The sequence below is a fragment of the Bufo bufo genome, chromosome 3, assembly GCF_905171765.1.
Source record: "Bufo bufo chromosome 3, aBufBuf1.1, whole genome shotgun sequence".
NCBI classification, from domain to species: domain Eukaryota; kingdom Metazoa; phylum Chordata; class Amphibia; order Anura; family Bufonidae; genus Bufo; species Bufo bufo.
In genome coordinates this window covers 391,055,029-391,199,207 of record NC_053391.1, presented here as the reverse complement: position 1 = coordinate 391,199,207, position 144,179 = coordinate 391,055,029, and the positions used below count along the sequence as shown (strand labels likewise).

The 144,179-nt window shown below is 43.5% G+C and overlaps 1 protein-coding gene across 2 annotated transcripts; it reads right to left on the bottom strand.

Annotated features, from left to right (window-relative positions):
• Nucleotides 1-26,763: 26,763 nt before the first annotated feature.
• TPST1 (tyrosylprotein sulfotransferase 1) lies at nucleotides 26,764-107,586 on the bottom strand. Of its 2 annotated transcripts, XM_040424790.1 has the most exons (7): nucleotides 107,467-107,586; nucleotides 80,474-81,404; nucleotides 67,549-67,747; nucleotides 38,252-38,302; nucleotides 35,616-35,646; nucleotides 33,740-33,777; nucleotides 26,764-28,600 (listed from the first exon to the last, which is right to left on the bottom strand). In XM_040424790.1, exons 2-5 carry the CDS (start codon nucleotides 81,310-81,312, stop codon nucleotides 35,617-35,619), a joined length of 1,119 nt encoding a protein of 372 aa, XP_040280724.1. In that variant the 5' UTR covers nucleotides 81,313-81,404; nucleotides 107,467-107,586; the 3' UTR covers nucleotides 26,764-28,600; nucleotides 33,740-33,777; nucleotide 35,616. The 2 variants fall into 2 exon arrangements, with proteins under 2 accessions (XP_040280724.1, XP_040280725.1); XM_040424791.1 differs by lacking the exon at nucleotides 35,616-35,646.
• Between the last annotated feature and the right edge of the window lie 36,593 nt (nucleotides 107,587-144,179).

The following is a 144,179-nucleotide window of genomic DNA, read 5'->3' as shown; positions in this document are numbered from 1 at the left end:
TCTAACTGATAAGTTTGGGATCATAAGCCATACACAGTAAGAAAAGAGGAGAAGGTAAGAGAAAGTGAGAAAGAAAGGAGGAAGGAGAGGAGAAGTTGAGGTCTATCAAGATGAAAGCCATGGTGAGATGTGCTATGATGGACCACCCAGCTTTCCTAGGAGCAGAAGTGAGATTCCTACTAGGACTTGGTAAGAGACACAGAAAATGATATTTCATTTTATTAAGACTAATTTGATAGTGTGGGTGAAATTATACCATCTAGATTGGCGAATAAATAAATAATTAAATTAATTGATCATCTCCATATTGAGATGTAGTTTTAGGATATTGTGAGGCTTCATTCTACCTGCAGAAGAATCTGGACTCATAATCTAGCAAAGCATTAAATAATTGCTTATATATATATATTAATAGAACATTCTTCGCCAAGCTAAGTGATGGATTCCCACAGGAAGGACTTATATCAAATCCTTCCCATTTAAGATATGGACTAGCAAAATCCTAGATCCCTGTTATTTGTCTTAATAGTCTTACCAAAGTCATGTATTTGAAAATAGTCCAGGATGGGGCGGAAGGATATAGTTATCTCTTATAAGTTATATCCTTGGATGGATTTGCCCATCTTGAAGTCATGTGATGTGTAGTTGGTTAGGGGGGCAGAATGTATTTAGCATTCTATATTGATGTCTAGGATTACACATTCCCATCCTGATATCATGAGGTTTTCTCTGAACAGAAGTAATGTATATAACTTATGTTCATATTTTGATACCCTAACCTAATAATAGCTTGGTTATAATGTGACAAGTTATTTCCACTCACATGTATTGTTAAGCTTGTAATGCTTTATATTAACGCTATATATATTCATTTGCATGTATCTTTATGTTTATTTACTTATATATGTTTATAACCTTGTAACCAATAAATCTGCATATTTGTATAATACCTGTGTATTATTGTATAATGCAGAACTACATTTTATCATTAACATCATCTCACGTCAAAAAGAACTTATTTATCTGAGGAAATAGTCGGACTCAGATGTGAATTGTATCAATTAGGTTGTCTACAATTCACCAGGTCATGATTTTAAGAATTTATGACAAATTTTATAAATTTTATTTTTTTATGATTAATAATTTTTATGACCATAATTAATAATTCTTAATTGAATTATTACCCACCGACATAAATGGAGGCCCCAGCGAGATTTATGATTGATGAGATGACATATTAATGATAAATTGTCATGTATATTGTTGCTGGTATTAGAATGCTACAGCCAGATCACGTTTACAACCCTTAGAAGGGCGTGGTATATACATATTCAAAATTATTGTCCTGGTACTGAAGGGGTTAAGCCCATACCAGAACCGCAGATGAGTTGTTGCAGTAAAGTGTTATTACACGAATGCAACCAGTGCATGATATGTAAATCAACTCAGGAGTTGTTTGTCTATGCTAAACACAATTGATGTTTTTGTATCGCCAGAAATTAATAGTAAATTGTCCCAAGATAGGGAACAGATGTAGGTCTCATTAGCCTAGGCGGTACAGGGTCCGGTTCTAGTCCTTTGTTTGACTCCGGAACCTTCCTATTAATTCCTGGCCAGTTAACTCCCATAGTTGGAGATTTACCCCATATACAGGGAGGTTGAGTTTAGTAGCTCAGGGCGTTACAGGAAATAGAGGAACTTTATACATAAAGTCTGACCCAATATTATTGATAAATAGAATCTATAAGAGAACAGTTTTAAATAGGTTAATTGCTATGTATGCTAATGTAACCATGCTTTCTTATAGGATCCTAATGTACAATTTGCAATTGCTGCAGATATGATAATCCCCTAAGGGGGGAATTGTTTTTTATCTCACTCTGATTAATCGTTTCAGATTTTTTTTTTTTATCTGTTTGTGAATTATTATTTTTTTAAGCAGAATACCTAGAACCTGTGACTTTGTTTTAGTAGTAAAAAGCACAAAACTGTATTTAAATTGCTCTGTTAACTAACCCTAATTGCCTTAAAAAGTCTCCTAAGGGAGGGGTGAGGAGCACATTCCTAAATCTAGGTAGATGTCAGTGAATAGGTCAGAGGTCGCAGAGCTGCGCTGCGAGCTGATTTCTTAAGTCAGCCTAATGAAAAGGAAGAGTAAGATTCTCCCAACTTCATTGAATGTAAATTCTTTATCTCATGAAGTGAATAAAGAGTAAAGGAAAAGTTGTTTAATACTTTGCTGACATATAAATGTCCAATAAACGAAGCAAACGGCTTCATTGAAATTAATTATAGCAAGTCAATAAATGATTAATGATATTGATTACTAATAAATTTTTTCCACAGGATCATTAACATAATGTTTGTGTAGAGTTTTTTTATTTCAGTGCTAAAAACGCCAAGAGATGAACTAAGATTGAAAAATCTAAAATTTGAAGATGGAGGCACATCATAAATTTCATATGATTGGTGGTGGTATCGTATGACTGAAAAGAGACTGAACAGTTATACTAACCATATTGTTTGTCTATCAATTGTGACTAACTTGTCGTCACTGTATTCCATGCAGATATATGGACGCATATATATTACTCTGTTTCGAGGTGGTCTCAAAGTATTGATTGGGTTATTATCCTAAATAAGCATAACACCTACGTCTACAATAGCCTAGCAGAGAAAGAATAGTTATATCTATTCATGGTACCCTGTAGTTTGTTTTTCTTTGGGAAAAAACATAAAAGTCCTCAACTTGCTGCTGGCTAAAGTATGGCATAAGTCAAAGGCCTAAAATAGGCAGGTATATGTTTGATAAAGTTTTTTGCTGCGTTGTTACTCATACTGTCTGTTGTTTTCTTAAGTTTAGATGGTGGCCCAAGATGGGATCACGTGTAGATGGAAGGACAGATGGCGGAATCCTAAAAGTCTTTGTATCCGGAACCAAGAGAACCTGAGGTCAAGGCTATCCGTGACGCAAGAGACGTCCAGTCGGAGCCAACCCAGATGTATCCAAGATGTATCCAGGAGGGACAAGTGGGCAGAGCCCCAGGAGATTCGACAGCCGATGCAAAAGTACATCACACCAGTGCAACATGACAAAGTATTCGAGATCACAGACATGAAGATATGATGCCAAGCACCGCTCGCTAAATCGAGTTGCCAAGTTGCTAACAAGCCAGGAAGCGATTACTTCCAGTTTTTCATTTTAGCAGCGACATTATTACTTCGGGGACCAAAGAAAGATCTTAACTAGAGACACGTTTCCAGAAAGTCCAGAAAATGACCGAAACGTCTTTCTCTCTACAATGGTCATAAAAGAAAAGAACCGAAACAATTGTATAATATGCGTTCTATAAACCGGCATGTTTATCACTAATACAAGGAACGTAACCTACTTGTTGTTAAACTAATCGTAAAGTTTGTGCGTTAGACTTGTGTCGTAAAAGTACACACAAAGTTGTGATAAATTTATTCCAAGGTAAAACTTGCGTTCCCCAATCCATAATGATTTGGAGCATTTAGCCCTTTATTGCATTTCAGCCTATTCAACCTTCTAATAACGAAATTGAATATGCTGAAAAGGGGGGATATGTTGGGCCTTTTCATAGGTAAATGCATTGATATCCAATTCATTATTGTCAAAATGGATGTTCATTGCCTTTAAGAGCCATGCTCGACTATAGTTGCAATTTTGTATGTCTTGAGTAGGCCAAATTAAGGTCACACAAAGGTTTATACTCTTCAGTGTTATCCTTCTCATGAATGTACCAGTCTGAGAAGAATCCGCCTTGTTTACTTACTTAAATTTATGACAGGAGATAAGATAAGAAGCAGCTGGTGATAATTACCTATACAATTAGGCATTTATAAATGAAGCAAAATATATAATATGTATGTATTCATTTATTGAGCCTTAGTTAGTCCTTAGCATAAAACAATCAGTAGGACATATATATATTTGTTTATATTATATTGTTATATGTTACGAAGACAACATGTATCCAGTATATTGTATATATTTCTCATTAGAAGAGTGTCTGTGAAGATGTGTATTTGTAACAATTAATCACATCTTTGGTATGACAGAGGAGGTACTGATATCTCTGTGAGAAAACAAGCCATTTACGATCCATAAATTAAGTGTGAAAAACATTCAAAAGAGACGCCTAGAGGTCTGTCTCTAATTGCTACAAGTGTCAGAATTAATCCCTATGGCTTTGAATTAAAGCTTCTAAGGTCAAAATGTATATTCAGACTTACATAAGTTAACCCTTTATACTATGATGCAGATAGCTTATACAGCAGTGCCACCTAGGTATCAGTAGGTGACATTACAACAGTAGCAAAAGTGCATTCTGGGTAGGGTTATGATGTCACATTTTTATCAATGATCACGCCCATCCGACAATGATTGGAAAGATCCAAACTAGGAAGGTGTGTCTAACTGATAAGTTTGGGATCATAAGCCATACACAGTAAGAAAAGAGGAGAAGGTAAGAGAAAGTGAGAAAGAAAGGAGGAAGGAGAGGAGAAGTTGAGGTCTATCAAGATGAAAGCCATGGTGAGATGTGCTATGATGGACCACCCAGCTTTCCTAGGAGCAGAAGTGAGATTCCTACTAGGACTTGGTAAGAGACACAGAAAATGATATTTCATTTTATTAAGACTAATTTGATAGTGTGGGTGAAATTATACCATCTAGATTGGCGAATAAATAAATAATTAAATTAATTGATCATCTCCATATTGAGATGTAGTTTTAGGATATTGTGAGGCTTCATTCTACCTGCAGAAGAATCTGGACTCATAATCTAGCAAAGCATTAAATAATTGCTTATATATATATATTAATAGAACATTCTTCGCCAAGCTAAGTGATGGATTCCCACAGGAAGGACTTATATCAAATCCTTCCCATTTAAGATATGGACTAGCAAAATCCTAGATCCCTGTTATTTGTCTTAATAGTCTTACCAAAGTCATGTATTTGAAAATAGTCCAGGATGGGGCGGAAGGATATAGTTATCTCTTATAAGTTATATCCTTGGATGGATTTGCCCATCTTGAAGTCATGTGATGTGTAGTTGGTTAGGGGGGCAGAATGTATTTAGCATTCTATATTGATGTCTAGGATTACACATTCCCATCCTGATATCATGAGGTTTTCTCTGAACAGAAGTAATGTATATAACTTATGTTCATATTTTGATACCCTAACCTAATAATAGCTTGGTTATAATGTGACAAGTTATTTCCACTCACATGTATTGTTAAGCTTGTAATGCTTTATATTAACGCTATATATATTCATTTGCATGTATATTTATGTTTATTTACTTATATATGTTTATAACCTTGTAACCAATAAATCTGCATATTTTTATAATACCTGTGTATTATTGTATAATGCAGAACTACATTTTATCATTAACATCATCTCACGTCAAAAAGAACTTATTTATCTGAGGAAATAGTCGGACTCAGATGTGAATTGTATCAATTAGGTTGTCTACAATTCACCAGGTCATGATTTTAAGAATTTATGACAAATTTTATAAATTTTATTTTTTTATGATTAATAATTTTTATGACCATAATTAATAATTCTTAATTGAATTATTACCCACCGACAAATCGCAAGCTCCAGGATCTGAACGACCTACTAAAGGAATTAGAATTGGCTAAAATGAACCCACGTCTGCCAGGACTGAGTTACCTTGATACTGCCCATGGTGTCAATCCAGTTGTGTTGAATCTACCACACGGCATGCAAGAAAAATGGGCACACCAGGGCTCCAGATACAAGAGAGAACACAATGTGTCTTTTCCCTCTTTCTCTTATTTTTCCAGATTCATCAGTGACCAAACTTGGAAGAATGATCCCAGCTTTTTTATTTTTATTTAATATCTTTATTGGTATATAAAACAGATACACAAAAACATTAGAGTACAAACTCAATATAATTAATACAATTACCCCCCCCTAACTCACACCCGATTTCCCCCTCCCCCCACCCCAACTCCCCCCCAACTCTGCGATGTGTCCACCCCTTCCTCTCCCCCCCCCCCCCAACATCCCTCAGAAGGAGATAAGGAGAAGGGAGAAAAGAAAAGAAGAAAAAAAAAAAAGGGATTTTAAATTCCAGATACAATAAAATCAGATCTTCCAACCGTCCCAAATCTTAATCCATTTCTCAAATACATCTCTCTGCCTATAAAGAATCTGTTCATAGTTTTTAACCTTATTAACCAGATTTATCCAGTTGTTTACCTCTGGAGTATGGCGTGCAAACCAGCTCCGGCTGATCAAAAGTCTGGCCAACAATAGTATTCTACCCAATAAAATTTTTTGATGTTTATGGCTACTTATTGTGGAAAGATCATTCAATAGAAACAATTGTGGGTCAAGAGGAATCCCTATTATTAGTTTATGAATAAGGAAATTATTAATACCGTTCCAGTATTCTCTAAGTTCTGGACATGCCCAGATCATGTGCAGATAATCCGCACCTACAGTATCACATCGAGGGCACTTGGAGGTATCTCTTAATCCACATTTGTTTAACCAGATGGGGGTAACTTATAGCCTGTGATAAATATTAAACTGTATTAGAACATGATTGAAGTTGTGAGATAGTACACCTAGATTTGTAAAAATACTCCCCCACCCTACCAATTGTATATTTGGACAATCCGTCTCCCAGACCCTTTGTCCGGGCGATTGTGTCTCAGAAAATCGTAACTTAAGTAATAGTTTATATATATTTGAAATCTTCATTCTTAGTGGTATCTTCCCTATCCACTCATTTAACGGAGAAGAATTATCTATTTCTAGCAGTGATTTATCATCCAAACTAAAAAGTGCCGACCAAAGCTGAAAGTATCTAAACCAAGAAAGGTTCTTTACATTACGTGATAGGTCCAAAAACTACTTAATCTCTCTATTCTTAACAACCTGTGTGATATAAAGAATCCCGTTCTTTTGCCAAAATTGATCCATTACTATACCATCTAAGGTCTGTAGGTGAATATTGTGCCAAAGAGGCGTGAATATAAGTGATCCCTTTACCCCCAACCATGTTCTAGTAGTAGCCCACATTTTCGAAAGTGATTTTGTGGTCTCTTTATAATCCCGGTCTCTGTTAATGAATAGGACGGATTCTAGGAGCGTAAATATATTATTATATGGGGAACTACTTACTAGGCTGCTTAAAAGTGTACTGTTTTGCCATTCATAACACATCCATAGCTGAGCAGCAATGAAATAGCCTTTGAAGTAGGGGAGATTTAAACCCCCATGCTCCAATGGTTTGTATAGGTATTCGAGTTTGAGTCTCACTCGTTTTCTTCCCCAAACTAGGTCATTAATTATTCTTTCCATAAGTTTAAAATATTTATCCTCTATCCAAGTAGGTGCATTCCTAAGAACATAGAGGAATTGAGGTAGAATCACCATCTTGACCAATAAGACTCGGTCAGCTCTAGATAGAGGGAGTCTCAACCAAATCCCTATTTTTGCCCTAATTTTCGTTATAAATGGAATCAGATTCAACCTTGGGTGATATCGTCATACCCAAGTATTGGAAGGTGTCGACAACATCCAACTGAGTTATCAAAGACTCCTTTTGAGATAAAAGTTCTATTGGCATCAAGATGGTCTTCGACCAGTTTATATCTAGGCCAGATCCCTCACCAAATAGTTTAACCCTTCGGATAATTCTAGGGAGAATTTTTTTTGTATTCTGAATGAAAAAAAGAACATCGTCCGCGTACAGGGAGATGTGATCTCCCACTCCTAGTGTTCCAAATCCTTTAATTTGATCGTCCTGTCTAATAGCCAGAGCTAAAGGCTCAATATAAATATCAAATAAGAGTGGGGATAATGGGCAGCCCTGGCAAGTACCTCTATTTAAATCAAAACTAGTAGTAAGGCTCCCATTAAGACTCAACTTAGCCGTAGGGGATCTACACAATAGTTTAATCATATTTATGAATCTCTCCCCAAAGCTCATACTGGCCAGAACCCTCCACAGGAATCGCCACTCCACCCTGTCAAAGGCCTTAGAGGCATCTAATGACAGGATGGAGCGGGCAGACCCCCCAGGAGCCTGCATGTTAGCAAAGAGTCAATGAAGATTATGGTGAGTACCCTTATTTGGAATGAAGCCATTCTGGGCCGGGTGGACAATGGAGGAAATGACCCCAGAGAGTCTTGTGGCCAAAATCCTTGCCAGGAGCTTTACATCCGCATTCAACAGTGAAATCGGTCTACAGGATCCCAAATCTATGGGGTCCTTGCCTTTTTTTGGAATTAATATTATTACCGCTTCCATCATTGAATCCGGTAGGTTCCCCTCCTCCACCGATTCAGCAAAGACCCCGAACAGTCTAGGGAAAATGACTTCCTTGTATTTACTATAAAATTCATATGGGAGTCCGTCTGATCCGGGGGTGGAGTTGCCAGAGCATAATTTAATTGCCCCTTCAAGCTCCTGAGTAGAGAAGCCGACCTCAAGTGCCCTTTTCTGAGCCATGGTAATAGTAGGAAAAACAATACCGTCGAGATAGGAATCCATCATTTCATCCGTAATCCTAGAGTCAGCACTATAAAGATCTGAAAAGTAATCAAGGAAAACCTTCTCTATGGAATTTTGTCCACTTACCATCCTACCATTAGCCAATCGGATGTTGTCTATGTTTTTTTGGGATTCCTGGCTCGAGATCACTCTGGATAGAAGTTTCCCCGGCCGCCCTGACTCTGTGAAATATTTTTGACCCTTAAAGAATAGGCTCTGTTGGGCCTTCTCCAAGAGAAAATTGGAGTATGCTTGTGTAGTCTTCTGCATATTTTCTATACTTATTTATATAAAAGGATTGTGTAGCTAAAGACGCTAATTCTTTTAAATCTTTTTCATTTTTCCCGTACTCCTTTCTCAGGTTCGCGATGTTGCTGACCATTATTCCCCTCATATAGTCATTAAAGGTATCCCATACTACTTGGATTTTAGTTGAGCTATCATTAATATCCCAAAATCGGTTAATTTCATGATTCTTTATTACTGATAACCAATAGGGGTTTGGTCTAAATGGGGGCCTCCCTATATGTTTGTCGTGGGTCAAACAAAATTCGAGAGATAAGGGTAGGTGGTCCGAGAATGACCTGGTCTCGTACTTCATTTGTTTTACATGTCCCAGATATTTTTTATTAATCAGGGCATGGTCTATTCTGGACATAGAACTACCTGATTTACTGATGCATGAGAAAACCCTTCTCCCCTGTCCCAGAGTTCTCCAAACATCCTCGAACCCGGCTTTAGAACAAAAACGTGCCAAGGGGGACCCCTGAGCTGAGGCGTCTCCCTCGACACCCATAGAGACCCTATCTACTGCAGGATTGATAACACAGTTAAAGTCTCCAATAATCAATGTAGGGCATTCTGGCCAGTTATCCATAAATGTTAACAGAGAATTGAGTACTGAGAAAGAGAATGGAGGTGGAATATAAACAAAGGCTAGAATACACATCTTCCCCACCAGCTTACAGTATTGGAAGACAAATCTCCCCTGGTGGTCAACAGAGGATGCCTCGCACATGAAGTCGATCGTTCTATGAATAAAAACAGTCACTCCCCTAGAATAGCTAGAGAAGGTAGAGTGGTACGTGTGCGCAGCCCATCCCCTGGTGACCATTCTGGAGGTTTCCCCCGGTAAGATGTGTTTCTAGCAAACATACGATTGCTGGGAGATGTGTACGCATCAAATCAAAAACCGCTTGTCTCTTTCTTCTATCCCCCAGACCCCTAACATTCCAGGTAAGAATTCTGATTGACATTATAATCAGCAATAAAAAATAAAAAAAAACACATTTCCCTCCCCTCCCCACACTAGACACATCGCAGCCCATTCCCAACCCCCCAATCCAAATAATCCACCACATATTGCAGCAGATCTCTCACCTATGACCATCCCTCCCCCACACCCCCCCCCACTCGGCCCCTCCTCGCTAAATTAAACAAGGAAAGAGAAAAGTATAGATCGCCATCTACCAACTGATATTCCCATCAAGGCCTTAAACAGTTAGATCATATATAATTTCGTTCAAGCCAGTCCGCGGCCTTATCCGGCATATCAAAGAAAAAAGTTGTATCCTTAAAAATAATCCGGAGTTTAGCTGGGAAAACAAGTGAATACTTGATATCTCTTTCTCTTAACCTCTTTTTAACAGTAATAAACGAGCGTCTCTTTTCTTGGACATCTTTTGAGAAGTCTGGGAAAAAGGCCAGTCTATTTCCATCATATAAAACGGGGGGACATTCCCTCGCCCTTCTTAGTACCGTATCTCTGTCCCTTGAAACCAACATTTTAGCGAGGAGCGTCAATGGTTGTCTCCCAGGAATCGATTTTCCACCTGGGACCCGATGGGCTCTTTCTACTAGAAACAAGGGCGAAAAATATTCCGTCCCAAAGTTTTCCAGGATCAACGTCTGTATAAATTGGGTAAGGTTCTTATCTTCCGCACCCTCTGGGATCCCCAAGATTCTTACATTGTATCTTCGCGATCTATCTTCCAGATCCACCACCTTTCTTTTAAGGAGATTAAGGTCTGTCTTCAAGGTGGACATCTCTAGAGTTCTCCACTTTATTAACTCTTTCTCGAATTTTAGACAGATCATCCCTAATCAATCCCACATCAGCTTGAATTACCCCAAGCTGGGTTGTGATGACCTGTATTAGATCCCCATTCTGTTTTACTGCCAATAGTATTTCCTTTAACGGGGAGGGGTTAGCATTGGTCCCATCTTCTCCCTCTATTCCCTCCTCCCCTTGGGGATACCCAGAAGCTTTTTGTAGTTCGGGTTCCATCGCTTCAGAATTATCAGTTCTTTTGGTACTAGTATCCTTTTGCCCGCCTCTCGTGTTAACCCTTGGGGACCTCAAAAATTGGTCTATCTTTGTTTCTTCAAAGGGTTTAACGACCGGCTTCTGACCAGAGAGGTCCGCAGAACGCCTACTAGCCTTTGGGGCCATTCCCTTTCCATTTCCATTTCCACTCTCTCCCCCCTTGACCAGTTTTATCGCAGGGTATATCAGTTCCTGTGCGTACGTTATCCCAACTACAATATAGGTTAGGAGTATATTAGTAACCCTTAGTTAGTTGGTTAGTTAGTAAAAAGGTAAGCAGTAAAGGAACAGTCTCACCGATCTTCACATTCCGGCTGTCAGCAGGCCCAGCTTGGAGGAACGAGGAACGCAATCAGGAGGGTCACCACACTGCGAGCAAACCAGAGGGTCAATCGAAAGGCTGGAGAAAGACCACCGAGGAACACAGTCCCCCTTTCCCCGATGTCACACTGGAGCATACAGGATGCAACAGCAGGATCCGTCCAGAGGGGGGGGCGGGGGGGGAAGTAACACCCCATGGCACGGGCAGGCACCGATAGACACAGAGGAACCCAGGAGACGCTGGGAGGGAGGCACGGAGAGAAAGCAAGGGGTGACAGGGGTGACAGCCAACCAGAGAGCGGTCCCGATCCGGCGGCAGGAGGAGGAAGTGAAAACACCAAACAAACAATCGGGTTCAAGCAGTCAAGCAGTCAATCCTGCAATCCAAACGGAGAAGCAGAAGGCAGGAGGAGGGAGTGGAGAAGGAGGCAGCTAGCCAGCAAGCGGTCCCGGTCCAAGCGAGGAAGGCAGGAGGAAGAAGCGGAGGGAGCGGAGATGCCGGCAATCAAGTTCAGTTCACGATCCGAACGCGATCCATTCGGGAAGGCAGAACAAGGGAACGAAGACGCCACAAACAGTGGTCAACGATCAGCGAGGCAGCCGAGCGGCGGGAGGAAGGGAGAGTGTGACGTCCTACGTCATCCTCGTCAACAAAGCAGGGTGATGATCCCAGCTTTGACTTCACAGAATCAACTCTACTGCTTCATCCTCATGCTCAAGGTATGACAACACAACAAGTAAACGTAGAGACTTAAGGGGAACAGTATCCATTAAGAAAACAAATGTCCCACTTATTGCAACCTCTACTACTAGGAAGGACACCCCCATCCTTAAAGAAAGGGACCCTAATTGCATGTGCCCTATCCACAAAAGACCTCATCCTTTAAAAGAATGTTGTGGGCTCAGGGCAAAGACTTTGCAAGAACGCAGAGAGACACTCAAAGAGCTTGGAGTGTGTTACAAGTGTTGTGCTTCGTCAAATCATATGGCAAAAGACTGTAAAGCTATCAGGTGTGCAGAATGCAGCAGTGACAAGCATGTTACATCAATGCATCCTACTTTGCTTCCAGACAACGCACCATCTCAAGCTGCAACCAACGCCGTCAAACTTCATGGCGGGGAGCCACCGGCTCAAGATCTAGCTACAATGACTGTCTCCTCTTTCTCTATGGAAGTATGTGGCAAGGAGACTGGTTACAAGTGCTGTGAAAAAGTGTTTGGTCAACGTCTACCCAGAAGGGCAATCTGAAAAGGCCACCAGAATGTATGCCATTATCGATGAACAAAGCAATAGATCTATGGCGAAAGCTAGATTCTTTGAGATTTTCGGCATAACTGGAGAAGCAACGCCATATACCCTTGTTCTGGTCGTGTAGAGACTTATGACAGAAGAGCCACTGGATACCTTATCTCCTCCATTAAAGGGAACATTCATATACCCTTGCCAACGTTAATTGAATGCGACCAGATACCTGATGAAAGAGATGAAATTCCTACACCAGAAGCTGCATACCATCATTCCCACTTGAAACATCTAGCTAGTGAGATTCCTTCTATGGAGATGAATGCTGACACCCTACTCTTGCTCGGGAGAGACATTCTGAGAGTCCACAAGGTGAGGTAACAATGCAACGGTCCTGACAATGCCCCATATGCACAGAGACTCGACTTAGGCTGGGTGAATTGTGGGCGATGTATGTATAAATAAGAGCCACAAACCATCTCAAGTGAACTCCTTCAAAACTTTTGTGCTTAAAAATGGTCGCACAACTCACTTTGAGCCGGGTGTTCATCATTACGAGGTAAAGGAAAAGCTTTCTAACCTCCTTAAGGCACCAGACATCATTTATACCCTTTATGACAACTTAGGAAGATCAGTGTTTTGTACAACACCAGAGGACAACAGATTAGCCTTGTCCATAGATGACAAAGAGTTTATTAAAATAATGGATAATGGTTTCTTCAAAGATGCATCTATCCACTGGGTTGCACCTTTACCTTTCCATGCTGTAAGAGCCAGACTTCCTGATAACCGGGAACAGGACTATCCAGATTCATCTCCTTGCAACGTACGTTAAAAAACCAAACCGAAATGAACAATCATTTTGTGGCCTTCATGGAAAAGATATTTCACAATGACCATGCAGAGCCGGCTCCACCTTTGCAAGAGCATGAAGAATGCAGGTACCTTTCCTCCTTTGGAGTATATCACCCACGGAAACCAAACCAGATAAGAGTGGTATTCGACTCAAGTACCAAACATAATGGCGTATCTTTGAACAACGTTCTTCTCACCGGTCCAAACCTGACCAATAATCTGGTAGTAGTATTTATGAGGTTCAAAAAGGAGCCAGTTGCCATTACTGCAGACATCGAACAAATGTTCCACTGCTTTATCGTACAGCAAGACCACAGAAATTATCTCAGGTCTCTTTGGCACAGAGACAATGACACCAGCAAGGAAATGGTTGAATACTGCATGAAGGTGCACATGTTCGGTAACAGTCCTTCACCTGCTGTTACTACATATGGCCTACGCAGGGCTGCCTCTGATGGTGAGTCAGAGTTTGGGAAAGATGCCCGAAACTTTGTTGAAAGAGACTTCTACGTGGACGGCGCACTCAAATCCTTGCCCACAGCGGAGAAGGCCATAGATCTGCTCAAAAGGACACAAGGTATGCTTTCAAAATCTTGTCTGAGGTTACATAAAATCGCCTCTAACTGTGCTGCTGTAATGAAAACCTTCCAACCCAGTGATCATGCCACAGAATTCAGAGACTTGAATCTAGGGATAAACAATCCACCAGTACAGAGAAGTCTAGGTTTGAGGTGGGACTTATTAAATGACTCCCTTGGGTTTCAAGTTAGCTGTGCAGATAAACCATTTACTAAACAGGGAGTTCTCTCAGTGGTGAACAGCCTATATGATCCCCTGGGATTTGTAGCACCTTTGACTGTACAAGGCAAATTCCTGTTAAGACAGCTTTTAGAGTCTATTTCGGACTGGAATGCTCCACTGCCTTCTGACAAACAGCAAAAGTGGGAGTTTTGGAAGGAATGCCAAAAGAAAAAGGAAAAAGTCTGGTAGCGTGTTAGCGAATAGAAAACTAGTTTAGTGCTCTCATTAAGAGAAACAAAATAAGAGTATTGCAGGTTTGATACCTTTTAATGGCTAACAAAAATAGAAATAATGATGTTACATAGCGAGCTTTCATCAGGCGTACTACAAGAATATATGAAGAAACAGCAATATATATATACAATAAGAACAGAGACATGGGGGAATGAATGGAAATGTGAAAAATAACAGAACAACATATCCAAGATCTTGAGAATGAGTCCCCAAATATCTTACAGATAAGGGGTGTAAAAGTTTTATGGTCTCTAAATTGATGTTATCTCAGAAACCTGGTGCCCCAACTATGTCTATGGAAGACTCTTTAGATCTTGTAGTGTGTCATAAATCCCGGGGACAAATTCAGTCCAGTATTCAAAGTGTCAAGCAGTGTTATAAATTAGTATTCCCAAATTCTTCTAGCTCTTTGTGATTTGAAGTTACGTTTTAATATGAGAACTTTCATGTGTTCTTCATTGTATCCTGGGCTACAGAAATGCTTAGCCACAGGAAAGTGTAGCTTCTTCTCTTCAATTGTGTGGCGAGGGACCTCATCCTTGCATTGAGTTTCTGTCCTGTTTCTCCAACGTAGAGGCCTCCAACAGGACATTTAGTGCAGAGAATCAGATAAACATTAGATGTAGAACATGTGAATGTCCCAGGGATCTTATAGTCCTGCTGTGTGTTGGGGATCCGGATCTTATCTGGAGTCATTATATGGGAACAGGTTTTGCATCTTCTTATATTACAGGGATAGGTTTCTTTTTCTGTGGTACATGAAAGAAATCCACATCTTTTCAGATGCGTCTACTGAAGCTATTGCTGCTGTTGCTTATTTGAAGGTAATAGACTATTGTAATGTAGCACATGTCGGATTTCTGTTTGGAAAGGCTAAATTAGCTCCGAAACCTGAGCACACCATTCCTAGGCTTGGACTTTGTGGGACGGTACTAGCTGTAGAGATTGCAGACTTTATACAGCGTGAGCTAGATATTCACGTGGATGACATAAAATTTTACACAGACAGTAAAGTTGTTCTGGGTTATATATATACAACCAGTTGAAACGCTTCTACGTCAGTAACTGCATTGAAAGGATTAGAAGGTCCTCTAAACCTGAACAGTGGCACTATGTTCCATCTCATCTCAATCCCGCGGATTGCGCCACCAGACCAGCATCTGGTAGAGTCTCTGCAAATTCTTCTTGGTTAACAGGTCCAGAGTTTTTGCTGAACCAGTGTAAAGAAACTCCTACTCAAGACGTCTTCAGTCTACAAGACCTTCATGAAGATCCAGAGATTCGCCCTGAAGTTAGTACCCTTGTCACCAAGTCTGAAAAAGAGGGCTGACTTTGGCTGTCATCGCTTTGAACGCTTCTCCAGGTGGTCAAGGCTCGTTCACACCATTGCAAGGTTAGTCCACATTGTACAGTGCTTTTGCGCTGAGAAACATAACATTGAATGTTACAGTTGGCACGTGTGCCATAAACCTCTCACTGCAGAAGATATTGTCCTAAGTCAGTTGCTTGTTATACGTAACATACAGCAGAGTGCCTTTCACATGGAACTAGAATGTATACATGAAAAGCAAAATATTCCAAAAGGCAGCCCCATTGTCAACTTGAAACCAGTAATTGACGATCGTGGCATGCTGAGGGTTGGTGGTCGCCTAAACAAGGCTGTTTAGAGATTTCAGAAAGGAATCCCCTCAGTATTCCTGCCAATCACCATGTTACTACACTGCTGATACGGCATTATCATGAAAGACCAGGAGGTAGAAAGAAATTCCTAGCCCATGGGTCGCATCTCAAAAATCTTCACCAGTTAAGATGGCAAGGTCCGTAAGGTGGGAGTGACCATCGCAAAACAATGCGATTCCAAGTCCTTCATCAGGCCTCTATCTGAGATTGAGAAATTATTTCTTCTTCCTTGAGGAACTTTGTAAGAACTTTTCTTCCATTTAGTCGTCCATCTCCAGACTATTCCTAAAATTCCAGACATTGGACTTTTCCTGTCCACCCATTCTAGTTACTGTGTTTTCTTTATTGCCTTTTGTCTTTCAGGTTACAATATTTTCATTGAACATCATATGGACATTCATGTTTTGCATATAGTGGGAAATCCTAGGATTTCAGACTCCCCGTCGCAGCATTTATTTCTTTCATTTAAGATAAATTTCTGTATTGGTGTTATCATATCATTACCATGTTATGTAATGCTGCCACCCTCTGGTCATTCTTGTTATAGGTTTCCTGAATGTATTATCCCATTGCCTTTGCTCTCTGTCTACGCCTCGATTTCGGTGACATCATATCCTGTTTGTTCTGGTCCTGTGTCTTTCTTTTCTGCAGCAGACTCAGAGCTGGTGAGAGCATTTTATTTTGACCTCTAATATCCTCTACATGTCTTTGCTCAAGGTAAACTCAATAAATTACCAAAGCATTTCCATTGTATCCTCCTCACTGGAGCTTCACATGCAACTGGTACCACGACCTAGGGATATTAGTGAGTTCAGCTGTCTACCATTGCTTGTACAGAGATTACCACTCACAACCAGTCAGAGACTTCTCTAACGTACAGTACAGACCAAAAATTTGGACACACCTTCTCATTCAAAGAGTTTTCTTTATTTTCATGACTATGAAAATTGTAGATTCACACTGAAGGCATCAAAACTATGAATTAACACATGTGGAATTATATACACATAACAAACAAGTGTGAAACAACTGAAAATATGTCATATTCTAGGTTCTTCAAAGTAGCCACCTTTTGCTTTGATTACTGCTTTGCACACTCTTGGCATTCTCTTGGTGAGCTTCAAGAGGTAGTCCACTGAAATGGTTTTCACTTCACAGGTGTGCCCTGTCAGGTTTAATAAGTGGGATTTCTTGCCTTATAAATGGGGTTGGGACCATCAGTTGCGTTGAGGAGAAGTCAGGTGGATACACAGCAGATAGTCCTACTGAATAGACTGTTAGAATTTGTATTATGGCAAGAAAAAAGCAGCTAAGTAAAGAAAAACGAGTGGCCATCATTACTTTAAGAAATGAAGGTCAGTCAGTCAGCCGAAAAATTGGGAAAACTTTGAAAGTAAGGGTTATTTGACCATGAAGGAGAGTGATGGGGTGCTGCGCCAGATGACCTGGCCTCCACAGTCACTGGACCTGAACCCAATCGAGATGGTTTGGGGTGAGCTGGACCGCAGAGTGAAGGCAAAAGGGCCAACAAGTGCTAAGCATCTCTGGGAACTCCTTCAAGACTGTTGGAAGACCATTTCAGGGTACTACCTCTTGAAGCTCATCAAGAGAATGCCAAGAGTGTGCAAAGCAGTAATCAAAGCAAAAGGTGGCTACTTTGAAGAACCTAGAATATTACATATTTTCAGTTGTTTCACACTTGTTTGTTATGTATATAATTCCACATGTGTTAATTCATAGTTTTGATGCCTTCATAGTCATGAAAATAAAGAAAACTCTTTGAATGAGAAGGTGTGTCCAAACTTTTGGTTTGTACTGTACATCTGTGGCAGAATACCGGATATCATGTTTAATGTTCACGAGATCTTTTTTTGAGTGGCTTTAGAGCCACATCAATGATTTTTTGCATAGCTTTATGGGATACAGAGATATTTTGATCATTCTCTATCTGGTCCTCCTTGCTGGAGCTCTCAGCTTTAGAGGTTTCTAGTGGATCAATGTCAGTATTTAGTAAAAACTCTTGAACATAGCATTAAGTCTGGCACTTCCTCTTTTGAAAAACTTCTCAATTTCTAGTTGGATTTTCTTCTGTTTGAGTGTGCTTCTTCTGGTTTGACAGCTTTAACCATGTTACAAAGAAAAAATAGCCACAGTGTTCAGTTGTTGGATAAGGAGCATATAAAGGCGATGTATGTGTGTATATATATATATACGTACACTGCCCCCTCAGAAAGGATATGAAAAGAAAAAAGGAGTGGTGTTTGTTAGGGGTAAAAGGTTTTTTGGGGGATAAGGACGGGGGGTGTGAGGCGCCAAAGGGTGAAATACCTGAGGGTGATCTGCGCAGAGGCAGATGTGAAAGAGAGGGCGGCAGCTCCCCAAACCGAAAAGAAGTATCAGTCCACAATCGTAAACTGTATGGCAAATTATGGGGTGCAGGTTGGTGGGATTTTTTTCTGGAATCTCCCGAAAGAGCCCCAGGGTGAGCTCTAAGCCACAGAGTGATTAGAAAACAGAGGATGAACAGGTGAAAGTGCAATACCCTTGATAGGCAATATTAAAAGAATGACGTACAACAAAAGTGTGTCAGTGACACGTTCTCCATGTATTTATGGTTTAGCACTTACTTCACCGGGGAGGAGGGTATAGGATAAAGCTCAAGACACCTATACCTCTACCTCCCCCGCCGAGGTCACTTGTAAAGATGTACCAAAAGAGTCTCCTGGTCCCCAAAGCAGATGACACTGGGGCTCCGAGTTGTAGAGGAAGTCTTTATATATTTCAGCTCGACGCGTTTCGGCAGTAATCCCTTTTTCAAGAGCATGTACATAGACCAAGTATAACAAACTTATATAGGGATACAGAGGCACATGGTTTGAGGTCAGAGGGGGTGTCCCTTCTGATGTGACTTCCTGGTGACAATTATGTTCAGCAAAATATATAAAACATACTAAGATCCTAGTTGGTTCAAATTGATCTACAGCCCTCATACACATAGGCATGGAAATAAATGTTTTATTGAGTGGTATGAGTATTTTAAAATCTCCAGTTCCTCTATGAACCGGAAGAGGAAGTGATGCTGTTAGAATGGAAAATTAACATTGCGTTCCATGGTGGAGTGCATATTTAGTTCTCCAACTGTGGAAATGAATGGTGGGGCATCTGTCAGGGGATACGTCCCTGGATGCGGCGGTTGCTGTGGTTCTCTAGCATCATCCTAAAGTCTGATGCGTTCCACTGTGGAACGCATCGGAAGTGGGAGTAGGCGGGTATGCAGGGCGTACAGTGCGAAGCGCTCCACTGCAGAACTAGAGATTTTAAAATACTGGAGCCATGGAGAATTTCTTGCTCCTATGCTCCCCCTTGCCCTGCACTGCATGTTTACTGCCGGTACAGTACACAGCTTTTTTTTTTTGCTGATGACGTTACAAGGCTCACTGCTAGGTGGAAGCCTCTGCCTAGCATGCCCATGAGGAGCCCGGTATGTCACCAGTAGTGAAGCAAAAGCCTTTGTCCGGCGCTATGTAGCACAGGGCAAGGGAGAGCATTGGAGCTAGAAATGCTCCACTGATACAGGCTGAGTGTGTGAAGGGGAGCTCTGAACCTGGACAACCCCTTTAAGTTGCCCTTAAAAGCTCGCTATGTAACATTATTGCTTCTATTTTTGTTAACCATTAAATGGTATCATACCTGCAAGACTTTGATTTTATTTTTCTTAATGAGAGCAATTTTCTACTGGCTAACACTGTACTACACTTTTTTTTCCCCTTTTGCCCTCATTTATAATGATTTCCTATGGCTACATGGTAGAAATATTTTGTGAAGCGTTTTTTAAACATTCCCATAGAAATCATTGCAGCTTGTTCATTTTAACTAGTATGCCTTTTTAGACTATTTCGCCATCCCTTTTGTGACAGGGGCTGAGGGAGCCAAGGGTGTATAGTTCTTTTCTTCGTTAACATTGTACCGCAATATCGTGAAATCTCTTTCAGTACAGGATGTGCACAAAACCAAGGCTGTTGGTATAGCAACAGCTACTCCTTGCTTTTATTACCCTGATGATTGCATTGCAGGAACATAATGTACATATAAATCCTAATCAGAATCATTCAGAGCAGAAGCCTGCTGCTTCCATTACCCCTGGAGTGCTGTTAATAATGCAGGGAGCTCGGTGAACAACTACACAGCATGCAGGTGCTAGAGATCAGACCTAACTTTATCAGACCAGCATGTTACGTATGGATGTCCAGGCTTTGTTTGCATTCTGCCGCCATGTCTCAATGATATGCTAATTTCATACAGATGTTGTGTTCATTTGTGCCCTTGGTGATGTGATCAAACCAACGGGGAAATAAAGGGAAGGCATTCACTGCTTGTGACTCGCATAAGGATTTCTGCACAATATATACTTAATTTGCTAGTAAAACACATTCTATACATGCCGTTGCAAGAAAAAGTAAGTGAACCCTTTGGAATTACCTGACCCGCGATCAGATAGGAACTCACTACATTATAAATCGCTATAATGCAGCAAGTTCAAGGTACTCAGAGATATAGCTGACACATGGGCCATGCTTTCCGGACCCCACAAGGTTGTGTACATGCAGCCTTATTAATAAAAAAGTGGTCGACTATTGTCTAAGTCAGAATTACAGACACTGTCTGTTGTATCGGTCATGTCTTATATTGAACGTGCTGTATAAACAACTAAAGTGTAGGGAAAGTAGTATATAAACCTTTAAATGAAATAACTTGTACGAGATTCCCCTCCACAACATGTTTCCTGTAGCTACAAATAAGATATACGCAACGGGAATATTTTACCATTCCTCACTGCAAATGTGTTTTCACAGCACCTCGAGATTCCAAAACACAATTCTTTAGATGACTTACTTGGGTGCTTTGGGCCATTTTCTTGTTCCCTCCAAACATAGAATTGTACATTTGTGCTAAAAAGTTCCACATTTGTCTCATCTGTTCAAAGGCTATTTTCTCAACAGAATTTGTAACATCCAGGTGGTCTCAGGCAACAATGTTTTTTTATTTTGCACAACAAAAGCTTTTTCGTTCATGATGTCCCTCCACGAACACCATTCTTGGTAAAGGGCATCTGTCAGCAGATTTTTACCTATGTAACTGGCTGATCTGTTACATGTGGGCAGCTGAAGACATCTGTGTTGGTCCCATGTTCATGTGTCCGCATTGCTGAGAAAAATTATGTTTTACTATATGCAAATGAGCCTCTAGGAACAAAGGGGGCGTTGTCATTACATCTACAGGCTTAGCTCTCTCTGCACTTGGTCTGCCCTCAGACATCTTCATAGCCAACACTCACGTCTCACATCAATGAGATGTGGTGCTCCGCAGTTTCCACATCCCTTATTCTCAATGGTGCCATTTGTCCACTCACAAAACACTTTCACCACGAACAGTTCACAAAATTCGCAGTTTCAGAAATATTGCCACCCTTGCCCGAAAGCCAATCATCCCTTTTTGCAACTCTGATAAACCACTTTTACCCATTACAACGAGGGATGTGTGTGCAGACACCTTATTGCACACCTTAGGCCTCATGCACACGAACGTATTTTTTTGCGGTCCGCAAAAACGGGTCCCGTTTTTCCGTGATCCGTGACCGTTTTTTCGTCCGTGGGTCTTCCTTGATTTTTGGAGGATCCACGGACATGAAAAAAAAGTCGTTTTGGTGTCCGCCTGGCCGTGCGGAGCCAAACGGATCCGTCCTGAATTACAATGCAAGTCAATGGGGACGGATCCGTTTGACGTTGACACAATATGGTGCCATTTCAAACGGATCCGTCCCCATTGACTTTCAATGTAAAGTCTGGAGTCCCTTTTATACCATCAGATCGGAGTTTTCTCCAATCCGATGGTATATTTTAACTTGAAGCGTCCCCATCACCATGGGAACGCCTCTATGTTAGAATATACTGTCGGATATGAGTTAGATCGTGAAACCTCATTTCCGACAGTATATTCTAACACAGAGGCGTTCCCATGGTGATGGGGACGCTTCTAGTTAGAATATACTACAAACTGTGTACATGACTGCCCCCTGCTGCCTAGTAGCATCCGATCTCTTACAGGGGGCCGTGATCAGCACAATTAACCCCTCAGGTGCCGCACCTGAAGGGGTTAATTGTACTATCATATCCCCCTGTAAGAGATCAGGGCTGCCAGGCAGCAGGGGGCAGACCCCCCCCCCCTCCCCAGTTTGAATATCATTGGTGGCCAGTGCGACCCCCCCCTCCCTTCCTCCCTCTATTGTAATAATTCGTTGGTGGCACAGTGTGCGCCCCCCCCCCTTCCTCCCTCTATTGTAATAAATCGTTGGTGGCACAGTGTGCGCCCCCCATTGGCCCCCCCTCCCTCTATAGCATTAACAACATTGGTGGCCAGTGTGCGGCCTCCCATCTCCCCCCCCCCCCCCCCATCATTGGTGGCAGCGGAGTTCCGATCGGAGTCCCAGTTTAATCGCTGGGGCTCCGATCGGTAACCATGGCAACCGGGACTCTACTACAGTCCTGGTTGCCATGGTTACTTAGCAATAGTACAATAGTAGAAGATTCATACTTACCTGCTGCTGGCTGCTGCTGCGATGTTCGTGTCCGGCCGGGAGCTCCTCCTACTAGTAAGTGACAGTTCATTTAGCAATGCGCCGCACAGACCCTGTCACTTACCAGTAGGTGGAGCTCCCGGCCGGACACGAACATCGCAGCAGCAGCCAGCAGCAGGTAAGTATGAATCTTCTACTATTGTACTATTGCTAAGTAACCATGGCAACCAGGACTGTAGTAGCGTCCCGGTTGCCATGGTTACCGATCGGAGCCCCAGCGATTAAACTGGGACTCCGATCGGAACTCCGCTGCCACCAATGATGGGGGGGGAGATGGGAGGCCGCACACTGGCCACCAATGTTGTTAATGCTATAGAGGGAGGAGGGGCCGATGGGGGGCGCACACTGTGCCACCAACGAGTTATTACAATAGAGGGAGGGGGGGGGGGGGGGCCGCACTGGCCACCAATGATATTCAAACTGGGGAGGGGGGGAGGGTCTGCCCCCTGCTGCCTGGCAGCCCTGATCTCTTACAGGGGGCCAGATCAGCACAATTAACCCCTTCAGGTGCCGCACCTGAAGGGGTTAATTGTGCTGATCACGGCCCCCTGTAAGAGATCGGGTGCTGCCAGGCAGCAGGGGGCAGTCTTGTACACAGTTTGTAGTGTATTCTAACTAGAAGCGTCCCCATCACCATGGGAACGCTTCTGTGTTAGAATATACTGTCGGTTCTGAGTTTTCACGAAGTGAAAACTCAGCTTTGAAAAAGCTTTTATGCAGACGGATCTTCGGATCCGTCTGTATAAAAACTAACCTACGGCCACGGATCACGGACACGGATGCCAATCTTGTGTGCATCCGTGTTCTTTCACGGACCCATTGACTTGAATGGGTCCGTGAACCGTTGGCCGTGAAAAAAATAGGACAGGTCATATTTTTTTCACGGCCAGGAAACACGGCTCACGGATGCGGCTGCCAAACGGTGCATTCTCCGTTTTTTCCACGGACCCATTGAAAGTCAATGGGTCCGCGAAAAAAAACGGAAAACGGCACAACGGCCACGGATGCACACAACGGTCGTGTGCATGAGGCCTTATATACCCACCAATTCAGCTCACGACACGTGACATGAGCTACACACTGCCAACAAGGAAAGTAGGAAGTGGTCGTAATAATGTGACTTGGCTGTGTAGCACTGCATCCAATATACTGGAACACCTCAGTTGACCACAAAGAACCCCACTATTAGGGTCCATTCAGACATCCGTAGAATGGGTCCGGATCCATTCTGCAATTATGCGGAACGGGTGCGGACCCATTCATTTTCAATGGGGCCAGAAAAGATGCAGACAGCATACAGTGTGCTGTCCGCATCGGCATTTCCGGTCCGCTGCTCCGCCAGAAAATAGAGCATGTCCTATTCTTGTCCTCAGCTGTGATGCATCAGTGTCTTGCAGTCCGCAATTTGCGGACCGCAAAACACTACGGACGTCTGAATGTCTAAGTCTGTGAGACCAGTCAGAAAGTGCTGGTGCCTATCATGTAACAGATGATGTTCTAAATGGGAGCTACAATGCAGATGTGAACTGAACCTAAGACTGTGTTTAAACTGCCATAACAGTTTTTGTTACTAATGAAAGTTATGACATTATGAAGAAAAAAAATAATAATCGTATGATGGATTCAAACAGCAACTGATGGACCACACTGACCGCTGGAGCTGCACTACAGCTATTAAAAGTGCTGGACACTCACATGTAACCCCCCAATGGAATACCCTAGAGCAGTGATGGCTAACCTCCGACACTCCAGCTGTGGTGAAACTACGACTCCCAGGATGCTCCATACATTTCTATGGAGTTCTGATAACAGCCAAGCAAGGGGGCATCTTGGGAGTTGTAGTTTTACCACAGCTGGAGTGCCGGAGGTTAGCCATCACTGATCTAGAGCATATATGAACAAAGCCTTACTACACAAAGTGTGACCCTAGTCTTACTGTATGGATTAACTTTCTAAACTGATCTCAATGCAAACATAAAAAAAAAAAAAAGAAAAAAAATGTACTCAACATGGAGAAAGCTGCATTGTTGAGCGTGTATAGCAAAACACACATTAGCCATTTACAGCCCTTGCAATGTTCAGAAAAATGGACACTAGAAATTCCCATTTAAAACGTCTCATGTCTACTTATATATACACTGCTCAAAAAAATAAAGGGAACACAAAAATAACACATCCTAGATCTGAATTAATTAAATATTCTTCTGAAATACTTTGTTCTTTACATAGTTGAATGTGCTGACAACAAATTCACACAAAAAAAAAAAAAATGGAAATCAAATTTTTTTAACCCTTGGAGGTCTGGATTTGGAGTCACCCTCAAAATTAAAGTGGAAAAACACACTACAGGCTGATCCAACTTTGATGTAATGTCCTTAAAACAAGTCAAAATGAGGCTCAGTAGTGTGTGTGGCCTCCACGTGCCTGTATGACCTCCCTACAACGCCCGTGCATGCTCCTGATGAGGTGGCGGACGGTCTCCTGAGGGATCTCCTCCCAGACCTGGACTAAAGCATCTGCCAACTCCTGGACAGTCTGTGGTGCAACGTGACGTTGGTGGATAGAGCGAGACGTGATGTCCCAGATGTGCTCAATTGGATTCAGGTCTGGGGAACGGGCAGGCCAGTCCATAGCATCAATGCCTTCGTCTTGCAGGAACTGCTGACACACTCCAGCCACATGAGGTCTAGCATTGTCTTGCATTAGGAGGAACCCAGGGCCAACCGCACCAGCATATGGTCTCACAAGGGGTCTGAGGATCTCATCTCGGTACCTAATGGCAGTCAGGCTACCTCTGGCGAGCACATGGAGGGCTGTGCGGCCCTCCAACGAAATGCCACCCCACACCATTACTGACCCAATGCCAAACCGGTCATGCTGGAGGATGTTGCAGGCAGCAGAACGTTCTCCACGGCGTCTCCAGACTCTGTCACGTCTGTCACATGTGCTCAGTGTGAACCTGCTTTCATCTGTGAAGAGCACAGGACGCCAGTGGCGAATTTGCCAATCTTGGTGTTTTCTGGCAAATGCCAAAAGTCCTGCAAGGTGTTGGGCTGTAACCACCTGTGGACGTCGGGCCCTCATATCACCCTCATGGAGTCTGTTTCTGACTGTTTGAGCAGACACATGCACATTTGTGGCCTGCTGGAGGTCATTTTGCAGGGCTCTGGCAGTGCTCCTCCTGTTCCTCCTTGCACAAAGGCGGAGGTAGCGGTCCTGCTGCTGGGTTGTTGCCCTCCTACGCCCTCCTCCACGTCTCCTGATGTACTGGCCTGTCTCCTGGTAGCGCCTCCATGCTCTGGACACTACGCTGACAGACACAGCAAACCTTCTTGCCACAGATCGCATTGATGTGCCATCCTGGATAAGCTGCACTACCTGAGCGACTTGTGTGGGTTGTAGACTCCGTCTCATGCTACCACTAGAGTGAAAGCACCGCCAGCATTCAAAAGTGACCAAAACATCAGCCAGGAAGCATAGGAACTGAGAAGTGGTCAGGTCACCACCTGCAGAACCACTCCTTTATTGGGGGTGTCTTGCTAATTGCCTATAATTTCCACCTGTTGTCTATCCTATTTGCACAACAGCATGTGAAATTGATTGTCACTCAGTGTTGCTTCCTAAGTGGACAGTTTGATTTCACAGAAGTGTGATTGACTTGGAGTTACATTGTGTTGTTTAAGTGTTCCCTTTATTTTTTTGAGCAGTGTACTAACATCTCACATTTTACTAGATGATAATATAAGCAGCAGTGCAGGACTACCACATAAGAGAAAAAACTCAAATACACAGCAAATATTCACATTTAAAGCTTTTATTTTTTAAAAATAAAATACAAAAAGGTCAATAAAATTGTAAATGTACATTTTCTTCTCAAACCCCATTCCCACCCAACTTCTTTGGAAGTTTTTTTTAAATAACTGAAAAGAAATCTGCATTCCTTATGTATACACAGTAGGCTCTCATGGCTGCGTCTGCTACGTTTTCGAGGTTGGAGCAACCACTCTAGATATCTACCCACCGGATACATTATGGACTTCAGTTCTGGATTCAAACTGTGAAAGCAGTGACATGAATACACGTTTAGGATGCTCTGGCTGCTGCTAGAGAACACTGCACAGCAGTGTCAGGAATGTTTTCAATGCATCTTTATCACAACAATGATTTTATTTATTTTTTTATATATTTTTTTTGACAATAGAATATAGTATTGTATGCAATTCCACATTCAGCAAAGAAGTAGAAGAACTACAAAAAAGAATGTAGGCCATGCTGTATAGTACTATGGCCTTTTACATACCGCCATTATCATTCAGATTCAAGCAGTTACAAGTGTTTATCGCGGCCAGACTTTCCTACTGCCATACAATGAGTGCTTAGATTTTAGATGCACGATTACCGTATATTAGATTAGGGTTTTGCCCACAGAAAATCATTTGTATGGTATCGCCCCTCATGTACTTTTATGGCCTTATAATAGAGTAATTGCTATGTAACATTTATCTCTAACGAACAAGAAGAATTTTGGAGAATGAACAATAAGCGTTCTACACGATGAACTTATCCTCCATGTTTTAAACCAGATTATTTCTAGAACCGTATGTACCCATGCCAAACTGTTCAGATCTGTAATGATAATCTTTATGGCCATATTAAAAGGGTTTTCTGGATTATTTTATAAAACTTCATTGTGTAATGAAAAGTTTGGTAACTGTCTATGTGTGTTTCACACCTGACTTTTGTGGGGAAGAGGTTATTGCAGAAAATCATAACCACCATTTTTGCCACAATTTTGTAATAACTGGCAAAAAGAACATGTAAATGCAACCTAATATACTTTGCGTTTCATTTCTTTCCCTTGGTCTTAATTCATCGGCTTGCAGTCAATGAATGGAAACATTCATCCATTATAACTGCCCCCTGCAGCTGTGTGTGCAGCACATAAGCAGGACAAGCTTACAGCCTCTGAAGGTACGAGTGAAGATCTGAAAAATGGTAAGCGACTGAAACGACATACAGCGAAGACTGAGACAACCACCCAAAATTGCACTGAAAAGTGGTCTCCTAGGGGGTGGTTTTCTGAAAGCATGTAAAAAATATGGTGGTGGAACTGAAAATTTGGATAAGGGGGTGGTCTGTAGATTAGAAAGAACAATACGCTTTCACCACAAAATGACTTCTATGAGCACACCCCCTTATAAAAACTGTGTGCATTTACAACAATTCTAAAAAAATTATTCCTCAACGATAAAATGTGTAAAAATATGAACAGCTTCCCGTGCACCGTCTTGCTGACTACTCCCAGACTGCGCTGTGTACATGGGGATTTATGCTGTTTCTGTGAATCCTGTATTGTATGGTTCCTTTGTGTCATTTTGATGCCATTGTACAGTAATGGCATTCACCAGATTTCCAGGTGGACAGAAGAATACTGCTTTGTTTGCCATGCATTTCGCTGCACCAAGCGTACAATATATATTGTTTTCATCGAGCTGGAGCTTTGACTCTCAGAATTAACCATGTATACAATACACATAAATACACTGCTGGTGAGAAACAACTGCGCGTGTCCGAGCACTGGAATATACACATCTAAAAATTTATCACACCCTATGTTACATTAAAAAAATAATAATAATGTCACAGCATTGCAACGTTGAGAGGCCAGACAGGGATGGGATTCATCAGGATGTCATTTAGAAGGTTCTTGTGAATCTGTCAATTAAAAACATAATACAGCTGGTAAATACAGTACTACACCGCTGCCGGAGGAGTGCCGCTCCGGCCATAAGAAAGTGCCACTAATCATAAGAGATGAATCTGTGTGCCAAACACACATGGAGACTGGTCAGGGCACAACCAAGACATACACATCACAGTCTGCTTGCAGCGAGGAAATGGTCTTCATGGGTCCGTTCTTCAGCCATTAACACCTGCGTAGAGGTTACATGACATATTATAAAATGACTTTTGAAGCAAAACATATAATCCTAGCCACCCATTTCTATACCGTTATATTTTCACTATACTCTACGTACTGGTACATTAGTCCTGGCAGTGCCCTCTGAGGCCTTATATACACAAATGTAATTTACTACCACAACAGACTACACACTGTCCCCTCCACACCTTTGGTCCGTGCAGAGAAACTCAGGGCATGCACTATTCCGTTCTCACATGACCCGGAGACAAAGGTATCCGGTGATCGCCATGTACGGGTCCTATGCGGACATATGCGTATAAAAATGCTCTGTGTACTACAGCCGATCTTAATACATTTGTGTGAATAAGGAAGTGGACTGTATAATATATATCTGCATTATGCTTTCTCCAAACACTGTAGGCATACATGGGAAGTGAAATTAAAGAGGGAAAGAAAACAGCCATTTGTCACTCTGCAAGGCCTTAAAGGGTTTCTACCACTTCGTTTCACATATTTAGCTGTCAGACACTAGCGATCCACTAGTGTCTGCTCTACCAAACCATTCTAATATAATAGCTTTTGGGGCAGCCGTTTCGCTAAAAAAAGAACTTATATCGATATGCTAATGAGCCTCTAGGTGCTATGGGGGCGTCATTAGCACTTAGAGGCTCGGTCTACCTTCACAAACTGCCGCCGCCCAGCGCGTCCCTCCAGCCCGCCCATCTCCTCCGGAATGCGGTCCTCCCTGTGAGCGTACGTATTCGGCGCATGCGCAGTGAATGTCTGACCGCTTCCCTGCACAGACATCTCCACTGCGCCTGTTCCTCGGAGCACTATGACATCATCGGCACAGACGCAGTGGAGATGTCTAAGCAGGGAAGCGGTCAGACATTCACTGCCGCGCATGCGCCGAATACATACGCTCACAGGGAGAATCGCATTCCGGAGGAGATGGGCGGGCTGGAGGGACGCGCTGGGCGGCGGCAGTTTGTGAAGGTAGACCGAGCCTCTAGGTGCTAATGACGCCCCCATAGCACCTAGAGGCTCATTAGCATATCGATATAAGTTCTTTTTTTAGCGAAACGGCTGCCCCAAAACCTATTATATTAGGATGGTTTGTTAGAGCAGACACTAGCAGATCGCTAGTGTCTGAAAGCTAATTATGTGAAACGAAGTGGTAGAAACCCTTTAAAATAATCTTAACCCCTTAGTGATGGACTTATTTTGGGCCTAATGACCAATACATTATTATTATTATTTATTTATTTATTTTCATTGTCACATTCCAAGAGCCATAACTTTCTTTTTTTCTGTTGTCAGAGCTGTATGAGGACTTGCTTTTTGTGTGACAATTTTGTTTTCAAATGGTATCATTTTACGGTACGTATGACCAGGAAAAATAACACGATGGTTGTATGGTTCAAACGTTACGGATGTGGCGATACCCATTATGCGTAGGCTTTGTAACATTTTTATATTTTTATTACAAGAAATAAAAGCTTTTAATAAGGAAACACCTGGAATTGTTTAGTTCGGAATTATATATTTTTTAATAACTCATTGATTATTTTATTTTTTTTACAACATTCTTTAGTCCCACAAAGATACCTGTGATCATGATTGCTAACATAATACACTACACTACTTATGAAGAGCAGTGTATTATGCCTGCCATATTAGGCTACTTCACTGTTTGTGAGATCCGTTCAGGGCTCTCAAATATGATCCAAAATGGATCAGTTTTGCCCTAATGCATTCTGAATGGAAAAGGATCCACTCAGAATGCATCAGTTTACCTCCGTTCAGTCTCCATTCCGCTCTGGAGGCGGACACCAAACGTTGCCTACAGCAATCTGGCACAATAGAAAACGGATCCGTCATGGCTATAGAAGACATAATACAACCGGATCCGTTCATGACGGATGCATGCGGTTGTATTATTGTAATGGAAGCGTTTTTGCAGATCCATGACAGATCCGCAAAAAACGCTAGTGTGAAAGTAGCCTTAGGCCTCATGCACACGACCGTTGTGTGCACCCGTGGCCGTTGTGCCGTTTTCCGTTTTTTTTTCGCGGACCCATTGACTTTCAATAGGTCCGTGGAAAAATCGGAAAATGCACCGTTTTGCAGCCGCATCCGTGATCCGTGTTTCCTGGCCGTGAAAAAAATATGACCTGTCCTATTTTTTTCACGGCCAACGGTTCACGGACCCATTCAAGTCAATGGGTCCGTGAAAGAACACGGATGCACACAAGATTGGCATCCGTGTCCGTGATCCGTGGCCGTAGTTTAGTTTTTATACAGACGGATCCGAAGATCCGTCTGCATAAAAGCTTTTTCAAAGCTGAGTTTTCACTTCGTGAAAACTCAGAACCGACAGTATATTCTAACACAGAAGCGTTCCCATGGTGATGGGGACGCTTCTAGTTAGAATACACTACAAACTGTGTACAAGACTGCCCCCTGCTGCCTGGCAGCACCCGATCTCTTACAGGGGGCCTTCATCAGCACAATTAACCCCTTCAGGTGCGGCACCTGAAAGGGTTAATTGTACTATCATATCCCCCTGTAAGAGATCAGGGCTGCCAGGCAGCAGGGGGCAGACCCTCCCCCCCCCTCCCCAGTTTGAATATCATTGGTGGCCAGTGCGGCCCCCCCCCCTCCCTCTATTGTAATAATTCGTTGGTGGCACAGTGTGCGCCCCCCCCCCCTTCCTCCCTCTATTGTAATAAATCGTTGGTGGCACAGTGTGCGCCCCCCATTGCCCCCCCCCTCTATAGCATTAACAACGTTGGTGGCCAGTGTGCAGCCTCCCATCTCCCCCCCCCTCCCCCCCATCATCATTGGTGGCAGCGGAGTTCCGATCGGAGTCCCAGTTTATTCGCTGGGGCTCCGATCGGTAACCATGGCAACCAGGACGCTACTACAGTCCTCGTTGCCATGGTTACTTAGCAATAGTACAATAGTAGAAGATTAATACTTACCTGCTGCTGCGATGTTCGTGTCCGGCCGGGAGCTCCACCTACTGGTAAGTGACAGTGACAGGTCTGTGCGGCGCATTGCTAAATGAACCGTCACTTACCAGTAGGAGGAGCTCCCGGCCGGACACGAACATCACAGCTCCCAGGTAAGTATGAATCTTGTACTATTGCTAGTAACCCGCTGCCACCAATGATCGGGGGGGGGCGCAAGATGGGTGGCCGCACACTGGCCACCAATGTTGAAAATGCTATAGAGGGAGGGGGGCCAATGATTGCCACCAACGATTTATTACAATAGAGGGAGGAAGGGGGGGGGGGGGGCGCACACTGTGCCACCAACGAATTATTACAATAGAGGGAGGAAGGGGGGGGAAGGCGGGGGGGGGGTTTTGGCACACTGTGCCACCAACGAATTATTACAATAGAGGGAGGAAGGGGGGGGCGCACACTGTGCCACCAACGATTTATTACAATGGAGGAAGGGGGGGGGGGGGGGCCGCACTGGCCACCAATGATATTCAAACTGGGGAGGGGGGGGGGGTCTGCCCCCTGCTGCCTGGCAGCCCTGATCTCTTACAGGGGGATATGATAGTACAATTAACCCCTTCAGGTGCGGCACCTGAGGGGTTAATTGTGCTGATCACGGCCCCCTGTAAGAGATCGGATGCTGCTAGGCAGCAGGGGGCAGTCATGTACACAGTTTGTAGTATATTCTAACTAGAAGCGTCCCCATCACCATGGGAACGCCTCTGTGTTAGAATATACTGTCGGAAATGAGGTTTCACGATCTAACTCATATCCGACAGTATATTCTAACATAGAGGCGTTCCCATGGTGATGGGGACGCTTCAAGTTAAAATATACCATCGGATTGGAGAAAACTCCGATCTGATGGTATAAAAGGGACTCCGGACTTTACATTGAAAGTCAATGGGGACGGATCCGTTTGAAATGGCACCATATTGTGTCAACGTCAAACGGATCCGTCCCCATTGACTTGCATTGTAATTCAGGACGGATCCGTTTGGCTCCGCACGGCCAGGCGGACACCAAAATGACTTTTTTTTCATGTCCGTGGATCCGTCAAAAATCAAGGAAGACCCACGGACGAAAAAACGGTCACGGATCACGGACCTACGGACCCTGTTTTTGCGGACCGTGAAAAAAAAACGTTCGTGTGCATGAGGCCTTACACAGACAGTCAGCCTATTAAACCATGCCTCTGGCAGGGCCTTATAAAGTTCCATAGATGGCAGACTTAGTCTATTGTTAGGTCTCCAGCTGCCATGGCAACCACCAGTCCGGGGGGGGGGGCCCTCCCAGTCCGGGGGGGGGGGGCCCTCCCCCTCCCCTCTCCTACCAGTTATATACCATGGTCGCTATTAACTGGTGGCTATGTGGTTAAACATCAGCAAAACTTAAAATTCATACATTTAAAGAGCCTCTTCCTGCACAATAAACCCTATTTAACCAGGCATATTGCCTGGTAGGGTTGATCATGCTGATTCAAACCATACCTTTCTTTCTTGGCTTGCACTGATGCAGAAATATGTGGAGTTTTTTTATTTATGTAAATTAGGCAGTTTGACCACTGAAGGGGCCTCAGTACACACCCACCTCCCCTTTGACTGCCAGGGCTAGACTGCACCGTGGTATACTTAGTCATCGGTGGTTAAATTTGTTATTTATGGTGCATTGGTGTCATGCACAGACAGCTGTCAACATGGATACTGAGCAGAGACTTTAATGAATAAATTACAAAATTACAAGTTTTGCTGAACCTTTCACACAAAACTATATATCAGCTCCTCCTGCTCTGTCATCAGACTGCACTGCATTTCATGATGACACATTGCATCGCAGGGTAGCTACCTATAGGTGGCACTAGAGAGACAGTTTTCTTCCTTATTAGAGGTGAACTAATTTTCATTTGTTTTCCAAGGGAGCATTGCCTTTAAAACACCATATACCCACTGGATCTCCACTATAAGAACTACTGTAGTACCTTCCAAAATTAAGGCTAAGTCTAATTTATGTTTAGTAATATGCTCCGAAATTCATTAACAAATACGTCTCCTCACATGCTGTTCAACATATACTGCAGTTACTGATATCAGTCTTCATGGGACCTACTCAACACTGCAGGGGGTTTCTGGCAGAGCTCTTACCTGGACCGAGTGCGGCTCAGCTACTTTACTGCTTCCGTCTGTAAAACATAAGGGAGCAAAAGTTACGCAGATAAGGGAATCGTACAGAACACTGATTTATTGTACTTACTCTCATTTCAGATTGGTGAATGGTAGGAAAGCAAGCACAGTGAAGCATTAGCAACCATAAGCCAATAGTAAACGTATTATTTGAGGGCCTGGAGGTTCCTGATTTTTTTACGAAATCAGTTACAATAAGCACATCACTCTGCAATAAGATACAGTGCTATCCTGGGGAAAAAGAAAGTGAGGGGCGTGGGGTGGTAATGTGCACATCAAAGATGGTCTAAGATTCACATGGGAAGGTGATTATAGTTAAAGGGGTTATCCAGAAATCTGACATTGAAGGCCTAACCTCAGAATAGGTCATCAATATCAGATCGGTAGGGGTCCGGTGCCCAGCACCCCAGCCAATCAGCTGCTCCATGGGAACTTAGGCCTCTTTCTAGGCTACGGTACATCAGTCACCTAGCCTAAGTGCATCTCCGTCCCATTCAAATGAATTTGGCTGATCTGCAATACAAAGCAGTCGCTAGGGAACATTTCCAGCCAGGCCAAGAACTTTATAACTGTTCAGAATTTAGGACTTCTTCTCGGAAGGTTTTTATTGAGTCGTTTGCATAGAACGGCCATGATTAACTACATAATGGTGTAATCGATAGTTCACCGAGATGTTCTTTCTTGTCTCATTAAGGTCTGTGGCTAGCCAGGACCATCATGGTGATAAACCAACCTAGTTATATCACATCAGACTTACATCTGAACATAGGATTATTTTATCTACTGTCTCCAGGGGGGTAGTCATTCTTGCATACTAGTCATTATGGACAGGTGACCAGATATATTGGTCTACAGTCCAGACAGGAAACATTCACACACTGCTAGTGCACTAAGCTGCTAGATCTCAGGGATAACTAATGTGTCCTATTATACGCCATCAGCAGAGACCAAAAGCAAAACCAAATTTAGTATCTGACCCCTTTCATGGCCTTTAAGGCTACTTTCACACTAGCGTTGTTTTAATCCGGCGTTCAATTCCGACACCGGAACTGCCCGCCGGATCCGGAAAAACGTGTGAAAACGGATTACATTTGAATCCTGATCAGGATTTTGATCACAATGAAAAAATGCATTGGAAAAAACGGATCCGCCATTTATGGACTTTAACTTTTTTTTCACATTTTTCGGGTTTAACATGCAAAAGCCGGATCCGTTTTGACTGAACACACAGTGCCAGATCCGGCGTTAATGCAAGTCAATGGGAAAAAGGCCTGATCCGGCGTTCAGTCAAAGTGTTCAGGCTTTTTGGCCGGAGGTAAAAATACTGCATGCTACGTTTTTCTGAAAAGCCTGATCAGTCAAAAAGACTGAACTGAAGACATCCTGATGCATCCTGAAGGACTGACTCTCCATTCAGAATGCATGGGGATAAAACTGATCAGTTCTTTTCCGGATTTGAGCCCCTAGGACGGAACTCAACGCCGGAAAAGAAAAACGCTAGTGTGAAAGTACCCTAATTCAGTAATTTGCATTGAAGCAGCAATACAGTGGCGCAGAAGAGAGAAAACATGAGTAATCCCATAAAGCATAGATCCTTCTGCATGTGGAGGTCAGGAGGGATAAGCATTAATAGCAAGGTAGGATGGAGACATGCAGCAATGGCAGCCTTTAGGGTAACTGCACACGGGTTTCCAAACCAAAACCGCTTGTGTTACTTGCTGTTTTGATGTGGTTTTGCCACAGATTTTACCCCTTGCATTGCAAAGGGTGAAATCCAATCCAGAGAAGAGCTGCCCAGAAATAAGAGCTGCAATAGTCCAAGAGAACACAATCTTGCCTCATAAGTTTCCTTCCCGTGTCTTCTTTGGCTAGAACATAAAAACACCACATTGGATCCCCAGAACAAGATTTCTTACAATTAGGACAGAAAGTTATCGGCGCAGACACCACAACACCGCTAATCTGTATAGCTGCTGCACTACATTCTGCTCCATAGGAGCAACATCCCTTCAGCATCATGCACACGAATGTTGCTTGGATGCGGACCCATTCACTTCAATGGGGCCGCAAAAGATGCGGATAGCACTCCGTGTGCTGTCCGCATCCGTTGCTCCGTTCCGTGGTCCGAAAAAAAAAAAAAGTCCTATTCTTGTCCGTTTTGTGGACAAGAATAGGCAGTTCTATAAATGGCTGTCCGTGCCGTTCTGCAAAATGCGGAATGCACACGGACGTCATCCGTGTTTTGCGGATCCGCAATTTGTGGACCGCAAAACACACAACGGTTGTGTGCATGAGGCCTTACAGGCATTTACATCCACCCTGCACTCAAACTAAAAGAGTTCCTCTCATAAAGACAATAAGGGAGATTCATCAAAGGAAAAAGGAAAACAGGCTTAAGCCGGGTTCACATCACCGTTATATAAATAACTGAATCCATAAGACGGAAATCAAAATGGAATGGAGATTCGTGGATAAAGGCGGTGCTGGGCTCCAGAACTGTTAGTACAGCCCCTTGGGCTCCTTACCAGGCTGATTTACATATAATAAATTAATAAATAAATTATATATATATATATATATATATATATATATATATATATATATATATAAAATCCTTTTTTACACTCAATAAAACCACTCAGAGATATGGGACAGGTATATTGCGGACATGCTAGCGGCGATCTAGCCGTGCATGTCCGCATCTCTATAGGGTAAAAAGAGGTGACAGAATCCCTTTAAGAGGAATTCCGTTTTGATCCGTCCTAATAGAAGTCTACGGGCAAGCATAATGGATCCGTCTGGTTTCTGTTATGCAGGACGGAAACAAAGTCCTGTTGACAAAACTGAACAAATCAGATCTGGCATCAATGTAAGCCAATGGTGCCAGATTTTTATTTATTTTTTTAGAGAAAAAATAACTTACTTCCTACTATATGGACTGAGTGTGCACATTGAAAGGGTAACTAAACCTGTGAAACGCAACGGGGCATCACCTCGGCTTTTCAAATGTGTGGAGTACGGATCTATCTGTACTCCACGTGCTCAAAAGGCTGAGCAGGGCCAATAGGGGAAGCGCTCAGAGGAGTGCCTCTGTCTCTGTGTTTTTAGGCTTAACTAGCCTTTAACAACCTATATTATTTGATCCAGTCTCAGCGACCACATGGTCCTGTGATGACACAACATCGGTGGAACAGGAAGCTGAGAGCAATGGAGGACTTGGCAGCTGCGGAAAAGGAGCTGCGGCCAGCGGGGGATCTGTGTGGTAAGGGGTGTGTGTTTTCACAGCATTCTGAGCATTTTTGGGGCTGTAAAACCATTTAACTGCATTCAGGCGTGAACTTAAAGTATAGGCTTTAAATTTCTATACAAAATAGCAATGATGCCATTTTGAATAAATTAGCACTTGGTGAGTTCAGGACAAGGGGGTAGCCTATCCTGAATTATCATAGTATAATATAAGCCTGACACATATTACATATCAACATTTAGACTCAAGGCTCAAATCAGTTTCCAGATTTTTCAACTACAGGATATGACAGCACTAAGTCTACATATTAAAGGGGTCTTCTAGGAGCAGAATATTGATGACGTATCCTCAGGATAGGACAACAGAATGTGACTTCTGGGGTTCCGCCACTGCCATCAATCAACTGTTTGAAGAGACCACACCACTCCAGTGAGCTCTGCGGCCTCCTCACAGCGTACCAAACACAGCGCCACATATCGTACATGGCCTGTGCTTGGTATTGCAGCCCAGGACAATTCACTGGGACTGAGCTGCGCCTAGGCCATGTAACATCATTGGCCTAGGAAGAGGCTTCGGTGAGCACTGCGCCTCTTCGAACAGCTGATCGGTGGGGGTGCCAGGAGTAAGACCCCCACAGATCTGATATTGATAGCCTATTTGGGCAGGATGATTTCTCCTGGCATGTATTAATGTATCAAACATGCCAGGAGAAATTCTCCCGCCCAAATAGGCCATCAATATCAGATCTGTGGGGGTCTATTGATGGCCTATTTGGGCCCGAGGATTTCTCCTGGCATGTTTGATACATTGATACATGACAGGAGAAATCATCCTGCCTAAATGTGATGGGTCAACTGCAAAGTATTTTAAAAGATGAATAATATCCTTGAGATAAATGGTCAAAGTAGTAGTGACATGTTATAAAAGTAAAGACTAAATATAATGTAAAATATTTCAAAATATGACTGCGGCTGCTTTAGGCAGTACAATCTGAAAATGTGGACTTGGACCAAAAGCACTGTTTATCTTAGTGCTATAAAAACTAAGCCAAAAAAGGAAGAATGTATGAAACATGTGGCTGATTTCATTCCAGTCTCCTGGATCAGTTCTGCGGATTGTGTACATTTCTATGGAGGTGATACGGCTATAGCGAACAGTGATGTTCATGATCCTTCTAACACAATAATACCAATTTGGGTACACAATAGCATATCAATAAGTCGTACCTGGGGCATCTCTTTCAGAAAGTCTGGAAGTTGAAATTCACCCTTGTAGACCTGAAAGATCAAACAAGAAAATGTTTACACCTGACTTTCAAATAAGTCTACTTTCACACTGGCGTTTTGGCTTTCCGTTTCTGAGATCTGTTCAGGGCTCTCACAAGCGGTCCAAAATGGATCAGTTTTGCCCTAATGCATTCTGAATGGAAAAGGATCCGCTCAGAATGCATCAGTTTGCCTCCGATCAGTCTCCATTCCACTCTGCAAGCAGCGTTTTGGTGTCCGCCTGACGATGCGGAGCCAAACGTATCTGTCCTGACACACAATTGAAGTCAGTATGAACGGATCCGTCTGTAATGGCTCAGTCTGAGGCGGATACGTTTCAATTGGTTTTGATCAACTGAACATGTTCTATAAATGTCCCCTCCCCCAGCAGCCATATCGGATGAACTTCACGACATACAGGTATGTATTGAAAGTTCTATCTATCTTTCTGTATCTCTTTCTATCATCTATCTATCTTTACTGGCTGGCATGGGGGCAGATGGCAGATAAGTGTGGCTGATGGCAGGAGGGGAAAGAGGCACAGTTGGGGGGTCATGGAATAGGGGGAAGATTATTGCACTGAGGGAGAGATGGCACTGAATGGGGGCAGATGGCAGAAAGTTGTGGCTGATGGCAGGGGGGGGGGGTGGAAGAGGCACTGTTGGGGGCTCAAGGCATGTGGGCAGATTATGGCATGGGGGGTTGAGTTAATGGTACTGGTGGGGGCAGATGGCACTGAGGGGGGCCGTTGGCATGTGTGCAGATTATGGTAGGGGGGTAGTTGATGGCACTGGGAGGGGGGGCAGATTGTACTGGTTGGGGCAGATGGCAATGCGGGGGGCATCAAAAACAAGATCATGGGCAAAAAAAATATTTTTTTTTTTTTTTAGCATCTTCACTAAGAAAACACCAAATTATAAAAGAATTTCTGTGGTGGCCAAGCCCAAAGCTTTTCAAATCAAAAGTAAGTTCATAATATTAATGGGCAGCATGGTGGCTCAGTGGTTAGCATTGGTGCCTAGCACCTCAGAATCTGACTAAGGGCAACATCTGCATGTATGTTCTCCCCGTGTTTGAGTTGGTTTTCTCCGGGTACTCCGGTTTCCTCCCACACTCCAAAGACATACTGATAGGGACCTTAGATTGTGAGCCTCTTTGGGGACAGTTGGATGCTAAAGTCTGTAAAGCGCTGCGGAATATAGTAGCGCTATATAAGTATAATAAATAATGCATTATATTGGAGATATTCCAATGGACCTGTCCAGACCTGTTCGGACGCACTCAGGCTGATGTCAGCATATGAGGCAAGCTGGACAGATTTTGATAAAAGTGATCTGTTATAGTGCTATCAGTTTTGAAACTTAAGATGGATAAACGCAAATGTGTTAACGATCCAGACAATTTCTGCTAAATACAGTACAGACCAAAAGTTTGGACACACCTTCTCATTCAAAGAGTTTTCTTTATTTTCATGACTATGAAGGCGTCAGGGGGATACACAGCTGATAGTCCTACTGAATAGACTGTTAGCTGCTTTTTTCTTGCCATAATACAAATTCTAACAGTCTATTCAGTAGGACTATCAGCTGTGTATCCACCTGACTTCTCCTCAACGCAACTGATGGTCCCAACCCCATTTATAAGGCAAGAAATCCCACTTATTAAACCTGACAGGGCACACCTGTGAAGTGAAAACCATTTCAGGGGACTACCTCTTGAAGCTCATCAAGAGAATGCCAAGAGTGTGCAAAGCAGTAATCAAAGCAAAAGGTGGCTACTTTGAAGAACCTAGAATAGGACATATTTTTGGTTGTTTCACACTTGTTTGTTATGTATATAATTCTACATGTGTTAATTCATAGTTTTGATGCCTTCAGTGTGAATCTACAATTTTCATAGTCCTGAAAATAAAGAAAACTCTTTGAATGAGAAGGTGTGTCCAAACTTTTGGTCTGTACTGTATGTGGCAAAAATTCCTATGTGGACAGGGTATGCTTAATTTCTTAAAATATAACTTTTACTAGATATGCCATAAAATAAATCAATATAGTTAAAAACACCAAAAGACAGTGAGTAGATTAAGAAGACTGAACCCCTACCAACACATCCAACTTATTGTAATTCAATCTAGTTGCCTGAGGATAGAACAAAAAGTAAGATACAGTCCTACCGCCTCCAGACGTGTAGATTGCAGGTGTGTACTAGAGAAGTATCCTTCAAATGCAGTGTCCAAGGATATAGAGGACGGGTGCTTTGCTTGCAAGTACAATAAACAGCAATAAACTAGTGACCCTGATCAAGGTTCCCTCACAGTGACGCCAACGAGGGGGACTAGTCCATTAACTGCCTAGCAGACACAAAGCACCCACCCCGACAGTGTGACTATAGTGTGACTATATACCTCAGCACGTTCAAGCGCACTGAGGTGCTGGATTAGCTTTTACATATGTGGCAAATACACTACTTATGATCAGCGCAAGAATCTGACAAAGAGAGTGCGTCTTACAGCTTGGGATGCATTTGTACTAGTAGTGCAGAACTTCCTTGGGAACAGTTGAGCTGCAAACTATGCTGAATTAGTAGACAACATGCTTACAGCATATGAACAACTTGGCTGCCGAATGTCATTGAAAGTGCATTTCTTACATTCCCATCTTGACTTTTTCCCACCCAAATAAGGACACGTAAGTGACGAACATGGAGAGCTGTTCCATAAAGATATTTCTACAATGGAGAACAGGTATCAAGGTCGCTGGAATCCCAACATGATGGGGGACTACTGCTGGTTTTTGCAACGGGAAAATATGACCGTTCACAAACGCAAAAGCAAATGCCTGAAGCACTTTTAACAGTACTGGGCCTTGCTCAAGTAAGACTTTTAAACTGAAAAACAAGACTTTTTGAAATGTTGTTATTCCATTACATGTTCATACACTGTTTAATACGCAAACTTTGCTGTAGATCAGGTTAATTGTTGGAGTAAAACTCGTTCTGTTCAAAATTATTCAATGCTTTCCAAGTGCTTAATTCATTTAGGCATACTTATGCATAGCAAAATTTTGTGACGTGTTACAACAATTCTGACTTCGGATTTGTAATCCGCACACTCGATTTAGTATAGGACAAATGGTTTTCGCCCAGTAGCAGACGAAAAGCGTTTTTGTTGTTGCGTGGTGTTGACTTACTCCCATATACACAGACTTATCAGATGACTAATATCATAAACCACTGAGGCTTGAGATATTAGCTAGGAGATCAGCAAACACGGGATTGTTCAGTCACAGGTTGGCATTACCCACTAAAGTCTGCTCAATCACTTCATTATTTGCACTTTTAAGCCAACCTCTCGCCAAACACATTCCACTGCAAATGAACTTTGAAACTGCATTTAACCAGCCTGGAACCCTGAGAATTAATAGACAGAATTCACAATTGCATGTGTTTACTATGCCGTTATTTCCTTACTTGAACTCCCTATATTCCCTTATTTAGGGTACATTAATACGGGAGGTATTTTGGTGTACAAAATCCGCCACAAATTCTGCTGCAGATCTGCAGGAAAATCCGTTATGAATCGGTGACAAAATCCACATTTTATGCGACTTTTAGCGAGCATTTTACTACAGATTGTATTGTAGAGGTGAAATCCACAGCAGAAAATCTGGAGCATAAATTGACATGCTGCAGATTTAAAATCCACACTACAGGTTAAAAGGGGTTTTCCAAGATCTTTTTAATGATGACCTATCCTATCCTCTCACAGCCTTCACTAGGCCATGTGATGTCACATTCATTGGTCACATGGTCTAGGGACAGCCATACACTACAATGGGGCTGAGCACAGCACAGCCACAATCAAATGGACGGTGCTGTACTTGGTAAACAGAGAGAAGGCTGTGGCCTTCTAAAAGAGCTCATCGGCGGGGGTCCTGGGTGTCGGACCCCCACCAATCATATACTGATGACCTATCGGAGGATAGGTCATCAGTAAAGAGAGCTCAGTTTGACAGATGAATCACTGTAGTGACAAGAATTTCATAATATACAATACTACTAAAAACACACTTTTCAATGCACACTGGGCATTTTTCTGGTTTTCTTTTTACATAGGTCGTGATTTTTACAAATATTGGTCTTGGTTTCCACATTCAGGTTATTTTTATACAGTATTGGACAGGACAGGACTCAAACATAGGAGAAGACTCCAGCTTTCCATTGTACGTGTTCAGTTTATGGTCCATTTCTGGCTTGGCTTTAAAAATCCTAAATTCAAGGTGGAAATTCATCCATTGGGGAAGAGGGGCAGCTTATTCTGGAAGTGGACAGCAAACCGCAAGCTGACACAGAGCAGAGGATTTACATTATGGTGCAGGTGAATCACAATTCTCTATCGATCATAGAAGACAAATGGCCAGGAACGCAGCAATATAAAGCATTGGCCCACCTGGTGGTGATAAATGACTGCTGCTATAAACTGCTTCAACATTTAACAGAAGAGAAATCTGACCACGGAGGGACTGCACCGCTACTGCAGATTGAAAACTAGAAGTTCTGAGGAATTCGGCAGGAAGCCCATAGTTAAAAAATATTTGCAGAAATCAAAGCAAAACCGCCAACCAAAGCCTTTAAAATGCTGCACACAGCACAATTTGTCACCCCTGAAAACGATAAAGCAGCCAGACATCTTTATGTGCACTCTATTAAGCCTAGACATCTTCTTTACAGGTGAGACACTGTGGAGGGGATGAAATGGCACAAGGGGTCACTGTAAGAGTCATTAGGTTTAATGACTGACAGATACACAAGTGAAAACGTTCACACCTCCCATAGTTACCTTTAGTGCAATGATCTGTGTAACGACAGCATATCAAAGCTGTCCTTGTATATGAGCACATCTGATAAAATCTACGCCATGTGCACACTTTGGCACACAGCGGTTTTACAGTTCTGCTATGGAGCCATACTTTACCCTTTCCGCAGATTTTATACCGTTGCAGGTTGTACTGCATGTCCTCTTCAAGACACATGGAGGGCCTATGGTTCTGTAATACTGACCTATAATGGCTCCATGTGCCTCCACACCTACTTTTTTTTCTGTGTGCATGAGTCCATCATGCGCCCCAGTACATCCAAATTAGATTCCTTTAATAGGACATTCAATTATCCAGTCTGGGAGAACCAGGCAGAAAGAACTAATTAGGAGATTTTTCTTAGGGTCCATTCACAAGACCATATCAGGTTTTTTGTGGTCCACAAATTGCAGATCCACAAAACATGGCTACCAGCCGTGTGCAGACCACACTTTTCAGAGCAATTGCGGACAACAATAGGACATGTTCTATCTTTTTTGTGGGGCCACGGAACAGAAATACGGACATCACACAGTGTGCTGTCCTGATCTTTTGCGGCCCCATTGAAATGAATGGGTCCACATCCGTTCTGCAATTTTATCCAGTTGTGTGAATGGGCCCTAAGGGAAAAATAAAGTTATAGCATCAGAATTTTGGCATTCTTCCTAAATGTCCTCTACCTGCTGTATACTAGTGTGGCTTATGAATCTGGCACCTATACGATCCCACTGACGGTGAAAAGAATAATCATTTCCGGTCACTCTTTAGATGGAGAATAGAAAGGCTATAATTTTAACACCAGACAGACAATCTATAAAACAACTATGTAGGGACAGCTTTCACAAATACTAGTATGCTGGCTGCAACTCAGGAAAAGGTCAGCATTGGCCAGGGATACACTAATAATTATTAATACCGTAATTAGACTTTAGACATATGAATAAAAAGGTGGGTTGCAAACTTTTTCATCAAAAAGGTTTTCCCGAGATATTATCAGTATTTGATCAGCGGGGTTCCGACACCCAGGATCCCCGACGCTCCTGTGAGCACCATGCCTTCTCCGTGCTCACCCAGTACAGTGCCGTACATTGTATAGCGGCTGTGCTTGGTCCCGCGATCAGCTCCATTAATTTCTAAGAGGCTAAGCTGCTCCTAGGCCAAGTGACCGATGAACTAGTCGTCGCTGGCCTAGGGAAAGCAGAGAGGGCCGCGGTGTTCACAGGAGCGCCGGTGCCTTCTCAAAGAGCTGATCCGCGGACTCCACCGATCAGATACTGATGACCTATCAGTATTAAAATCTCGGAAAACCCCTTTAAGTTCGGCTAATCTAGAAGAAATGGTACATTGCTCTGTATTATACTCTGCTCTACTGAACGCTTCCCCAGGGATGATTTCATACATTGAAGTCTAGACTCTTAACTCATCCAGACATCATCTCTGCACAGATGAATGGTGCTTAAAGAAACACTCCCACAACGTTTATTCTCTAGCCCGTTAGAAAGGAAGGTGATGTAAACTGTAGTGAAGGCGAAGGGGACATTTATCATCAGCAGTTGTTTTTGTGCCAGTTATAAGTCTGGCATTACCTTGTGTGTGTGCCTGCACCTAATATATGAACGGGTGTATTTTAATATATCTGGCGTGGGTGAAATGTGGTTTACACCTATATGTGTAGAAGTAGACCAGGGGGTTGCCTGTAAATGTGCCATAATCCTGGTCTAATCTCACTTTTAGCTCTTAAACATAAACCACTTTGAAAAGTGGCGAGGATCACCAAATGTCGCAGACAATTGAGCAACTGCCATGACGAGCAACTTTTTTAAGCCACAAAATGATAAATGTCCCCTAATGTTCTTACCAGCGTCTGCATCTGTGAGTTATCCACTCCCTTCTGGTCCTCAGCTGTGTCATGTGACCAACAATCTGACTCCAACTGACTCAGCATCTTATGTGTGGACAGGAATTCAGTTTATTTCTATTCATTCCTATGGGAGCCTTGATGTCAGTCTCAGAGGAATGACTAGAGAAATCGATTTCCGGTCCACAGATGCTGAGTCAGTTGGAGTGTCAAAGTGTCAGTCACATGACACAGCTGACAACCAGAAGGGAGTAGATAACTTCCAACTACAGCCACTGGTAAAAGGAATACAAATTTTTATGGGAATGCCACTGTAAAAAGATCTTCACTATATACAGATGATGGCTTGCAGAAAGGACACCCCTTTAATATTCCTATATCTACTGAAGGAGCTGTATAAAACCGCTTCTCCCAGTTAGGGCTCATGCACATGGCCATAGTCGTTTTTGCGGTCTGCAAAACATGGATACCGGCCGTGTGCATTCCACATTTTGAACGTCCGGCCCATAATAGAACAGTCCTATCCTTATCCGTAACACAGACAAGAACAGGACATGTTCTATTTTTTTGCAGGTGCTGCAGAATGGACATATACAGGTAAAACTCGAAAAATGTTAATATCGTCCAAAGTTCATTTATTTCAGTAATGCAACTTTAAAGGTAAAACTAACATATGAGATAGACTCATTACATGCAAAGCGAGATATTTCAAGCCTTTATTTGTTATAATTTGGTTGATTATGGCTTACAGCTTATGAAAACCCCAAAGTCACAATCTCAGGTACCCTTTGCTCAGGGGGTATGGATTATTAGCTGACTAGAGTGGGACACTGAGCCTAGAATATTGAACCTTTTCACAAAATTTAAAATTTAAAGCTGCATTAATGCAATTCCTTTTAATTTGCATTACTGAAATAAATGGACTTTTGCACAATATTCTAATTTTTCAAGTTTCACCTATAGATGAAGTGAAGGGGTCCGCATCAGACCTGCAAAAAATAAGTTTGTGTATATGAGCTTTTTTTTTTAATAGTGTTTATTTAACATTTTGCATAAAAATACAACACTCCCATGGGGAGAACAAAGAAGAAACAATCTTCCATGATACAACACTCACATCAGCAAGTCCGTTATTAACGTATATCTTGACCATAAAAGACATATAAATGACTTTAGTACAAAGTGTCACTGTTGTCTCTAAGAAGCTTCTAGAACTTACTCAATCCCATACACTCACACATACATACAATGGGTGATACATTTGCCACCGTCAATGACTCAAGTCGTGCCTTCAGCTTGGACCCAAAGGCCCCAGATATCATCAAATCGATCAGGCAATCCCCTTGCCTCGTATGTCAATTTATACATTTGCAGGTCATTATTTATAAGGAGTACCCATTGGCCCACTGTAGGACACTTGGGCGGTTTCCAGTTCAAAAGTATATTTTTTCTCCCATAAAACATCAACAATCTTAACAGTGTTCTATTATATTTGGAAGGAGTGGCATCAGAAACTAACCCTAGTAGGCATATTACAGGATTACAAATCCCTGGGAGCCCTAACCTAACATTGATAAAATTACAAATTCCCTTCCAGTATGTCTTTATCACCGGGCATAGCCACACCATATGGAAGAAAGAGCCCCTCGCCTCTCCACATCTATCACATCCCGGACTCGGTAATTGTCGCATCTGATAGAGACGCAGTGGGGTCAAGTACACTCTGTGCATCCACTTCACTTGGATGAGCTGATCTCTCGCACTTATAACCGACGTCCTCCATCTCAGACGCCACTCCTCCAAATGAGAATCCTCCAATTCTGGAATATCCTCAGCCCATTTAGCAAAGGAACGCCTAATAGGAGATTCTTGCATTTTAACAATTTCAACATAGAAGGCGGAGATAGGTTTGCAAGGGATTTTCCTCCTAGCTATTGATTCTAATGGGCCGCACTCTAAATTTAGGGATAGGGCTCTAAATTGTTTCTCGCAGGCATGTCTCAGTTGGAGGAAGCGGTAAAAACTCGTCTGGGGCAACTGGAACTCAGCTCGCAGGCTCTCAAAGGAACGGAAGGTCCCATCCTGAAACAATTGTGTTAGATATTTAAGACCCTTCCTAGGCCAGAATTCGAAGTCAGGAAGATGCAAGAGCTCTGGGAGAAGCTTGTTACGCCATAGTGGGATATAGGGGGACCAGGTGTCACCCTCCAGATTTTCTGTATGTATCTCCACAAACCTCACCCAGGCCTCGCTAACTGTTACCATAGAGTCTGTATAAGTCCCCAGTCCTACGGGTTTCCCCCCCCGGTATACCAGATTAGTTAGAGCTTCATATGAACCAGCCAGCGCCGCCTCTAGTACCACCGCAGGGTTATTGGCATCTGCCCTAATCCACCAAGATGCATACATTAGGCGCGTGGCTATATAATAAATATACATATCTGGTAGCTGCAAGCCCCCCTGAATGTAGGAGGCCTTCAGCGTCTTTCTCGCAAGTCTGGGGGACCGATGGAGCCACAAGAAACAGGAAAAGGATCTATCTAAAATATCAAAATGGGACTTAGGGATTCTCACTGGGGCTGCTCTATAAATATACAGAAGTTTGGGTAGTAGCACCATCTTGATAATATTAATTCTCCCCACCAAAGTCAGCGGAAGATTTTCCCAGGCTTCCAGCTTACGCGTGACATATTCCATGGTGGGCCTCAAGTTCAATTGACAAAACTGTCTGGGGTCCCTATGGATATGTATCCCTAAGTAAAGAAAGTTATCTACAACTCTCAGGGGAGATATCGGGGAAATATCCACATCTTGATCTGCATCTATTATACATAAACTAGACTTGGCCCAATTAACCCGTAAACCCGAGTATTTCCCATATCCATCCACTACATCCAGCAGGGTTTCTAAGGAGGGGCCAGGGTCCGCCAAGTAGACCAACAGGTCATCCGCGTATAATGATACCTTCTCCTGAATCCCCGCTACCGACCACCCCTCTATCAAAGAGCTGTTATTGATTAATTGTGTCAAGGGTTCCATTATCAGGGCGAACAACAATGGGGACAAAGGGCACCCTTGTCTAGTGCCTCTATACAACCTGAAGGGCCGGGATATGACCCCATTCACTCTAATCCGTGCTATAGGTGTCTGGTATAACAATTGGACCCACTTGACAAAGGAGGAAGGAAAGCCAAGACGGAACATTGTTTCCCAAATAAAATGCCACTCCACAGAGTCAAAGGCCTTCTCGTTATCCAGGGACGCCAAGACTCTTGAACCCGCATTATCGTGTCTGACCTGTAAATTGGTGAATAATCTCCTAAGATTTATATCAGTCGTCTTCCCGGGCATAAAACCAGATTGATCAGGGTCAATAACGGACAGTATCACCTCGCCAAGACGCCTAGCCAGGACTTTAGCCAAGATTTTCGCGTCCGTGTTTAGGAGGGAAATCGGCCTGTACGATGCACACTGATCCGGAGGCTTCCCGACTTTGTGAATTACAACGACAGTCGCTTCCCCAAAGGAAGAAGGCAACTTCCCGGATTCACATGCATACTCAAAAAGTCTGAGTAAACGTGCAGATTGTAAATCAACGTCTAACCTGTACCATTCAATCGGGAAGCCGTCCGGTCCAGGTGACTTCCCAGGAGCCATGTCCTCGATTGCTGCCCTCACCTCTCCAACATCAATAGGTCTCCCTAGATATCCATTATCAGCCGCAGCCAAAGGAGAAAGTGGGATGGATTGAAGGAATGAACGGATCCCATCTGGGGAGGAGGTGGATTTAGAACTGTATAGGTCAGTATAAAACTGAACAAACTGTTCACAAATGTCCTCGGGTCGATATACCTTCAAGCCATCCCCGCAGGTAATGTGCGGGACTACCGTCTGCTGCGTCTCAGTCCTAGCCAGGAAAGCCAAGGCTCTCCCATTTTTGTCGCCATCCGCAAAGACCAGGCGCCTCTGGAATAGCAACCTCTTCTGGGTGTACTCAGTGAGATGCAAGGTAAGTTTCCTCTGTGCCTCGTCCCATGAAATACGGTTCACATCATTAGGATCTGCGATGAAAGCCTGCTCCTTATCTACTACCTCGTTTTCTAGTTTAATTCTGGTGGCGCTTAGCTCTTTTCTGTAAGAAGTAATTGCCTGAATCAGTGTACCACGCAGGACAACTTTAAATGCCTCCCACTCCACCAAAGGGTTAGCAGAGCCCTCATTAAATTCCCAATAATCTTTCATCCCCTGCTGCACCGCCCAACCCACCGGCAGCACCTCAAGCCATTTGCTATTCAGTCTCCATTGCCTTTCAGCAGGTGCAAGCGGCTGTCTCAGAACCACCAACAGGGGGGCATGGTCAGAAATGCCTCTTGGCAAGTATTCCGTGGCTACTAGTGAGGGCAGCAGCTCCCTACTGAGAAATGCTAAATCAATCCGGGAGAGTGTTGCATAGGAAGCCGAATAGCAAGAGTATTGTCGAATATCAGGGTGCATATATCTCCATCCCTCTGTTAGAGCAAATACCTCTGCCCAGGAATTCAACGCATCGGTATGCGACCCCCCAGGACGAAGCCTATCCATTGTCCGGTCCAACACCGCGTTATAATCCCCAAGTACAATCAGAGGCACCGGGGGCAACGCTGCCACTCGTTTCATAATTTCATCCAACACATCTCTCTGGAAAGGGGGGGGGACATATACTCCTATCACCACATACTCGATGCCTCTGATTGCAGCATGAAGGATCACAAAACGTCCCATCCTGTCAGTCTGAACAGAGCAGGAACGAAAGGGAAGGGACTTCGCCACCAGAATTGACACACCTCTCGCTCTGGAAGTGAATACCGCATGGTAAGCTGCTCCCACCCAAGGCTTTTTCAACGCTAGGAGCTTCCTCCCCTGCAGATGTGTCTCCTGCAATATCAACATATCGGGGTTATGTTTCTTTATAAAATTAAAGACCAGTGATCTTTTAATTTTATCATTTAGTCCCCTGATATTCCAGGAGACAAACCGACAGATAGCCATTACGGCGGAGTGTCAAAGTTATACCATACGAGGAAAATGCACCACCCAAGCCATACATACACACAATCACACCCATACATCAAGAATGCAGTGAGAACATCCCAACCTGCCCAGAACAGCGGACAAATCCCCCCACCCTGCCCAGATAACCCCAACCTATCCAAGCTTGAATATCCCATGAACAATCTCCTCACTAATAGATCAGGACGGGGAGGCCCGTGCTGCCACCCACCACTCAAGGTAAACTCAAGAACTGAACCTAGGCAGTAGGGCAATACAATTTTAGCACAAACAGCTCCCCATATAAAGTGACCATCCGCAACATAAAATAAGACTCTCAGAACATAAGTCCCATTATACTCAGCCCCTGCGATCGAGCCAGTCAGACGCCTCCTCTGGGGAGGTGAAGAATTTCACCACATCACCATCCTGGATTCTGAGACGTGCTGGATACATCATGGCATAAACCAGGCCTTTCTCCCGCAACCGAACTCTCACTGCCGTGAATTGCCTGCGTTGTTTCTGCACCTCTGTAGAAAAGTCCGGGTAGAAGGAAATCCGGACGTTGTCAAAATGAATGTCCTTCATACGACGGGCCGTAGCCAGGATAGCGTCCCTGTCTCTATAATTTAACACTTTAAAGATAAAAGGACGTGGCGGGGCTCCAGGGGGCAGAGGACGGGTAGGAATCCTGTGCGCCCTCTCCACTGCAAACGTCCCCGAGAGGGTAATTGGGTTCAGGAGTTGCTTGATGAGACGCTCCGTAAATTCCTCAGGGGAAGGGCCCTCTGCCCTCTCCGGTAAGCCCATAATCCTAATATTATTTCTCCTGTTTCGATTTTCAGCGTCTTCCACTTTTGCCGCCCGGGTTTTAACTTGGTTTTGCAAATCACGGACCACCGAATCCTCACGTTGGACCGTATCTTCCACCTCTCCCAGCCTCCTCTCCACCTCAGTTGTCCTCTCACGGATCTTATCAATATCATGCCTGAGGAGAGTTAGGTCGGCCTGTACATGGTCAATTTTGACCGTGAGTGTTGTTTGGCAATTAGTAATGGCTGTCATGACTTTTGCAAGGTCCACCTCCGAACGTTCAGAAGAAGCCCCAGGGTTGTGGCCATCTGTCTGGCTCATGTTGTCAAGCATCAATTTAGGAGGGATAGCAGGCCCTGAGGTGCCCGTTTTTCGGCCCATAAAAACTTCAGCAACCAACGCTTGTGGCTTAATATAAGTGTCGAATCTCTCTCTGCTGAGGATAACGCAGACACAGTGTCCCCAACCAGCTTCACACCGCCCCAGGTGAATCTCTATAATGGCAGAGTAGATGAAAAAGTTCTCTACCTGGGTAACGGCCTACAGGGGGAGAGGTATAGCCGTCTGCAGTGCTGCAGCCAATATGGCGCCCGCAGCGTCCAACGCCCCGGGGTCACAGGTTCGCCGTCCGGCCAAGGAAGGAGTGAAAAGAACCCACCGGATTAAAGTTCCAGATCCCGCTTGGCCTCCGGTGTAGGTAAGTATGGCCGGGAATCCCCTCTCACCGGCTCCCCCACCGATCGATCAGGCCAGCAGGCAAGGATGGCGTCAGGTAGTGCCGTCTGGTAAGTAGGCCCAGTCCCAGGGCTTTTTATCCGGCAGTCACCGCAGGGCACCGGGACAGGTAAAACTTATGGGGGGCACTCACAGAGGCTCACTGAGGGTCTTTAGGCAGAAGTTCAAAGTTTTTCAGAGCGGATGGTCAGGATACAAACAGGATAGAATCGGAGCTGAAGCGACCAGCGTCCTCACTCCATGCCGGTCAGGCCACGCCCCTCGTGTATATGAGCTTTTACTTATAAAATCAATATAGTTCACGGGGGCTATGTAAATATATCTTGTGACGCTCCACAGATTGATGGAAACCAGTCTCATTATCCATGCTCTGGTGATGTGAACACCAAGCTTAATTAATGACTCATTATCTCTATGTCCTTTCTGTCGTGAGTAGAAAGGAGAAACGTTCTAATGTTTGTTTTACCAGCTGAAACATCTGTTCTTGCTCTTAACCAACTTCAGTTCCAGACATGGTAATTATTTTTTTGTTCGGCGTCTAAAGTTCGGGTTATCGAAGAATCGCGTTATGGATTCCGCTGAACCATAACGGAATTTAGAATCCATAACGCGATTCTTCGATAACCCGAACTTTAGACGCCGAACTTAAAACACAAGTTTGCTCAACACTAATGAGTATTGGAAAGATTTGCTCCAGTTTCTGTGTTTATGACTCACTCGTGGTTTTGGCTCAGTGACTGATGGAAATCACTAATCAAACACGACTATGTAAAAGTGGCCTAAAGGCTGTATTACACATCCTGACATGGCAGACAGTTGTCGGGAGGGAAGCGTTCCCTCCCTGTAATCGCCTGCTTGCTAGCAGAGGAGTGATCGCTATGCCATCTCTTCCCCATGCTTTATAGTGCTTTGCCGGACACTACGTTTTGCCGCCTGCAAACAATTTTATTTTTATAAATGTCGAAAGATTTTGATTGCCCAATGATCGAGCATTTGCTCGTTTATCGGGCAGTAGGCGGCAGTATCTGCCAGATGATCACGAATGCTCTTTAGCGATTGTCTGCTGAAAAATCGGGCAGTGTAATACAGGCTTTAGAACAGCCAATCAATGTTATAGATTGGAGCAGCCTGATTCTTGAGAATCCTACCAATCATGAAAATGGCACAGGTTTCACTAGATAACCACAGCCTTTTCAATGTTCATCTTCTTCATTCTGTTGCTCTGTGGGAGTCCCAAGGGTTGGCCCTCCTCCTATTAAACCCCGATGGCGTATCCGAAGTATAAGCCATCACTGTCTATCTCCTAGAAAACCACTTTAAACGAACACAGACCGGTTTCGGATGGTGTTGAATCCCTGCGTCACCACAGCCCAGATAGTCCTGCATTTACTATAGAAGATCTTGGCAAGCAACACTAACAAATTTCACATGAGACCATCGATGCTAGCTGGCCGAATCACAATCTGTTCACAGATTAGTTAGCAGACTAGAAAGCAGATCCAATTAAAGGATTAGTTCAGTGATCCTTATAGGAATAGTAACTTCCAAACTTAGGGCCAACATATTATCTGACAGATTTTCTGACCAATCATTGGTCAGATGGCTAATTACACAGAGATCTTTTGTTATACACACACCAACTATTGGTCTGATTGGACAGATAATCTGTTGGCGTAATACAGCCCTAAAGATGAGCAAATCGATTCTAACAAATTTATTTGTCTTATCTGCAGGATTTTTTCTCATGTGAAGGGCTGGCCCCACAAGTGAAAAAGTGCCCACCTGCCGCTAGACTGACAGGGCCGGACATTTAGCCCAGCCCAGACAATTTCCTGCCTGTGCCACTGCTCAGTTTAGCAAAGCCAGGGCAAAGGCTCAGCTACGGAGCTGCAACTGCGCTCATCTCTACCCCAAACTCATTTAAACAGCTACAAACTGCCAGCACCCCCTGCTGATGGCTCCATCTACAAACTGCCGGCCCCTCTCATTTATCATTTTCTACGTCAGTTTTTGGCATAGAAAATGACTTAAATCTACAACTCTACATAACTTAAGCGCATCAAGCACCAGTGCAGGGTTATTAAGAGACAATTCTAAAACGCCAGTCTTAATAAATTACCCCAGATATGCGTATTTTGTCTTCGAGAACCGCTCCAGTTTCTGAATAGCAAATGTGCTATGCTTTATGAAAATGTGTTTCCTGATGCATATCATGGATCCTGAATTTGTCAGTGACAGGTCCTGCTACCCACCTGTGAATGTGACCTGGCCCTTCTGTGCCACACTTCTATTATACTAGACTGTTCTGCACTCAACTTTTGTCAGTGGAAAGCATAAGGAGAATTTTAACCAGGACACTCCTTCAAAGACCATACCTCATTCGGAAACCTATAGTAGTACTACAGTACAGCTCGGCTTCAGTTAAGGTTACTATTTGGAATAGGCTAGAAAACTATAGAGAAAAACTAGTTAAAAGAAAATCAAGGACAGTCAAGTGTGTGTTTTAACAGTATAAAGCCTCTATAATCGGTTCCTTCTGGAGTAAAGAAGAAGTGTGTGTTTCCCAGCAGTTAGCTCACTGTGTGATGAATGATGGAAATGGACTGAGTTCTATTCACCTTCTGCGCTGGATGGAGTACAGCAGGGAACTCATAGTGACCCATAATCTGAAGCCAAAGGGATCAGGAGGGCAAGAAGTGGTTATATGTCTAGACAAGAATGCTGCTGAGCGTGTGGCCAAAGAAAGTAATTATAGATAGCAGTTCACATCCTGCTTTTTCTGGATGAAATAATCCACGGGGGTGGACATTTAAATGCTATATAAAAAGCATAGGATAGGATATGCAATTTCTTCCACACGTATTATAATCCCTAGCAGAAAGAAAAATGTTTTTATCAAACTATTTTCCTAAATGCAAAAATTAAAAGACCACCTACTGATTTTAGGATTTGGAAACAAGAATGTGACACTGTTCTATGAAGACCAACCTATAATCCTTACAAGAAGGCAAAAAACCCTATAAGAGGATGCCAATTGCCCCATACTAGGGGAAAACCCTTGGATCAACACCCCATCTCCAGTTATCTAGGGCATACAACTTGTGATATCCTAACTACATATGAAGGAATCCAGGTACTTCTTGAACCTATTCAGTCATCCATCAAAACATCTTGTGGCACTGAGTTCCCCCATCTCACTGCTCTTACAGTAAAGAAGCTTTGTCCTCTAGCTGTTGAAAATTGTCCCCCCTCTCCATCTCCCCACCCCGTTGTGGTTACAGGCCAAGGTATGAAAAGATAAATTTTAATGATCTGTCTTGTACTGCAATCAACCTATTCCCTTAAAAAAACCTCTCCTGTCTGCAGTCCTACCTTTGTTCTAGCACATGTGACCACTGAGGGCAGTGATTGGCCACAGCCACTTCCTGGCAGGAGGAACCAAAGCAGCTGGGAACTGGGCCATGGTGTGAGAATGGCAGGACTGAAAATGATGATTACACTTACCGGTAATCAGAGCCCACGACAGCGCCACAGAGAGAGGATCTGCCCCAGGGACAGAAAACAGGGACGGAATAAGGAAGGGTGCTGGCGTGGGGTCTGGAAAATCCAATTACCGGTAAGTGTAATCATCATTTTTCCCTTCCCCCACGACAGCACCACAGAGAGAATTACAGAGAAATCATCCTTCCTTAGAGAGGGACCACCGCTTGTAAGACCTTTCTACCAAAAGATAGACCAGAGGAAGAGTTTAGGTCCAAACGATAGTGCTGGAAAATAGTACATGGAGAAGACCACGTGGCAGCTCTACAGATTTGAACAAATAGTTGCAACAGATCTTTCAGCCCAAGAGGTGGAGACAGAACGAGTGGAATGAGCCTTCACCGATATTGGAGGAGAAAGAGCAGCCTCCAAGTAAGCTTCAGATATACCTAGTCTGATCCATCTAGACAAGGTACTTTTGGTAGCCTTCATACCCCTATTTGGCCCAGAGAAGAGGACAAATAAGGCTGAAGACTTTCGCCACTCCTCCGCAGATTTGAGATAATGTAACAAACAGCATCTTACATCTAATGTATGAAAAACCTTTTCCTTCAGGTTTTTTGGATTGGCACAAAATGAAGGAAGTACTATTTCCTGGGATCTATGAAACTGGGAAGAAACTTTAGGTAAGAAGGCTGGATAAATAACTCTATCCTCTAGAATACAAGTGAAAGGAGAATTTTTGGAAATAGCATGCAACTCACTTACCCTCCTGGCCGTGGTGAGTGCTACCATTAAAACAATGTTGTAGGTAAGATACTTGAAATCGGACGATTTAATGGGCTCAAAAGGTGGCTGTGTCAGAGATCTTAGGACCAGATTGAGATACCACGAGGGAATTTTTGGTTTAGAAACAGGAGCCATCCTATCCATTGCTCTAAAAAAAAAACTACCCAAGGATCGGAGGGAATTTTTTTTTCAAAAAGCACAAAAAGGGCAGAGACCTGTACCTTTAAAGTATTTTTAGTTAACCCCAAAGCTAGCCTTCTCTGAAGAAATTCCAGAATGTATGAAATAGGAACCGAATCAGGCAGATTATCAGGATTAATTTTATAGAAATCAAAAAACGTATAGAAATCTATTTGCGCCATGTCCTGGCTTAAATAGAAATTGTCACCGGCTTTCTACTCTTAAGTGTAGCAATCAGTTCCTGTAAAAAAAACTATTTTAATTAATAGGCTCCTTTCAAATTCCATGCAGTTAAATGCAGACCATTTACTGCTGGACGGAAAACCAGACCCTGGGACAGTAGATCGGGAATCTCTGGAAGTATCCAAGGGTCTGACACTGACATTATTCTGAGAAGAGTAAACCATGCCATCTTCAGCCAGAATGGAGCAATCAGAATTATTCTCGCCCTGTCCTTTCTCATCTTTTTCAGGACTAACGGGAGTAACTGGAAAGGTGGAAAGGCATATGCTAGTGTTAAGTCCCATTTTAGAAAAAGGGCATTCAGCCCATAAGAGGATTCCCTCGGATTTAGGGAACAAAACAGATCTACTTACTTGTTCTGACTGGAGGCGAACAGGTTTATCACAGGCATGCCCCATAATTTTGTGATCCTGAAGACTGAACTGTTCAGGAAGTCCGCTTGAATATTTTCTTTTCCTTTTATGTGAAGGGCTGAAACATGACTGACCTGCCCCTCCAATTTCTTTAACAACCGACTAACCTCCCATCCAAGGGCGACCGACCTTGTCCCCCCTTGGTGATTTATATAAGCTACTGTAGACTGATTGTCGGATACAGAAAAGCTTCTTATGCAAATCTCACCGCTACAAGCTCCTTCCTGTTGGAGAAAAAATGCCTTTGACTCAGACCACTGACCCTGAAAACTGAGACCCTGGACATGAGTTCCCCACCCCCAGGGTCTTGCATCCGTAGTTATGATTATCGGATCCAGATAGGACCATGGGATCCCCTGTATCAGATTTTGCCTGTCCCCCCCCCCAACCAGGCTAGACTTTTCATTGTTGGTTTTGAGATTTTCATCTTGACATCTAGAACACCTTTGCTCTTTTTGAATGCCGCCAATATTTCCATTTGTAATTGCCGAGAGTGTAGCTGAGCCCATTCGACCGCTGGAATACAGGACACCAGGGACCCCAAAACTGACATCGCCTTCCGAATTGTCAGGGTGGGAGATGTGAGTGATTTTACTTGACTGAAAATCCTGGTTATCTTTTCCTCCGGTAGATATACCTTCTGGGATACGGAGTCTAAAATTAGGCCTAGAAATCTCAGACACTTTTCCGGCTTTGGTCTGGATTTTTTGTCGTTGATTATCCAGCCCAATTCCTGAAAGGTCTTTACCACCATCTGAACTGCTTCCCTGCAACAGTGATGAGATTTTGCAATTATTAAAAAATCGTCCAGATATGGTACTAACATCACATCCTTTAGTCTTATGAAGGATACCATCTTCGCTACCATTTTGGTAAAGATCCTTGGTGCCATTGACAGGCTAAAAGGGCAAAGCCTGAAATTGGAACTGCTGTAGCTGACCCTCCAAAAGGACTGCAGCTCTGAGAAACTTCTGGAACTCTGGGTGCATTGGGATGTGGAAATAGTCATCTTTCAAATCCATTACTGCCATGAAACAATGTGGAAACAGGAGCTGCACTGTAGTTTTCATTGTTTCCAACTTGAATTTTTTGAATAGTAGAAACTTGTTTAAATCCCTCAGATTGATGATGGTTCTGAAGAAAAAAGCGTGGAGAAATAACCTTTTGATTGTTCTTTTTGAGGAACAGGAATTAAGACTTCCTTCTCTATTAGTTCTCAAATTTCTTTTATTATAGGGAAAGACCCTTTTACAGCACAATTTTTTGTAATAATAAATCTTTGAGGTGGCATGGCATGAAAATCTGGTTTTAGACCATGACGAATCACCTGCAAAACCCATGGGCCAGCTACCTTTTCCCACCTTTGGGTGGGCGTCATTGTTGTGACTTTTTTATTTGACGCGGAAGAGTTTCCTTTTCCTGCCAGATTTCTGGACCTATATCTCTGGTCTTTAACCCTAAACTGTCTCATGCCCGAATTACCCTGAGGACCGAAAGAACCTACTAGGCCTGAAAGAAGAAAATTCTGAAGGATTGGGAGGGGGAAATCTTTTCTTCTTATCCGCCACCTTTTCTAACAAATCATCTAAATCAGGACCAAAGAGAAATTTACCCAGACAGGGAATACCACATAACTTATGTTTGGAAGCTACATCTCCTCCACTCCAGTTCTTAAGTTAGCAAGAGATGCAGTCTAAGCGCCAAGTCTGACTGCATCTACAGAGGCACCTGCCAAAAAGTCAGCTACCTTCTGTAATGTGGGCAGGGAGGATAAAATCTGCTCCCTAGTACCACTCTCTTTTAACTGGATTTTTAATTGCTGCAGCCAAAAGGCTAAGGTTCTAGCTGTTACCGTGGCCGCTATGTTAGTGCGAAAAAAGGAAGTAGATGCCTCCCAAGCACCCTTCAGGAAGGATGGCCTTCTTATCCAAAGGGTCCCTAAGAACACCCGTATCTTCAAAGGGAAGAGAAGACCTTTTAGAAACCTTGGAAATGGCAACATCTATTTTGGGAGCCTTGCTCATCCTCAAAAGGGTATTTACACTTAAAAGGTTTTTGAACTAAAAACATGTTTTTTCCATCCCCTTTGAATCAGAGACATAATGCTATTATGCACGGGGAAGTATCTACCCTTTTTTCCTGCAATCCTTCAAACGAAGAGTCCACTACCGACTTATCCTCCTTAATATCTTCAATATTCATAGTGGATCTTATAACTTAACAGTCTGTCAGTATAGGATCTTCCTATAATTTCATCCTCTGAGGAAGAATCTGAGGAAAAGGGTATCCAGGGGGAAGTCACTGTTGCCAGAAGAATTGTCTTGGGATAGGTTAACCCTTTCTTACTGGGTTTTAGCGTATTTTTCACTTCCATCTTAATTAGTGTTTTAATATTCTCTAGGAGGGATGGGGATACATCAATACAGCGTTGTCTTATGACAAAAAGCTGTGTCAACGAAAGAGCTGTTTTAAATATGGCACATTCTTTGTTTTTCCTTTTAGCCAGCATTTTCTTAGGTTTTGACTAAAAAATTAAATACAAAGAACTATAATTAGAAAGGAAAGACCGTAGCCATCTCACTCACCCAAAACAAGAACTCTGTCCAAGTACCGGAACAGGTGCTACCATCTCTCTCTCTCTCCACATATTCTTGAGTCTTTTCTTCTTCCATCCTAGCTGCTAACAGCAAAGGAAGCCTTCTTTAGGGTCAAAAACATGAATTTACTCAGACAATAAATATCCTTCAAGTCACTCCCTGCTTCCACTGTCACTGGCCAGGAAGAAAGGGGGAGAGAGAGAGAGAGAGAGACACAAACAAACTGCCTCCATGACCTAGAAGCCTGTATGAGCTGCTTTATCCAGAAATTCTCAAGCCAGATTACTTGAGTCAGCCGCACTAGCTGAGGGACGCTGGAGGCATTCCTCGATCTCCGTAAGCCACCTGTCAGACCTCGTTGTCTCGGCGGTAAGGGATATCCTTTTTAAATATCGCAGGCCGGAAGTACGTCCCAGGCGCTTCCGGACGTGCGTCACCCGCTGCACTCGCTACCGGAAGTAGCCGCGCTATTCCGTAGCACTTCGTCTGTCCTGAGGCAGCGTGGCAAAGCCTCCATGAAGGGATGCCCAGGCGCCAGCCGCCCAGCTTCTGGGGAAGCCTCCTCATAGTGCATGGCAAAACTTCCACAGAAGGATGCCCACGTGCCTGCCGCAAGACCCCGAGGAGCCCCTGGAGCTCCCCCAGATCCTAGGGTCCTGGCAGCCTGCAACCGCAGCGCGATGGACCCCGGCAGGATACAGTCAGCCCTCTAAGGACCCCCTAGGATAACACAGACCAATGGTAAATACCTGGAAGAAAAACTGTAGGTCTCCTACTCCAGGGACAGGAAATCACTGAAGGAGAAGAAAGGCTCCACCTTTTTATTCTGCAGGTTTCCTGCCCCTTAGGGCAGATCATCTCTCTGTGGTGCTGTCGTGGGGGAAGGGAAAAACAGGTGTTTTTTTCTTTTTCTCATTTGGGCATGGGTCCCAAGGATGAGGTTGGTCAGCTCCTGGGCCAGACAACTTTAATTACCTTGGTTGGCCTCCTCTGCACCAGCTCCTGTTCAGCTGTGTACTTCTCATACACAGGTGCATCTATGGCTTTCTAGGTGTATCCCAGGCAGGAGCAGATTGGAAACTTAAAGTGGCCCCATGTTGTAGGCGGGACTAAGTTGATAGAAGATGGGGCAAAATAAGTAGGCAGAGCCAACACAAGTTGGCAGGGTCAACAGAAGTAGAATGGGCCTGCAATACCACAGTGCAACACAAATTACTCCCACCTTTGCCAGAGTATTCAACTGTATCACCATCCTGAGGAAGGTAATACAGTTAAGTTCAGGAGGGCAACTGCGGCTGTTGAGCATCAGATAAGGAGAGCTTGGGTGGCCCCCGGAAAATTTCCCTATAGTGTCTATGGCCAATCCACCCCTGATCCCAGGATTTAATTTGTCTTGGCAGCAGCTGTCTGCTGATGGTTGCTAAAGTTGAGTTTACTCTTCATCAATATTACAATTTAGAGAAGAAACCCCATAGTAAGGCTTCATGCATATGGCCATTGTTGGCCTGTGCCCATGCTGCGGACTGCAAATTTCGGTCCACAATGCAAGGTCACCGACCATGTGGCCGCGGACCCATTCACTTGAATATGGTCTGCGATCCTCACCCGACGGTCCACACTGCAAAAAAAAGTGTGGAGGCATGGACAGAAAACCCATGGAAGCACTCCGTAATGCTTCTGTGGGGCTCCGTGCCTCTGTTCCGCACCTTTCCGGATTCATTCACTTGAACTGGTCTGCATCAGTGATGCGGTGCACAAACGGCAGGTGCCCATATATTGCGGACCCGCTGTTTGTGGGCCGCAATACGGGCACCGTCCAACAACATGTGCATGAGGCCTAAATATCAAAATACACCCAGATCCACTACTGGGGGGGTTCTTAATAATCAAACCATCTCAATCACAGGACACTCTATGTTTGACCTTCTACCTTTGAGTAGGGTAGTGTGACCAATAGGACACAGAGACCCCCTGACGATATTTACACAAACCATGTTGAAGGGCTTAAACCTGTACTGATCAAAAAGTAAAGCAAATAATACAGTTTATATGAGCAGACTGGTACAGTATTAACTTCAGTTAGTAAGATGTTTTCTTAGGAAGATGCCACTGAAGCGCCTCATACATTTTAAACAGTGAGGGGACATTAGTGAATGTGGTTTCTGTAAAAGGCTGCTGCGGTAATATGACTGAAAGGAAACAGGATCATCAGAGAGAACGTTTCAACAATGGCCTTCTTGTTAGGCTAGCCATGGCTTTGTTTTCTAAAAGTGCTCAGTCTATTACCGCAACTAGGTCTGTAGCCAGCACTCTGCCAAGGGGAGGTGGTACTAGACCACTTCTCTTATTCCCATAGTATTAATCACATTGAACATTACAGAAGATACAAAAAATGACCTAGCTGCATTAGGGTACTTTCACAATAGCGTTTTTGTTTTCCGGTATTGAGTTCCATCACAGGGGCTCAATACCGGGGGGGAAAAAAGATCAGTTATATCCTAATGCATTCTGAATAGAGAGCATTCTGTTCAGGATGCATCAGTTCAGTCCCTCTTATGTTTTTTGGCCAGAGAAAATACCGCAGCATGCTGCATTTTTCCCTACGGCCAAAAATCCTGAACATTTGCTGGAATGCTGGATCTGGCATTGATTTCCATTGAAATGTATTCGTGCCGGATCCGGCATTAAAATTGCCGCATTGACAGATTCATTCTTCCGGTCCGCGCATGCGCAGACCTCTAAATCTGTGGGGGAAAAAAATACCGGATCGGTTTTTCCAGATTACACCGGAGAGACAGATCCGGTATTTCAATGCATTTGTCAGACGGATCCACATCCCGATCAGTCTGACAAATGCCATCCGTTTGCGTCCGGATTGCCGGAATCCTCTGCCGCAAGTGTGAAAGTACCCTTAAATGAAAGGAGAAAAACAGAAAAATCCGCTAAATAATTCTCAAACAAAAACCCATCCTATTTGTGTGTGACCAACAAAGATTCCAAGGAGACATATGACAGGTCAGCCAGTTTCATAGGTACAAATCTTTAAGATGGCTGGCCCATTGTACAAATCGAGCACTTTTTACCTTTTGTGACACCCCCATCTCCTCATAGACTGTAAGCTCTTGTGAGCAGGACTTGCTCTTGTTTTAATTGTTGGTTTGTTTGTTGCCATGTAATGTATGATTCAGTTTGTACATGAACCCTCTGATTGTAAAGCACTAAATATATAAAGATTCGTATTATTTAGCAAGTATCCCAGAATACACTGTGTGTGTCTATACTAAGGCTACTTTCACACTAGCGTTAATATTTTCTGGTATTCAGATCCGTCATAGGGGCTCAATACCGGAAAAAAACGCTTACGTTTTGTCCCCATTCATTGTCAATGGGGACAAAACGTAACTGAACAGAACGGAATGCTCCAAAATGCATTCCGTTCTCATACCAGAGAGCAAACCGCGTCCTCTGACACAATAGAAAACGGATCCATCCGCAATTGACTTTTAATCGTGTTTATAACGGATCCATCTTGGGTATGTTAAAGATAATACAACCGGTTCTGTTCATAACAGATGCAGATGGTTGTATTATCAGTAACGGAAGCATTTTTGCTGAACCCTGCCGGGTCCAGTAAAAACGCTAGTGTGAAAATAGCCGTAAGCTCTTCTATCTACTACACATATACGTGGCAGCAATCATTCAGTACAGTTCTCCTGTAATTCCTCGTCATTCTCTGCTCACACAGATGATACTGTGCCATTGCCCAGCTATACTTCTGTGGGTAAATTAAAAGGAAAGCTGCGGCCCCACACAAATATAATGTTATAATGTCATCCTACAAAAGACGCACCTATACATAGCTCATTATCACTATTTATCCGCCGAGCAGAATGGAAAAAAGTCAGAGACAGATGCTTTCAATTGAAACTCAGACGCGGATACAATACCAAGCTACTACATCCGTCCTCTGGAGGCTGAATTAACCAGGCATATTTCCCAGCACTTCAAAGACACAAGTCATAAGGTTCATTTTAATTAGCTCGATAGACACGCCAGCTCCGCACTTCAAAGCCTAAGAGGCATTGGATAATAAGTTCTAAAAAAGAGAAATCTAGCAGAGGACACTTCAATGGCTAGGGAAGCACAGTAACACTCAGGGAGGTGACACGCGGCAGTGACGTCACCAGGAATTCTACAGCAGAAATAACTAAATAGTGTTGCTATGGAGAATGTACATGAGCTCAAGGGTCTACAACGATATGAAGTATTCCAGCTAATTACTACATCATTCTGGCCATGGTAACAGGGCACTGGATTTCTTTTATAGCCATAATGCTATTGCTCATCAGCAGTAATGCCCCCGGCATGCTAAAATTACACCCGCACCTCACGGCCAAGGTACGTGGGCACCTGAACATCACATCTTAGGTGGAAGTGCCCTTTGGTTGTTATTACTGCCTCTACCCATCTGGGAAACCTTTCCACTGGATTTAAAGCACAAGGCTGGGCAATAAGGTCGCCCAGGGAATCAGAGGTTCCTTTCATATCAAAGGTGATGAATGGTTTGCGGCCAGGGCTCTTCACAGCTTTTTCACACCACTCAGGAAACCATTTCTGTCACACCTCCGATGTCTATGACTAATTCCAAGCAGATAATAGTGCAGCCCTAGCTTTTACCACAGAGTTGGAGCCATTTTCTAGAATGGGGATCAGCAACCTTCTGCACTCCAGCTGCTGTGAAACTACAACTCCCAGCATGCACACCTATTTGGCTGTTCTTGTAACTCCCATAGAATTGAAAAGAGGATCCTGGGAGTTGTAGTTTCAGAACAGCTGGAGTTCTGGGGGTTGCTGATCCCTGGTCTATGGATGTAAGTATCCCTGCCAAAACCATCACACATCAACCCTTATGGTCACAGACCAGTAATCCTCCTAAACCACTTTTTACAGTTTCAAGGCAAGAAGAAGATTACCCAGATTTGTGTAACACACCATCCAAAGCTCCACAGTCCAGGTATGAACTTTACAACAGTTCAGCAGATACAACTGCATTGCACATGGTAATCTCAGTCTACAGCCAAAGCTTAGCCATAAAAATAATTCAAATCTATAAAAACGCAACAAAAAAAAAGTTCATGAGCAAGAATTAGATAGGTCATCAATATCAGATCACCCCGCCAATCAGCTGTTTGAGGAGGCCAGGGCATTATGTTGCGGCTTACCAAACACGAGCTGTACATTGTATAGCAGCTGTGCTTGGTTTTACAGCTCAACCCCCATAAATGTGACATCACTGGCCTAGGAAGACGCCATGATGCGCCACAGCCTCTTCAAACAGCTGATCGGCTGGGGTGCAGCAAATCAGACCCCCATCTATCAGATATTGGTCACCTAAATATAAATCTCAGAAAACCCTATTAATTCCAGAAACTAAAGGGGGAAAAAAAACAAAAAAAACATGACAATCCAAAGTGCAGAGATATCCAGATCAGAAGGTACAACTCTATATAAAAAGGATTAGTGTCATTTTGGTCATGATTCAGCTTCTGCTTCACAGTACTGCAGATGAGAAGAAAGAAAACTGGGGAAAGTGGGCTCTGCTGAAATAATGGTGGAAAACCTGATATACAGTGGATATAAGAAAGTCTACACACCCCTGTTAAAATGTCAGGTTTCTGTGAAGTAAAAAAATTAGACAAAGATAAATCATTTCAGAATTTTTTCCACCTTCAAAGTGACCTATAAACTGTACCACTCAATTGAAAAACAAACTGAAATCTTTTAGGTAGAAAGAAGAAAAAATCTAAAAATAAAATAATATGGTTGCATAAGTGTGCACACCCTTAAACTGAAACTTTGTTGAAGCACCTTTTGATTTTATTACAGCACTCAGTCTTTTTGGGTATGAGTCTATCAGCATGGCACATTTTGACTTGGCAAGATTTGCCCACTCTTTTTTGCAAAAACACTCCAAATCTGTCAGATTGCGAGGGCATCTCCTGTGCACAGCCCTCTTCAGATCACCCCACAGATTTTCAATCAGATTCAGGTCTGGTCTCTGGCTGGGCCATTCCAAAACTTTAATCTTCTTCTGGTAAAGCCATTCCTTTGTTGATTTGGATGTATGCTTTGGGTCGTTGTCATGCTGAAAGATGAAGTTCCTCTTCATGTTCAGCTTTCTAGCAGAAGCCTGAAGGTTTTGTGCCAATATTGACTGGTATTTGGAACTGTTCATAATTCCCTCTAGCTTAAAGAGGACCTTTCACCGATTCTTACCCTATGAACTAACTATCCAGACATGTGGAGCGGCGCCCGGGGATCTCACTGCACTTACTATTATCCCCGGGCGCCGCTCCGTTCTCCCGTTATGCCCTCCAGTATCTCCGCTCACTAAGTTATAGTAGGCGGAGATACCAGTCCCTAAGTTATGGTAGGCGGAGTCTGCCCTAGCGCTGGCCAATCGCAGCGCAGAGCTCACAGCCTGGGAGGTTATTTTCTCCCAGGCTGCGAGCTCTGCAATGCGATTGGCCAGCGCTAGGGCAGACTCCGCCTACCATAACTTAGGGAACGGAGATACCGGAGGGCATAACGGGAGAACGGAGCGGCGCCCGGGGATAATAGTAAGTGCAGAGAGATCCCCGGGCGCCGCTCCACATGTCTGTATACTTAGTTCATAGGGTAAGAATCGGTGAAAGGTCCTCTTTAACTAAGGCCCCAGTTCCAGCTGAAGAAAAACAGCCCCTTGGCATGATGCTGCCACCACTATGCTTCACTGTGGGTATGGTGTTCTTTTGGGGATTTGCAGTGTTGTTTTTGCACCAAACATATCTTTTGGAATTAGGCCAAAAAGTTCAACCTTGGTTTCATCAGACCATAACACCTTTTCCCACACGCTTTTGGGAGACTTCAGATGTATTTATGCAAAATGTAGCCTGGCTTGGATGTTTTTCTTTGTAAGAAAAGGCTTTCGTCTTGGCACTCTACCCCATAGCCCAGACATATGAAGAATACGGGAGATTGTTGTCACATGTACCACACAGCCAGTACTTGCCAGATATTCCTGCAGCTCCTTTAATGTTGCTGTAGGCCTCTTTGTAGCCTCCCAGACCAGTTTTCTTCTCATCTTTTCATCAATTTTGGAGGGACGTCCAGTTCTTGGTAATGTCACTGTTGTGCCATATTTTCTCCACTTCATGATGACTGTGTTCCATGGTATATCTAATGCCTTAGAAATTCTTTTGTACCCTTCTCCTGACTGATACCTTTTAACAATGAGATCCCTCTGATGCTTTGGAAGCTCTCTGTGGACCATGGCTTTTGCTGTGGGATGTGACTAAGAACATTTCAGGAAAGATCAACTAGAGCAGCTGAACTTTATTTGGGGTTAAACAGAGGCACGTTAAATGATGGCAGGTGTATGCTGACTCCTATTTAACATGATTTTGAATGTGATTGCTTAATTCTGAACACAGCTACATCCCCAGATATAAGAGGGTGTGCACACTTATGCAACCACATTATTTTAGTTTTTTTTTTTCTTTTCTTCCCTCCACCTAAAAGATTTCAGTTTGTTTTTCAATTGAGTGAAACAGTTTATAGACCACATTAAAAAGGTGGAAAAAGTTCTGAAATCTGAGATCTTTGTTTCATTTTTTTACAGCACAGAAACCTAACATTTTAACAGGGGTGTGTAGACTTTTTATATCCACTGTATACGTTTTTTTTTTTTTTCTTATTTAATCTGTTAGCAGCCCCACACCTGGCACTGAACGAGCGCCTACATCAGGCCCATGTAAACAGCAAATAATATACAGGATTTAAATACAGTGGATAAAGAGGGCCAAGATGACATCCGCAAAATTATTTCTGCATCGTTTATTATCCTTGATTTTTCTTTTCTGTAAAACCTTAATTATAGAGGCAATATGGAATGACAGTAAGTGATGCAACATATAATTCTTATGCTCCAGATATCTAAAAATTATCTGACCTGCGTGGCCGGCCCGGGCCATTTTCGTACCAACTTTTTACCTGCACAGCAACAGCACTTGACAAGGACAGTTGTAGCAGGGCAGGCATTTGAAGTGCTGACATCCCATGAAAGTACCATGTTGAAAGTCATAAAGGCAAGGGCAGGCGACTATGTGGGCATTAGGGTGCTTGGGTACCCACAGCTCCTGGGTTAGTTGTAAGGTTTCATAACGTACTGGGACTACAAAACGACAATACAATCCAAGTTTAAGTGCTCCTCAAATATTACTTTATCACTTACCCGTCTTGTATTATCAATAACCTTCTGGTCTGGCTTTCCATAATTGGGAGGACTGGCGTATGGATCATAGCCTAGTTTGGCCAACATTGGTGCAATGACTGGCATATCTCTTAAAACATCTGGCGGTATTTTGCCAACCCATTTTGACAAAGCATCCACGTTGACTGGCTTGATGACTTGATCAGTCGATCGCTCAACCCTGAAAAGAATAAAAAACAGTATTAGTTGAGGTCATCCATCTGAATGGCCGCCAATTCAGAAGACAATAGTATACAGCTGACTGAATCTTTTCACAGCAAAATCAGCTCTTTGACGGGAGTCGCACAAGGGAGAACCCCTTTTAGCTATTACTGCTACATTTTATATATAAAGGTTAAAAAAAAAAGTCCCATAAGACTTGTAGCACCGCAGCTTGTCTGGGGTAATAGTTGTGTGTATGTGGCCATAATGTCATAACAATACTGTAACATGTCATGTCTTGGACATGACATGTTTTCCTGTTTTCCTTTTAGATACGAATTCTGCCCCTGAATAGGTTGACATTGGGGTTGGCATGGCTTGACTACTGCCAAGTTGCTTCTTTCTAACACCACACCACCTAGAACTAGGGGTTGGAGACAGCTGCCCTCCTTCCACCTCCACAGGGCATACTGCACAACACTCTCTCTGACCAGCTACCTGCCGTAACGTTCTGCAGCTGCCGTCACAGCATATCAGGCAAGATGGCAGCCTAATTATCATGTATATTAAACTGAATGAAAATACAATAGGAATATGTTTCAGTGTACATTTTAAAGAAGCACTCCAATTAAAACATTTATTCTGTAACCCGTTATAAAGATACATGATGTAAATTATAGTAAAAGGTAATTTTTTTTTAGTTAACATATTTATTAATGGCTCTAAAACCAAGAAGAAATAGAAACTTTAAAAAATGAAGGTAAGGTTTTTACTGGTGGCTCTATCTGTGAGTTATCCACTCCCTTCTGATCCTCAGCTGTGTCATGTGACCAACACTGATTCATTCCTGTGAGAATCGCATTGAGGCTCCCATAGGAATGAACAGAGAAGTAACAGAGAAGTAACTGACTTCCTGTCCTGTGTCAGTTGGAGAGGCAGTGTCAGTCACATGACACAGCTGAAGATCAGAAGGGAGGGGATAACACAGATACAGCCACCAGTAAGAATATTATCTTCACTACAATGGACATCATGTACCTAATGTTCTAATGGGTCAGAGAATACAAATATCTGTGGGAGTGCTTCTTTAAGGCGATACATTAGATGATTTATTCTCTTTAAAAAAGCTTTCAGCTTTTCACTAAAGAGTTTTACATGACTAATATACAGGTAAAGTCTTTTAAAAGTGAGTTGTCAGGTAGCGTGTCCCCATATACCAGTCTGTCTTTGTCAGCTCAAGACATAATTGGCAGAGAATAGGCAATGATGCTTAGCATTCTAGCTTTACCTCCACATTAATATGACTTTTCTCAACAGATTCCATTAAGTAACAAACAGTACAGTGCTGCTTAAAGTGTTTCGACCTCTAGGACCTCACATTTGCTTCTGCTTAATGGTATGGACAATCACGTCAGAGCATATCACAGTTCACAAGTGATTATCCCAATATACAAATTCTATCAGTGAAAGGCCTAGTACATAAAACCTAACCTTTAATAACAAATGAGACTTGTCAAGACTACAGTTTATAGGCTGGCACCATACAGCATGTTCACTGCTTTACAGCTATGACCATTCATCAATGGGACAAAACTAGCTTCCTATAGCCATGTCAATATTAGTTTACTGCAGGAGATACAACTAGAATGAAGAAACACCTAGTCCCGTTACTTGATCCAAAACAAGATAAAACTGTAGTTTTACAAAAGTCTTAAAATCAAGCACAAAGCAGTCAAACAACATCCAGTCACTGGCCTAGTATAAAACAGTCCTAAACAGCACCTAAGCTTCAAAGCTACCAAATAATGTGTATTTCTGGACACATTGTGCTATAAAAGCTCTACCCCAGAACTGATAAAACTGTAAAATATATAATATGTAGAATTTAAGGGGTTCTCTCGGTTCAGGGCTGAACCTGGATATAAGCTGTTCTTTATTCCTTGACTAGAGACCACCCATTGGTGCCAGTGATGTCACCAGGCTCGCTGCTTCATTTCACTATGCTAAGGGAAGACTTCCACCTAGCAGTGAGCCCAGTGACGTCACCAGCACAAATGGGTGCTCTCAGAGGCGGGTACTATGCTGCTTTGCATAGTTATGTTCACATCTGCATGGGAGGCTCCACTTGTGATTTCCCTCGGAGATTCTGTTAAAAATGGCAGAAAAATAAAAAAAAAAATACACTGGACTTTCTAAAGGAAGCCAGACACATCCCAATATAGACAATGGGGTTCGTTTCTTCCCCTTGATTTGACGGTCACGCTGCTTCCGTTATTTTTCTCGTTCTGCTTCTATATAACAGAATAGAAATAATAGGCAGAGATGTGAACAGCCTTATATTAGAGTACCAAACAAGAAGGACCAATGGACATGGCTAGCTGCACATGAAACAAGCCCAAAATTGAGGATTACAAATAGTGATTAATTAATGGACTGAAACATAAAAAACATTCAAAATGTTGTCTGCTTAGCAAGCAACACCAGAGAATCACTGGTACCGCAAAGAGCAATGACATCGCTGCTCAACTGAACGTTGTACCACAAACCGTCACAAAACAGCCAGGTTCCAAACCTCCATCATCAGTACGCTCAAGGGAAAACAAAATCTCGTACCAATTACTATCCTGTCTAAATATGTCTTATTCGTGCATAAAAATGTTTATCTGCAGCACATCGCCCCATGTTAAAGGGGATATCCAACTATTTGCAACTGATGACCTATCCGCTGGATGGGTCATCAGCATCTGACTAGTGGGGTCCGACATCCGGGACCCCTGCCGATCAGCTGTTTGAGAAGTCCCACCTTCTCGCTGCTTACCCTAGGCCAGTGACGTCAGTTACGTGACACTACTTATGATACACCACTATGTGTCACAATTTTAGTTGATGGACAGAACACAGGCCATCAACATCCTGAACTTGGGAATCCCCTTTAACTCCTCTATATTCCTTTCTTTTGTAACTGTGAAGAAGTGACGTGCAAGTGCTCAAGCCTCATCTACCCATATGTTACTCCTTCCATGGATGTCTTTCAGAAGTTTATTGTCTAGCAAGAGCAGTCCATGGCTAACCAGTCCAGCCAGACAGACTTCTATCCATGTAAGTGAACTGTCTGCTTTGCCACCAGTCTAAAGGTGGGTTTAGCCGTGCCAATGGAGCAGCCGATTGTTGGAAAGGAAGTATTCCTTCCAGACAGTCGGCTGCTCGTACATTGAAGGAGACTGCTGTATTTACCTGCAGTGATCTCCTTTACAGTATGAGCACCAGGGATGGTTATTGAGATCACTCGTCATACAGAATCATTGTTTCTGGGCAGCAAGCACATTTAGATGGCCAGATTATTGGGAACGAGTGTTTGCAGGAATGGTCGTTCATGATAATCTGGACGATTATTAGTTCATCTAAACCCACCACCTTAACAGGCCACTTGAATTACCTGAACTAGTAAGTTTAGTTAAGTTTTAGTTCAAATCTGTTCCAGCATGAGAATAGCCTGCCAGATTTCAACGTATCCAGCATAGTCAGATACAGCCGGACACACTGACTATAATGGGATCCGGCATAAGTACTATATTTTGCCCACCCGGCACTCATGCCGGAAACCAGACGGATCCCATTATAGTCAATGGAATCTGGCTATGCCACATATGGGTAAATCTGTCAAATCTGTCAGTTCTGCCCCCTATTCTTTTCAATGGTGGGCAGCGCAGAAGATCTCCAGCGGAATTTCAGCGCAGGTGTCCACAACAAAAATCGGCAGGAAAGAACGCAGTGTGAATGGGTCCTAACAGAAGATAGGGCTGGTGGAATTTGAAAGATAGAACAGAGTATGTGCAAAAACCTCAGCAAAGAAAAATCCAATTCCAAACGAATTCAGATCCAGGTGCGGGTTTGAACAAGGTAGAATATTTTTTGTGGGACAACCCTTTTGTTAAACAATGCAGCATGAATTTACAAGCTTTTAGACTTGTGGCAGCACTGTCATGTTCACTGCATGTTATTCACGTACACTGAAGGATACGGGCGAGACAACGGAAGTCATGATGGAAAAATAGGAGCCATCAGCAAGTACTTAATGTGAAGTGACAGCTCTAATGTACCTCAGAAAGCCGCATTATTTTCAGATGATATAACAACCGCTTCCAAGTAAACAGTGATGACTAGAAGGTTAATGAGAATATGACAACGCATGTATTGCTGAGGAACAGATGGCACTGCCCAATTGTTAACCAATAACACTTATTGTTAACATCAAGCCATGTAGAAATAAGTAATGGGGTTGAATGAATTTGCCGGGAAAGGCGTTGTCCCATGGCAGCATGTTTTCAGCTTTTATTACCTGTAAGAGATGTAATGTAGCAATTACACAATGTAGAGGACCAGGAATACAACAAGTAGGCACCAGGTGCCATAGGAAAACTTGAAATGGGGCCCCACACTACCACCAGCATCTATTCTGTCCTGCTGTCTTCTCTGTACTCCCGCTGACCCTTTTTCCTCCACTATACCAACTGCATATCTCAATACAGGTAGCCCCCCCTTCGCTCCTGTGCCCCATGCTTGCAGTCCTGACTGTAATGCTTATGTACAGGTCAATCAGGATGACGTACACAGCTGTCCTGGAGCCACATGAGTATATTATGTAACATGGATACATACAAATGTATCAAATACTGAAAGGAAGTCTATCATAATTAAAAAGGATAGAGCACTGCAGAATAGCCGTTTTAGATTACCGTATTTATCACCCTATAAGACGCACTTTCCCCCCCCCCAAAAAAATAGGGGGGAAATGTCAGGGTGTCTTATGGGGGGAATACCAATGACCGTTTTATGGAAGTGCTCATTGGTACAGTAAGACCAGGGAGCTGTCGCTCCTTGTGCTGACCGTACTCACCGCTTCCTGGTCTACTTCTGCCGACACCGTACACTGTACTGTGCTGTGAACTGCGCACAGCGCGAGGACGTAGGCGAGCTGTGACCAGTCAGGTCACAGCACAGTGCAGCAGGAAGACCGCTCCATCTCATGAACGGCAATAGGAGAGGTGAGTGGATTCGTTTTTTTGTCTGATCTGAGGTCTGATTGGGGGTCTCCGCTGCAGTTTAACATTGGGAGTCTGATCTCCAGTCTGTTTGGGGGTGTTATTAACATTGAGGGTCTGATGAAAAATTTTTTTTTTTTTCTTATTTTCCTTCTCTACAACCAAAATGCACTAATTATATAATACTAATTTTGGTGTGAAACAAAGCACATTACTAGCAGAAATCTGGCGACTAACCCTGCATAGTATGCTGCAGCACTAAGTATAAGATCTAGCCATCCCCCTAGTTATCATAGTCTTGACGTGGGCTGAGCCATATAGGGCTATGGAAAACTCTTCGCGCTGTAAATGCCACTGTGTTGCTACTTATGGTGCTGGGCACCACTATGTGGCCACTCTCAGTGGTGTGACAATATGACAACCATATTGAAATTATTATGGCAAGCTATGCATAGTAGGACCACAGTAATGCCCAGATAGATGTGTCCTTGTACTCACGGCAGTACAATATGCCATGTGGCACTGCCCATGTGTGGGAGGACACTACTTTGGGAGCATGCCCCTTGGTGCAGTTGCTGTACAGTCACCACCCGGGGATGTTGAAAACACATTTAGGCGGTTATACACTCCTGCTGCAGTTGTAGCTCCAGCTCCAAAGAATGTTAAGTGATTCCAATTTGCAAATTCACACAGACGTGTAAAGCATCACCAACGAGGCCAGATGACTAATTACCAGTTACTTTCACAGGATATGACTCTGCCAACAAGGTGGCAAGTGCTGATAAAACGCCAAGTCACAGCACTGCCTGGAGTTTACGCATAGAACACACATCTGCTTGCATGGCACAGATCTATGGCTGCCCTTATTTTCCATTACTAAAGCCACCCCCATAACCTTACCTCATGTAAACTGCCCAGCTCACATCCTTCATTCCTCCTTGCAGGGCCCCCCGGCATTCCACCCACAACTACGCAGCTCATATTCAATGGAGCAAAGTGGTTGTCAGCGCAGAAAACACCACCACAAAAACCAATATACTGAATATTATAACACAGCATCAACCCCGAATAATCACTTACAGTAGCACCGACTTCCCTAATAATCTCTTTCAGGAGTTAACTTAAATGGTTAACCATGGTCATCAAGTTGAACTTTTCACAAACTCAAGCAATTTTAGAGCAGGAGAAGGTAGAGCAAACGTCCTGTCTACTATTCACTTCTATAACACCAACATATACCACAGCGCTGAAAAGAGATGAGAATCACTCCCCTTTCCCTGTGTCTATAGGGTAACACTTTGTGGTGACCATGGGTTAACCTCCTACCAACATCAGAAAACTTCTGCAACATGTGAAGGCCCTGCGTCTACCTGCACACGGGGTGGGTAAACATGCAGGACAGCCCTACCCGTTTCTGCACCATACAACGCAAGTTTTCTGTGTGTTTTTTAGGGTGGATTTGATGTTGTTTTGAAGCAGATCTCACCCTTCCACTGAAAGGGCAAAATCCTCACCAAAAATGGCAAACATAATTTACATGATGCGGATTTCTAAATCCACACGGAAGAAAGAAGCAAAGTGTACGTGAGATTTTTTAAATTGTATTACGCTGCAGTTTTTGTCTTGCAAAAGTTAGCAAAAGTTTCCATGCTGATTTCTGCGCATTTCTACAATAAAAAAAACACACGTGTTAGGCCTCATGCACACGACTGTTTTGGTCCGCATCTGAGCCACAGTATTTGCGGCTTGGATGCAGACCCATTCACTTCAATGGGGCCGCAAAAGATGTGCTTTCCGCATCCGTTGCTCCGTTCCGTGGTCCACAAAAAAAATTTTTTTTTATATATATAACCTGTCCTATTCTTGTCCATTTTGCGGACAAGAATAGGTAGTTAAATTAATGGCTGTCCGCACCGTTCTGCAAATTGCGGAACGCACACAGACGCCATCCGCGTTTTCCGGATCCGCAATTTGCCGACCGCAAAACACACAACGGTTGTGTGCATGAGGCCTTACTTGCAGTTTTTGGTGCAGAGTTGATGCAGTTTTGCGGCAAATTTCACCCATGTCTTGAAAAGGCTGAAATCCACACAAAGAATTGACATGCTGAGGATTTCAAAATCCGCATGGCAGGTCAATTTCTGCACGGAACGAAAAAAAAAAAAAAGCAGTGTATACATGAGATTTGTGAAGTCTCATACACTTTTCTGCTACTGTATTACTCTGTAGTTCATCTATACGAGAATCCACTCCGAAAAACTGTGCGCAATTCGCAACATGTACAGGTAGCTTTAAAAGGTGTTGTCTCAGCAACAACGCTCTTCTAAAGGTCGCTTTCATACAGTCAGTTTTGGTCGGTATTTTTCGTCAGTGTAGGGCCCATTCACGCAACCGTAGTGCCGCCATGCTTGTGTTGCAGACTCCATTTTTCACTGAAGAGTGCTGACCCATTTTCCAAGGAAAGCACTCATCCATTGATTTTTATATTCCTTATATTCACAGATCTTTTTTTTTTTTTTTTACTGACCATGGTACAGTAAAAAAAAAAAAAAAAAATCACGAAGACATGCACTACTTTGGTCCGTGATGCAGACCAAACACGCCCATGGCATTCGTGTTTGATATGTTTTTCACTGAACACTAATAGGAGAGCCTCTGCTAATTAAAGGGGGTTTTCCGAGATTTTACTACTGTTGACCTATCTTCTGGATAGGTCCTCAGTATCTGATCGGTGGGGGTCAGACACCCGGAGCCCACCGATCAGCTGTATGAGGAGGCACCAGCACTCCTGTGAGCGCCACAGCCTTCTGACATCTTTTCCTTTCCCCAGAAGTGAATGGGGCTGAGCGCGATACCAAGCACAACCACTTCTCTACGCTGTGTTACTGGAGATTTCCCTTTTCCCACTGCAGCGCACATGAGGATTGTGTGCTGACCAGATCCATCTATACGCTATGCAATGTACGGCGCTGTGCTTTGTAAGCCGTGAGAAGGCAACTGCACTCACAGGAGTGTCGATGCCTTCTCATACAGCTGAATGGTGGGGGTCTCGGTTGTCGGACCCCCACAGATCAAATTCCGATGACCTATCCAGAGGATAGGGGTCATCAGTAGTAAAATCTCGGAAAAACCCTTTTAACTTTCAGCTGAGCGGTGTCCATGTAATGCTAATGTCATACGGAGGAAAAAAAGGACGCACAGACCAAACAGACATCTTCACGGATGAAACACATAATTTTACTTCATGGCTGTCAGACAGACACGGAAATGTGAACAAGGTCTTTGTAAGCCAAAGCAAGAAGAGGCCAAATCCATTGACTTACAAATACTGATGAGAAATACTGACCAAATATTGACCATGTGAAAGTGCCCAAAAACTGCCGCCCAGTTGATCGCTACAGTTGCTTTGTCTGCCCACTGTAGGAAACATGCAGTATAACATGGTGCCCATGTAAATCAATTGGCGGCCATATAAGACATGACCAGGCCATTTCTGCCAGAGCAGGAGATGCTCTATCTCAGGAGTTCCAGCAGGGAGAAGCCCCACTATGATATCTACAGTGTATGTCCTAACAGTGCACATGAACAGGGGCTGTCTACAAGAGAGAACCCAATAAACCCCATGGTGAGGTGCTGCATAGATGGTCCTGCTGTACATGTACAGTGCTTTAATGGCACAGTCTCAAGATATTACATCAATCCTGGCTGTTTAACACCTTAGATTCGATTCTTTCTGATCAGACAGATGGTCTGTGAAAAACAATGCTCATGCGCATATACCCTTTGAATTGAATGGGTCAGTGTTCAGTCCGGATGCGTGAAATCAGCATTAGGGGTTTTAGGCTGGTGAAAAATAAAAACATACAGCAGTTAGGTAAAAAAAAAAAAAAAAAAAAAAAAAAAAAACATCTATCATGTAAAAAACCGAACAGATTTATTATCATCTACATAAACTTCTGACCTATTGAAATATCTCACACCGTTTATCCCACGTTGTGAATGCTGTAAAAAGAAAAATTAAAATGCAGAATTGCTGGGGGGGTGGGGGGGGGGGGGGGGGGGAGTGTCAACTCACCTACCAAAATAATAAGTTATCAAATTAGCATATACTCCAAAAACTGTACCAAAAAAAAAATAAACTTTCCCTCCTCCCCCAAAAAATAAAGTTTTCACACAGCTCAATGGACAGAAAAAATAAAAAATAAAACAAAAAAACCTTACCGGTTTCAGAGTATGGTGACAAAGTATTTTTTTAAATTCTTTAGTAAAACCTAAAACTATTCTAAAAACGTATCCATACATGGTACATTAAATGGCATCACAAAAAAATGAGCCCTCATACAGCCATGAGGATGGAAAGAAAAAAGTAATGGCTCCTCGTAAGTGGAGAGGAAATAAAACTGGCTGTGTTGGGTTAAGGCCTCATGCACACGACCGTTGTTTTATTCCATGTCCGTTGCGCCGTTTTTCGTGATTTTCTGCGGACCCATTGATTTTCAATGGGTCCGTTGAAAACTCGGCTAATGCACAGTTTGCCATCCGCGTCCATGATCCGCGGTTCCAGTCAGTCAAAAAAATATATCCTGTCCTATTATATTTCGCGGAAAACTGTTCGCGGACCCATTCAAGTCAATGGGACCGCTAAAAAACGCGGAGGCAGACAAGATTGTCGTCCGCGTCTGGTTTTTTCCTATCATTTGCATGGCAAACCTGTCTTTTTTTTACATTCCTTTATGTCTGGTGGTCCCCCAAAAATAAAGGAAGACACACGGAAACAAAAACGGAAATGGATCACGGAACAACGAAACCCCATTTTGCGGAACAGAACACAACGGTCGTGTGCATGAGGCCTAATACTTAGATTAATAAATATGAATATTGCTGTAGTTTAACAGATATTTTACCGTTGACAACGAGGGAGGGGGAGCCATCTTTTAAAGGTTAGACTGACATTCTTAGCTGCCCAGCTCTATACAGAAACGCGATACAAGACTTCATGACCTGCATTTTGAACAAGAGGCTTGAATGCCTGTGTGTCTGATGAATGCCGGGCTCTAATCTGGGGGACAATCTTCTGGCATCGTACTATGCAGACCTTGTTACATCTTAGTTATAATATGTTCAGCTGGGGCCTGCAAATCAACATGACTGGGGACAGCCAAAATAAACAGTACAGAAATGAAAACGTAAGGGACGATTGTGAAAAATACCATGAAAAACTGCAGACAAAATCAGAGCTTTATCAGTTATACAACAACTTAAAAACTAAAAACTTTATTCCTGTTCTACAGCGAGGAGAGAGAACGTACTAAGGGAGACCCCCACCAATTTCAAGTTTTGATATGTCCCTATGACATATCAAATGTTTACTGAAAGTACACCGCCACTTTACAGTTAGTGTCACACTAGCATTAAAATCTTCCAGCAGAGGACGGACTACTCGACTTCACTGTATCTGGTAAAGCTGGATACTGCCTTTCCCGACCGGATCCCATTGACTATGATGGGCCCCAGCAGGGATCCAGCCTGTTTTGGGGATTAGCACTGGACAAAAAAAAAAAAAAAAAAAAAAAAAAAACAGTTTTTGTCCAGCTAATTACTGCCATTAATGCCGGAAACAGACGGATCCCTGCTGGGTCCCATTATACTCAATGGGGCCTGGCAGTCCTCTGGCTCTTTCTGGTTATACCAGATACGATGAACTCCGGCATGCTGTTCCTCATAGTGTGAAACTAACCTAAGTAACCACTGGTTTGTCCCCTGCTCAATACTTTTGCTACATAAACTACTATCCTTGCACATGACTGTGTTTGTTAGGCTACATGCACACGACCGTTGTGTGTTTTGCGGTCCGCAAATCGCGGATCCACAAAACACGGATGGCGTCCGTGTGCGTTCCGCAATTTGCGGAACAGCACGGACAGCCTTTAATATAACTGCCTATTCTTGTCCACAAAGCGGACAGGTTATATTTTTTTTGCTGCGGACCACGGAACAGAGCAACGGATGCGGACAAGCTCTGTGTGCTTTTATTGTGTAAAAAAAAAACGATTTGATACATATGCAAATTAACCTGAGAGGAGTCCTGTCCCTGACTCATCTCACATACAGGACTCATCTCAGGTTAATTTGCATATGTATCAAATCGTTTTTTTTTTTACACAATAAAAGCACACAGAGCTATGGGGACTGGGTATTGTGGATGTGCTAGCGGCCATCTAGCAACCCATGTCCTCAGCTCTATACACAAAATCCAGGTGACAGGTTCCCTTTAAGTGCAGAGACAACTGTGTGTAATATTTGTATCGAGCTGGAAGTAACTCAGTGGATACCGAATAACGTCCCTGCAGCTCTACCTCACAACCAGTTCCCTGCTGTTAGCCTGTTTGACCCTCTTGAATCTATTGGATTTTTAGTGTAAAAAAAAAAATTCAGGCTAGATACTGATTAGAAAGTTGAACAACACACCTTTCTACCCAGAGTACCTGTAACGTTACACAATCTGTCAGCAATATAGATTTGTGACACCGTCTATAACGTCGCAGAGCACATTTCAGGCTTCAGGTCTAAGCCCTTTATACTCTGGGCTTTCTGCCCATACCAACTGTAGCCCATATTCCAGTTTGCTAGTCAGGTTTGGCTCTGGTCACTATGGACCCAAGGCCTCTTCTTCAATCAATCAGAGATTCTCAAGCTTTTCACTATAGGCGAACCGTTATCAATGACGTGTTTGATGATCACGAACACAAAAGCTACAACCAGTAACAGAAAAACGGTAAATAAAATCTTAGGATTACAGTATAAAAATATGTATTTTTAAATTAAGAAAAGAACTACATAAAAAACTCCAAGAAGACCGTCCATAATTTCAGTGGAAAAAGGTATTCTACAGGGGTGGTCCTTTCAAAGAAGATGACGATATACAGAGAAGAATTACAAATTGGTTGCAAAAAATTTATAAAAATGTGGTCTACATGGGCAGCAATATCTGCATGTTGCTCACAGCATCCAATCAAACTCAGACTGTAGTTTCCAACTTGAAAAACTGTAATTTGACTTGTTGCTATGGGCAACATGCCAACTTCGCTATTATGGGCCCCTTTAAAAGATGCTTTGGCTTCCTGACTGAATTCTCCATGGCTGAATATCATTGTATCAGCCATCCAGAAACATGCTAGATAGCTATAAATGGGTCATGTCCATGTCACACATGGAAGAAAAAAAATAACTTAAAGGGGTCATTTATCAAGCTGGTGTAAAGTAGACCTGGCTTAGTTGCCCATAGCAACCAACCAGATTCTACCTTTAATTTTGGACAGCTCCTTTGGAAAAGGAAAGGAGGAATCTGGTTGGTTTCTATGGGCAACTTAGCCAGTTCTACTTTACCCCAGTTTGATAAATGACCCCAAAATAAATAAAAAACACACAAAATATATATTTGTACTTTTTTACATCCAATAACACAAACCTTTGAAACGTACGATTTCTAGATCTGTTGCTTTTAAGGGGTTCTCCTATTAAGGCATATGGATATCATATTAACCAAAGCAAAAAGACCCCGAAGGGCCACTGATCGCCTACAGCAACTGACCATCAGTTTGGATAAATATACAGTAAGCTGAGACTTTTGGTGGAACACTGGTCCTGTTTTCCAATGTCAAGCAGGACTACGTGTGAAGAAGATATACACAATGAATACTTACTTGGACAGGGATACACCTCCAGCTTTGCCAATCATCTCCTCATGGTGTAGCACAGCATCATTCCATGGAATCATAAGAAATTTCAGTAATGTTTTCATCCAACGCTCTGGATGTAGAACCAACTGTTCATAATGCACCAGCATGCACCTGTCGTAGCCCACCTCAATGCACTGATTATACATGGTCTCTATGGCACGGTTCCACTTGGTTAAGCAATCTCTATAGCTATTCAAATCAAAGCCAGCTATAGTAACTTTTCGAGATATCATCGAGTGCACTGACGCGCGGCCATCTCTCACCATCAAGAGAAATTTGGCATTGGGAAATATTTTGGCTAAATAAGAGAGTGATTTTAAAGCAAACGGATCTTTGTTACATAGGTATGGTGCCGGTTCCCCATGCTTCACTATTATTTCCAGTAAAAAAGCCTGCATGGCTGCGTCCAGCACTTCATCCGTAACACCGGCCTCATCTAAACGAATTTTTTCTTTGCTGGATCGTGCCCACATTTGTTTGACTGCCAAGATTCGCGGAATAACTCTTGTCTCTTCTCCACATCGAATCTCAGGGTGGGCGTCAAGCATGGCACGCATTAGTGTAGTTCCACTGCGAGGTACTCCCCCAATAAATATTAATGGCATGTCCTTGTTATATGGAAAACTAGAATTTGCTCTTTGCTCAGTTCTTACAGTTGCTTTAGGGCTTTCCATTTTGACAGGCTGACTGCGTTCCTCTATTCGATGGTGGCACTCCATTGCGTGTTGACCTAAGTAGAAGACAGTCACGGAGCTTATCACTAGGCAGCCCAGCAGCAAGTTTTGCTTTAGTTTCCCAATCATTTTGACAACCAAAATGGGACAGATTGAGTCGGTGTAGTTTTTATTTACAACGGCATCCCAATTAGATCCTACTCCAAAAAGGTGAGCGCCATCTGCAGAACAAAAAATAAACGCACATTATTATAGCAAAAACAGACAGAGGCTGGCTAGATGAAAATCAGCGTGATGCAGCCAACCACCAATGAAAGAATAAAATACAGTAAAAATAAAAGTTACCATCTGGAATAAGATTCTACAAGAAACTAAAAAAAATAAATAAAACTGAAATAAAATTAAACCATACTATGTAGCACTTATACAGTAATGAAAGAGCAGGGAAAAATCTACATGGTTACTGAGTTACTGGTAATTGATAGCAAGCTAGGAGAACCATAGTCTGGAACACTTCAGACACTACAGTCCTCATTCATTTATGACAAGTCAATGATACATACTCTTCCATAACTCCCACTGGTTTCTCTGAAGGTTGACCATGCATGGGCTGTCATTTGACCATAAAATGCAGCACTGGTTTGCTCTCAACACAGGTAGGGGGTTATAACTGGTGAAGTCTGGTGAAGTCTGTTTGACAACTTTTAAAAGCTGTACACTGCCATCTATAGCAGTCCCCTGGAAAATGCAACTCAACCTGCAGCTCCATTCTGGAGGAAGTTTCTATCTTGGCACAAGCTTTTTAACTCTTATAGATATACATAAAACATAGATTATACCAAGAGTAATAACTTTTGATGCAAGATTTAAAAAAAAAAAAAAAGTTGAGAAAAAATAAAATAAAATAAAAAATAACATCTTACCATTGTTCATATCACAATCGGTTATTCTAAAAGGAGTTTCTATAGACAGTGCATTGAAGACTGACCAAAGATCCCGCTAGATGAGGACAGAGGACGTAACGGGATGTGACAGGTGAAGAGTGAATCAGCCCTTCAGTGGATTGCCTCAACAGCTAAAGAGTTTACGTATCGTCATCACAAAGCAGCGGCAGCGACCACCGCTCCACAGCACAATTCTATTATCATGTAGTGACGCACATTGGCGGTATTTATAGATTCTTCCACTCTGTGGAGAAGGTCAGTGTGTAATGGCTGGGACCAATCATGGCTCATAAGTAGCCTCTCTCACTGACAATTAAGGAAGCTACGATTGATTTTTAGATAGAGACTGAAATTTGAGGGAATCGCTGTGTTTACTATACTAATACCACCGGAGAGAACACATTTAAGTGCTCTGTACATAGCAGTCAGCATTTGTCCCCAAGAGACCAAGGTACCAGTTACGGGTACAGATTATGGGGCACTTTGGTAAGCGGTCAGTAGAACTGCACTCTACTGAGGCCATCACAGGAGATTCACAGCAGTATCAGATTTGTTTTAAAAGGTTTGGGGCAGTGGGGCTTCCTGTATAAAGATAAAAGACTATGGGGGAGATTCATCAAACTGGTGTAAAGTAGAACTGGCTTAGATGCCCATAGCAACCAATCAGATTCCACCTTTCATTTTTCACAGCTCTGATTGGTTGCTATAGGCATCTAAGCCAGTTCTACTTTGAAACAGTTTGACAAATCTTCCCCTATTTCTCAAACATCAATTTCTGCACTACTGCTGTCAGAGAACGCACATGCACATGACTACTCTGTGTGACTTACTTTACATGTGACATTAGAATTTTTACGGTAATAACTCCATAACATTTTACATACGTTCTCATCTATCAGCCAAAATGCTGGCCCCTGTACTTACCGAATATCCCATCTAGATTACTGCAACAACCTACTGTTACCAAGACTAACATCCCACCAATGCAGCCCAAAGTCTTCTGCTGGACTCCTCAACCTCGCTCTTCATTCTCTGAACTGTGTACAATTGGCTACTGCCAACATTTCCTCACTATGCTCCAGACACTCTCCACATATGACCTCTATTCTGCCAAGGACCTCCGTTTCAACCATCTCCTCACAGTGTAAAATTTAGGGCATCTACCATCCACTCTTTCTTCCTCATGCCATCCATTTATGTTAAACCCACAGATCGTTCGGTTACACATTAGCATGTAAATGTTATGCAATACTTTGTTACCCTCCGAGCTGTATCCTTTTCATCTCAAAGCTCCAGTGCTATTTTACCTCTATTCTGCCAAGGACCTCTGTTTCAACTATCTCCTCACAGTTCTAGGTGTCCATATTCAGAGTAATGCTTCTTATTTTACTGCACTTATTAGTCTGGAATCACACATGCAGTTTTTGACACCGTTTTTTTTTTTTAAGCCAAAGCCACAACTTGATCCAGCAGAAAGGAGAAGTATAAGCTATTTCTTTAGATTTCTTCTGCATGTGTACCTCCAACCTATTAGGTGCTCGTATTGGGTGTGACATCTAGGAGGTCTTAAGGCGGTCATACAATAGCTGTAAGCCCAAAAGGTGGTTCGGCCAACAGCTCTCTCATCTCCCTCCTGCTCCCCCATATACATATATGTTTGGTTCACCAAACTTGTATTCAATGAGGAGAGAGCCCCAGCCAGACACCTCTGTCGGTGGCTTGCCACCCTTGAGAACAAAAAGATTGGGCAAAAATATTCCCTTCCTCCGCTGACAATCTGTTGAGGGAGCTCCCCACCCACATTAGACTTTCAGCCATATACTAATGGGTGTGGGGCCTTTTAAAGAATATTTTTATTGACTACCGCCAACTGCCATTAAGATCTGTAACGATTGGTCCTTTTACATGGACCGACAATCAGACCAATTATCAGGAATGTTTAGTTCATTCCTGATCGTTGCCTAAAACATTGGTCCATGTAAAAGGACCATATGAAGAAGAGGAGCAGGACAGATCAACCAAGTACAGACTTATGACAGAGCTCTACTTGAAGGCTTTCAAAGTTTATTCAGGTAGGATATAAATAATAAAAACACAGAAGCCAGTAATTTGTGCTTTTTACCAGAACTGTAGACTAAAGAAATCAGCAGAGAAGATAAAAAGGACACAGAGCACTGTAATTACAATGCTGGCTGCGGGAACGTCTTTACATAGCACTTCTTAATTTAAGGGCATATGTCTAGAGTAGACTTTGGGCTTTATGGTTTATACCAACATTTGGCATTAGCAGCAGGTTAAGGGTCTATTCACACGTCCGTGTGTGTTTTGCGGGTTCCACGGATCCGCAAAACACTGACATCGGCAATGTGTGTTCCGCATTTTGCGGACCGCACATCGCCGGCACTTAATAGAAAATGCCTAATCTTGTCTGCAATTGCGGACAAGAATAGGACATGTTCTATATTTTTCGGGATCGGAATTGCGGACCCGAAAGTGCGGATCCGCAATGCCGGATCCGGGCAGCACATCGTGCTGCCCCATAGAAATGAATGGGTCTGCAATTCCGTTCCGCAAAATGCGGAACGAAATTGCGGACGTGTGAATGGATCCTAAACGTGACCAGGAAATGAAAAGGGTTTCATCCAATGTGATCCGACAACTGGATACCAGAGATTTCAATAAAAATGACAGTGATGTCATAACTGATGATGTCATAGTAAACTTACTGCTTACATTTTCATTAAGTCATTAACCCATTACTATGAAAAAAATATATAAATCTCATCTACAATGTAGGCCTATTTAAATTGGTAGATTTTCTGTCAGTAACGAGCGCGATTGGTGATATATCATGTCAATCAGCTCCATTTACCTACATGGAGCAATCATTAATGCGATCGTCTCCTTAGATAGTTTCATTATTGTCGACAGCACATCCCCATTTACACGGGACAATGTGCTGCCTGCAAATTATTATTCTAATGTCCACAACAAAGACGTGTTGGTTTCTCACTGAACAGGTTTCCACTGGGCCATGATTGGGAACAAGCATTGATAAGCGCGATCACTCAACCAATCAGTAGCCCATGTAAATGGGCCCTACCACTGCCACCATCAACAATGTGTGTAATCATGTATGTCAGCTATATAAATAGGAGTAATAAATGTATAAATGACACAGAGGATGGTGGCCCCTGTACTAGTGAGGAAGCCCATTTAAAAAGTTCTCCTGCAGTATTTCAGTTCTAATAACAGCTTCATTCACACTGCTGTGGGACAGCTGTATGCTTCATATAAAATGCAGGATGGTGTGAATGCACTTAGGATATATTTACACTCCGCATTTGTCACCTATGTTTCGGTCACATATTTTTTTCTTAAATGGAAATAGAGGAGGGCAGCACTCGACTATCTCAGGCAGTCCCAAACACTGTGAATGGAGAGACAGGGCACATGCTCGACCACTACTGCATTCAAACCAGAGACAGGACCCCCATTTCTGTAATCGCCAGGGTCCCAGCGGTTGGACCCTCACCAATCAGCCACCTATCCTGTGCTTTTGTTTGTGATGTTTTGGGGGTTTGTGGCTTTTTGAAAATGATTACATTATCTAGAATTTCTTAGGACACATAAATAAGGCATTGTGTATGGGACCACTGGAAAACCCTTCACATCATCCCTCACTTTGAAACAGATAATGATAAAGTACAGACAATCAGTAGACTGAGGAACACCACAAAGACATCAGATTCTTGCTCACACTCCTGAAGTTGTCAGTATTATTCAGGCTGAACTGTAGACACATGCTTATTCTCATAGCTTTCCGGTACAGGGCTGGGAAACACATTAGCCGCTTGCACATAAAATGTAAAGCATTTAAAAAAAATAAAAAATAAATTATAAACTAGATAAGGCCACAAAACCGCATATTGATCCGTTTGCCTGAGAAATCGAAACCTAGAGTCTGCCTCCTCCTCCTCTATTCATTCAGCAACATATGTGCTAACATCTGATCACTAAACAGCCAAATAAACTCATTAGGACGTCTCCGCTGGGAAAAGTACAAAAGTACACAGGAAACCCATCTCACTCCAAATCCACAAATGTTAACTGCAGTCTGTCAGCCATGTATTTAGGAGGTGGTCAATACAACTTCTCATTTTTATACAGTAAAAGGTTAGCTTAGCTCCTGTTTTCTAAACAAATTCATTGGACATATACATTTTCCTTTCTTTAGGTATCAACTATCGAGTGACAACGTTAAAGGGGTTGTGAAAGAATGGGGGAGGGTTTTGGCAACACACACACTTGGCCGGACCTGTAAAGGAAAGATCACTTACCTGCTTTCCGTTGCCGGCTCCCCACTCCTTCTCCAGACCTGTGATGTTCTGCTGGGCTCCCTCGATGTTAAGGCGGCAATTAGCTGCGGCGGCGACCAGCTGCCCCTACGCCATTACGACAAATGGTCACATGACACAAGAGGATCCAGTCTCTGCTGCTGTGTCCAGTGATTGGGTGCAGTGATGTCAAACCAGATTTTGACATCGAGGGAGCCCAGCAGAACATTGGAGGTCTGGAGGAGAAGGAGCGAGGAGCCAGCACCAGGAAGCAGGTAAGTAATCTTTCCTATAAGATGGGAAGAAGGGGGTGCCAACCCCCCCACCCCCACCCATTCTTGCACAATTAACCCATCAACAATCTAATGTGTATAAGGGGTTACCAGACCCTCTCCCAATGACAGATGTTGGGGAAAAGCAAGAAAGAGCTGCATGTTAGATTTCAATATGACTGATCCTTCTGCCCTCAATTCCCCCATTTAGAACACATACACAGTAGGCCTAGCCAAGTATGCATGAGTATTAGAGGTAGGTTGGGTCTGGAGGAACATCTCAGTCAGATGAGAGTTTACTAAACTGTATAGTTATGGACTGCATGAAACTGCACAGTGTATAGGGTAGAATTGATAGAATTTGACAATTAGTTCAGCCACCACCACATAATATTTCACCCTAGCAAGGTTCAGGGCAAACACTGGGAAAGCAAATATGATTGTGGTCACAATGCTCTCAACTATACAAACTGGATTGTGAAATTAAGTAAACCATAAATCAGATATTAGACAAATTCACCAACAAGAACTCTGACCCCAAAAAAGTGCATACACATAGACTAAATCTAAAGCATAGAAGCATGCCTGAAGCTAGATGTAGCTCAAAAGGCTTTTAAAAAGGCTTCTAGTGAATAATCTTAGGAGAGTCGTTCAGTCTGGAAAATGGCCAAAGCAAAGGAGCGATCAGAGCCAACATCTAGTGCTCTGTTCTGTTACAATTGGACACTACAATTGCCAATATGTTCTCAGGGATTTACATGCATGGCTAAGGTGCAATCATTCGAGAACACTGCTTGATGACATCCCTACTGTAAGATGGTATAAAAGCGAATTGACATTCTTATACAACAAGCAAATTTCACTGGGTAGTATAGGTCAAACACCAACTACACAACATTATAGTGCTTGAAGGAAAAGTTATAGAGTAATGGAAATTACAGGATTGATAGACATGTTATTGATATGCAAAAGATAAAAAATGGAAATAAAATATTTTAGAACATCTCAATTTATTCAGTATCAAGTGTGAGAGCCATGTGCAGAAATACATGCATTTAGGGGTCTTGGTATGCTATCAAAGAGGTTATAAATGGTTCTCTGAGGAATGTTCTGGCATACTGAATGCACTTGGGCACAAAAATCATCAAGATTTGCTGCTGGCAGCTCCCTTTGCAATTGCCAAAGACGTCCCAGATGTGCTCGATGGGAGACAAGTCTGGAGACACTGCAGGCCATGGTAACTCGTTTAGGCCATGCAGGCTGCTCACAATAGCACAAGCAACATGCGGCCTGGCCTTGCCCTGTTGAAAAATGATTTCCGGGACACTATGGAAAAATGGCAGTACAACGGGTTCAAAATCAATGTAACACTGAGCTGTTTAATGTACCTGAAATGAAGACTAGAGGAGTCTGGCTAGCGTACATTATGCCACCCCACACTATAATCCTAGGAGTAGGACTTGTGTGACGTTCCCATGTGAAGGTCTCTTCATGGCATTGCTTATGTGGTCACCAGACCAATCTCCAGCTATCTTTGCATCAGTAACAAAAGCAGGAATCATCGCTAAAGAGGAAAGACCTCCGTTCCAGCCTTGCTGTGCACCATGATACTCCTTGAGAGCGGTGGCGTGAGGTCAATGGAACACCTATAGTTGGATGTCTGGATCATAGCCCAATGTTGTGTAAAACACCTTCTGATGGTTTGTGTAGACAGTATTTGCCACGTCGACTTGTGATGCGACGTCCAATTTCACTTGCAGTACAGAATACATCACTACAAGGCATTCTTCTAACCAGATGATCCATCCATGCAGACGTTCACCTCTGTGCACCACTTGCTATCATTTCAGTTCGTCTTTGCTCTTCCAAACACTGGGACACGTAGCGTTGAACAGTGCATCTCAGCCTAGGCCCACAGTGATCTGCCAGAGTGATAAACCAAGGTCTCTCAGTTCAAGGATTCTGCCCAAGTGGCAATAACTGGAACCTCGACGAACTGTAGGCATCACACAATTATGCTACACGACTTGATCAGATTTTTCAGGTTTCATGTCACTAAAAACTTTGCTTTCAATCTGACTTTTATGCCCTTCTCACATACCACCGATTACAACTAGGTGCTTGAAAATTTGATCAACTGCAGATCTTAGAGATACCTGCTACTTTCTCAATTTGTATAACCTTGCAGCTTGTCCTTCTTGGTGTTGCAATTTCAATGTTGAGGAGTGTACATAATGGAATATCCTGGTGATATCCACTGTGACATTATAAGTCACCATAAGCAAGAACACACCAGAAATATTCCCTAGAAATGAAAGGAAGAGGGCATCATGAAGATGTCATTCATGTCCTCATTTTCACAAATGGTATATTGCCTTATCATCACTCCTATTATCCAAACAGCATAATAGTATTTTTTTTCAAATTTGCAACTTCTAAAAAAACATATAGGTGATAGATTATGGTATGTTCCTTGTACTGCACATGCCCACAGTGCTGAACAGTGTAGGCTGGACAACGATCACCAGGAGTGAATAAGCTTTTTTCATGTGGTCGTGGGCTTCCTCTATATGCTTCTGTTTCCTTCTAGGCTCCAAAAAAACATAATACTGGTAGATTAGTTGACCCTTGTGCATATATAGGAAAATTAGACTGTGAGCCCCATTAGTGTCAGAGACTCAACGGTGACAATCTCTGCTGCAGGTATAGAAGCAACCAGAAATAAAGAATACATTCAAAAAGAGGCCGTCCTCTTCTCTGGCACGAGTTTTCTATTTCCAGACAGACTGCACAGAGATACTAAGCCCTAGGGATGCTAGAAGCCTTCATTTATAGCGTTAATCTAGCCAATAGTCAAACTTTTTCCACAGGTAAGGTATAATAGGGTTCAACGTTCTCGTCTCCTAAACCTTTAGATGACAATTTATCCAGGACCATCTCGCAAAATTGTAGTCAGGTACTTCACGCTCATTTCTAAAATGAAAAGCCCGAGATTACAATAGCATGTTCCTTGGCTCTTCTCCATCCTCTCCTTCATTGAAAAACAGTGTGATCCCTCCCATTTTCATTCATCTTCAGCTTCTTACTGGGTGTAGCCAGGCTCATATAGCACAAGACGTGCAGAGCCACAGAGGAATGTACCAAGCTACAGTTCTATGGTGACTCCATGAAGGAAGAAGGTCTTAGCAGGACTCTACATATACAATTCCTAATAATTAGCAGAACTTACAGTCTAGAATATTATATACCCAGCTTATATTGTATACCAATTTTTTTCTACAGCCAGGAACATACATCCTGCATTTTCACTGGAAGTCTACTTTATTACCATGCAGAATTTACACACAGGTTATTGTTCTTCATTTTTTGGACATGACTGACAGTATTCTTAAAGGGGTTCTACACTTTCACTATTTAATGTTCCATTCACTCTCCCCAGCCATGCCCTGCTACTTACCAATCTACTTGCTGTGCCGATCTTATCTCTGGCCGCCAATTCAGATAGCGGTCACGTGACCTTCCTCATCCAGTAAGCATTTCTCCTGCTGACGTCACGACTAGTTATCCCAGCATGCCTCTTTCCGAGGCAGTGGATATAAGTTGTGACCTGACAAGCGGTGGGAAAGCCGGACTTCAGAATGAATAGCGCAAGCGCGCACAGGACATTTCTGCGCTTGCGCTGCTTTTTCCCCTACTCTGGTTCCAGAAGCAGGGGTGGGCGGAGTCTACTTTCTCTGAAGCTGTGTGGGAGGAAACAGGAAGAAACAGCCCGGGCTGATGAACAGAGGGTGCAGTGGCTGAGGATTCACTAACAGGAAAGGTGTAGTGAGTGTTTACAAACTGGCTTGAACTGGAGGCGCACAGAATTATGGGAATTGTTTTGGTCTAAGCTAAGCCACTCCCACAACCAGGAACTTCAGGGCTGTAAACAGGATTTACTGGGAGCATGAAGTATAAATTGTGGAAGCAAAATTGCTTGACAGTTACAAGGTTATAATCCATAGGTGATTGTATGATCTTTAGATGATGTTTTAAGATTTTTTTTTATGTTCCCACAGAACCCCTTTAAGTTAAGTCAAGGTACAATGTGAAAAGCTAATATAATTAGGTTATACCTAATAATAACCAAAGATGTGCTTCAATAATTAAATCCCTTATGACCAAAAATACATGTATAGTACTTGGTCCTGGGATTTAATTCGGAACGTTGTACGCATGTACAGTGCTCCTGAAATCTAACATGATCAGGTCAGGCCCCTGGCTGTCAGCTCAATGAGCGCTTGCATTATTGGACCTGGCAATCAGGTGATTGTTGGGTATCTCGGGGCAGACAAGAGCTGCAAGGTCTTAGCACACCCTGATCAGCTGTTTAGGTGATCATCTGTTTGAAGAGGAAACAGGGCTCCATGCAAGCACAACTTCCTGTTCACTCTCTTCCGAGACAATGGGCAGTGTAGTGCAATTACAAGTACTCACTCCATTCAATTACAGTACGCCACCATCTAAGAGAGACAACACGTAGTGTAATGAAGTAGAAGCAGAGTTCGCCGGTGGAGCAGGGTGTCGGACCTCCGCTAATCTGATATTCATGACTTACCACGAGGAGAAGTCATCAATATAAAACCCCTGCACAACCCCTTTAATACAAAGCACTTACTAATCTATTGTGATTTTCCAAACTGTCTCCTTTGCTGCCTTGATTTATTTTTCCATCACATTATACCATGCTCATTTCTAAGGGTTAGGGGGACTGTTGCAGCGCAAATACAAGGTAGCCAAAATGGGAGATTGCTGCGCATACATGTCTATGTACGCTCCCAGCCAACACAGAGACCAGCGCTTTTTCCTACAGTACAGGGCTCCAGATTTCGACCAAATGCGACCTAGAATTGCTAAATGGCGACAAGACTTTGTAGTCTTGTCGCCATTTGCGCCTAGACCTCTGCCTCTTTCACATTACTGACATGGCACACGCTGCTCTCAGCGCGTGCCATGTTCTTCTCAACAGCACAGGGGAGAAGAAGGCAGTCCCTCCCCCCTGTACTGCTGCTGCCACCAATGGGCTGATAGCAGGGAGGAGGAGGGGAAGGGCTATGGCCACTGCGCCACCAATGAATATTGTTTATGCTTAATACAAACGCAAGCTGCGGGTGCCGGACATATCCCATACCCGGCACCCAGCCTCTATGACTGCGCGCTGCGATCCGCCGCTATTAACCCCCCAGGTGCGGCATCTGAGGGGTTAACAGCGGCGGATCACAGCACGCAGTCATAGAGGCTGGGTGCCGGGTATGGGATATGTCCGGCACCCGCATGGCAGCCTGCGTTTGTATTAAGCATAAACGATATTCATTGGTGGTGCAGTGCACCGAACCCCCCCCCAACCCCAGTATTATATAGTCAAATCATTGGTGGGGCCCCCAACCCCCCCAAAGTATTATAATCATTGGTGGTGCAGTGCGCCCCCAACCCCCCATCCCCCAAGTATTATCATTGATGGCAGTGGCAGCTTCCGATCGGAGCCCCAGCAGTGTAAGCCTGGGGCTCCGATTGGTTACCATGGCAGCCAGGACGCTATTGAAGTCCTGACTGCCATAGTCAGCTCCATGCTGCTGTGTGTACACAGCAGCAGGGAGAGTGTGATGTCCTCTTCACCATAGAGCTCTATCAGGGTGCATAGGACAAGGGTTCTAGCCCCTAAGGGGGTAAATAGGTATTAAATAAAAAAGTAAAAAAAAAAAAAAAGGTTAAAGAAAACAAACACCAAAATATTAAGTTTAAATCACCCCCTTGCCCAATTTTACATATAAAATATATAAACATTCAAAAAAGACATATCGCCACGCCCAAAAAAGTGTGGTGAACGCCATAACAGAAAAAAATAAAAATAAACTTGCAATTTGCCATTTTTTTGTCACCTTATCCCAACAAAAATTAGGTTAGGACTGTTCTATTATGGTTTAGACGTTCCATAAAATCTGGAATGCACGCGGTTTAGGCTACTTTCACACCTGCGTTAGGTGCGGATCCGTCTGGTATCTGCACAGACGGATCCGCACCTATAATGCAAACGCTTAGATCCGTTCAGAACGGATCCGTTTGCATTACCATGAACAAAAAATATATATATATATATATATATATATTTTTTTTTTTTTTTCATGATAATGCAAATGGATCCGTTTTGACTTTACATTGAAAGTCAATGGGGAACGGATCAGTTTGAAAATTGAGCCATATTGTGTCAACTTTAAACGGATCCGTCCCCATTGACTTACATTGCAAGTCTGGACGGATCCGTTTGCCTCCGCACGGCCAGGCGGACACCCGAACGCTGCAAGCTGCGTTCAGGGGTCTGCCTGCTGAGCGGAGCGGAGGACAAACGGTGCCAAACTGATGCATTCTGAGCGGATCCGCATCCACTCAGAATGCATTGGGGCTGTACGGATCCGTTCGGGGCCGCTTGTGAGAGCCTTTAAACGGAACTCACAAGCGGAGCCCCGAACGCTAGTGTGAAAGTAGCCTTATTTGGTGCTTTTTTTTTTTTTTCACGTGGTATCGAGTATCGCAATACTTTTTTATCGTATCGAAATAGAGTCAAAATTCTGGTATTGTGACAACCCTAGGTAAGACGTGTGTTTTTTTTTTTATTATACCGTAATTTTATGTATTTTAAGTTTGGCGACTATAAATTTTAGTTTGGCTCCTAAATTTTTCAGGTTAGGAGCCAATGACTCCTTGATATTTTTTTTTTAGTCTGGAGCCCTGCAGTATGCAAGCACGGCCACCAATGCTGGATTGCAGGATGGTCATAACCCCTGAAAACGAGCAGTGTATAATGTGATGGAACAATGAATCCAGCCAGCAAAGGAGGCAATATGGACAATCACAATACATTAGTAAGTGCCTTGTATTAACTTTCTCTACATTTGCTGAAGTGAGACAACCAGGCTTATCAGGTGGTTAATAATCTACGACTAGTCACAGCACAACCACTATAAAAGAGGATGTACTACATTCGAGCTAGCAGAAACTCCTCTGAACCACAACACAGTACTTCTCACACAGCACTAAGCTTACTCAGTTTTTCCAGGAATGTAACTGTCATTAACACCAGCAAATTCACATCCAGAGAAATCCTCCTGGAAGTGGAGCAGACAATAAACCAAGATGACTGCGTGGCAGAGATGTGGAATATACACCAAGGACTGTCCTCGCAGCAATAATATTCTGTTTAGACATTCTTCCCAACCTAAAACAGATTTGATCAAGACCAGCTGTCCCCATGGCAAGGAGAACTGGATGATTAGCACATATTCCAATGCACTGGAAAGCACTGCGGCAGGCAAGCGAGACTAGAGGAGTGAAGAGCATTACTGGTAGTAGCCAGTAACGCTAAGATTTGCCTACTTTTTGCTTTGGGTCATGTCCATGACTATATTATTCCCACAGACTCTGTTCTGTTACAGAAGTCCTGCTCCTCTTGTGTCCCAAAAACTATATATGAACCCCTCTTCCCAAGCCTGCAGTCTGCTCCATTGTCACTCATCCTATATTAGCCTATCCTGATGCAGTACAAGAGCCTCACTGTTTTGACCAGGTACAGATGTAGAAATACTCATCTTGATTTTTAAAGAGGTATTCCAGTTTTGCAATTTTTTGCATCAATTAACATCAAACAAGTTATCACTTGTTGTGACATTTTCCTCTGGGTTGGTTCCCTATACCGATGACATCACTTCTACATCTGAGGTGTGGCAAAGCTTGTAAGGTTCTGCCCCGTAATCATCAGTGACCTTGCCTCTCAGGGCGGTGTTCTGCTCATTCTCCTGGACCCTGCCCTTTAGATGTGATATCAGCAATGATGGTGTGTCATAGGGTGGAGTTTATCGAGCAGGGCTTCAAGCAGGCTTGGACCTGTGATGTTCGAGCTGGAAGGAGAGGCAGAGACCTTATGCTGGACACTCCCCATGAGTCATGCGGCGGGATGTAAACACAGAATGGGGATCACAGATCACAATTACCCTGGAAGAGTCCAAATGTACTCAGAACGTCATCATCTGACATGCAGTATGCTGGTGTTTTTTCTTCTTCTGTGAACAATGGCAAGAAACTTTTTAACTGACTTTTTCAAAACCTTTTATGATGTGCCATCACCCTGTATTTAGATACAGGGCTAGGGCACTGAACAAAATCTTTGCCCTGGGTGAAGCAAGAGCTAGCTATGACTTCCTTCTCTCATCAGGGAGAAAATAAAGATGGATTTACACGTACCAATAATTGTCCAGATTATCAGAAACAATGATAATGCGAATGCTCGTTCCCTATAATCTGGCCATCTAAATGTGCCGCCGATCACCTGATGAACGAGCGAAATGCTCGTTCATTGGGTGATCCTGTTGTTCATACAGGCACTCCAATCATCGTTCCTGGTCAGCAAATTGTGTGGTCTAAACAGCAATTCTATATGGGAATGAGGGATCGCTATAGCCATCCCTCGTTCTCCTACTGTGGAGGTGATTGCTGAATGTAAACACAGTGGTCACTTTCACTGAACGAACAGCTGATTGTCGGGAAGGAACGCTTCCTTTCCGACAATTGGCTGTTGCATCGGCCCGTCTAAACTCGCCTTAAGGATATATGGATTTTTGGAGCGGATTCTACACCGAAACATATGCAGATATTCCACGTCAGTGGGTAATCCACATGTTAATTTTGACAGCTTTTTTCTTCTGCTTGTGGTTTTCTAAGGCTTCGTTCATCGTTCAGCCTTTCCGTTCAGGAGCAGGAGAACGGAAAGGACGGATTCGGCACATAACTGAGCTGAACGGAACCTAAGGACACCATAGTCTATAATGGGGTCCGTTAGGTTTCCACTCAGAGGAAGATTTTTGAAGAAGAGACAAAAGTCCTGCATGCACAACTTTTGTCTCCACTCAAAAAACTTCTGAGGGGAAACCTAACGGAGCCCATTATAGTCTATGGGGTCCTTAGGTTCCGTTCGGCTCAATTATGTGCCGAATCTGTCCTGAACGGTGATGTGAAAGAAGCCTCAATCGGGGGGAAAAAACAGAAGAAAGAAGTCTCCTGTTCATTCTTGAAATTTTACCACAAAAACAATAGTGTGTTTCATGTTAACATAACTTTATTCATTCTCATGTTGAAACAGTGCTTTTTCTTCTGTACAGGCGATGTGAAGGGTGGCGTTATCCCAAGCAGAACGTATTGAGATCGTCCATATTTCCGGTGAACGAAGCACATGTATCATCACAGAAGACTTCAACCAACTCACCCAAACAGGCCTCCCACCGACTACAGTGCAGTGGCCAAACCTGGAGTGAATTCACTCTACCCGGGGTCTTATTAACACTAGGCCCTCAGCCCAACATCCATTACTTTACACCCTCAGGGCTCGTGCACACGGCAGTTGCCGTATTTGTGACCCGCAAATTGCGGATCCGCAAACCACGGATACTGGTCGTATGCGTTCTGCATTTTGTGGAAAGGAACATTCTGCCCTCTATAGAACTGACCTATCCTTATCTGTTATGTGGACAAGAATAGGACTTGTTCTATGTTTTTGCGGGTGCAGCGGAACGGACATATGAAGTGAACGGGTCCGGATTCAACCGGCAAAAAATGTGGATCTAAATACTAAATATGCAACACAGGAAGAAGATGAGCGGGACAAGATAGGTATAGACCGTAAATAGACACATTGGTCCAGATGAGACGGCTGCCACGAGTGGTTATTACATTTAGAAATCCAGCATCTGCTTCATAACACAGAAACCGCTACAATGAAATATTGAAGTACTTCACGCAAGAGAACTCCGGGGACGTTTATTTCTAGGTAGTTTTGCATTTAGGGCAAAATGCTCTTTCAATATTAATAGCATGCAATTCCACTTTAATGGAGTCTGCAGATCACACGATAACACCTGACCACATAACCCTTGTGCTTGCTGCAGGGTGATACAATATACACATTTTTTTCTGTTGCTGCATTGCAATCTGGAATGAAAATGGATTTTTAATTTTATGTAATGAACCAGAAACAATAGTCTAAGTTGTTACAGTGGAATGAAAAATACCCTGTTTAATAAATAAATACCTACACCAAAAAAAAGGAAAATTGTGAGTGCGTATGTATAAAAACCCCTCAATAAGGTCTGTTCCAAGCAATTAACTTCCAAAATCACATCATTAGTTGAATAAGGGCTCGTTCACTGTCTGCCCACCAAAACCCACACACGGGCAAGGAGGACATTAATGAGAGATTCAACAGATCAATGATAACACGGAAGGAGACCCAATGATCCATAACAGAGATGTAAGAATCTGTCCATAGTATCACTATAATCCGTACAAACCACACAGAGGGGTTCTATGGAAGAGTCCATTCACACGTCCGCAAATGGGTCCGCATCTGTTCCGCAATAATCGGGAACGGCTGCGGACCCATTCATTCTCTATGGGGCCGGAAGAGATGCGGAGAGCACAGTATGTGCTCTCCGCATCCGCATTTCCAGAGCACGGCCCCGAACTTCCGGGCTTCAGCCCCCAACTTCCAGGCCGCGGCTCCGCAAAAAAATAGAACATGTCCTATTCTTGTCCGCAATTGCAGACAAGAATAGGCAGTTCTATAGGGGGTGCCGACCCGGTGTATTGCGGATCCGCAATTTGTGCATCCACAATAGACTACGGACGTGTGAATGGACCTGAAGAGTGGAAAGAAACAAAGTCAAAGCGAATGTGTCACCACATTTTTTTTCTCTGCCAGGTAAAACCAGAAAGCGACAAATATCCGTTTTTTCTCATTTGTTTTTAATTTTCTCATTAGAATTTTTTTATTCTATTTTTTTGGCATGATTTTGGGGGCAGCCATCTTGCCTGAGCTGGTCTTAAAAGGGTTATCTGGGAAAAGATATTTATCACTTATCCTCAGAATAGGTCATCAGTATCATATCTACGGGGCGAGACAACTGGGACTCCCACCAATCAGCTGTTAGAAGAGGTCTTGAGCGCAGCAGCCTCTTCCTAGGCCAGTGACATCACTGTACATTGGTCACGTGGCCTAGTTGCAGATCAATGGGGCTGAACTGCAATACCAAGCACAACCACTCTACGACGTCCTTGGAAAGATGCCGGGAGCCTGCATCACTCACCGAAGCTCCAGTGAGCATAGTGGCTTCCTGAAAAAGCTGATTGGCAGGGATGCCAGGACTTAGATCCCTGCTGATATGATAACGATGACCTATCCTGAGGATAGGTCATCATTATCACTTCCAGGATAACCCCCTTAACTGCATTTAGAAAGCTGCTATACGGCAGGCCTCATGGTCCATAGACAAAGGTCTGAAGTAGACCTCATTGACTTCTGTAGGAGAGTTTTCTATGCATGAGAAATGCTATGGGTAGCACAAACCTATACAACAAAACAGGAAAAGCACAAGGGTGGGGGGTACATTTCAGTTTGTGGCTCACGGGACAGCGCAGACAACACTGGCATATGAAAGGCCATTCTTTACTAAATGTGACCCATAGAACCAGAGCCTCAAACAACCTGCAGGAAGCGAGATGTTTCAGTCAAGTGCTGAGGCAACCGACCAGCCTTCTGCTTTGCCGTGTGGATTGTGCAGGCCTTGTACTCACTCCATTCACTCAAATAACTATAGCTACACATAGTGGGCGGCTGCCAAGCAATACGTGGTTGCTCTGATGGAAGTTGTAGTGACTTCAGAGGAAAGCCATGCAGCATCCATTTGTCACATAGCAACATCTGCTGTGCCAACAGAGAGCTGCCAATTCAGAGAGAGACGTAGAGGAGGCTGTTCAGTTCTGCGGCGTCTGCCTTGTCACAGTACTTAATGAAAGTATATTTGCTCAGTGTGAGGGCAGAGTTAAATAATATCGTTATAATACAGGGCGATGGACATTTCTACAAATAATGTCAGAACTTGGCAATTATACAGAGACAACAGGAGCTACAAAGACGCTACTTCTCTTTTCCTGAGGTCTGTCACAGGTGACTTGTGCAGGAAGTTCCTTCTCCTGACTGATGTGGAGTTCTCAATCTTTAGAAAAAGAGGTTCTTCAGCAGCTGCAGTGTGTATTATACAGTTCTGTGTCCCTGCTACTCCAAAACCTCATAATACACAATTGAGCTGCCACAATCTGCCCCACAGTCGTGGAATGATTTTGGAGGTCGGGCCCGTTCCATTGCTCGGGTGGGAGGGGGATGGGGTTTAGTTGTGTAGGGAGGGATAGTCTTTTGTTTATAAATCAAAAGAGGTGGGAAACGTGGTTTGTACAATGGATATTGTGTAACAATATTACTTGATTTCATGTATGTCTTTTACTATGCTGGACGTTACATATTGTATTCACGAAATTAATATTGTGACTGATCATGTAATGCTTTGGTAATACCTTTATTGGTTGTTGCATGTATATTGTACACACAATTTTCTCTCTTTATTTCTGCAATTTACAGAAAATTGTTAATAAAAATTATCGGATAAAAAAAAAAAAAAAGGCGGCGGCGATGAAGACAGGGAAGGCGGCGCTGGGCACCGGACAGCGAGGGGTGCGGCCGGGCACCCTGTATTAACGGACCTCCCCTTGGGCACCTTAAGTAAGTGATTGACAGGTTATAAAAACCTGTTTTTTGGGCAAATAGAGCCACAGGGAGGTTTAATAAGGCCAGCTTAGGATTCTTCTTATTAGTCTGGACATGAGCATATGTTTAGGTTAGAGGGGTAAATCTGATGACAGAATCCCTTTGACATGTCTATCCATCCTGTGCTTCCCACAATTTCACAACTATTCCTTCTCTGTGTATAACTACACAAGCAAGATTTATATGGGGTTAAAACGCAGCACCTTCGTACTGGAAGCTGCACAAAAGAATAGTCTCTGTAAATGTCAAAGACTTGGCTCCTGCCGGCTTATATGCACAGGGGTATATTTCTGATATTTTATTTCACTTTCTAATCGACTGTGTAATACTTTAAACCTGTAGCAAGGAGAATGGATGTCTGGCTCATTTTCGCTACATTTGTAGAATTGCCTGTAATGCCCGAGCTGTAGAAAGGGGGTCACATCACACTACTGGAAGGTTTTGCCAAAGCTTCTGCAAAGACTGGCATGTAGTTAACAGCTGAAACCATCCATGAAAACCACACTGTAATCTCGACGAAGCAGCACGTGCCTGTGTGGTAACGGACTATGGCTTTACTACAAGGGACTCCTCCATAAACGGTCATCACTGGAGAGTTTCCAACTAGCAGGATTGTGGAGACGCACAATTATATAGACGCAATAAAAACACACCAAAGCAAAAAAATCTATGGTACTCACAAACGAGAGCACATGCTCATGCAGGATAGAGGGGCAGATAAACAATCGGGAGACATTTCTATTGTACTATCAATGTAATGTTATGCTACTCTTTTTTTATTATAATGGAATGTCGTTTACGCATTTCTCGGCACGTTATACTATGTACTGCTCTGTGTGTCACAAACCTGAAACTTGCTACCCCACACCATCTCGTTTTAAAGAAACTCGCACCAATGTTTAAGGCTACTTTCACACTGGCGTTTTGGCTTTCCGTTTGTGAGGTCCGTTCAGGGCTATCACAAGCGGTCCAACACGGATCAGTTTTGCCCTAATGCATTCTCAATGGAAAAGGATCCGCTCAGAATGCATCAGTTTACCTCCGATCAGTCACCATTCCGCTCTGGAGGCGGACACCAAAACGCTTCCCGCAGCGCTTTGCTGTCCGCCCGACGAAACTGAGCCAAACTGATCCGTCCTGGCACACAATGTAAGTCAATGGGGACGGGTGAGTTTTCTCTGACACAATCTGGCACAATAGAAAACCGGATCCGTCTTGGCTATGTTACAGATAATACAAATGGATCCGTTCATGACGGATGCATGCGGTTGTATTATTGTAACGGATCCGTTTTTGCAGATCTATGACGGATCCGCCCAAAACGCGAGCGTGAAAGTAGCCTTAACCGTATGATGTAACCATAAATGTCTAGAAAACACAGGCATATACACAGTGCACTGTGAACAACACATGCAGAGTGGACGGCCAAATAAATTTACCTATATTGCACTAGTTTGGACAAGTGCAGAGAAGCGGTCAGGGCAAGCTCTCCTGATGAAGTGCGACATACCCATGCCACACGTACTGACAGTGCAGGACACAATTTCCTATCCAATCTGGGCTATTATTTTTTTTCAGTGTCTGTTCCATTTTATTTTTATTTTTTTTAATAGGACAAACAAGTCCTATTATTGTCCGCATTACGGACAAGGATAGGTTGTTCTTTTAGGGGCCAGCTGTTCTGTTCCGCAAAATACGGAATGCATACGACCAGTATCCGTGTTTTGCAGACCGCAAAACATCTAAGGGTCGTGTGCATGAGCCCTTATACTCACTATCAGGTCGCTCATAAAGCATGCTGTAATTTGTTTTACTTGCTAACAGTATACAACATATAGATACAGAACGCTCCTTATCAGCAGATCTTCAGGAGAACCCAGAGCCTATCTTCTCTAAAGGTCCCTTTACACTGCTCAATGGAGTGTTCCTTCCTGACAATCGCTTGCTTGTCAGAGGAGAAAGCTGCATTTACCTGCAGAAATCTCCTCCACAGTATGAGGAGGAGCTATCCCTAATGCCATCACTCGTCCCCATACAGAATCATTGTTCGCCGGCAGCAAAGGCTGTTTAGATGCAAAAGCTACTGCTGGCGACGATTTAGGTGTCCGTACCAACAATCCTATTAAGGGTACTTTCACATTAGCGGCAGGGGAGTCTGGCAGGTGAACAGCCTGTCGGATCCGTCCTGCCGCTAGTTCGCGTGTGCCCCCGGACTGCCGCTCCGTCCCCATTGACTATAATGGGGGTGGAGGCGGAGTTCCAGCAGTAGCACGGCAGCAGGCAGCCAGACAAAAACTACAAGATGCAGTACTTTTAGTCCGGCTGCCTCTCGGCGTGTGCTGCCGTCGGAACTCCGCCCCATTATAGTCAACTGGCGGCAGGACGGATCCGACAAGCTGTTCACCTGACGGAACAGCCTGCCGGACTCCCCTGCCGCTAGTGTGAAACTAGCCTAACCGATGAACAAGCGGCTCGCTCAATCATCGGGTAATCAGCGGCACCTTTTTAATTTGTACGTCTTTAACCATAAAGGTTCTCAAGATGACAAGCACTCTGTAAAGGTGGTCGTACACATTGTCTATTTTGAACAACTTTAGACCAATTTCAACATCCACAGATGACAGAACATTATTGTCTGAAAAGAAGTCAGCTCTGCTTGAACTCTTCATCTGATAAACGGAAGAATGCTTTTCTGCTCACAAAAAAAGATTGTGGATGAAAGAGCTCTCTTTGAAAGAACGTTTATAGCCAGTTTGTAAGGGACTATATGGACTAAAACGTGTATGATCGTGTGTGTGAAAAGATCCTTCAACAGAAGATTGTTGGTTCAACTGGTTTTAAACCATCTTCTATCTAATGTGTATGGCCACCTTTAAAGAGGTTGTCTGCTTTTTTTTATATTGATGACCTATCTTCAGGATAGATCATCAAAATAAGATAGTGGGGGTCCGACTCCCGGCACCTGCGGTGATCAGCTGGCACTCATACGAGCATTGCCTTCTCTTCACTATTTACCTGCTCGCCGTTGCAACTGCAGCGACATAGCAATGTAATTACAACTTCACCATTCCATTCACTTGAATAGAATGGAGCCATCCCATAGATATGAATGGGACGGCTTAGGTGCAGTCGCAGCTGCAAGTAGGTAAACCATGACGAGAAGGCAGTGCTTGTTTGAGCACTGTGGTCTCTTCAAACAATTAGTCGGCGGGGGTGCCAGCAGTTGGCCCCCTGCCGACCTGATATGGATAATCTCCAGAATATTGTACAAAGTTATTCATGAACAACCCAAGCTGGGGCCACAGGCGGCCATACACAGTAGACAGAAGTTGGTTGATGGTTGAACACCAGTTGAAAAAACATCTGGTGAACATTCACTTGGCAGACATGGTCATACACACTTTAGTCTATATTGGCCTGCACAGTTGATTAAACTGCCCATACCTGTTCAATGAAATCAGGTGATGGATGAAAGACCTTTTGTCAAACTATCGGACGAAAATATATAACGCGACCAACTTCTTTTCAAACAACAACGGTCTGTCGTCAGTCAGAAAGATCGTTCCTTACTAAATTTTAACAGACGAAAGTTCATTTTGGTTGAAATCATCTATTTTGATCAACTTAAGACTAATGTGTGTGGCCAAATAATTAGTCAAACTTAAAAAGACAGAGACAAGAACGCACCCTGTCCTTAATCAGTCCAACTCTTCCATCGAGGTGGAAGTTTTCTAGTCCCCAAAGATGCTTCATTTTTGATCAGTCATTTCCTACACCCAGTGTAATTGTGGATCTGCGACATCCCAAAGAAGGGCCTGTTTAGCAGTAGTGTTGAGCGAGCTTCTGTTTTCAAGTTCAGGTTCAGGATATCTAAGAATTCCGTTATGGATTCCGCAACCACAGACCATAACTTGCAGACGAGCGCTTGTCACGCTGCGACTCCGCAGCGTAGCTCCCAGCCTGACCTCCCAGCACTGACATGGTCACGTAATGCTGCTAGTGTTATCCAATACATTCCTGAACTGTAAGGGTTACAAATCAATATAATGCTATGTGACGCCTGCAGTGCTGGGAGGTCAGGCCGGGAGCTAACAAACGCTCGTTTGCAAGGGGCCTTAGATAAATCGGAACCCGAACCTTATACACCCAACTCGAAAACAGAAGAAGTTCGCTCATGCCTATTTAGCTGTCCTCTTCACTTGTGACTCACAACGGCCTCGTATGAGACAAGGTGCTCACAAGCCCTAATGTCTATACACCGTCAACATAAAATGCCTCGCCCTCCTTGTACGTGCAATTCAGGAAAGGTGTATATCAGCCGTCTCTTGGGAGTGACCAAGTCAAAGTCCAAAGTTCAGAAGAAGAAAGGGTAACATCAGTATCATAAAGAATACTGATATATCTGCTTATTGTATTCCACCATTCAACATATCTAGCAATGTGGCTAAGGATCCCAAAGCAACCGGTTGGGAGCTCCTCATTTCAACTAATTGATTAAAACAACTCTCCGGTTGCAAAAAAATAAATAAAAAATATATAACAAAAACTGGGGAATGAACAGAACACTGAACTGGTGCTCTGACTTTTCAACTTTTTAGCTGCAGGTCTGTCAATTCCTGAGCTTGTTTTCTGTCATCCAACATGGCGGCACCACTTCTCAGACTACCTGATGCCCTCCGATTGGCTGGCACTGCTCACTGGAACAGCACTGGCCAGTCCAAGAGCTCGACAAGTAGGAAGTGTCTTGGGCTACTGATCCACAGTGTGCATCAGGTAGTCTGAGAAGTGGAGCCGCCATCTTGGATGACAGAAGAGCCCGGGACTGAAAAGAGGAGTCGGAGGTCAGCATGTAAAGCTTTTGTGTGTTCCCCAGTTATGTGCTTTATTTTTTTTCTTGAACAGGAGCGTTGCTGTAAAGAGGACGCCTTTCTTGACAAGTCAGTTTTACAAAATAGTTTTAATTCCCATGTATCAAAATTCTGGAGCATCTTTTCACATAACTGTTGTTTCATTCCTCAGTTATTGCTACTAGAAGTTAATTAATGAATTTGCAACTGGATGTTACCAGCTTGAGGCGTGTCCCTGCACAGTGCCACCGGCAGCGCCGAATGGACATTGTTAGGGTACGACCACAAAATGCATTAGTGTGGTGGTGTGGACGCGCTATGGTCGAGTACAGTGTGGCCATACAGGCCAAGGCAGGCTCTACTGTAATTATGACTGCATTGTTAATGGTTGCACGGCACCTGCAATACCACACAGCTAATAAAATGCAGACAGGCTAATCAGTGTGGCCTTAGTTTAATTAGAGCCCACTGCAGCCTGCACAGCCACGTGGTACTCGACAGTAACACGGCTGCCCCATGTGCCCCCCCACTGGTAACACCCAGTTACAGATTTCTAGTAGCAATAATAAAGGAGCAGAACAGAGCTATATGAAAAGATGCCCCAGAATCAGTATTGCATGGGGAATGCTACTAGTTACTGAAACAGACATGTTGGGAGAGGTGAGACAGGTCCTCTAGAAATTTGGAAGTACATTTTGGAAACAGAAATAAAGATGTGCAGAGTTCTAGAAACATTCCTAGAGACGTTCTCCCCTGAAACCACACATGCAGTAACACATGTAGACACTACACATGTGGTTTTCTCTATAGTATTTTTGCTTCATAGTCTAAGACTAGCTGAAAACCACACATTAAAGGGAACCTGTCATCAACTTTGTGCTGCCCAGACTAACGGCAGTATAAAGAGGAGACAGGTGAGTTGATTTCAGCGGTCTGTCATTTATAAGGTAAAAGTAAGTGGTTACCGAGAACCGACATCACAATCATTGCAGACTGGGCCTGGAGAAGAGTCCCGGCCACCTGAGAAGAGTCCTGGTTACTCATGAATTCCTGCTCTCCTGCCCACCTGATGAATGACAGTCTTCTGCCTAGTTTTCGCCCTTTCTCTCTAGGAGAGAACTGCCAATCATCAGCTGATGGGTGAGAGTCCAGGAGCTTATGAATAACCAGGACTCTTCTCAGGTAGATTTGACTCTTTTCAAGGTCTGGGTTGCAATGAATATGATGCAGGTTCTCAGCAACCACTTACTTTTAGCTCATGAGGGACACGCCGCTGACATCAGCATTTATGTCACTATTTTATGCAGCCCTCAGTACGGTCAGCATAAAGTTGATGACAGGTTCCCTTTAACCCGACGCAGTATTTAATTCATTAATACCTATTCATTACTGGGCACATCTGGAGGCAGCAACTCAAAGTACAAGACTGACGGGCAACAGCTTGCCAAGGGAACTGTGCCAACTTGGAGGAGATGAAGGATAACATTCTTAGTATAACCTCCACATGTAATGTCATACTGATCACGGATGAAAGAAGAATCAATTATTTGCTAATCTGACGGTGCACGAGTTATCACTGGCAAGCATACAGGTCTTCAGGATTATCCCAAAATACCGGGGCTTAGATATCATCACGTCAAGTGTTAACTTTGGCCCATAATATAAAGAATTATCGCGAGCCACGCAGTTCAATGTGAGCGGACATATTTTGGACTGGGTCAAACAGTGAGCCATAAGTATCTGTAGGAGTCGCGGAGATCAGATCCTGTCCTGTGTCATCTGGAATAAGGAGCGTGTGCCACTAAACATGCCCAATTAGGTCAGCACCTTGTTGACCTCTTCAAACAGGGCAGCGTGGTCCCCATACCAGGGGTAGGCAATTTTTCTATTGTCAGTTAGGGCCAGTTCACATTGAGCTCCACAAAACGCTTCAAAACAGCCTCCCATTCATTGCAATGATCGGGAGGGAAAAAAGACGCAGCATGCCCCATCTTGGGACAGAATCAGCGCTGAATCTCCCATAGAAATGAATAGGAAACACTAAATAAAACAGCTCCACGCAAGTCCATGCGGTTTTTGTGCATTTTCCACAGGTTTTTAGTGCAGATCTGCTTCAAAAACCTCAAGCAGATTCAGTGCTGATTTTTTAAGCTTGGTCGTGTGAACTGGCCCTATGATATTCCATAGGCATCAAAAGAAATGCTAAAAAGAGCAAATCTCCACAAGCCCTGGCCAGCCCTGTCCCTGCTATAAATGGCACAAGGCGTCATAGAAAACTGCAGGTCCGACGCAATGTATAAAGCAGGGATCAGTAAACTACAACTCCCAGCATGCAAACTTACTCGGCTGTTCATGTAACTCCCAACAGAGGTGAAAGGAGGATTCTGGGAGTTGTAGTTTTAGAACAGCTGGAAAGCCGAAGGTTGCTGACCCCTGGTATAAAGAAATGCCAAGGTAATGAGCGATCCCCTATTGACAAGAGATCTGTGAAAACTATTCCCAAGGTGCAACATCAGTTATAGAAATAATAATAATAAAACGTTTCTTCCTTGTGGGCACTGGACATGGACACAAATAATAATAATAATAATAATACTGCTTGCTGATAATCTGTGATCCAATCGTAAAATTACCATGTCATTCCATCAGCCCTGTGCCCTTTCAGTTACAGCCTGGCTCTGTGCCACTTACAGGAGAGAATTGACCCAGAAACCGGGCACTGATCAAAACTCAGAGGATGGCACAAGTATCATATAATACCTATATGCCCAAGAGGCTGCACAAAAAGAAAGGGGCAAGACCAAGGAGGCTGGGCAAAAAGTAGGAGCTTGGCAAGATACCCAGTGCTAGGCACCTGATGGGTGTAAAGTAGACCATGGACCCGAGCTGCGGAGCTGGCCAATAAATCCAATGGAACACCACTTGGCATCAGATCTGGCAAATGCCATGTTCTGGGACAGGAGACACTACCGGCGATGGATCAGCCTGGCACAGCATCTCCCTTCTATGCCCAGCATGGAATAACTGCCCTGTGCCAATCTAACAGCACTGAACACCCCCCTCTGCCTGGAAATGAACTTACCGGCCGCTCCATAATCCCGAGCTATTCACACCGTGCGGGACAGCATTAGTACAAAGAGCTCCCATTACACGGCCGTATCTGGCAATAAGTAACCAGAAGTCATTAGAGAGGGCGCTCACCTGTGTCCGGTCCCGGGCAGGCAGCCCCTGTCAGCTCCGGTCCCCCCTCCCCCCGACATCATGCTCAGTCTCCGCCGTTCTCTGCCTCTCTCTTCCAAGCACTCGCTGCGCGTGCACAGTCCGCGGCTGCCAGGCACAGGGCCGAGAGATGTCAGCGGCGCGCTCATTGGTCAGCAGGGATAAGGGGCTGAGGTGAGATCCGACCTGTGATTGGCCGAGTGGCCGGAGGGCTGGGCACTGGAGTAGTTAGCGGTGTGAGGTACTGAAAGTCTCCTCACTGAGGCGGTGACGTGCGGCATCCTCAGCTGTGGTGGAGCTGGCGGCGTCATTGTCTGATGTGTTCGCCGCATTACCGCCCGTGCGTCTTATGTGCAGATTTATTGTACTGTGCTTCTTAAAATAATAGCCTGGTTTATGGGTGACAAATGGGCAGATTCAACATTTATAGGAAAACCATGGTAAACTGGCATACAAGAAGAGAATAGAACATTATGTTCTTGGGGAGGTAACCACCTAGCACATACAAATGGGTGTAGGTCTGTGCCTACCTGTTGGCAGGGAAAACGAGTCACACTGCCCATAGTGATGCCCAGAAGTACCCATGGGTTTGTGAAGTGAGGTTGCAAGGCTGTGTGTGCTTACCTCAGAAATGTTTTACCTGAAAAATATTTTTGGTGGTGTTGGAGGAATATGCCTTCTCCAAAACCAGACTCTTATACGTATACACATCAAAATCTCCAGTCAATTGCTACTTATGCCATACACATTATACTTTTGTCAGCCAAACCCCTTTGTAAATGGCAGGTTAAGCCGAGGCTGACACACTGTTGTGGGGAGCTTCTGACTGTACCCCGACATATGGGGGAGACAAGGATTGGGCAAAAAGAATCATTTTGCCCTATCCTTTTGTTCTTCGAGGAGATAAGAACTGTCTGGAAGTGGTTCGAGGAGATAAGAACTTTCTGGCAGTGGTTCGAGGAGATAAAAACAGTGGTTCGAGGAGATAAGAACTGCCTGGCAGTGGTTCGAGGAGATAAGAACTTTCTGGCAGTGGTTCGAGGAGATAAAAACAGTGGTTCGAGGAGATAAGAACTGCCTGGCAGTGGTTCGAGGAGATAAGAACTTTCTGGCAGTGGTTCGAGGAGATAAAAACAGTGGTTCGAAGAGATAAGAACTGTCTGGCAGTGGTTTGAGATGATAAGAACTGCCTGGCAGTGGTTTGAGGAGATAAAAACTATCTGGCAGTGGTTCGAGGAGATAACTTTCTTTCAACAGTGCCCAGAAACCCCCCTATTCAGTGCCCAGGTCCGCCCTCCAGCAGAGCCCAAGCACACCTCTCATTGTTACACTCAAGGAACCTACATGCATTCCCTCCTTCTTTGTTACTTTATATTCTCTTAAAGCAGGCATGCTCAATCTGCGGCCCTCCAGCTGTTGCAAAACTACAACTCCCAGCATGCCCGAACAGCCTACAGCAGGTCATTGTGGGAGTTGTAGTTTTACAACAGCTGGAGGGCCGCAGGTTGAGCATGTCTGTCTTAAAGATTCAGTAGGATCAAGTAGAAGAGAAGGTTGTAGTTTATGCATTTTGACCTTCCAAATCATGGCACCTGTGTCTGCAAAAGTTCATCATTTTCAAAAGATTCCCCTGGGGTAGACAGCCAACCAATTCTGGGGTTTTCAGGACCATCTTTCCCAGCTTGCACAATTAATGTGGATAGTTGCAATAGTTGGTTGCTCTGCTTCTTAGGTTTATCAGATTTGACTAAGGATACTTTCACACTTGCGTTAAAGTTTTCCAGCATTGAGTTCCATCCTAGGGGCTCAATACCGGAAAAAAACGCTTCAGTTTTATCCTAATGCATTCTGAATGGAAAGCATTCCGTTCAGTATGCATCAGGCTGTCTTCAGTTCAGTCATTCTTACGGTATTTGGCCGGAGAAAATACAGCAGAATGCTGCAGTATTTTCTCCGGCCAAAATTCCCGAACACTTGCCGGAATGCCGAATCCAGCATTAATTTCCATGGAAATGTATTAATGCCGAATCCGGTACCAAGTGTTCCGGAAAACGGAATCCGGTTTCCCCATCTGCACATGCGCAGACCTTGTGAAAAAAATAAATACCGGATCCGTTTTTCCGGATGATATCGGAGAGACCGAACCGGTGTTTCAACGCATTTGTCAGCTGGATCCGCATCCAGATCTGGAAACAAATGCTATCCGTTTGCATACGGATTTACGGTTCCGGCAACGGAACTGCCTGCCGAAATCCAACAACGCAAGTGTGAAAGTACCCTAACAGTTTAATTAACAATTCCCTCAGGCATAAGACTCAACACAGATACAAAGCTACCATCTACATGGGGACATCCTAAAACATTTAATGTGAAAATGGCTTAAAGGGGTATTCTCATCTTAATGATCACTGTTAAATCTGTTAATGATTTAACAGTGATCATTCTTCTAAATATATTTAATTACCAAATTCCCACCCCTTAGAAGAAAATAAACCTATACTTACCTCACTGTTGTCTTCCGTCTCCCCTGGTTACGGCCACCGCTCTTCTCAGGAATCGCGGTGGCCGCGCGTGCGCAGACGACTTCTTCTCTTCTCCCGGCCGGCCGCGCGCTGTACTGAACGCGCACGCCGAGGCCGCGCATGCACTATGGTGATTTCTTCCTGGCCAGTATAGTATACTTGCCAGGAAGAAGTCACCAGGGCGCATGCGCGGACTCGGCGTGCGCGTTTAGTACAGCGCGCGGCCCGGCCGGGAGAAGACATCAATCAAGATTGAGCCCGCCCCCTGCCGAGTGCCGAAACCAGGAAGTGGACAGCGCGCCGGGAGCAGGTTAGTATCAAATAGCGTGTTGATAATACCCCTTTAATGTAGCTTCCTGTCTACCTCAAATCACCTTCTGGATCTCGAGGCCACCCTAGAAATTTCAGGCAGGGTTTCCAATTTAAACCTGTTATTTCTCATAGAGAACACGTTCTATCTCAGATGACTAAAAGAAGTAGTGGTCTCTAGGCCTTTTCTGAAATATTCAACCATTTGGAATATAGAACTTTTTGGAGGTTTTTTTTGTAAATTCTTGCCCACAGACATTGAGGGGAAAGGTATTACCGTATTTTTCACCCTATAAGACGGTGCGTCCCCCATAAGACGCGATGTATCAAGCGGAGTAAAAATGTCAGCATTCGCCCCATAAGATGCAGGGGCATTTCCCCCCCACTTTTTTTGGGGGGGGGGGGAGTGCGTCTTATGGGGTGAAAAATACGGTAAATTAGATTACTTACTAGCTGTGCCAGACTTAAAGGGCTTGTGCAGCCTTTATTTATTGATGACCTATCCTCAGGATAGGTCATAAATATCTGATCGGTGGGGGTCTGTCATTCAGCACCCCTGCCAATCAACTGTTTGAAGAGGAGGCAGCGCTCCATGTGAGCACTGCTTCCTCTTCTTTTTATTGCCAGCCATCTCGGAAGTGCAGTGTAATTACAAGTACTCGCTCTATCCATTCATCCATACTTGTAATTACACCACTCCACCGCTACTGGGGAGGTGATGCATAGCGTGATGAAGAAGAGGCAGCTCTCACATAGAGCACCGCCTCTTCTTCAAACAGCTGAATGGCGCGAGTGCCGGTTGCAAAACCCCTTTAACCCAGGTTCACATACTTGAACCATGGTTCTCTATAGAGCTTCTGGGGGTTTCCTTGTTGTTTTAAAGGGAATAACTAAGACAGCTCACATCAATAGTCCCCTGTAGAACTAGTAGACCTCGTAAGAAGCCTCAGTGAGACTTCACTTTGCTTGATTAACGCCTTGCAAAAATATCTAAACTTATCCTGTCCTAATAGACAAGATATATCAGACTTGTTTATTACATTAAAGGGGTTGTGCAGTGCCTCATATTGATGACCTGCATGATTTATTTTGTTATTCTTAGAACACTCCACATAGAAGGGGAGATTTACTAATTACAATGCACCAAAACTGGTATACATTATTTGCAACAAATGTATTGCTTGTTTTAGACACTTTAAGACAGTTTTGCTACTGGTCTGACAAGGGGCATGGCTTAGGGGTACTTTCACACTAGCGTTCTTCTTTTCCAGCACTGAGTTCCGTCATAGGGGCTCAATACTGGAAAAGAACTGATCAGTTTCATCCCCACGCATTCTGAATGGAGAGAAATCCGTTCAGGATGCATCAGGATGTCTTCAGTTTAGTCACTGAACAGCGTTTTGGACAGAATTCCATATCAGTTGCCGGAATGCCGGATACAGCATTAATTTACATTGAAATGTATTAGTGATGGATCCGGCATTAAAAATACCGCAATGCCGGATCCGTCCTTCCGGTCTGTGCATGTGCGGTAAAAATTTTTAAAAAATGTATACCAGATACATTTCTCCAGATAACATCCGGAGAGACGGATCCGTTCTTGCAATGCATTTGTGAGACGGATCCGGATCCGTCTACAAATGCTGTCCATTTGCATGCAGATGGCCGGATCCGGCAGGCAGTTCCGGCGACAGAACTGCTTGCCGGATCACTTTGCCGCAAGTGTGAAAGTAGCCTTAGTGGAGAGGAAGGTGGCTTCATAGTCACGGCCTAAATGTGCTGCTGCGTACCATAGTAAGTGCCAAGATGTTGTTGCTTTTTTGGGGGGTTAAACTGAGCCAACAATCATGTTCTCTAAACTTAGACTATAGAGTCTAAAGATGTACCAGATTTATTATCCAACATCAGCCATTGTGATAAATTAGGCGCAGTTTAAGACTGCCTGTTCCTCCTTTAGGCCTCTTTCCATTCCGTTTTTGCGGGTTCCGTTTGCGGTTCGTATGCAGAACCTTTCACTTCAATGGGTCCGCAAAAACAACGGAAGGTAATCCATATGCATTCTGTTCCCGTATTTCTGTTCCATTCAAAGATAGAACATGTCCTATTATTGCCCGCAATACACGTTCCTTGGCTCCATTCAAGTCAATGGTTCCGCAAAAAAAAACAGAATGCATACGGAATGCATCCGTATGTCTTCCGTATCCACTCCGTTTTTGCGGAACCATCTATTGAAAATTTTATGCGCAGCCCAATTTTTTTATGTACTTACTGTTTAAACATTATTGTATGCTTCCGTTTCCCTTTGCGTTCCGCAAAAAACGGATCACAAACGGAAACCAAATGGAAAAATGGAACGGCAAAATGGATCGGAAAACACTACTGAAACAAAAAACTGAAAACGGACCGCAAAATACAGAAAAAGCCATACGGTCGTGTGCAAGAGGCCTTACACTTAACGTCTGAATAGGATTAGTAAATGTGGGCCAGTATGTTTTAGCCTTACATGAGGTAGAAGTTGGGGTTAGCATAGACACTGCCATCTAAATATAGAGGAAACATTGAGCAGTGTTCTTTCATGGATACTTGACACATAATGATCTAGATAAATAGATGTTTTTGTGTATGTGCAGCAAGTAAATGAAAAGAAATATTACACATTCTTGGTTGTAAAGGATTCTCTGGCTGGCCTGAGGGCATAGCACATATTGTGAAAGGAATCAGACACGTATCTGCTTGCTGACCTCCTGCTCAGAACATGTAAAAGTACGTTTTGCTTTCCACAAGCCCTAAACTCCATAAATTGTCTATGCACACAACATATTTATTTTATACATGTATACATCAAATTTTATTTGATAAAATGATACAAATACACAGCAAGAGAAAATCACATAAAACCATATAAAATTAAGGTGGATTTACATGTCCCTCGTCCTCATACTGTGAAAGCGTTCACTGCATGTAAATGCAACACTTCAACCCCACTGAAAAAGCTGCCGACTGTCGGGAAGGAATGCCTCCTTCCCACCAATCGTCTTTAGCTCTGTGCGAATAAATGCACTTTTAGGTGGGCAAAACAGGTGATAAGAGACTTTTCTCTGACTCTGTACCAACCATTGACATATTGAAACATTCTTTTGTAGTACATATTCGTCTTCAATCTGGCTATTAACCCTCTGTTTGCTATACATCTCTGCCATCGCTGCATATTCAAACATTCATTAATAGTACATATGACTGACTTGATCTTATTTTTGCGACTTTTGTCAAAGTGTTTGATCCATACTGACTTTCAAGATACAACTAGGCCACTATGTTTATCTCTGGATAGCATTTTCCTCTCAGGTATTAAAGTCGGTCTGTTAATAGAGTAAACAAGCTTAATTAACCATAGATCTAAGCACATACTCGCCTATAAATTTAGACATAGTATAGGCGTGGCACTAGTGCTGGGGCTGGCACGAGGGCAGTAGTCATCTTAGGGCTCATGCACACAAACGTATTCTCTTTCCGTTCCGTTTTTTGTGTGTGGACCGTATACGGAACTATTCAATGGGTCCGCAAAAAAAAAACAGAAGTCATTCTGTGTGCATTCCGTTTCCGTATGTCCGCATGTCCGTTCCGCAAAGAAATTGAACATGTCCTAATATTGTCCGCTGTCATGCACTATTAACCTTCCTGAATCAACTTGTCTTAGTGTACAGCACAAAAAATACTCTATTTGCTGTTTCTCGACTTTTTTTTGCTTTTAACGTTGGGGATGTCTCACCATCTCACATACAGTCCTGCAAACCTCATCAACATTTGTTGTACGTCTTCTCTTCCTACTCTTAACTGTGCACTGTGGAATCCACGCTCAGTGTGCAACAAACTCCCCTATATTTATAATTTCTTTCTTTCTAATTCTCTTAACCTGCTGGCTGCTTCTCTTGCTAATTTTTCTCATACACAGACATGGTGGTGGAGTCATCATACTTCTTTCTCCACAATGCATCTTCCAGATTATTCTCCCAATACCATCGCTCTCATTACCATCTTTTGAGGTCCACACCCTCAGACTCTTTCACCCACTCTCCCTAAGAGTGACAGCTGTTTGCACGTCCCTGGCCAGCCACCCAGTTCCTGGATCACTTTGCTACATGGCTTCCATGTTTTCTGTCCTCAGAATTACCAACTGTCATTCTGGATGGCTTTAATATCCCAATATGCAACCTGATCTATCTACCTGCTCCCAGCCTATCTCTAACCTTGAACAGCACGATTCAATAGCTAATATGTCTTTTTATTTTTTTTAAACTAATAGATGATCAATAAAAACATAAAACAATAAAACCGTCAGGCCTGATACATTCTAACCCGCAAGTCAGCGAATGTTCTAAATACTATACGGTTTGTATATAGACACTCTCCAGTCACCATTGTCGCCAGTCTTTCCTGATCTGGCTACAAAACACTATAGTCATACCCTCAGAAGTACCCTAGATAAAGCAGCACCCCTTAAACTCAGAACCTTCTAACAGTAAAGAAAGCAACCCTGGCACTCACATTAAACTCTGTTTCTCCTACAGTGCTCCAGAAGTGCTGAACATCTATGTAGATAAGCCATGCATTGTCTCCATTATGGAGCATAGGAGGTGAGGTGCTGGCCACAGCAGTTGAATTCAGGAGGGTATGTTCGGTCGCTGGCTGGGTACATAAGTACCTGTACCCGGTCAGTGACAGAGAGGAGGACTTAGGTGGCCCCTTGTGGCATCGGCCCACCAGAAAATTTCCCTGTAGGGTCTATGGCCAAACCGCCCCTGCTGTAATCAGATAAAATCTGGTTTTAACTGCTATCTGGTTTTAACTGGCAGATAACATTTTTAGTGACACATTTCCATTAAGGACACTTATTTTTCTTCCTATTTGGACGTTCTTTCAGTGTATCATTTGCTGGATCTACTTCTCCTCTCCCTCTTGCTGTTGGGATTCATCAGGGTTCAGTCCTAGGTCCTCTCTTTTTTTTTCTCTACACAGTGCCTACATACACTTCATTCCCTGACATAATCCCTGCATTACTACAAAACACCAGAGACTGCCTGTCCACTGTCTCTAACATCATGTCCTTGCTCTATATCAAATTGAATCTTTCAAAAACATTTCTAGAATTGACTGGAGACAACAAAAACTCTCATTAAAGCCCTTATTTATTCTCGTCTTGGTTACTGCAACTCATTCCTAATCGGTCTTCCCTTCACTAAACCCTCCCCTCTCCAACCTATCCTTAAATGGGTTATCCTGGAATTAATAAAGTAAAATTACTGAAAATGTTGCTAAATATTACTATACTTAAATATTACTTTATTATAAATATATTTGAACTACTAGGCTTTTCTAAGTGCAGAATGAGAAAGTGTGGAATGCACACCCCTGGTATCCATGTTTTACAGATCTGCAGTTTACGGGCAGTCAAACTTATATGTTGTGTGCTTGAGGCCTAACTGCTACTCCGATGCCTCCACCCTATGCCAGTCATTGCAATTATTGCCCATACAGTATAGGACTCAATTTAAAGTGCTCATTCTTACCCACAAAGCTATCCACAGTGCTGAATACCCCTACATTTCCTCCAGGGGTGGACTGGGAACTTAACGTGGCCCTGGAACAAAAACTAAAAGTGACCCCGATGTTGTAGTTGAATCCAAGCTGACAGAAGGCAGAGCAACACAAGTAGGCAGGGTCAACAATACCACAATGCAGTACAAAATACTGTCTCTGCTGAACCAAATACCACAGTGCAGCATAAAATACCTCCCCAGAAGCTGCCCCTCTGTGGTGGCCATCAATAGCTGCCACGTTCTGTCCTCCTTAGGGAGTGAGATGTGGGCCACAGCACCAAACCAACCCTAACTTCAGCATGCCACCTGGACTTCCCCTAACAATGACTTCTATAGTCCCCTAGTAGTATGCTCCCTAAGTAGTCAAGAAAAATAGAAAAAAATAAGTCCTGTTCCAAGTTGCCGCCTCTGAAGCAGCCTACGGGCCTCTTCCAGCATGTGACCCAAGATGCCTGAGTCTCTGCGCTATTTGTACACTAACTTATATAGTGGCCTGTGGCCTATGAAGGTAAGCAGCAGGGCATACTTATGTACTTAATTATAAAAACCAAGATGGCTGCACACCATTATACATACAAACAATAGAGCTAAATAAAAGTGGTACAATACCGACTATAAATGAGTTAATGGAAGCTCTTAGCGCACATATTTGCTCAAACATGTGTCGGGCCCATCTAACAGGCGTCAAGGTGGCTTCCGCAGATGGGTCCCTAACACAAATATACTGCCTCTCTTTGGACTTACCTAAGACTACAATATTCAGGGCAGTGTAGAGACTAGCTACATACGTACTCTGCTCAGAAGTCCCAGGTAGATGGGCGTGTTCAGGCTAAAAGAGGCGCTACCCTCAATATATACCACAAGAGAATTTAAACTAGAACCCTCAGAATCACAGGTGCATATCCATGAAGCAAACATAATTATAAAAAATAAAATGGCTGCACACCATTACACATACAAACAATAGAGCTAAGAAATGGGGGTCATTCTAAATAAAAGTGGCACAATAGCGACTATAAATGAGTTAATGGAAGCTCTTAGTGCACATATTTGCTCAAACATGTGTTGGGCCCATCTACCAAGCGTCAAGGTGGCTTCCGCAGATGGGTCCCTAACACTAAATATACTGCCTCTCTTTGGACTTATTTAAGCCTACAATATTCAGGGCAGTGTAGGAACCAGCTACATACGTACTCTGCTTCATGGATATGCACCTGTGATTCTGAAGGTTCTAGTCAAAATTCTCTTGTGGTACTTATGTACTTAGATTTGGGCTCCCATGCCCCTCTGCAGTATTCGACTGTATCAACTGAGGAGAGCGATACAATTGAATTCAGGAGGGTACTGATGCAACTAGTGTTAATTACCACTGAGAGCATCAGATCCTTATGTACCTAGCCTGTGGCAGTGAGGAGTGCTTGGGTGGACCCCTGAGCATTGGCCCACTGGGAAAATTCCCTGTAGGTTCTATTGTCAATCCACCCCTGATCTCCTCCCTCATTTCTGTCTACTACCCTCAGTGCTGTAACATACTTACCTGTCCGGGCTCAAGCAACGCAATCCTCAGCCTCAACACAGCCACGCGTGCTGCTAAGCCACACCTCCTGGTGACGCAACAGCATCCTTAGCAACAGGATGCACTGCTCTGTTTCTTCCCACAGCAAGCGCGTGCTGGAGGAGATTAGCAGAGCAGAGATAAAAAGCGATCAGAAAGCCAAATGTACCCCAAAATGGTGCCAATAAAATCTACAGCTTGTTCCACAAAAAATAAGCCCTCACATTTCTCAGTCAACAAAAAATAGAAAAGTTAAGGCTCTGTGGGGACTCTCTCTGGTAAACAGGATTAGTATAGGACGCAGTATGGAGGCAACAACAAGTTCTTTGGATCAAAACAAGTAGTCATAATCAAACAAAAAAGTCACCTTGCGGTGTTGGTGGTAATTCACACCATGCGGCAATTCTGCCTCCAAGAGTCCTTGCTGATAGTAGCACCAACCTGTTTTCACGCCAAACAGGTAGCAAGCCTTCACACAAGGCTCCCAGATCCCAACACAGAGACATGGCTTCTGAGTCCAGTTGCCTATTTAAGGACAACCAGGTGCTGCCAAAACCCGGACTGGCATTTAAAATCCGGTCCGGTATTTGACCTAACCTAGCTGTAAATCACCCCAGCAGCACATGCTGGGAGGAAAATATCTGTTTTCCCAGACCAAACCTCTCACTGTGTCACAGCTCTTATACACCATTTCAACAAAGTTTTCACTGTGGGGATACCTCAGGGTCTCTTCATATGCAATATGGCACCCAAAGACAATTCCAGCAAAATTCTGCCCTCCAAAAACCATATGACGCTGCTTGCCTTGTGAGCGCTGCTTTGCTCCCATACAGCAGTTTACGACCACGTACAGTGAGGAACAGAAGTATTTGAACACCCTGTGATTTTGCAAGTTCTCCCACTTAGATATCATAAGGGGGGTGGGGGTGTCTGAAATTCACATTGTAGGTGTATTCCCACTCTGAGAGACAGAATAAAAAATATTATTTTCAGGAAATAACATTGTATGATTTTTAAAGAATGTATTTGTCTTGCACTGCTGAACATAAGTATTTGAACACCTGAGAAAATCTGTGTTAATATTTGATACAGAAGCCTTTGTTTGCAATTACAGAGGTCAACCGTTTCCTGTAGTTCTTGACAAGGTTTGCACACACTGCAACAGGGATATTGGCCCACTCCTTCACACAGATCTCCTCTAGATCTGTCAGGTTTCGGGGCTGTGCTGAGCAACACAGAGTTTTCAGCTCCCTCCAAAGATGTTCTATTGGATTTAGGTCTGGAGACTGACTAGGCCACTCCAGAACCTTGATATGCTTCTTACGGAGCCACTCCTTGGTTATCCTGGCTGTGTGCTTCGGGTCGTTGTCATGTTGGAAGACCCAGCCATGACCCATCTTCAATGCTCTGACTGAGGGAAGGAGGTTGTTGCTCAAAATCTCACAATAAATGGCCCCATTCATCCTCTCCTTAATACAGTGCAGTTGTCCTGTCCTCTTTGCAGAAAAGCACCCCCAAAGCATGATGTTACCACCCCCATGCTTCACAGTAGGGATGGTGTTCTTGGGATGCAACTCATCCTTCTTTTTCCTCCAAACACGACGAATGAAGTTTAGACCAAAAAGTTCTACTTTGGTCCTATCTGACTACATGACTGTCTCCCATGCCTCCTCTGGATCATCCAGATGGTTATTGGCAAACTTCAGACGGGACTGGACATGTGATGACTTGAGCAGGGGAATCTTCCGTGCAAAGCATGATTTGAAACCATGACAGCGTAGTATTCTTCCGACAGTGACCTTTGAAACTGTGGTCCCAGCTCTCTTCATGTCATTGACCAGCTCCTCCTTTGTAGTTCTGGGCTGATTCCTCACCTTTCTTATCATCAGTGATACCCCACGAGGTGAGATCTTGCATGGAGCCCCATTCCAAGGGAGACTGACAGTCGTCTTTAGCTTCTTCCATTTTCTAACAATTGCTCCAACAGTTGATCTATTTTCACCAAGCTGCTTGGCAATTGCCCCATAGCCCTTTCCAGCCTTGTGGAGGTCCATAATTTTGTCTCTGGTGTCTTTTGACAGCTCTTTGGTCTTGCCCATGATAGTAGTTGACGTCTAAGTGACTGTGGGGTGGACAGGGGTCTTTAAAGAGCTCAGACAGGTGCTACTAAGATTAATGAGTGGAGTAGAGGTGGACATTTTAAAGGCACAGTGACAGGTCTTTGAGAGCCAGAATTCTTGCTGTTTCTCAGGTGTTCAAATACTTACAGTATGTTCAGCAGTGCAAGACAAATAAATTCTTGATTTTGGAAATTTTCTTGAAAATTGTAAACATTGCTTCTAAAATTCTAAGGTCCTATAAAAAAAAAAAATATATTACCAAAATGATGCCAACATAAAGTAGACATATCGTGAATGTTAATAAGTATTTTCTGAGGTATCACTATCTGGCTCTGGTATCACTGGCTCTGTTAGGATCCGGATCCGCTTTTCCGGATGACACTGGAGAGACGGATCTGGTATTTTAATGCATTTGTCAGACGGATCCGCATCCAGATCCGTCGGAAAAATGCCATCCGTTTGCGTCCAGATTGCCGGATCTGGCAGGCAGTACCGGCGACGGAACTGCCTACCAGAATCCTCTGCTGCAAGTGTGAAAGTACCCTTAGCTGTCTGAATAAGGCTACTTTCACACTAGCGTTTTGGCTTTCCATTTGTGAGATCCGTTCAGGGCTCTCAAAAACGGTCCAAAACAGTTTTGCCCTAATGCATTCTGAATGGAAAAGGATCCGCTCAGAATGCATCAGTTTGCCTCCGCTCAGTCAACATTCCGCTCTGGAGGATGACACCAAAAGTTTTGCTGTCTGCCTGGCGAAGCGGAGCCAAACGGATCCGTCCTGGCACACAATGTAAGTCAATGGCACAATAGAAAACGGATCCGTCCCCCATTGACTTTCAGTGGTGTTCGAGACAATCAGTCATGGCTGTAGAAGACATAATACAACGGATTCATGCGGTTGTATTATTGTAACTGAAGCATTTTTTTACGGATCCGCAAAAAACGCTAGTGTGAAAGTAGCCTAAGCCTTTAAAGGTGTTTTCCGTCGGATGTCTCAGTCTCTCTGTGATCAGTGGGAGTGTGAAACTGGACTGGTCCCGAGCTGTAGTTCTGGTTCAGGTATCCCTGCATGGCAAAGCAAGTATCAGGTGGCAGGCATTCTCTCAAAAACAATGAACCCTTCAAACATTCATTTTAGGAACATACAGCAGGGCAAACGTGATCCAAAATCTGATCCTTATTGAAAATGTATAATTTGTTTGAAATCTAATATTTTTGCTCAGTTCTGTTTCTATCTAATACAGTCACTGCTCTGTTCTTATGTGAATCTATGAATTTCTGCACCTCTTTAAATATTTAGTATGGATTCCTATGCTGACCAGCTATTGATTTAAGTACCAAGTTGACATTGAGTGTCCTTAGCTCCCGCAAGCTGAAAGAATATTCAGGAATTTATGATCATGATTAATTAGGACAATATCAATGTCAGAAGCAAGGCTTTGTCCATCGGAAAAAATGTTATCTACTAGAGATGAGCGAATTTCAAGTTATGAAATTCGTTCACACTTCGTTTGGTGGTAAAAGCAGAATTGCTTTATGGATTCCGTTACCACGGACTCCCCTGCATAACGGAAATGGGACGGATCTGTTTTGCAGCCCATAGACTTCTGCTTTTACCACAAAACGAAGCGTGAATGAATTTCAAAAAATGAAATTCGCTCGTCTCTATTCTCTACCATCAATGGCATTTTGCAGGTAAAATATATGCAAAATTCTTTTCTGATGCTTTTAACGCCTTGTCACAAAATTAAATATTACATCTTATTGTTAGATCACACAAAGCAACAATTTTGTAATTGGAATCATTTAAAAAAAAACTACTGTGCCTATTGCTGTTATATAATTATTATGGTTATTTTTATTCTCTCTCAGAATATCTACCTAATGTGTCCGGTGCTGGTGGTCACTAGTGTTGAGCGTAATAATCCAGCGGCCATGTTTGATCCATTTACCATATTTGGCCATCTGGTCTTAACCCTAATAATTTTAAAAGCAAAATTCCACTAGGTTCATAATAGGGAGGGATCCCAGACCTTATGGAGGTATCCACATGGGATTATGGTCATCCCTGTTGTGGATTCCTCAATTGTATTGCTTTGAGGAAGGTTTTCCTGCTTCAATGCTGTGTACCATCTCTGGTACCATCACACATGAGGACAGGGGCTGCTGCATACATGCTGAACCCTGCTGGGGGTAACTGGAGCAATAACCACGGCATCTGAAGGGTTAAAAGTCAGCGACCACCATTACCGCTGGTCACAGGAAGTTAGTGTCAGGTGTCTGCTCTTTAAAGCAGCAGACACCCGGCGGCCATGGTGCCCTCTGCATGTGCTGCCATGGTGTCCCGCTGCATTAGGCAGAGCGGCCTGGGTATACCTGATTTACGGCGATTCATGACAAATTTATTAAGAATGAATCTAATTTCTTGGCGAAGTTCGGAAAATTGGCTGAATCAAATTTTTCTAAACTTGGCTCATCTTTAGCGGTCAAACATGCCCAGTACTTCAGTCCCATTTCCCTGATCCATATGCACAGAATGATTTCTGCTATTGTGCAGACCAGCCAATAAGGATCAGCGAGCTACAAACGGCTTCTTACAAGCAGTGAAGATATAAGGTGGATGCCGTGAAATTGAAAACAAAAACATCAGGGCGCTGTAAGAAGGTACCTGGAATCATTGTGGATGGAAGGTATGTGTCACCTAGGTTCCTGACCTTGGTGAAGTAAGAGCCGGTATTTTATGTGTCAGCAGCAGCTATTGCTAATTGACACCTTGAGATTTAGCATGGCTGTCATAGCTGATCTGGGACGGCTCTTACTGAGAATAGTCAAAGTACTGGGTGGGTGACTACTCCCTATGTTCCAGGTCGGGTTTTGCCAGGCATAAAAACCAGCCAGCATTGCCAGGTGTGGTGGATTTACCTCCCTCTGACAGTGGAGCTCAGGAGTCTGTGTGCTGTGAACTGAGGGCTGTACTGAGATTTGAGGTTTGAGCCGGGCTGGAGGACTCAGGCCCCTCTAAAGGCGAACAGGCCACCTAAGGACTTGATGAGGCTGAACTGCTAACAGGGTGTGAATTAACACCCAGGAGAAAAGATGACTTTTATTGTTTATGGACTTTCCTTGTGCGTGAACAAACACCAAGCCACCTGCGTTTTGTAATACACCTTATCTGCATTTTGTTATACATCAATGTGTGAATAAACACTGTTTGATTCAATAACTGTGTACTTTGCCTCTATACTGCATCCGCTAGTCCTAACGACTAGAGCGAATCCCCACAATTGGTGGAGGATGCGGGCAAGCGCAGTGAGGCTGGCGTGAATTACCTATATATTTTGGAGTTTGCATTTTTGGGCACAGTTGTATGTCGTACATCAAACCAGCTGTATTTCAACCTGTGCCCCACGACAAAATGGAGGCTGTTTTGAAGTTCCTCATGGAGGCTAATTTGCAGCAGAGAGAGACTAACCTGCACCAACGGGAGGCTAATAAGCAGCAGCAAGAGATCAACCAGTTGCTGCTACAACATGTGATGGCTTTGCAGACAGCAGGAGCAACCCCAAGCGTCCACGATGCCCGGAAAGCAGTCCGTGCAGTGATCCCTAAGATGACACCCACAGACGACATCGAAACCTACCTGGCGATGTACGAGAAAGTGGCCACCAGGGAAAAGCTGCCCCGAGACCAGTGGTCTGAGGTTGTCGCTCCTTTCCTGGCATCAGAGTCCCAGCGGGTGTACTTCGACTTGCCGGACGATCAAGCGGCCGACTACCCGAAGGTAAAGGGTGAGATTTTGGCAAGACTGGGGTAAATGTGTTGGTCCGGGCCCAGCGGGGTACATTAGTGGGGGTTTAAGCCGGCTGAGCCCGTGAGATCCCAGTATTATGACTGTTAAGGGAAATATTAATTATTGATATTTTGGATAATATCAATAATTAATATTCAGAAATAGGCGTGAGTCATCTAGTGATGACTCCGCCTATTTATACCTTAAATAGTGTTGAGCGAACTTCTGTTTTAAGTTTGGCGTCTAAAGTTCGGCTTCCGGTTAGCGGAGAATCCCGATATGGATTCCGAATTCCGTTGTGGTCCGTGGTAGCGGAATCAATAATCGGCCATTATTGATTCCGCTACCACGGACCACAACGTAATTCGGAATCCATATCGGGATTCTCCGCTAACCGGGAGCCGAACTTTAGACGCCGAACTTAAAACAGAAGTTCGCTCAACACTAACCTTAAATAAAAAACTAACTATGTTAAAGGAAACATCAATAATTAATATTTCCTTTAACATAGTTTTATATTTAAGGTATAAATAGGCAGAGTCATCACTAGACGACTCACGCCTATTTATGAATATAAATTATTGGTATTATCCAAAATATCAATAATTAATATTGCCCTTAACATTATGGCATTGGATTACATCCCGAACCCTCATACAAAAAAACTAATACAATATAATATATACACATACATCACACTATGGGGTTTCAGGATGGCTTTGGATTTTCATCCCGGACCCTCATAGGAAACAGTATGACCCTTCCCTCTACAATGACTCCACCTTTTGTAAAAGTGGCTACAGCCTGATGTGTTGAGTCCCACGGCTATGCTGGATAGACTATTGGCTGACATATTCTGGAGGGTGCTGCCACCCCCTCTCCAGCACTGGATCGGCCAGGTATCTCCTGAAAATGCCCTGGAAATGGTGGACCTGGTGGAACGCTATGAGGCCACCAAGAGTCTCAAGGGGGGTTCTTTTGGGAGAAGGGCAGGCAAACTCTAGAACTCCCCACCCCAGGCCCACCGGTATGAGCCAATAAAACCCCCCCGGGAGGTTCCCCCTATGGGCCGGACCCAGTTAATTTGCTGGCGGTGTCAGGAACCTGGCCACACCAGGGCTGAGTGTCCTCATCAGGTTGAGCCCATAGACACTAAATGTGGTTACCGACAATCGCTATTTGCTAGGAAACTGTGTGCCACAGGTACCCCAGAGTCTCTAGACCACTTGTGCCAGGTGGAAGTGGGAGACACTCAAGCGGAGGCGCTGCTGGAGCTTGGTGACCCTGGTAAGGGCTACCCTGGTGCGGTATGCTGAGTATACTGGCTTGAAAGTTTTTAGTGATGCGCATTCCTGGAGAATTGAAAGACTACCCCACCGCGCTGGTTGAGCCACGAAGTGGCAGTCGCCAAAAATCTCCACTATGAACTCATAATAGGGAGAGACTTTCCAGGTTTCCCTGCCCTATGGCCGGTTGTGAGAGTTAAGGATACCTCTGAGACAGGAATAAGCCCAGGAGATAGGCCTTGTTCAGGGGGATGGCCAGAACCCTGGGAACCCGAGGCCGAAGGGCCAGCAGTAGGGGTGACCGCCACTTCGGTGAAAGAGGGGGAGACAACCCCACTTAGGGTAATGGTGGGAGACGCGGAGGAGTTGCCACTGGGTCCTGGGTTGGCAGACTCCAACATCTCCGGGGAGAATTTCGGTACAGCCCAACGCCGAGACCCAACCCTATCCGGGGCCTGGGAGAATGTGGTAATACAGGGAGTGCAGAATTATTAGGCAAATGAGTATTTTGACCACATCATCCTCTTTATGCATGTTGTCTTACTCCAAGCTGTATAGGCTCAAAAGCCTACTACCAATTAAGCATATTAGGTGATGTGCATCTCTGTAATGAGAAGGGGTGTGGTCTAATGACATCAACACCCTATATTAGGTGTGCATAATTATTAGGCAACTTCCTTTCCTTTGGCAAAATGGGTCAAAAGAAGGACTTGACAGGCTCAGAAAAGTCAAAAATAGTGAGATATCTTGCAGAGGGATGCAGCACTCTTAAAATTGCAAAGCTTCTGAAGCGTGATCATCGAACAATCAAGCGTTTCATTCAAAATAGTCAACAGGGTCGCAAGAAGCGTGTGGAAAAACCAAGGCGCAAAATAACTGCCCATGAACTGAGAAAAGTCAAGCGTGCAGCTGCCAAGATGCCACTTGCCACCAGTTTGGCCATATTTCAGAGCTGCAACATCACTGGAGTGCCCAAAAGCACAAGGTGTGCAATACTCAGAGACATGGCCAAGGTAAGAAAGGCTGAAAGACGACCACCACTGAACAAGACACACAAGCTGAAACGTCAAGACTGGGCCAAGAAATATCTCAAGACTGATTTTTCTAAGGTTTTATGGACTGATGAAATGAGAGTGAGTCTTGATGGGCCAGATGGATGGGCCCGTGGCTGGATTGGTAAAGGGCAGAGAGCTCCAGTCCGACTCAGACGCCAGCAAGGTGGAGGTGGAGTACTGGTTTGGGCTAATATCAAAGATGAGCTTGTGGGGCCTTTTCGGGTTGAGGATGGAGTCAAGCTCAACTCCCAGTCCTACTGCCAGTTTCTGGAAGACACCTTCTTCAAGCAGTGGTACAGGAAGAAGTCTACATCCTTCAAGAAAAACATGATTTTCATGCAGGACAATGCTCCATCACACGCGTCCAAGTACTCCACAGCGTGGCTGGCAAGAAAGGGTATAAAAGAAGAAAATCTAATGACATGGCCTCCTTGTTCACCTGATCTGAACCCCATTGAGAACCTGTGGTCCATCATCAAATGTGAGATTTACAAGGAGGGAAAACAGTACACCTCTCTGAACAGTGTCTGGGAGGCTGTGGTTGCTGCTGCACGCAATGTTGATGGTGAACAGATCAAAACACTGACAGAATCCATGGATGGCACGCTTTTGAGTGTCCTTGCAAAGAAAGGTGGCTATATTGGTCACTGATTTGTTTTTGTTTTGTTTTTGAATGTCAGAAATGTATATTTGTGAATGTTGAGATGTTATATTGGTTTCACTGGTAAAAATAAATAATTGAAATGGGTATATATTTGTTTTTTGTTAAGTTGCCTAATAATTATGCACAGTAATAGTCACCTGCACACACAGATATCCCCCTAAAATAGCTAAAACTAAAAACAAACTAAAAACTACTTCCAAAAATATTCAGCTTTGATATTAATGAGTTTTTTGGGTTCATTGAGAACATGGTTGTTGTTCAATAATAAAATTAATCCTCAAAAATACAACTTGCCTAATAATTCTGCACTCCCTGTACTTGATGGTGTACCCCAACAACCGAGGGCCGAGTCGATGTTTCCCCGTTTTGTGGTCCACCAGAATATGCTATATCGGGTAAACCAGCTGCAGGGTGAACCTGTTGAACAGTTGGTGGTGCCCGGGGCCTATCGAAAACTCGTGTTAGAGTTCGCCCACCAACATGTTCTCGGGGGTCATCTGGATACTACAACGGTTTTACTTGCCAAGTGTCTTTAGAGAGGTGGATGACTTTTGTAAGTCTTGCCCGACCTGCCCCCAGCACCTGTTCCGCAGTCCCGTAGTGCCCTTCCCGATTATCGAGGTACCATTTGAGAGAATCGCTATGGATCTCGTACGCCCAGTACTGAAGTCCACTAGGGGACACCAACACATCTTGGTCATCTTGGACTACGCCGGGGCGGTGCCACTGCGACATACATTGGCCAAACTCATAGCAAAAGAGTTAATGGAGATGTTTTACCGAGTGGGGATACTCAAAGAGGTTCTGACTGACCAGGGGACTCCTTTTATGTCCAAGGTCATGCGGGAGCTCTGTAAGTTGCTGAATATCAAACAGATATGGACATCCGTCTATCACCCGCAAACTGACGGCCTAGTAGAAAGGTTTAATCAAATGTTAAAAACTATGTTAAGGGGGACTTCCGGTTCCGGCGCCAGCATGCATCGTGAGCTCCGATTATCTTCTGCTTCTACTCATACCAGCCTTGATCAATATCAAGCTCTGGGCTTACTGCTTACTAATACCGGTCCGGGGTCCTATGGACCGGTTTCTAGTCAGATCGGGGAGCAGAATGCGACAAAAAACACAGCAGAAGATGCCGAAACTCACCTCATCAGCCTCCAAGATGGTGAATACCGTCCCACCGACAGAAGACAAGGAGGACGCGCTGCTCCCTCCGGCCGGGACAGAGCTTGAAGGATAAAAGACTGGCTCTGGAGGTGGCGACCAGAATCCTACCTGACCTACAAGAATCCCTTACTACCACTGTGGCTGCGTCTCTCTCAGATTTAAGACAAGATCTGGCGGAGCATAACAGGCACATAGGAGAAGTGGAGGAGACAGTGAATGAGCTGGAGGATGAGAGAAATGCCTTGGCAACACAGTCGACGTTCTGACCAGCAAAAACAAGAGAATAGGTGAAAAACTAGAGGACCTGGAAAATCGAGCCAGACAAAATAACCTAAGGTTTGTGGGTCTGCCGGAGAATATATTGCCGCAAGAACTAATTTCTATTTGTGAGCTGGAAATCCCAAAAGTGCTTAACCTGCCCAACGCATGTAAGGTAGAGAGAGCGCATAGGATTGGCCCGCCATTATCATCACAGCTCCAGGAAGCAACCAAAACGGCAAGGTTCCCAGTGCTGTCACAACGCCCTAGGCAGGTTATAGCCAGGTACCTGGACTTTTCAGAGAAGGTGGCCATTTTGAAAGCGTATAAAAAGATCATAACGCTACTAGAAGTAAGGGGAGGCCGAATCTTACTATTCGAAGATTTTTCAGCAGAAGTTTCCAGGAAACGAAAAGAGTTCTCGAACATTTGTTCCAAGTTATATAAGTCGCAAGTTAAATTCGCACTTCTGTATCGAACTACGCTGAAGATTTTTAAAGCAGATGGATCATATGCTACTTAGCACTCGGCGCAAGATGCGAAAGTCGCAATCCAGGAAGGAGGTTTCAAACGATCAGAGCTTCAAAATCGTGAGACTAGACGTCACAACTTAACAATGCGGAACACACATCTCTTCACAAGATCGAGATCCGAGATAGAATTGGAACCTAAAGAGCAAAGAAAGAAGATGAAAGATTAACTCGGAACATGAACTGAGACCTGTTTAAAAATGGGATTGGCACTCATATATGGAAAAACACTATTTATTATTTGGTCAACTATTTAGTAGTCCAATAAATCGCTTCTTTCAAGATGATATGATATACATGGAAAGAAGAAATATATAAAAAGATGTATACTGGCCGTTGACAAATACAATATGCATAAAATACAAATGGATAAAAATGTATATCAAAAATGTGTATCAAAATACCAGATGAATATTGTCAATAAAACATATTAGATAATAAAATGGAGTGGGGCAGGGACTGATAATACTAAGTCGCCCCTCCTGCGTCTCTTAGTGTGGACCAATGTTAGTCCTAGGTGCTGGATATATCCTAGTATATTGGGGAGACAATAATACAATCAGTCTCTGTCTTCTTGGATGGTAGTCTTCCTAATATATTGAACCTCATAAGAAATTCCTGAATACATTACAACAGTCACATCAATTGTATATAGCAGTGTTTAAATCTCAAAGAGGTTGTGTCCAAGAATAAGTAAACTTTAATTGGTGTCTCAGATGACAGGTATCCCAGTCTGCGGATACTTTGGATAGTAGCACACTGCACAGTCAATATTCTTTGTAAAACACCGCACAATCAATATTCTTTGTAAAAAGTAGCTACTAAAGCTGTAGTAGCTATGCACAGTTTCTGGTAGTTGCAATGTTATTGTTAGATTGCCGGCAAACACAATTTCTGGTGGGTAAGTAGTGAAGATTTTTTCATTCATTCGCCTCACCTCCTCATGTCATATTAATTCGCATCATAGTATTCTACCCACAAATGTGGGCTTACCTCCGTCTGCACCGCTGTTTGGTAATATTTCTTACCGATTTTTCCTCCGCTTGTATGCCGGCGTCCCGGCTATAGCGCTGTTGGCGTCCCTCGTTTGTCTCGCAGTTGTCTCGTCACGTGATGGTTCTGTGTGAGGGTTGCGGATCTCTACTTCCGGGTGCTGGCGGGGTAATGTATTGAAGTCCTTCGTTGTGAAGTAAAGAATATTTATCTTTATTATTTATTATTATTTATTCGTGTTAGAATCTGCGGTGTCTGTCCAAAATTCACGTCAAACGCGTTTCGGGAAACACTTTTCCCTTTCCTGAGACCTACTATAGCGACAGAGGGGTTTATATAAAACCTCAAATGCTGATCATAAATGTTAGCAATACATCAACTTGGTCAGATAAGTAGGTGTCATTAAGGTCTAAGGGACTATATAGTGTTTAACCATCTACTGTTGTTTTTTCGATTTATCTCTTATTACAGGAGCGGAGCGAATAAGTGGAAGTCTCATCTTAGATGCGACCAAGGGGAGGGGTATAGACATGCTGGGAAGAAGTGAAGTAAGAAAGGGTTTCTATATATATAGAGGGATTATATGTTTCATTTATGATAATAGTTCTAGTTTACTGAGTTTTAGGGGGAAAATTCTGTCTGTCTCAAAAAGGCTATATATTCATTGCAACTCTAGCCTAAGTGCTCACTTATCTCACGAGGTGTTTAAAAAATGACAAAGATTTTAACATGGAATGTCAAGGGCCTGAAGTCCCCTCATAAACGCCTGATGGTGTTAAGACACTTGAAACGGCTGAAAGCTGATATAGCCCTTCTCGAAGAAACACATTTAGCTAGGGAAGATTTTGTTTGCATGAAAAAATTGTGGGTGGGCGGGGTTTTTGGTTCTCCCTCTAGAGGAGCTAAGGGTGGAGTCTTGGTGCTATTACACAGAAATCTGATGTATTCTGTGGAATCCTGTAAGGAAGACCAGGAGGGAAGGTGGATGCATATACTCCTCACTTCTCAATCTGACTCCTTGAGTATCTATAACGTATATGCACCAAATGACTCCAACACCGAGTTTTTGGGGGAATTGAGAAAGATGATATTAAACGACACACACTCTTGCCAAATAATGACAGGAGACATGAACGCAGTAATGTCGCACGACGAAGACCGTAGAACAAACAAAATAAATTAAGTACCACCTAGAAGTAGAGATAAAACGCTGCCCAATATTGTACAAAATTTAAGCCTCCATGATGCGTGGCGCAGTTTTTATCCAGTGGGGAGGGAATTCACACATTACTCCATGGTCCATGACTCTTGGTCTTGCCTGGACAATTTTCTGATATCCGATCAAACGCTAAAAAAACATCGGTGACTATAGAAGATCTAGTTATCTCAGACCACTTCCCAAGTTTCGTTAGATCTAATAAAAAATATTCCAAAAGGGACAGATTTCATATGGAGATTTCCATCCGACCTGTCACAAAACGAATCATTCACTGAACTCTTAAACCATTGGTGGATAGAATATTGGGAAACCAATTCTAACAGTACCGATCAACAGTTAATTTGGAGAGCAGGGAAAGCAGTTCTAAGGGGTAAAATATGGGCATATACTAGGAGTCTGGAAAAAAAATTCTCACCAAATTACAAGAGTTAACTAAAACGTTGAGAAATGCATACACAAAATATCAAACGGTTCCATTAGATTGCAATAAACAGACATGGGTATCTGCAAACTTAGAATATGATAGATGGTACAAACAAAAAGAAGAATACTATGGAATAAGAAGGGAAGCACATCTTTTGGGAACAAATCGGGCAGATTATTGGCCTAGCTGGCTAAGGGACAAAGAGGAGTTAGTCTAATCCCCACTTTGAAAAACCCCCAAGGAGTGCCATGTTTCCACCCAAAAGAAATAGTAGAAATCCTAAAAAACTTTTATAAATCCTTTTATGAAGACAAGGGAAGGGAGCCAACATTAGAAAAATCATGGCTGGATGCCCTGCCATTACAGAAAATATCACCGGAGGATTTGGCATCACTAAATCGTCCCATCACAGTAGAAGAAACGCAGAAAGAAATTAAACTTTCTAGGAACGGTAAAGCGCGTGGCCCAGATGGTTTTACTAATTAATTTTATAAGATATTATCCCCCAAAATATCACCTCTACTTACAACACTCTATAATCAAATCCTACAGGGACAACCAATACTCTCAGATATGAATACTGCCTATATTAAAGTTCTGCCAAAGTTGGGCAAGGATCCAACTATACCATCATCATATAGGCCGACATTGTTAATAGATAATGATCTCAAATACTTATCAAAAATAGTGGCAGATAGATTGGCACAATTTTTGCCCAAACTCATATCCCCAAACAGGCTTTATCCAGAATAGGTCAGCAGTGAGTAACATCCGTAAGATCCTGTCTGTTCTGGATAGCATAAAAAAAAACCCGCTCCTACATCCACATCCAGCCTTGCTTACCATCGACGCTGAAAAAGCTTTCGATAATGTGAGCTAGAAATGGCTGAATGAGGTACTAGATAGCATGGGCTTCTCGGGTCAATTCAGGACGTACATTTCAATGCTATATAATTCTCCTTTGGCCAGAATATCCATCCCCGGTTTCTTATCCCAACCTTTCGAATTACAAAAGGGAACAAGACAGGGGTGCCCCCTTTCACCTCTGTTCTTCAATATTGCCCTTGAACCTTTATCTAGGGCTTTAATGAAATCAAACCGCATCAAGGGTATCTCTATAGGAAAATCATCTCTAAAACACTCACTATTTGCAGATGATATATTAGTATTCCTGTCTCAACCACAAGAGGAACTGCCAGCGGTCTTCGATATTCTTTCAGAATTTGGGCTTCTCTCAGGATTTAAAGTTAATGTAACAAAATGTGAGATTCTCGAATAATCGCCATTACAGACCATACATAAGAATCATCTGGGCAAAATCCCGGTAACCATTGTAACCCATTCATTGCGATACCTAGAGATTAAAATAGGCAGAACCGCAGAATCCTTTTATTCATTAAACTACCCCCACTAAGAAAATAACAAATGAATTAAAATCCTGGTCCAATTTGCCGATTTCACTATTGGGGAGATGTTACTTGATAAAGATGATGACTTTTAGCAAATTATTGTACCCAATGCAAACCCTGCCAATAATACTAAAACATAAGGACATACAAAATCTAACGAAGTCCTTTCGGTCCTTCATATGGAAGTCCAAGAGGCCTAGGATATCCCTAAATTCTTTAACACGACATAGCCTTGACTGGCTGAAGGGGACCTCATATTTTTCGGTTCTCCCCATAGAGGAAGAACTTGCTAAACCATCGAGTCTTAATGCTCTACTTCACACACAATATTCCCAGATCCATAGACAAATAAAAACTAGCTTACTGTTAAGAGATACGATAGCCACGTGGAAGACAATTAGGAAGATGTATCACCTCCCGATATGATTTTCCAAAAAGATGACACTGTGGAATCATCCAAAATTCCATTCTGATCAGATAAACAAACAATTTTTACATTGGTCACAGAACGGTATATATACAGTCTCAAATGTGTGGAATAATATAGAAAAGAGGTTCTATTAATTTTAAAGAAATTCAACAAACCTACCAGATTCCACCTAGTCACTTTTTAGCTTACCACCAAATTATGACGTTTCTAAAACCCAGAGTTCGTGATCTAAAAACTGAATTTATGGCCAACTCTTTTGACACTTTTCTAGTTGGTAATCACTCACTATCGCAGATACATAACTTCAAATCCTGGCGTAAAGACTTTCCGTCACTAGATAATCCTGAATACCTAATAGAAGGATGGAATTTAATCCGGAAAATTATTGGTAGTGAAACTTGGGGAGAGACTCAGTTTAAAATAATGCACAGGGCGATATACGGCTTCCATACCCCCAGAGAAACTTCTCCAACAATAAAAGATAGAATACTGCACTGCCCAAAGTGCCAGACACCCAACACAGATATAACCCATGGATTGTGGTCATGTCAGAAAGTTCAAGACTTTTGGATAAAACTACTAGAGAAAATAGAAGCAAAAAGCTAAATAAAATTACAGTTAGACCCAATGACTATACTATTCCATGCCCAAAGTGATAAACAACTGAACAAAATCCCTTTTGCTTTTCACGTACTGATATTAGCCGCAAAAAAAGCCTGCTAAATTATTGGATTCGTCCAGATACACCCTCGATTAATGACCCTTTCCAACTAACGACCAAGTGCCTGACACTAGAGCAGTTGGAAACGGAATATTGCAAATCATGATTAACGGTCTCTTTCTTCAAAAAATGGAAGCCATACATGATAGCTTTTCTCACAAGGGAGGAGATAAGAGAGGTGGTGAAACCTTTCCAATATACAGAATGGTTTCTAAAATTACATCAATCTGACCCTTGGCGCTCATTATTTGATTAATAACTGGGCCACATTTACTCACCCATCCACATATTGTAGATCTCTGTGGAGGCACCAACAGCCACAGTTATGAGTAAAGGGTCATCACGCTTTAGGAACTTATATTTTCAGAAGGGACTGTGTGCAACTTACCTCAATATTTTGCTACAAGAATAGGTACGCAGGCTACAATAACAGAGACAGAACAGATGGGGGGGGAGGTTTTATTTTTATTATTAGATATTGCTTGAAGTTCTGTATTATATAGATTTTGACAATCCACAACTAAAGGCGCTGTAACATTTTATAAGAAGGAACAAGGGGCCGTCATTGACGGAAGATACGTGTCACCGAGGTTCCTGGCCTCGGTGAGGTAAGAACCGGGTTTTTCCCTGAAGTGTCAGTTTTGCAGTTGCAGTCTGACACTTCAGCTGTTAATATGGCTGTAAAGCCGATCCGGGCCGGTTCTTTTTGGGAGCAGCCAAAGAGCAGGGTGGGTGGCTGTTCCCCACGGTTCCAAGCCGCGTTTTGGCTGGGCTATAAAAACCCAGCCAGCACGTTCAGCTGGGGTGGATTACCCTCCATGACAGAGAAGCTGTGGAGTCTGTGTCTTGAGAGCCGCATGCTGGGGAAACAGGCCTCTAAAGCCTGCTGTGGACTGCGGGTGGAAAACTACTGACCAGGTGAAGTTTTTTTGCACTGTGGACTTTGTGTGGTGTGAACAGGCACCAAAACTGAACACCGTTACTTTTTGCTTGTTTTTCCTATTGTGTGAATAAAACACTGAACTTTGCTTTACAACCTTGTTTTTGACTCTGTACTGCGTCCACTTACCCTGCCTACCAGAGCGAATCCCCACAATTGCTATGTTGAGACTGAAATGTATCATATCTTTGTCTAATATTGTTTCTCAATAATGACATGGATGTTTACATTGTTTATGTTAAAAAGAAAAAGGAAAATGGAATAAATAAAGAATTTACCAAAAAAAACGATGTTAAAACAAGTAGTGTCTAAGGATGGGAAGGAGTGGGACCTCCTTCTGCCCTATCTTATGTTCGCAGTGCGAGAAGTGCCCCAGGCCTATACTGGGTTCTCGCCCTTCGAACTACCATATGGCAGACATCCACGTGGTCTGTTGGACATAGCCAAAGAGGCGTGGGAGCAACCACCCACACCATATAAAAGTGTTGTTGAATACGTCACCCAGATGCAGGAACATATGGAAACCGTGTTGCCGCTGGTAAAGGAACATATGAAGGCAGCTCAGTGAGCTCAAAGTCGGGTGTATAATCGGCAGGCTCGGGTCCGGATCTTTAACCCGGGAGATCGGGTTTTGGTTCTGGTACTGACAGTGGACAGTAAGTTACTGGCTAGGTGGCAGGGACCCTACGAGATACTCAAAAAGGTTGGAGAAGTAAACTACAAGGTACACCAGCCAGGGCGGCGGAAGCCGGAGCAGGTGTACCATGTGATTTTACTCAAACCGTGGAAGTATAGGGAGACCAGTACTGACGATAGCCCACGGCCAAGTTTTCTAGGAGGAGAGGTTCTGGCCCCTAAGTCTGATGTAAGGGAAGCGGTTGCCACAGTGATGATTGCTGACATCCTCTCCTCTAAACAGACTCAGGAGGCCAGGGAGTTCGTCAGCAGGAACACGGATGTGTTCTCAGACCTCCCTGGACGCACTTCCATAATCCAGCATGACATTGTCACTGAGCCTCAGGCCAAAATCCGTTTGAAACCATACCGGGTACCCAAAGCTCGGAGACAGGCTATCTCTGAGGAAGTACAACTAATGCTGCAACTAGACGTCATCGAGGAGTACTGATACACAAAGCGGATGGGACGTTGAGGTTTTGTAACGATTTTTCGAAAATTAAACGAGGTATCTAAGTTCAACCCGTATCCCATTCCCCGGGTAGACGAGCTGATTGAGAGGTTAGGACAAGCCCGGTATTTTTCTGTTTTGGACCTCACCAAAGGGTACTGGCAGGTACCCTTAAAAGAGGCTGCCAAAGAGAAAACGGCCTTCATCACACCGGAGGGGCTGTACCAGTATAAGGTGTTACCCTTTGGTCTGCATGGTGCCCCAGCCACTTTCCAAAGGCTAATGGATATTGTGCTGCGACAACATCGTGGGTACGCTTCGGCTTACCTGGACGATATTGTAATCCACAGTACCGACGGGGAAAGTCACCTTCCCAAAGTACAGGCTGTAGTAGACTCCCTTCGAAAATCTGGACTAACCACTAACCCCAAAAAATGCGCAAAAGGGTTAGAGGAGACAAAATACCTGGGGTAGGTCATTGGGCGTGGAGTGATCAAACCCCAAGTAAACAAAATAGAGGCGATAAGAAATTGGCCCCGACCTGTCACCACTAAACAAGTAAAGTTGTTCCTAGGAATGATAGGCTATTACATGAGAATTGTTCCCCACTTTGCCACTATAGCCGCGCCCTTGACAGCGCTCTTGGAGGGACGAAAATCAGTGATGGTTCACTGGGATGAGCCGGCGGAAGAGGCTTTTTCCACTTTGAGGTCAGCCCTGTGCGGTTCACCGGTTTTGGTGACGCCCGACTTCAATAGGTAGTTTGTGGTACAGACAGATGCCTCCGAAGTAGGCCTTGGTGTTGTACTCTCATCCCATTGTCTTTTTAAGCCGCAAGCTCACCCCAGCTGAAACCAGGTATAGTATAGTGGAGAGAGAGTGCCTAGCTATCAAGTGGGCACTCGAGTCTCTCCGCTACTATTTGTTGGGGAGAAAGTTCCGCCTGGTGACTGACCACTCCCCTCTCAAGTGGATGAGCCAGGCCAAAGAGAGAAATGCCCGAGTCACCAGGTGGTTCCTGTCCTTACAGAACTTTAAGTTCTCCGTGGAACACAGGGCAGGCCGGTTGCAGGGAAACGTGGATGCCCTGTCCTGGGTATACTGTATGGCAGGTGTTCACCCCCTCAGGTTTGAACAAAGTGGGGGGGGGGGGTATGTAAGAAGGTGCAGTAAGAGCCGGTATTTTATGTGTCAGCAGCAGCTATTGCTAATTGACACCTTGAGATTTAGCATGGCTGTCATAGCTGATCCGGGACGGCTCTTACTGGGAGTAGTCAAAGTGCTGGGTGGGTGACTACTCCCCATGTTCCAGGACGGGTTTTGCCAGGCATAAAAACCAGCCAGCACTGCCAGATGTGGTGGATTTACCTCCCTCTGACAGTGGAGCTCAGGAGTCTGTGTGCTGTGAACTGGGTTGCTGTGCTGGGATTTGAGGTTTTAGCCGAGCTGGAGCATTCAGGCCCCTCTAAAGGCGAACAGGCCGCCTATGGACTTGATCAGGGGCGTACACAGAAATCACTGGGCCCCATAGCAAGAGTCTGAATTGGGCCCCCAACCCCGCCCACTACCCACCCCTGGCCCATCCCACCTCCTGGCTCCTCCCCTGCCACACCCCCATTTGCCAATAAAAAAATGTATACATGTTCTACTGAAACCGTTAGAAACCTTTAAGAAATAGGTGCTGAATTCAGGTGCTTATAGCGCTTTATAATCCATACTCTCTCTGTATGGGAGTAAGGATCTCAGCCATGTACAGCACACATCACTGCTCCTGCCTGTCTGCTTTGGTAAAGTCGGGCATAAATGGGCGATGTCAGGCTTTAGCAGAGCGGGCACAGGGTGCCATATGTATGCGAGCACAACTGAACGAGTGCAGGGAAGGAGCCCGCATATATATCACTCCTCCTGCCTGTAACCACGGCGGTAAAGCCTGACACAGCTTTGTTACCAGCGCCATTTTTTCATCACTTCTCTCACCCCAAAAAATGTAATAAAATGTGATTTAAAAAGTCACACACACTCCAAAAGGGTATCAATAAAAACTACAGTTCATCCCGCAAAAAATGAGCCCCCACACAACTCAGTAGATCATATAACTATAAAAAAGTTATGGGGGTCAGAATATGGTGATGTAAAAAAGTAAAATTTTTTTATTTTTATTAAAGTGTTAATGTATTTTTACACTATTTAGACATAAAAAACCTATACATATGTGGTATCGTTGTAATCATACTGACCCAGAGAATGAAGGGAACAGGTCAGTTTATGGCTCAAGGAAGATAGGGAAGGAAAAATAAAGTGCAAAAATGAAAAAACCTCTGGTATCCTAAGGGTTAAAGGGGCTATCTAATCCCTATTATGCCCCCCAAATTGCCCAGGCAGTGCATACAGTTAATACTTATGCCCAATGGGGGGGTGCAGACAATAGCAGGCTGCGTCGGAAATGAGCCTCCCTAGCGTCACCCGCGATGCTAGGGAGGCTTGTTCCCATTGTGGCCTGTTATTGGCTGCTAGCCTGCTCCCCCCTATGTCACTGAATGTATTAATCTGCGTGACGGGAGGGAGGCAGTGGCGGCTGTGTGGGCATCAGGAGCAATGCGGGTGCTGGGGAATGAGGTAAGTAAGGTGCCTGGCCCCGAGCATTTTGGGGGGCATTATAGGGGTTGGATAACCCCTTTAACTCATTGCTGCTGATGCTAAGTGTGCACATAGCCTCCAATCATATTCTCCCCCCGCCCCTGCAAGGTGACTGATATGCTGGGGGGCCCTGTAGGATCATAGAGGACTCAGGAGGACAGTGTGCTTCCACCCTCTTCTCCCCGGGGAGTGAGGGGGGGGAGTAGGAGGAAAGCACACTGTCCTCCTGAGTCCTCTATGATCCTACAGGGCCCCCTTCCCCCCCAAACCCCACTGCTTGCTGCTGCCCTCCCCCTATCAAGAATACCCATATCCAACCAATACCATATATGAGCTTTATATTAAGTCTGCTGCTGTCCTCTTACTATGGCACACTTCTGTGTTCACTGACCAGTCCTTCAGTATGGGCCAGGGGTGTGGGGCACTCACTGGCTGATGACTGTCTTGAGGGCGGGCGGCAGATGGCGGGCAGCACGTGAGCGCAGAGGATAACTCTGCCACGCCGGGTGCACTCCTCTATTAGGGTGACCAGACGTCCGTTTTTTAGACTCCTGGTCCTCCGTCCAGAACAAGGCCAGGACGGACAACCAGAAGTCCTCCTTTTTTGTGGTCATCAGAGACTCTAGACTCGACGAGTACGGGGCACTTTAAGGATCACTCACATCACGGCGTAGAGTGCACCGACATCAGTCGCACGTCCGGCAGCTCCTGCATCGCGCCAGTCAATTCTGGTTTGTGCAGGCGCGGCCACGCAGGAAGTGGAGGAACAGACTCTGAGGAGCGCAGCTGCGCTGAGGTACTCCCTGGTCTGTGCTGTGGGCCGTCGGGGATTGCTCAAAGGGGGGAAGGGCAGGCGCTGGTAATTTTGAAAGGGGTTAATAATACCTACTGTGTGGGTCCTGGGAACAGCTGAAAGGGGGAAATAAATAAGTGTGAAGAGGGGACTGAAAGGGGTTAATAAATACTGTGAATGAGGGACTGCTGAAAAGGGTTAATGTGAAGGCCCTTCACACTTTCACAGTATTTATTAACCCCTTTTAGCAGTTCCCCATTCACAGTATTTATTAAGCCCTCAGGGGACTGCTGAAAAGGGTTAATAAATACTGTGAATAGGGTACTGCTGAAAGGGGTTACCGTTAATAACTCCAGGACACCCATGACCCCTCCACAAGTTCTTACCTCTCCTCCACCCGGTTCCCGGCAGGCGATGGGGGCGTGGCTTTGTGAAGGTGGGCATGGTTTGTAAGTTTTGGGGGCGTGGCCGGCGAGATCCATGAAGCCAGTGGCCACCCTAGTCTCTATGTGTGCCTGGCTGCGCTGCTCCTGCTGCCTGATACACTGGCCAATCAGCAGCAGCAGGATCCTTGCCTGGGAGGGAGATGCAGCCCGAACAATGGGTGGGGTTGGAGCCGGAGGGAGAAGTTCAAGAATGCCGCCTGAAAAACTATGAATAAACTGTCACTGTCTTGTTGTGCAGAGTAGGGGGCGGAGCCTTTCATGCACTCCGGGCCCCCCTGTGCCGCGGGCCCCATAGCAACGGCGTGGTCTGCCTATATTGGCAGTACGCCACTGGACTTGATGAGGCTGAACTGCTAACAGGGTGTGAATTAACACCCAGGAGAAAAGGTGACTTTTAGTGTTTATGGACTTTCCTTGTGTGTGAACAAACACCAAGCCACCTGCGTTTTGTGATACACCTTATCTGCATTTTGTTATACGCCAATGTGTGAATAAACACCGCTGTTTGATTCAAGAACTGTGTACTTTGGCTCTATACTGCATCCGCTAGTCCTAACTACCAGAGCGAATCCCCACCGGGCGTAGATACCAAAGTCAATACCATCATTTTTTACAAATGGACTTCAAGGCTATTTTTTATTCTTACAAGAAATGTTTTAAGGGCAACACAATCAAACCATTTTATAAGAAGCAATGCATATTGTAAAATTAGAACTATGGGTTCTTGGGTCATTTCAGCTTATAAGTTTGAAATTGCCTCATTTATACTCCAAACCTGTCTACTCAACCTTCCAGTATTACAGTCTATTATAATGAGAAATGTTTGCTTACATATTACATCTTCAAAAGTAGTGTGAAAAGATATCACATGAAGAAACAGGTACTTTGACATTCTCATTATTTCATTAAATATTCTTGAACAAAAAGATGATTAATTAAATATTGTACCTGGCAAACTACCGCATATTACCGAAAACGTGCTAATTTCTCTTAAAGGGACATTTATGTGGAAAAATTGTTTTTACAAAAAACGTATAGACGGTTTTCTGTATATAATGTTGTAAGTTACTCCATGTATGCGATTCCTTGTCCTGGCTCTTTAATTTCCTCCTTTGTGTGGACGTTTAGCACAGTAAACAGCCTCCCTTGACTTTTTCACTCAGACCATTGACTGAGGCCAGAAAGGGAAGGGGGTTGAGTGACTCAATTAGAGAATCACACAGTACATGGATAAGTGCAAAGCTTTTCTCTGAGCATCTTTATCTAGGTCTGTCAAGCAAATGAAAGAGCTGCCATACTGCTGTTTTAATTCTACACCTACTATTATACTGAAGATAACATCTTCCTCACACAGCAGCACTCAACTGACTATATAGAAGTTTTATCTCTCTGTGCTCACTGCTACAGAAGGACATTTTGGGGGAGATTTATCAAACTGGTGTAAAGTAGAACTGGCTTAGTTGTCCATAGCAACCAATCAGATTCCATCTTTCATTTTTCACAGCTTCTTTGGAAAATAAAAGGTGGAATCTGATTTGTTGCTGTGGGCAACTAGCTAGTTCTACTTTACACCAGTTTGATAAATGTCCCCCTTTATACTTCATTTTCAGTGGTATGGTACTGCTAAAATGAAAAAGAAAAACAACCCAAAAAAATATATATATATTTGCTATGAATTTTCAGATAAAATACCTGTTGCTGACAGAAGTATCCCTTTAAAGGGTTTCTATCACTTGGTATGACATAATTAGCTGTCAGACACTAGCGATCTGCTAGTGTCTGCTCTGGCCAACCATCCTACTATAATCACTTGTGGGGCAGCGGTTTTGCTAAAAAACTAACTTTTATAAATATGCTAATGAGCCTCTAGGTGCTATGTGGGCGTCATTAGCACCTAGAGGCTCCGTCTACCTTCATACACAGCCGCCGCCCAGCGCGTCCCTCCAGCCCGCCCATGTCCTCCTCCGTGTGACGCAGCAGCCGAATTCTCGCGCATGCGCCGTGCGCGGCTGTATTCGGCGCATTTGAGATGTCTGAGCTCGGAGCGGTCAGACATTCAATGCGCATGCGCCGAATACATCCGCGCATGCGCATTGAATGTCTGACCGCTCCGAGCTCAGACATCTCAAATGCGCCGAATACAGCCGCGCACGGCGCATGCGCGAGAATTCGGCCCCTGCGTCACACGGAGGAGGACATGGGCGGGCTAGAGGGACGCGCTGGGCGGCGGCTGTGTATGAAGGTAGACGGAGCCTCTAGGTGCTAATGACGCCCACATAGCACCTAGAGGCTCATTAGCATATTTATAAAAGTTAGTTTTTTAGCAAAACCGCTGCCCCACAAGTGATTATAGTAGGATGGTTGGCCAGAGCAGACACTAGCAGATCGCTAGTGTCTGACAGCTAATTATGTCATACGAAGTGATAGAAACCCTTTAAAGAGGTATCTTCAACTTTAGGACTTTTCTGTTTTAGTAAAGACTTGTTTTCCCCATAAAATACTGGAGCATCTTTTCTCATAACTCTGTTTTATGCCATTAATCCTCCTAAAAATGTATGAATAAATGATTTGGGTTTTCCCATTCTCTTTGTCAAAGAGTAGTGTCCCTACATAGTCTGGCTCTATCAGCACTGATTTGACAGTATCAGACTGATTAGGTACACATCAAATGGCTAACTCCCAGTTGTCAATTTAGTAATACATTTCTAGTAGGAATATTAGAGGAATAACACAGTGCTAAGGTATAAGAAAAGATGCTTCAGAATTGTCATTTCATGTAAAATACACGTATTTACTAACAGACATGTCAGAAGCAGTTACAGGTCCGAAGCAGTTACAGGTCCTGTTTAACATATTTTATTAATATTCACAGATTTCTGAAGTTCCATAATGAGAATACAAGTTAAAGGGGTATTCCGGTTACCATAAATATAACTGTTTTAGACTAATTCATCATCAATAATTACCTAATATAATGTCAATTTCACAGATTTACCGTTCCGTAGTTATAAGTAGTTTTCTTCCTCTGCTACTCACTGTGTTTCCTCATAAATTACCATGGCATCGACCTGTAGTTCTGAGCCTCTGTGTGGTCGTGCATGCTCAGTGTGTTGCTATCAGTTCTCTAGCTAAATGTCTTGTGAAACAAAGGGCGTATTAGTGTGCTGGTGATTTCTGAGTAGAGGGGGCGTGACCGGACTGTAGATCAGGCAGCCAATCAGTAAACAGTAGCAGGAAAGCTAGGGATTGTGGGGATTGTAGTTTTGTGAGGGAAGATCAGGCGCCATCATACTCAGTGTGTTGCAGACTCACACAGGAGCTAGACAAATGGATTGCAAAGTAAATTGAAGCTCTGGTTATATGTAGGTATGGGTTCTGGTTGGGTCACAGCTTGCAGCCTTAAAGGGTAACTGTCATTTTTTTTTTTTATGTAATTGGATTGGTCTGACTAAGTTTACCTTAGTTCTCTAGTTAATACTTTTGTATAGGTATTGAATTACCTAGTAACTGCAGCATGTTCTTTCCTCCCCCAGGCATTTCAGTGGCGCGGCTACAACAGCTTTGCTAGGTGTCCTCCGTCTCCTATCTTCTATATACAGAAGATGGAGGACGTAGTAGTGGGCAGTCCCGAACGCTGCGTGCACGCTTCTGTCGGACCCGGATAGTGCCGATATTGGTGCTAAAAATTTGCGATTAGAATATTGGCGATAAAAATTTGCGATTACTCAGGAGGAAGAGGGCGTGTTTAAGTCTGGAGAAAGGGAGGGAGGTCTTAGCCTCAGGGCTTGAGAAGATAGTCAGAAAGAAGTCTTGTGAGGAGCGGTTGCTATGGACGGAATCTTATTAAACAAGTGGTTTGTGAACACAATAATTAGTAATTATGGATTATCACAACAGCAGCAACAACATATATGAAAATTGAATTTTGAGTGAAAATATGACAGTTATCCTTTAATGCAGTTTTTCTAAAATTAAGTTACTTTACTGGAATACAACTTTAAGGTTATCCAAAACGATATTTTAAACAGTAATAGCATATAGGTATAGTGATATCATTAGACCTACAGCATATTTCAGTCTGCAAAGTTTTGGCTTCGTTGGTCAAGTCATTGAATGACATCATAAGTGGTTTTGGGATGTCACTTACCTTGGGAATAAATACAGGTGCCCGTTACTGATCAGTTGTATGTTAGTTGCTTATATATTCCTTACCTCATAACATACCCCTAGTATGATGATCATATTATGCAAATACTGTGTTCTAACTTCTAATTAAATGGTCATTATAACCAATAATCAATATCCATAGTTTTGTAATAGGTTTGGGATATGTAATGTGTCTTTAAGGCTATGTCTACACTAGAGTCTTGGTGTCCGTTCATATTAGAGCCATAATAGATATGACAGATCTGTTTTTAAATGGACCTCATTGAATCTTGACAGGTCCCATTGATATTATGTATAATAGGGACAGTCAGGTTTCACACGGGCATTGCGGGTGCGTTGCGGGAAAAGATGCGGGTGCGTTGCCGGAAAATGCGCGATTTTTCAGCGTGAGTGCAAAGCGTTTTAATGCGTTTTGCACGCACTTGAGAAAAATCTGCACAGAAGTTCGGGTTTGGGATCGGTGTTGTGCAGATTTTATTATTTTCCCTTATAACATGGTTATAAGGGAAAATAATAGCATTCTTAATACATAATGC

Excerpts from the sequence above, each read along its gene's own strand:
- TPST1 (XM_040424790.1), bottom strand. The coding sequence starts at position 81,312 with ATGATTGGGAAACTAAAGCAAAACTTGCTGCTGGGCTGCCTAGTGATA. Across the intron at positions 38,303-67,548 it reads TTATTGATAATACAAGACGG|GTCTACAAGGGTGAATTTCA; the intron begins GTAAGTGATAAA and ends TTGATCTTTCAG. Across the intron at positions 35,647-38,251 it reads TTCTGAAAGAGATGCCCCAG|CCAAAGAAGACACGGGAAGG; the intron begins GTACGACTTATT and ends TTTATGTTCTAG.